The following is a 122,534-nucleotide window of genomic DNA, read 5'->3' on the forward strand; positions in this document are numbered from 1 at the left end:
TACATTGCCAGGCAAAACAATCAAGCTATTTTCACTCCTTTACCAAAAAAAAAAGATGTGATACATCTACACAATGGAATACTATTCAGCCATAAAAAGGAATGAAATAATGCCATTTTTAGCAACTTGGATGGACCTAGAGGTTATCACATTAAGTGGAGTCAGTCAGAGAAACACAAATAGTATATGAGATCACTAATATGTGGAATCTTAAAAAAATAATACAAACGAATTTATTTATAAAACAGAAACAGACTCACAGACATAGAAATGAACTTATGGTTACCCAAGGGGAAAGGGAGGGGAGGAAGGATAAATTAGCAGCATGGGATTAACAGATATATACCACTATATATCAAATAGAAAAATAACAGTGATTGGAGTTCCCGTCATGGCTCAGTGGTTAACTAATCCGACTAAGAACCATGAGGTTGCGGGTTGGATCCCTGGCCTTGCTTAGTAGGTTAACGATCCAGCGTTGCCGTGAGCTGTGGTGTAAGTCGCAGACGCGGCTCGGATCCCGAGTTGCTGTGGCTCTGGTATAGGCCAGCAGCTGCAGCTCCGATTGGACCCCTAGCCTGGGAACTTCCATATGCCGCTGAAGCAGCCCAAGAAATGGCAAAAAGACAAAAAAAAAAAGGAAAGAGAGAAAAAGAATATATATATGTACACGCACACACATATATGAATACTTTGCTATATACCTGAAACTAACACCATATTATAAATCAACTAATCATCAATTTAAAAAAAGAAGAATTTTTAAAATAACTTGCTTTGTCTTAGAGGTAACATTATAAATGAATTCACTAAAAAAAAAAAAAAAAAAAAGACTTCCTAACCTGGATTAGTGATTAAATGCTTAGTTGAGTCATCTGTGTAGATCAGCTGCATAACAAACCACGTCAAAACTTAGTAGCTCAAAATAGGAATTCTGCAGGTCCATATCTGGGCCAGGCTCAGCTGGGAAGATTCTTCTGGTCTTCATGGGGTTCACATATGCAACTGTGGTCATTTGCCAGGTTGGCTAGAAGGTGGCTGGTCCGGGATGCCCTCAGCTGGGACAACTTTTCTCACCACCCATGATCTCCGACCCTCACACAAAAGAATACTAATGTGTACCAGTGGGAAAAGCAGTGAACTAGGAATCAAATAAAATAGTTGAGTTCGGTTCTACCTCTGACTCCCTAAGACTATGTCTTCATGACAAAACCTGAGGACCTGTGATTATCTGAATCCATAAACTCCACTGAATCAAAATAAAGGCACTAGTGAAGAGAGGAGAGGTAGAAGTGGGATGGAGAGGAAGAAGGCAACGACTTCCTAAAATATTCTTATTGGGAGGTAGCCTGATAGGACAGGAAGAGCACTGGCTGGAGAAATAGAAAAGCCAGGCTCTATTCCCAGCTCTTCCACTTATGTGTTGGTGACCTTGGGAAAGAACTTAACACCTGTAGGGCTGTGTTTGCTCATTTCCATAAATTAAGGCAATGGATCTCAAAAAAAAAAACCTCTGCTGGAGTTTCCATCGTGGCACAGCACAAACGAATCTGACTAGAAACCATGAGGTTGCAGGTTCCATCCCTGGCCTCACTCAGTGGGTTAAGGATCCGGCGTTGCTGTGAGCTGTGGGATAGGTCAAAGATGCAGGTATGGCTCTGGTGTAGGCCGGCAGCTATAGCTCCGATTAGACCCCTAGCCTGGGAACCTCCACATGCTGCGAGTGCGGGCCCTCAAAAGCCAAAAAAACGAACAAACGAAAAAACACCTCTGCTGACTGTGGTGGGTCCTGAGTTCGTCATATGATTACTGTGCCTAATCCCCATCTCCCCCCCCCCCCCGCCCCGCCGCCCCCCACCAGCTCCCTCCACTTCCCACCCACTCTGGGAAAAAAATTCCAAAAATACGTCTGTGTAAGAATGGCCTCAATCCAGTTGGGCTAAGGGCAATTGCAGTGTAAATGGGAATATCCAATATGCTACTGTTGGTAGTGAGCAAAACGTGTTTGACAGTCAGATTACATAACAGACCAGACAAGACAAGGTTGCCAACAGCAACAGTGTGATTGGGGGTTGGTGGTGTGAAGAATGACAGTGACATGATGGAAATAAAGGGTCTCCTCAGAATATAGATGATCCAACAGAGTGAAAAATGAAGGCAGGTAAGACTCCTAGATAAACTCCTTGAGTGGCTGGATAACCTCCTGCGATAGGGACTGGGGATTAGAAAAGGCCTCAAAGTCCGAGGTCAGGATAGGAAAACTGTGCAGCCCAGGGGAGCCGAGCAGGGCTGTGTGCCAGAAAAGCAGCAGTTCAGAGAGATTTCAAGGATGAAGTTCCAGGAAAGAGGCAATATAAGCAGCTCCTTTGCCCCTTTTCTGTTTGCTCATTCCTTTTTCCTCAGAGCTGAACTGTAAAGGTGAGAGCATTAGGCAACATTTAACTTAGCTCCTGACTTCTGCTTTTCTAAATATACACAATCCCTCGCCTAAGATTTTGTTTCCTTTCCTGGATTAGAAGGAATAAGAATGGAGTTCTCGTCGTGGCTCAGCAGAAACGAATCTGACTACTATCCATGAGGACGCAGGTTCCACCCCTGGCCTCTGTCAGTGGGTTAGGGATCCAGCATTGCGGTGAGTTGTGTTGAAGGCCGCAGACATGACTCTCAGATCCTGCACTTCTGTGGCTATGGCCGGCAGCTGCAGCTCCCAATTCAACCCCTAGCCTGGGAACCTCCATATTCCGCAGGTGCATCCCTAAAAAAGCCAAAAAAAAAAGAAGGAATAAGAATGAAGAATTAAGCAGTTGAAGAGTGACTGACTCTCTATCCCTAGCTTAGCAGGTGGACCACGAGGTCAAGAGAACATCCAATTGCAGGCGAACCAGGCGAGCAAGGAGCACGAGGAGCAGGAAGACAAGGAGGCCTTCATGCAATGGGAAAGGGATTAAGAATCTGACCTCCTGCCTTAATGATTAACTGAGATTGTTTCCCTTTTTTCCCTTTAAAAATTGTCATGGCTGAGCAGACTTTTTGGTGGTGGTCTCTGGACATAAGTCCCCATCTCCACAGATGGCCGGCTTTTCTAATAAAGTGCCTTTCTTCTCTCCCAGAGCTTGCCCCTCCTTTCATTGGCTGCCAGGCTGCGAGCAGCTGAACCTGCAACAGGTTACACCAATACTCAGTTCAGCTCAACAAATTCAACAAGTGTGTGTGCCGAGAGCCTACTTTATGCCAAGCGATATTCTCGCAGTAAAGGAAAAATTTTAAACCCGTATCCTTGTGCTCATGGAGCCTTTTAGTGAGGAAAGACAGATGTAAGCAATACAAATAAAAAAATATGCAGATCAATTAGAAAGTGCTAAGTGCTATGGGGATAAACGCAGCAGGCAGGGGGTCCTGGGTGGGAGTGGGTGGGTAGGCTGCAGTTTTAAACAGGGCAGCCAGAACCAACGAGTTTCATGGAGAAGCTGGCATTTGAACAAAGACTAGAAGTGGGGTGGGGTGCTTTCTATGGGTGCCTCCAGGGGAAGATGTCTCAGACATGTCACGTGTATCCTAGGACCTGCAGGGGGCAGAGGAGCACGAGTGGAGTGAGCGGCAGGGAGAGAAGTAGGAGAGAAAGCAAAGAGCTGGGGGAGGGTAATGTTGGAAGGATGGGAACTTTTACTTGGGAAGTCAGGGGATGTTGTGAGCAGAAGTTTGACTTGAATGCTCCAGGGCTTTGGGCTCAGCCTTGCCTGGTGCGTTATGTAAACTAACTGTAAGAAGGGCAGACATAAAGCAGAACCGAGATCTCCAAAAGTTCATGCTTCATTCAATTAACAAAAAACTACTCACTGATCACACATAAGCCTGAACCCCAGGGACACGACTGTGAGCATAACACAGACCTACTACAGGAACCAAGATTTAGTGGGAGAGAGAAATAAGAGTCACACTTCAGAATAACTTTTTTTCTTTTTTTTTTTTTTGGTTGTTGTTGTTGTTGCTATTTCTTGGGCCGCTCCCGCGGCATATGGAGGTTCCCAGGCTAGGGGTCTAATCAGAGCTGTAGCCACCGGCCCACACCAGAGCCACAGCAACGCAGGATCCGAGCCGCGTCTGCAACCTACACCACAGCTCACGGCAACGCCGGATCGTTAACCCACTGAGCAAGGGCAGGGACCGAACCCGCAACCTCATGGTTCCTAGTCGGATTCGTTAACCACTGAGCCACGACGGGAAATCCAGAAGTAATTTTTTTCTTTCTTAAGTCAACCTAACTTGCTCAAGGGCCTTCATTTCCACTCCATAGGGGCAAAAGTTACCAATTCACTTCTGCTTTAAAAAAAAAAAACTATCTTTGCATTTAGCTGCGTCTCTTCAGTGCTCCTGGGTTTGGGGCTCCCCCTCTGTGCCATAAACCTAGGTAGTAACAGAGAAAGGCATCTCTTCCCACATGGATAAACCAAGGTAGCCCAGCACCTCAGCTTGGTCTTGCCTGTAAGCACCTCTTTTTCAGCCTTTTTCAGCCACAGTGTCTGCGTGCTGGCCGTTCTCTCAACAGTGTCAACATCAGTGGTCCCCCAACCACTGTTGACTCAGCTTTGCCCTGCCCCTCAAGGATGGTGCTGCTCCCCTGTGACTTTCCCATGATGCCCAACCAGCCCCTAGGTTTGCACTGTGTACCTGCAAGCAAATTCCAAACTTTCAGCTCCATTCCACATACCCCCAAAGGACATATAAACATACCTGAATTTATTCCATCCCATCAGAGTCTCCAGGGAATCAAAACGGGTAAAAACCTCCTACAACCACTTCCCTAATGATGATGACAAGAAGCGCTGCAGGTCATCTCCACTCAGCCTCTTCAAGGGAAACCCGGGCACAAAGTCACCCTGCTCTGCAATTCCCCAAACCTGCCTGGCTTGTTTCTGTTCTCCCAAACCAAGGTGCAAACCCTAAGCAGAGCAGGCAGCAGATGCTACACCTGTCTGCATTCTTCAGCTCTCTTCTCTCCCCACCCAGGCTCCCACCCCAGCTGAAATAAAGGCACTCATCTCCCTTTGTGAGATCAATGCCCTGATAAAGTCTGCATTCTCTCTACTCAACACCTTGGTCTCAGGATCACTTTATGCTCTTAAAAAATTTGAGGACCAACCCCACAGTGTTTTTGTGTGGGTTATATCTATTAACATTAGATGTATTAGAAATAAAAGCAGATAATTAAAAATTTTTTTCCACAGGCAAAACATTCTGTCATAAATTGTAGCGCTATTTTCTTAGATCAGTCTCCCAAGGCAAAACAAATAAAAGCAAAAATAAATAAATGGCACCTAATCAAACATAAAATCTTTTGCATAACAAAGGACACCACCAACAAAACAAAAAGACAACCTATGGAATGACAGAAAATATTTGCAAATGATGAAACCGACAAGAGCTTAATTTCCAAAATATACAAACAGCTCATACAGCTCAATATCCAAACAAAAACAACAAAAAACTCCCAAACAATCCAAGCAAAAAAATGAGCAGAAGACCTAATACACATTTCTCCGAAGAAGATACACAGATGGCTGACAAGTATATGAAAAGATGCTCAACATTGCTAATTATTAGAGAAATGCAATTCAAAACCATAATGAGGTATCGCCTCACACCGGTCAGAATGGCCACCATCAAAAAGTCTACAAATAATAAATACTGGAGAGAGTGTGGAGAAAGGGAACCCTCCTACACTGTTGGTAGGAATGTAAATTTATACAACCACTATGGAGAACAGTATGGAGGTTCCTTAAAAAAGTAAAAATAGAACTACCATTGCTTCAGCAATCCCATTCCTGGGCATACATCCAGAAAAGACAAAATCTCTAATTCAGAAAGATACATGTACCCCAGTGTTCACAGAAGCACTATTTAAAATACCCAAGCCTTGGAAGCAAACTAAGTGTCTGTCAACAGATGAATGGATAAAGAAGATGCAGTATACATATAAATAGTAATGGGATATTACTCAGCCATAAAAAAATGAAATATTGCCATCTGCAGCAACATGGATGGACCTAGAGATTATCACATTAAGTGAAGGAAGTCAAAGATAAATATTATATCACTTATATGTGGAATCTAAAAAATAATACACATGAATCTATTCACAAAACTGAAACAGGTGTTCCCTTCATGGCTCAGTGGTTAACAAACCTGACTAGGATCCATGAGGATGCAGCTTTGATCCCTGGCCTCACTCAGTGGGTTAAGGAACTGTCGTTGCCGTGAGCTGTGACATAAGTCGTAAATGTGGCTTGGATCTCACGTTGCTGTGGCCGTGGTATAGACCGGCAGCTGCAGCTCCAATCCAAGCCCTAGCCTGGGAACCGCCATGTGCCGCGAGTGAGGCCCTAAAAAGCAAAAAAAAAAAACAAACAAACAACAAAAAAAAAAAAACAGAAACAGACTCATAAATGTAGAAAACAAACTTATGGTTACCAAAGGGGAAAGGGAGGGGGAAAAGGGATAAATTAGGACTGTGGGACTGACCTATTACTGTGTATAAAATAGATAGGCAACAAGGATTTACTGTATTATACATGGAATAAGATTCAATATCTTATAACTTGTAATGGAAAAGAATCTGAAAGAAATAATAATATATATAACTGAATCACTTTGCTGTATACCTGAAACTAACACATCATAAATCAATTATACTTCAGTTTTTAAAAAGAAAAAAGAAAATATTTATTTCTAAATGATTTTACAATAACAATAAGCCCATTATATATTAATATAACATTCAAAACATTTCATAGGAAAAAAAATTAATTTTTCAAAACAAAAAAAGTTTAAAGATCAGCATTCTTTCACATTTTTTACATTTCACCAATCTGTCCCTATTTATGCTGAATACATGTTTTAGTTCAGATTGCTATAACAAAATTATCATAGAATGGGTGACTTAAACACAGAAATTTATCCCTCACAGTTACAGAGGGTGAGAGGTCCAAGACGAAGTACTGGTAAATTTGGGGTCTAGTGACTTAGCTTTGATTTGCTGGTAGATGCTTGCTTGTTGTGCCCACGTGAGGCAGGTGGGGATGTTGAAAAAGACAGAAACTCCTGTCTCTTCTTCTAAGGACACTAATCCCATCATGACAGCATCCCCTTCATCACCTAATTACCTTCCAACACATCATCTCTATATACAATCACAATGGGAATTAGGGCTTCAACATATTGATTTGTGGCGGGGACAGAAGCACAAGGTCCGTGACAACAGAAGAGGACCTCCCTTGTGGCTCACAACAGAGATACACGGCGTTGCTTCTACAGTGGCTGTGGCTCAACCCCTGGCTCAGGAACTTCCATAACAACAGAAGACAGCTGAATTCTCTGCTTCTGCTTTCAGTGTGTGTGGCAATATGTTATTTTGGTTGAAATATATGAAGAAAATCTGGTTGCACAGACTTTATCTGGAAAAGCAAGGAGTGTCTTAATAATTTTTTTAGATTTTAGTGTATATTCTTTTACACTATGCCAAAACCTGATAAGTGCAATGTCTTAAAGGTTACCTGAAATGTTACATCGGGAAAAAAAAGCAAACATATTAGTGAACTTTTTAACCCCTTTATATTAAAATCCATTGGTCCCTCTTAAACTTTGAATGTATCTTTTACCCACCCATGATTTTGAATCATACATGGTTCATTTGAAAATATTTGTCAACTCTATAAACCAATTATAATGGAAAAACTAAAAATCATTTTAAAACATAAAAATAAAAAATCATTTTAAAAAAAGAATATAGTGGTTCAGTGAGTTACGCAAATGTCCCAAATGTTCACACATTTCACTATCCCATATCAAAAACTTCGCAGCAGCAAAGTCTTTATGTAATGTGAAGCAGTGAAGTTTAAAGTGGAGGACAAAATTCTTTGAATCTCCAAGGAAATTTGAAATTTTTTGCTTAAAAGCTCCAATTTTTCATTGGAAACAAATACTGTCAATTGTTTCTCCTACTGTTAAAGTCTCATTTAATTCATTTTCCCCAAAAAAATGTCTGCTAAATACTTGCTAAATACCAAGTCTGAATAACAATAGCTTGCCTGTCAATCAGTCACTCAAGTAAAAATGATGCTCCATGAAAAAAGTGACTGGTTCAGCTCACAACTCAGATAGAAGTGCTTTTCCTCCAGATAGCAGGGGTACCATTAAAGAAAAAAAAAGAAATCTTATTGAGATATAATTCACATGCCATTTACAGTTCAAAATTCCACAATTCCTAGTATATTCACAGAGTTGTCCATCAGGCATCACCACCACAATCAATTTTAGGACAATTTTAGAAACTGCCAAAAGAAACTCCATTATCCCTTAGTTGTCATTCTCCATCCTCCCCAGCCCTAGGCAACCACTAATCGACCTTTTGTCGCTACATATTTATCTGTTTTAGGCTGGTCACATAAATGAAATCATGTGACAGCCTTCCTTCATACAGCATAACGTTTTCAAGGTTTTGTTTTGTTTTGGGATTTTTGGCCGAACCCACAGCATGCAGATGTTCCCGGGCCAGGGATCAAACCAGCACCACAGCAGCAACCTGAGTCACAGTGCTGGCAATACCAGATCCTTAACCCTCTGAGCCACATGGGAACTACTCAAGGTTTTTCAAGCTGTAGCAAGTATCAGTACTTACTTCAAGTTTATGGCCAATTAATATACCATTGTATGGATATCCCAGATTTTACATATCTGCTCATTAGCTGATGGAATTGGAATTTTTTCCCACTTTGGGGCTATTATGAGTAATGCTGCTATGAACATCTGTGCGCAAATTTTTGCATGAACATATATTTTAATTTCTCTTGGATATATAACTAGGAGGGCCATTGTTGGATTATATGGTGATATAGGTTCAAGGACCTGTTAGACTGCATTCCAAGAAGCTGAATAATTGACAAAAGCTGTGGGTCAAACAACCTGGGGTTCCAGTTGCAAATTTTGGGAAAGTTTCTTCATCTGTAGAATTAGAAACTAGAATTAGAATTAGACTTGGCTCTAAAAATATCTGGTTGATGGGCTGGAGTAAAGATACAATTCATGTAAGGTACAATTTAGTATGGTAGACATGCTATGAGGCTACTAAATATCAGTTATCACTATCATTATTTTCCAGTTCACTTTGTACTTCAGTCATCTCTGCATTACCCCAAAGTACTGAAAATTCTACTCATGATTTTTTTGTACATTTTTAAAATTTAATTTAATTTTACAGCTATACCTGAAGCATATGGTAGTTCCCAGGCCAGGGATTGAATCCAAACCTCAGCTGTGACCTTTGCCACAGCTGCAAAAATGCCAGGTCCTTAACCCACTGCACCAGGCCAGGGACTGAACCCACACTACCACAGAGACAACACCAGATCATTAACCCACTGAGCCACAGCGGGAACTCCACGTTATTCTTTATTTTTTGTACATTATTCTTTAACTTCATATAGAATAATTTTTAAATTACATTTTCGACCAGCAGCATGAATAAGTGGTTAAAAATCTGAATTTTCAAGCATATGCTCAAAACCTTAGAAAATAAGGGAAACTGAAATATTCAGAATAATTTGAAAATCTTGAGCATTCTTAGCCATGACACTGCAGAGATGAATTCTATCCACTCCACAACCAATAATTTTTATCTTTTATGAGAAATCAGTAAGCCACAGCAGTGGTGGACATCTAAAAATTAGCAGATGAACTCAGCAACTGTTTTAAAAGTTGAGACATGCAATTAATTATATGGAGATAAAATTCAAGAAAATCACCTAGACGGTGGTATATGTTGTTCAAGAAATCCTGAAGGACAATAGCATAAAATTATCATTCAAACACCAAAGGTCAATTACTGGGATATTTTGTTGTCTAAGAAAAGACAGCTTTGGGCAGAACAATTAAAGAAAAGCACAATTAAGCAAAATAGAGTTTGAAACTCCAGTTAGAAGGTAAAGTGAACCCGAGTTCCCATCGTGGCGCAGTGGAAATGAATCCGACTAGGAACCATGAGGTTGCAGGTTCCATCCCTGGCCTTACTCAGTGGGTTAAGGATCCAACATTGCCATGAGCCATGGTGTAGGTCACAAACTCAGCTTGGATCTTACATTGCTGTGGCTGTGGTATAGGCCAGCAGCTGTAGCTCAGATTAGACCCCTAGCCTGGGAACCTCCTTATGCCGTGGGTGCAGCCCTGAAAAGACAAAAGACAAGGGAAAAAAAAAAAAAAAAAAGAAGGTAAAGTGAAGGGAGTTCCTGTTGTGGCTCAGCAAAAGTAACCTGACTGGGATCCATGAGAATTCGGGTTCCATCCCTGGCCTCACTAAGTGTGTTAAGGATCTGGTATTGCCTTGTGCTGTGGTGTAGGTCACAGATGTGGCTTGGATCCCATGTTGCTGTGGCTGTGGTGCAGGCCAGCAGCTGCAGCTCTGATTCAACCCCCAGCCTGGGAACCTCCATTTGCTGCTGATGTGGCCCTAAAAAAAAGAAAAAGAAAAAGAGAGAAAGAGACACTCAGATGGTCTGGGTGTGGCCCCAGGCAGCATTTGCAGGCACACTAATTGTTTCTAAGGCTGATGTAACAAATTACTACAAATTTGGTGAAATTTATTTTCCCACTGGTCTGGAGGCTAGAAATCCAAAATCAAGGTGTCAGCAGGGCCTCGCTCCTGCTGAAGGTGCCAGGGCAGATGGCTCCTTGCCTATTCTGGTTTCCAGTGGCTGGTGGCCTCTCTTCCTTGACCTGTGGCAGTGTAACTTCAATCTCTGGCTCCATCTGCACATGGCCTTCTCTGAGCATCCCTGAGCGTTCTTTTCTGCCTCATCAGATTTAGGGTCCACCCTAACCCGGTATGATCTCACTTCCATCCTCACCTTAATTACATCTACAAAGACCGTATTTCCAAATAAGTTCATATTGTGGGGTTCCAAGTAGACATGAATTTTAGGGGACCCTCCTCGACCCAGTGCACCAAAGAAGGGAATGGGCCTTGGATTCATACAGTTCTGGATTCAAAGTCCTACATCTGCCCCTTTCTAACTCTGTGACCTCAGCAAGTGATGCATATGTGGGTCTCGATGATGAAGCACATTTAAGCCACATTCATACTTATACCCTATTGAAGGATTTGGATATGGCTAAATAATGTACCTAAAAAGTGAGCAAAATCAAGTCGTGGGAAAGGGAGAGCTCCTCATGGTTTATTCTTAGATATTCGGAGCCATTTAATATGAAAAACTGTGACATTTTGGTCCCGAGGTAATATCGATCGTGAATGTACTGCTGAAATACACCCCTAGAAGGAGTCAAGTGAAATAAAATGAAATGGAGAAGAATGGCATTATCAACATCACCGAAATTTTTTTCGTCTCCTCTCTCGTTTCAAATCCTGTTGTGAAGATATTTCCCCTGAATAATAACCACTGTGGAATGGTAGTGTCTTATAATCACTCTGTGATATTAAAATTGTCCCCACAAAATTCACAGGTTGAAGCACTCACCCCAGTACCTCCGTGACTGCACCTGGAGCTAGAGACTTACAAGAGGTAATTAGGTGAAAATGAGGTCACTAGGGTAGGCTCAACCTAATGGAACTGGTACCCTCATAAAAAGAAGACATTTGTACACAGAAACACGTGGAGGAAAGAGCTTATGAAGACACAGGGAGAAGACGGCCATTTACAAGGCAAGTGACCTCATAAAAAATCAACCCTGCCAATACCTAGATCTTGACCTTCCAGCCTCCAGAACCATGAGAAAATAAATTTCTCTCATTTAAGCCACCCAGTCTTTGGACTTTGTTATGGCAGCCCTAGCAAACTAGTCCATTCACCATTTGTTTCTTGTATATCACACTGACATCTGATCATATGCAGAATTTGCTCTGCCTTAATACCAAGAAGAAGCATATCACTGTACACCAACTACTTTCTGTGAATAAGCATTGTGTGGATTATAATATAAATGCAATCTGCCTCTACAGCTGGTACTTCATCGAGCCAAATTTCCTTTCCAGAACAAGGGAACTTTGCCTTAAAGATAAATCTAAACCTTAGCTTTTCAGGATACAAAACACTAGACTTGACTTTTCTTGTTCTGAGTCTTCATTCACTAAGATTAAAAAAAATCCTAGTCTCATGCAGGATCACCCTACAACATTTCTATAGGGGTTCAGAGAAAGGAGTGTTCACCAGCAAATGGGGAGTGTCACATTGGGGCTGGCATTCAAACCAGGCCCCTGTGGGTGAGAAGAACAGTCAGCAGTTAATTAACAGGCAGTATATTCTAATTGAAAACATAAGACTAAGAAAGTCAATAACCTCTGGAAAATTTGGTGTTTAAGGACGTGGGACGATCTCATTTTATTAAAGTATATGTGTATGTAGGGAGGTGGTAAGTAAAGCATTTTTAAAAAGTATTCTATGGGTGGGGGAAAAAAGGTATACATGTAAGAATAACTTGACCCCCATGCTGTACAGAGGGGGAAAAAAAAGTATTCTAAAAAACCAGTCATTGAAAACTATTATAAAGCCAGAGAATTTGGATATTAGTCCAAAGGACAAGTGCATTTCATCAATTCACTTGGATCATTTGTTAAAAATACAGTTTCCTGGAGTTCTCTTGCAGAGCAGCAGGTTAAAGATCCTGTGTTGTCACTGTTGGGCTTGGGTTGCTGCTGTGGTGCTAGTTCAACCCATGGCCCAGGAATTTACACATGCAGTGAGCTCAGCACCACCCCCAAAAAAATATGGTTTCCTGAGCCTTATTCACAAATAAATAAGACAAAATCCTTGCCAAACAAGCCTCTAGAATGCACACTTGTACCTAGCTCCCCATGTCTTGTTTACCACACTAAAATTTGAGAAATGTCTATTTAGGTCTTCTGCCCATTTTTCATTTTTTTTAATTATTTTGCTGTTGAGTTGTGTGAGTGGTTTATATATTTTGGAAATTAAGCCCTTGGTTGTATCATTTGAAACAATTTTCTCCCATTCCATAGGTTGTATTTTTTTTTAATGGTTTCCTTTCCTGTGCAAAACATTGTCAATTTGATTAAGTCCCACTGGTTTATTTTTTTTATTTCTATTGCTTTGGGAGACTGACCTAAGAAAACATTTGTATGGTTGCTGTCAGAGAATATTTTGCCTATATACTCCTCTAGGAGTTTTATGGTGTCTTGTCTTATGCTTAAGTCTTTAAGCCATTTGGAGTTTATTGCTGTGCATGACGTGAGGGTTGCATCACTTGTTGAAGAGACTGTCTTTTTCCCACTTTATGTTCTTGCCTCCTTTGTCAAAGATTCATTTACAATAGGTGTCTGAGTTTATTTCTGGGTTCTCTATTCTGTTCCATTGGTCTGTATGTCTGTTTTTGTTTCAGTACCACACTGTCTTGATTACTGCAGCTTTGTAATATTGTCTGAAGTTTGGGAGAGTTATGCCCCTACTTGTTTTTTTTCCCCCCTCAGGATTGCTCTGACAATTCTGGGTCTTTTATAGTTCCATATAAATTTTGGGATTGTTTGTTCTTGTTCTGTGAAAAATGCCATGGGTAATTCAATAGGGATTACATTGTCTGTAGATTGCTTTGGGTAGTATGGCCATTTTTACAATATTAATTCTTCCAATCCAGGACCATGGAATATCTTTCCATTTCTTTGAATTCTCTTTAATTTCCTTGATTAATGTTTTATAGTTCTTAGCATATGTCTTTCACCTCCTTAGAATTAAGAACATGTGGTACATATACACAATGGAATACTACTCAGCCATAAAAAAGAACAAAAATAATGCCATTTGCAGCAACATGAATGGAACTAGAGACTCTCGTACTAAGTGAAGTCAGAAGAAGAAAGACAAATACCATATGATATCACTTATATCTGAAATCTAATATATAGTACAAATGAACCTATCTATAGAAAAGAGAAAAACTTATGGACATGGAAAACAGACTTGTGGTTGTCAAGAAAGAGGAGAAGTGTGTGGGAGGGACTGGGATTTTGGGGTTAGTAGATGCAAACTATTGCAGTTGGAGTGGATAAGCAATGAAATTCTGCTGTATAGCACAGGAAACTATATCTGATCACTTTTGATGGAACATGATGCAGGATAATGTGAAAAAAGGAATGTGAGTGTCTGTATATATATATATAAATAACTGGGTCACTTTGCTATACAGCAGAATTTGACAGAACACTGTAAATCAACTATAATAAAAAATTTTTAAATAAAATAAAATTTGAGAATCCCTTCAACATGTGGTTATAAACTATTAAATGGTCCTGAAATTTTCTGAGCAAGGGAACGACCAACTTATGTCACACTTTAGGATTACTAATCTAGTAATGAAAAGTAGCAAGCATATAATAAAGAAAATGCTATAGACAAATCAGTAAATAGATTTAGAGGCCCATGCAAAGCCAAGGCAAGAAGGCTGAGATAAGGGTGGGTATAAAGGACTCTATCTTATATGAAACACATGACAAAAGTAAGAATCTAGGATTTTATAACAATCCTATATAAGAGGACAAGAGGAAACAAGCATCTAGGAAGATCAAGGTTGCAAGCCTAAATAGTTTAGGTAGTGTTAATTAGAGGTAGGGTAGTCATAATACTGGGCATTTAACTAGAAGTACCTGATGGATTCAGGCTGGGTCATGTCAAGTTTGAGATGCTGGTAGGACACCCAGAGAAAGACATTCAACTGGAGGTTTGAAATATAGACTGGAGTCCAAGGGTGAAGTAAGAGCTCAAAATACAGGTTCAAGATGACAATGGCTGTAGCCAAGAGAACTTCCATATGCCACAAGTGCAGCCCTAAAAAGCAAAAAAAAAAAAAAAAAAAAAGATGACAATGGTTGAAGCAAATTTGGTTGGTAACACTTGGCTGTTGTCTAGACAACATAGGCCCTAGGGGAAATTCGCACAGAACCACTGGATCTAATGAGAACTTAGAAGTTAGAAATTGAAATTGTATTACTAATGGCATCATTTCCTGCATCACTAAGTTAATAATGGTTTACATTACAATCTCTAACTAAAATTATACCTCTGAACATTTTACATAGATTTATTTTAAAACTAAAAACAAGCAGCCCTTAACAATGTAATTGTAATACATATAATAATTTTCAGTGTAGAATTAAATAGCATAACAGCCAAAGAAATGTGTGACTTAAGACATATTCATCATTATAATTTCCAGTATTTTCTGTGTTCATCTTTGCAAATTTTTTTCTCAGGAGTACATTCTCAGTTTTCTTCCTATGATATCCATTGGTCATAAACTTTTTGAATGTTTTCATTTTGATAGTCTGTCTTACCTTCACTTGACTGTGTAGCTGGGTATAGATTCTAAATTCAAAAATCCTTTATCTCAGCCTTAGATGGAATTTCTTTTGTCTTACACTGTCCAGTATTGCTGATGTACTCTCTGAAACTGATTCTTGTTCCTTTGTAAGGATCTTTTTCTATTTCTCTGTGAAAGCTTCTAGGATTTCCTTCTTATCCTTAAGAATTCAGAGTATTATCAAAATATTTCTTCTAGGCATATCTTTTAAATTTTTTCAACTTGACTCTCAGAGGATTCCTTCGATCTGAAGACTCTTTCTTCAGCTCAAGATAATTGTCTTCTATTGCCTCCTTTCTCCTTTCCACTGTCCCTGTTTCTTCTTTACAGAATTTCTATGAATGCTGTCCCTACTGAATCTATCTAGTATCTCCCTTGTCTGTCATATTTCTCACCTCTTTTTAAATTATTTATCCCTTGATTGCCAATTGCTTTTTCAACTATTTCCTTTCTAGTACTTATCACACCCACTGAATGTTTAAATTTCTAATAATTCCATCTTATCTGCTGATTGCTTCTACTTCTTCTCCTTCCTCTTCTTTTTATTCCTTTTCATGGTTATCAATAACCATGCTTGTTTTACAAACTGAGTTTCTTCTTTCAAACATCAGAAGACACTAACTGGAATTTTAAAAATTTTTTTTCTTCTTTTTTTTTTTTAACAGTTTTTTCTCCCATCTGAATTGTTTCTGTCTCTCCCAGGATGGCTGTTGAATCAGTTCATCCTGATCTGTCTTTTTTGGGCTATATTTTTCCTCACTGTATGGGTTTTCTCTGCAGTTTGGCGGTTCTGTCTCCCTAAAAATCCTTTCATTTGACAAGGAATCATTTCACATAAGGGCAAGGCATTGTCAATTGGCAAGCTTCCCCATAGGGTGGATACCCTGGGAGCCAGCCAACAGGCAAACAGGGCTGACATCTCACAATAAGGACATAAAGTACTTTATCAGCATCTTATACCAATGGATGCAGCTGCCTATCCTCTTAACTTTCCTCTGTATCTATTTTTGAGAACCCATGCTCTGTCCTACTTCTTTCTCAGGGTACAATACCCAAACCAGGAATCTATTCAAGAATATTCTCCATTCTTTGGAAAATATGCTGCTCAATTTACTATCTTGAACCAGGTTAGTTTTTAAACATCATCAATCTTCTTTTAGCTAGCAGGCATGATGAAAGTTAAGTAATATTGGGATATTGTACATGACATTCAATAAAAACAACAAAATCAGAGTTCCCATTGTGGCATAGCGGAAATGAATCCAACTAGTTAGTACCCATGAGGATGTGGGTTTGATCCCTGGCCTCACTCAGCGGGTCAGGGATCTGGCATTGCCATGAGCTGTGGTGTAGGTTGCAGATGTGGCTCAGATCTGGCATTGCTAGACCGGAGCTGCAGCTCCGATTCCACCGCTAGCCTGGGAACTTCCATATGCCACAAGTGTGGTCCTAAAAAGTCAATAAATAAATGAATAAAAAAATAAATATAAAATTACCTTGCTTATTATTGTTATTATTATTATTAGTAGTAGTAGTATTAAGATAATTTTTAGAGTAGTTTTAGATTTACAGAAAAATGAAGTGGAAAGCACAGGGACTCCCCATAACTCCCCTCCCCTCCTGATACCCCCCAATTTCCTCCATTATTAATGTCTTACATTAATGTGGTACATGTGTTAGGACTGATGAATCCTTACTTTGCATTTTTATTGAGGCATAAATGAATACAATATATAATTATATTAGTTTCAGGTATACAGTATAATGATTTGATATTTGTATATATTGTGAACTAATCACCATATTAAGTCTGGTAGACATCTGTTATCATATATCGTTAATTTTTTTCCTGTTTCGAGAACTTTTAAGATATACTTTCCTAGAAACTTTCAAATATGCAATACAGTATTATAACCAGAGTCATCATGCTTTGCATTACATCTTCAGGACTTATTTATTTTATAACTGGAAATTTTTACCTTTTGACCCCCCTCTTCATTCATTTCACTCCTCCACCCCCCCACCTCTGGCAACTACCAATCTGTTCTCTGTATCTATAAGCTTTGTTTTTGTTTTAGGTTTCATATATAAATGAGAGCACACTATATTTGCCTTTTTCTGGCATTTTTACTTAGAATAATGCCCTCAAGGTCCATCCATGCTGTTATAAATGGCAAGATTTCCTTCTTTCCTATGTTTGACTAATATATATCTAGACATAGATATGCATGTCACATCTTCTTTATCCATTCATCCATCAATGGACACTGAGATTGCTTCCATATTTTGACTATTGTAAGTTATACTGAATTGAACATGCATATATCTTTTCGAGCTACTGCTTTTGTTTTCTTCAGATAAATACCCAGAAGTAGAATTACTGGCTCATAAAGTAGTTCTATTTTTAATTTTTTGAGCAAACTCCACACTGCTTTCCATAGTGGCTGTAACAATTTATATTCCCATCAATACTGCACGAGCAGAGAGACAGGATTAAGATGGAGGAATAGAAGGACTGGAGCTCAACTTCTCTCCTAAAAACAACAAAATTCACAACTAAAGACTGAGCAATCTCCACCCAAATGGACCGGAAACCCATACCCTACTCCAGAAGAAAAAGAGGAGGCCACATCCACAGGTAGGAGGGGTGATTTTGTGATATAAACCACCCCATACCTCCCAGGTGGGAAGCTCCACAGACTGAAAACTAACTGGCTCACAGAGACTCACCTACAGGAGTGAGAGTTCTGAGCCCCACAGCAAACCCTCACATGCTGGGATCTGTCACTGGGAGAAAGAGCCCCTGGAGCATCTGGCATTGAAGGCCAGAGGGGCTTGTGCACAGAAGCCCCACAGGACTGGGGGAAACGGAGACCCCATTCTTAAAAGGCTCACACAGATTTTCACGTGCACTAGGTCCCAGGGCAGAGCGAGGTCTCCACAGGAACCTAGGTCAAACCTGACTGCAGTTCTTGGAGGACATCATGGGAAAACAGGGGTGAACGTGGCTTGTTGTGAGGGAAGGATATTGAAGGCAAAGCTCTCGGGAATATTAAGCAGTTGCCTTTCTCTGGAGGTGGCCATTTTGGGAAAATCTGGCCCCACCTGTCAGTCAGTGCTGAGAAGCCCCAGGGCAAACAACAATCCAGGTGGGATCACAGCCCCACCCCTCAGTAGATAGGCTGCCTAAAGAGCCTCAGGCACACAGCAGCCCCTAATCCCATCCAGAGACTAAGCCCCACCCACCAGAGGGATAGGAATCACCTCCACCTACCAGTGGGCAGGCATCAGCCCCTCCCATCAGGAAGCCTACAGAAAGCCCCCCATTCCGACTTCAGCCACAAGGGGGGCAGACACCAGAAGTAAGAGAGGCTACAGCTCTATTATCTATAAAAAGGTCACCACACCAAATACCTATAAAAATGAAAAGACAGAGAACTATAACTCAGATGAGGGAGAAAGGAAAAACCCCAGAAAATCAGCTAAGCAATGAGGAGATTCTCAGCCCCAGGAAAAAGACTTTAGACTGTTGATGCTGAAGATGATGCAAGACATTGGAAATAAACTGGAGGCAAAGATGGATAACTTACAGGAAACACTAACCAAAGAGATGCAAGATATAAAACTTAAACAAGAAGAGATGCAAAATACAATAACTGAAATAAAAAATGCACTAGAAGCAGCTAACAGCAGAATACAGGAGGCAGAAGACTGAATAAGCGAGGTGGAGGACAGATTAGAAGAAATAACGGATGCAGAACAGAAAAGAGAAAAAAGATTGAAAAAAAATGAAGAGAGTCTCAGGGAACTCTGGGACAATGTTAAACGCACCAACATCCGTATTATAGGGGTGCCAGAAGGAGAAGAGAGAGAGAAGGAGACAGAAAAAATATTCCAAGAGATAATAGCCGAAAATTTCCCTAACATGGGAAAGGAACCACTCACTCAAATCCAGGAGGCACAACGAGTACCATATAAAATAAACCCAAGGAGGAACACACCGAGACACATAATAATCAAACTAACCAAAATTAAAGACAAAGAGAAAATCTTGAAAGCAGCTAGGGAAAAGAAACAAGCAACATACAAGGGAACCCCAATAAGGTTATTGGCAGATTTTTCAGCAGAAACTCTGCAGTCCAGAAGGGAGTGGCATGATATACTTAACGTGATGAAAGGAAAAAACCTCCAACCAAGAATACTCTACCCAGCAAGGCTCTCATTCAGATTTGAAGGAGAAATCAAAACCTTCTCAGATAAGCAAAAGCTGAGAGAATTCAGCAACACTAAACCAGCCTTACAACAAATACTAAAGGAACTTCTCTAGGCAGGAAAGAAAAGATCAGCAACAGGAAACAAAAATTCCACAAATGACAAGGCTCACCAGTAAAGGTATATATACAGTAAAGATATGAAATCACCCATGCACAATTATACCACCAAAATCAGAAATCATGAGAAGAGGTGGGTGCAAATGCAGGACACCGGAGATGAACTTGGAATTAAGAGAACAACAACTTAAAACAATCTCATATACATATAGACTCTTACATCAAAACTTCAGAATAACTGCAAACCAAAAATCTACAATTGATATACAAACAAGGAATCTCTAGAGAAGAAATATATCTCATAGTAAATAAGTGCATAATCCACCATGAAGGGGGTCATTTGACATCTTTCTTGGAATGCTGAAGTCTTCTTAGATCTGATTCTGATTTCCTCTCCATCAAAGAACTTATGATAATTATAATTAAATAATGCCACTGTACAATTAAATAATACAGTTCTACAATTGTATTATTAATAACCATTTCTCTCCATGGTACAATGTAAAGTCTATAATGTCTTGTTTATCACATCACCTAGAATGGTGTAATGCCTTTATTGAAGAATCAATGAGATGGAACAAATTGTGAGGACATATTTATATAGTTACACTGTTTTTTAACCAACTTATGCATTTTATATGTTACTTATTTTCAGAGGGTGTATTATTTTTGTTATGCTTACCAGTTGTTATTCTTTTTACTATGCTATATAAAATATATAATGGTATATAAGGCTTTCTTCTTTATAAATTTTTGTTGCATAATATAACAATTTAATATAATGCTAATTTTTAAAGAAAAATTGAAATGTAATAGATAAAACTAAGTAGTAAAGATGAAAGCCATAAAATTGGGATAAAGTATAGAATAAATTTCCTATTTGTCTCAGCATATTTTCCATTCCACTTCTCCAGTGGGAGTCACTTAATCTGTTTCTTAAGATCCATGTTATAATAATCTGTGTGAATGTAGTTGTGTGTAAATGTATGTATTTTATTCTGTAAAAAAATAAAAATAAATAAATAAAAATAAATAAATACTGCATGAGCATTCCTTTTTCTCCATATCTTAGCCTCACTTGTTATTTCCTGACTCCTTTATAATAGCCATGCTAACAGGTGTGAGGTGATATTTCATTATGGTTTTGATTTGCATTTCCCTGATGATCAGTGATATTGCACCTTTTCATGTAACTATTGGCTAACTGTATGTCTTCTTTGGAAAAATGTCTCTTCAGATCCTCTGCCCATTTTTCAATCAGATTGTGTTTTTGCTATTGAGTTGCATACCCTTATCTTATAATTTTATAGCACTTTATTGTTTATAAAATCTTATATAATTAATCATCAGATAAATTTTTACTCTACAGTAGATGTCCAGTAAGTATTTTTGGATCATTGAATAAATTCAGCAGTTGCATATGAGCTACAATTGGGTTGTAACTGAATATAGATGGCAGAACAAAAGTATTTAAAATAACTATATTTTTAAAGCACAGCATTTGTAACTTGCTAAACTACATCTTCCAGACTACTGATAATTCCTTGGTATCTTGATGGAGTTGATCTGCTTCATTGAAGTGAGCAATTGGTATCTAGAATTTTTTTCCTCCCTCTAGCTCATCAGGCAACATTACTGTCTAAACTAAGCAAATAATCACAATAAAACAAGCAACTAAAATTGTACTTTATCAAAAATTTTTTTACAACACCACTAATTGCAGTAAACTTCCATTACAACTTATTAAAGTTGGTTTTACTAAAAATTAGTTCTTGGAGTTCCTGTCGTGGCTTAGCAGAAACGAATCTGACTAGCAACCATGAGGACGAAGGTTCAATCCCTGGCCTCACTCACTGGATTAAGGATCCGGCGTTGCCATGAGCTGTGATGTAGGTCACAGATATGCCTTGGATCCCAAGCTGCTGTGGCTGTGGTGTAGGCCATCGGCTACAGCTCCGATTCCACCCCTAGCCTGGGAACTTGCATATGCCATGGGTGCAGCCCTAAAAAGACAAAAAAAAAAAAATTAGTTCTTTATATTACCCACATTTGAAACATTGCTTTGAAGGCCTACCTTGTGCTAAGAAGAAAGTCTATTCTAATTAGCACATTTCTGTGCTAAGATTTTAGGAAGTTGCCGGAGGAAGAAAATGCTCAAATTTTTTTTTTTTTTTTGGTCTTTTTGCCTTTTCTGGGGCCGCTCCCGTGGCATATGGAGGTTCCCAGGCTAGGGGTCCAATCGGAGCTGTAGCTGCTGGCTTACACCAGAGCCACAGCAACGCAGCATCCGAGCCAAGTCTGCAACCTACACCATAGCTCACGACAACGCCAGATCCTTAACCCACTGAGCAAGGCCAGGGATCGAACCCGCAACCTCATGGTTCCTAGTCGGATTATTTAACCACTGCGCCATGACGGGAACTCCCGAAAATGTTCAAATATTAAAAGCCCGATAAAATATATTACATAAATCCTTAATATAAATTGCATCGGTGATTTGTAACCTGCATTTTCTACTTCCATGAGCAGGATTCTCTGAGGGGAAAAAAACTGTCTTAGATCAGGGGTCTGATCTAATAACTTGTCCTTCATTGGGTAGAAATCCAACTGCAGTGACAGCTCAGCATTTCATATTGTAACCTTTTCCTATTATTTCCCTGAGACAATAACTCTAATGGATTTTACACACCAATTTCACGAGAGGGTCTGCTTCTTGGATTGCTGAAAATAAAATAACTTTTCTTGTGTTGGGTCCATTCACAAAGGGCCACTGGAGGAAAAATATGGCAATAGTCAAGTAAGGAAACTAACATTACTTTCTTTTTGTATACTTTCTACATGTTATGACTTGACTACAGAGTAATCAGGATGCCGAAAAGTAACCATCTATGAGTTCCAGAAGGGCAAGGAAAACCAAAATAATATGAAGCCTGAAAGCATAAAGAAGAGTGTGCATCTTCATCTATCAAAAACTTGGCCAAGGAACATAAAAAATTTGGTAGGGAGGAAACGAGTTTGTCAACTTCACATGCCAACTACCGTACTAATAAATTATACAGTGATCTTTTACTTATTAAACTCTTAATACAAGCCAAGGACTCTGACTTGATATAATGTTTAGGCCTGCTTTCCTAATAAATCCTTTAAAATGGAGAACAAAAGAACATTTCTTTAACACTGTAAAGAATATAAAGAATATTTATCTTAAACTGGTATCTTCCTTAATAAGGTAAAACTAGATATATTACTTTTAAAATCAGGAACAAAACTTTGTTCTCATAATCCTGGCCAAAGCATTAAAATGTAAAGCTTACAGAGTTCCCGTTGTGGTGCAGTGGTGAACGAATGCGACTAGGAACCATGAGGTTGCAGGTTCGATCCCTGGCCTTGCTCAGTGGGTTAAGGATCTGGCATTGCTGTGAGCTCTGGTGTAGGTTGCAGACATGGCTTTGGACTCACGTTGCTGTGGCTCTGGAGTAGGCCGGCGTCTACAGTTCCGATTAGACCCCTAGCCTGGGAAACTCCATGTGCCGCAGGAGCAGCCCCAGAAAGGCAAAAAGACAAAAATAAATAAATAAATAAATAAATAAATAAAATGTAAAGCTTAAATAAATGTACAACTTACAAAAGAAAAAAAAGATACACACAAACACATATATACCCATATAAACAGTCTTTGCAAGTTATTTATAGAGTGAATTTATATTTATATTTATATTTATAAATTCTTAAAAAGCAGCTAAAAGTTTATCAGGATTAATAAGTTCAATATAAATTTATTGGATATTGAATAAATATGGGAAATCAATTCTCTAATATTCTAGCATTAGCATCAAAAAGACTTTATGAGAAAAAAATGATCTCTATTTTTCTTTTTTTACAGTTTTATTGAATTATAATTGACATATTATTGCATTAGTAAGCTCTAAAACCTATTGATTTGATAATTACATACTATGAAATGATTACCACAATAAGTTTAGCTAACACCCCTCAACTCACAGGTTACCAATTTTTTTTCTTGTGATGAGAAATTTTAAGATCTACTTTCTAAGCAACTGTCAAGTATATACAATAAAGTAGTATTAACGATAGTCACATCACACCCCAGAACTTATTAATCTTATGACTGGAAATGTGTATGGTTTGATTACCCTCCCACCTCACCTCCCCCCCTCAACCCCAACCTTACCGCAAGCAACCACCAATCTGTTCTCTATACCTCTGAGTTTGATTTTTATTAGATTTTATATAAAAGTGATATCATGGGAGTTCCCATCATGGCTCACTGGTTAACAAATCTGACTAGGAATCATGAGGTTGCAGGTTCGATCCCTGGCCTTGCTCTGTGGTTAAGGATCTGGCGTTGCTGTGAGCTTGGTGTAGGTCACAGATGCAGCTCAGATCTGGCATTGCTGTGGCTCTGGTTTAGGCTGGTGGCTACAGCTCTGATTAGACCCCTACCCTGGGAATCTCCATATGCAGTGCGAGTCTCCCTAGAAAAGAGAGAAAGACCAAAAAAAAAAAAAAAGTGACATCATGTAATATTTGTCTTTCTCTGTCTGATTTATTACACTTTGCATTCAAATAATGTCTTAAAAGTAGTAACAACAAAAACAAAATTAAATGCCAAATGGCAAATTGCTAACAAGGCTCTAGTTATTCACTTCTCCTGTATCCCTGCCCTTTGTCATGTGACTTGCAGTTCCTCCTACCAAAAAGGTGGAGGGGGTCTATTTCCACCCCAACCTCCCCATAAAATCTGGGCCGTTCTTGGGGACTTGCTTTGGTCAATAGAATAAGTCTGAGAAAACTTAAATGTTTTGCTTGCTTGCTCATTTCCTTTTGTCACTGCCAAAAGAACATACCTGGGACAGCTCTCTACCCTGCTAGAGGAATAACTGTGTATGGGATGGCCAGGTTGCCCCAATCACCTGGGCAAAGCCATCCTAGATCAGGTAGCAGCCAGGGGATTCCCCCCCTCCCCAAATGCAAGTGGGCCCAGCCACTACAAGCAAAGTCACCTAACCAACAACTGACCGTAGACAAATAAGCAAACTTGTCACAATTATTCAAGCCAACCCAGGCAGATGTATAACTAAGTCAATGTTTCATGCTAAGTGCCACTGAAGTTATGCAGTTGTTACACAGCATTATGGTGGCAATGGATAACTAATACATACTATTTAAAATACTGCTCACATGAAAACAAGCATCTGGTTATGCTATTAACTGACACTCTTGAGACTCTGACCATATGCCCCTAAGGGTGAGTGTTCAGAGTATTCTTGTCTCTTGGAAGAGCGTTGTCAAGGAGAGCCATTCCAAAAACGAACACCTTCTTTGGACCTTGCGTGAGTGGAAAATAAACTTTTCTATATTGATATTTTTGTGGTTTTTGTTATAGCAGATAACCTGTCCTAAAAAACATAATACCTAAGACCAAACTCACATTCCACAATCTTTTGCCTGTTTTATTTAAATTCAACAACATAGCACTCAGGATTTAATTATTCTCTGCTTTGCATGTATTCATCATGGCTTCCCTGATTCAGAACTTTTTTTTTGTCTTTTTCTAGGGCCGCACTCGCGGCATATGGAGATTCCCAGGCTAGGAGCCTAATTGGAGCTGTAGCCACCAGCCTATGCCAGAGCCACAGCAACCGGGATCCAAACGGCATCTGCAACCCACACCACAGGTCACAGCAATGCGGGATCCTTAACCCACTGAGCAAGGTCAGGGATCAAACCTGCAACCTCATGGTTCCTAGTTAGATTCGTTAACCACTGCACCACAATGGGAACTCCTGATTCAGAACTTTCAATACATGATTATAAATATAATGTATATGCAGAGATTATATCTGTTATAATATTATATATTCTGTATTTTAGATTATATTATATAAGTAATATTTTTGAAAATAATAGATAATTTATATACTGAATTTTAATTTATATTTACTTTATTATGAATATAAATTTAGTACAAAATAATATTGATGATAATGTAACAATAATGTCCTTGAGCTTACACAGTCTAATGTACTGCCTACTCACAGTAATAAAGAGTTAGTAAGGAGTTCCCATGATGGTTCAGCGGTTAACGAATCCAACTAGGAACCATGAGGTTGCAGGTTTGATCCCTGGCCTTGCTCAGTGGGTTAAGGATCCGGCATTGCTGTGAGCTGTGGTGTAGGTTGCAGACGCGGCTCAGATCCCGCATTGCTGTGGTTTTGGCATAGGCCAGCAGCTACAGCTCTGATTAAACCCCAGCCTGGGAACCTCCATATGCCGCAGGTGCAGCCCTAGAAAAGACCAAAAAAAAAAAAAAAGTTAGTAAATCATTATGTCCTTTGGGCCAAGGGGCCTAAGTACCAATTTAAATCAAGAGAGTGGGTCTAATAGGTGAAACCAAAGATAATTTCACTGAGCAAGTAGCTATTGTGCACTTACTTGATGCCAAAGCATAAGATGGACATTGTTGGAAAATATAAAAAATTGCAAAGAATAGCCCTTATGTTCTTTGCACATGCACAGGTTATTTTCCTAATTAAATTTAAGCTTCCTATAGGAGGTCACTGGGTCTTATATATCATTTGTATTTTGTAGTTCTAAGCATTAGGCAATAAACTACTAAGCATCTGAGTGTACATTGTTTTCCATTAGAAATGGTATCTTCTTTAAGTCCATTAGTTGTGAATCAATTGCAAATAGTCACAAAACATAAGAAATTTAACTAGTTGGAACTACCCATTAGGAAAGAAAGTAAATTGAAAGAACATTTGGATAGCAACTTATAATGTGCAAATTCATTGGAGTTCCCATGTGGTGCAGTGGTTAACAAAGCCGACTAGGAACCATGAGGTTGTGGGTTCAATCCCTGGCCTTGCTCAGTGGGTTAAGGATCTGGCATTGCCGTGAGCTGTGGTGTAGGTCGCAGATGCGGCTCAGATCCCGCGTTGCTGTGGCTCTGGTGTAGGCCGGTGGCTGCAGTTCCCATTGGACCCCTAGCCTGGGAACCTCATATGCCGCGGGAGCGGCCCAAGAAATGGCAAAAAGACAAAAAATTAAAAAAAAAACAAAAACTTATAATGTGCAAACTCAAATCAAAGAATAAGTAGAAAAAAATTTGTTACTTTTTTTATATTGTCTTGGCAATGATTTCTTGGATATGGCATGAAAACCATGTATATAAAAGCAAAAATAAACAAGTGGGAGTATTTCAAACTCAAAAACTTCTGCATAGCAAAGAAAAAAATCAACAGAATGAAAAGGTGGTCTACAGAATGGGAGAAAATAGTTTCAAACCATATATCTGATAAGAGGTTAATATTCAAAATATATAAGGAACTCATACAGCTCAAAAACAAAAAAAAAAGAATAAGAAAAAAATGGGCAAAGGACCTAAGATGACAAATGGCCAACAAGGATATGAAAAGATGCTCAACATCACCAATAATCAGGGAAATAAATTAGAATCACAATAAAATATTACCTCTCACCTCAGAATGCCTGTTATCAAAAAACAAAAGACAGTGAGTATTGACAACAATGTGGAGAAATTGGAACACTTGCACACTATTGGTAGGAATGTAAAATGGTGCAGCTGCTGTGGAAAATGATAAAAACATTTCTCAAAAATCAAAAATAAAACTGCCATATATGGTCCAACAATCCTACTTCTGAGTATATATCCTAAGGAAATGAAAGTAGGATATGAAGAGATAACTGCACTCCTATCTCCCTTGAAGAATTATTTACAATGGCCAAGATGTGGAAACAATTTAAACGTTCATCACTGGATGAATGGATAAAGAAAACATGGGGTATACACACAATGGAATACCAGTCAGCCTTTGAAAAGAAGGAAATTCTGTCATATGCAACAACAAATAAACCAGGAAGACATTATGCTGCTAAGTAAAATAAGGCAGTCACGAAAGGACAAATACTGGCTGATTCCACTTATATGAGGTATCTAAAATAGTCAGATTTATAGATTCAAAAAACAGAATGGTGGTTGCCAAGGTCTTAGAGGTGAGGGAAATGGAGATTTACTGATCAATGGGTATAATATTTCTGTTATGCAAGATAAACACGCCTGTAGTTAACAATATTATATTATGCACTTAAAAGTGTGTTAAGAGGGTAGAGATCATGTTAAATGTTCTTACCACAAAAAAGAAAAATGGGCACAGGGAAACTTTTAAAGGTGAAGGATATATTTATTATCTTGATTATTGTGATGAACTCATGGATATGCATCTATGTCCAAACTCATCAAATTGTATATTAAATATATGTAGTTTTTTGTATATCATTTATACATCAATAAAGCTGTTTAAAAAGTGAAAAAATAATTTATTTCAAGAATATTAAGAAACAAATTCTCCTGTCATCCAAATTAACCTGTAGTGTCCTATCAACCTGTGGTGATTTAAATTTTTAAGAGGCAGGGCACTGCAACACATGGTAAATGGTAGGTATTTTAAAGAGGCTCAGATTAATGAATTTACCTAATCTATTGTCATGTGGTAGAAAAAAAATACTAAGGAAAAAGAAAATAGATACAAAAGACTGTGAAGATTATAAACAAAGGAGAACATATTTTGCATGGGTTGCCACCAGTGAAAGCAATATTAAGACAAGAGTTAAGAAGATGAAGGGAAAAACAAGAGCAAGTTGTTTTTACATCGCAAACCCTCCTAGGGCATGGCTTCATAAAATAGCATTCGGTAGTTTTACAGAGTAAGCATAGCCATACCATACAACCCAGGCATCACATTCCTGGGCATTTGACCAAATGAGTTGAAAACACACAAAACCCACACATAATTGCTAAAAACTGGCAGCAACCAAATATCCTTCAGTAGGTGAAGGAATGAATAGTACTGTATCCATACAATGGGATTTTGTTTACCAATAAAAAAGAAATTATCAAGCCACCAAAAAACATATAGGTATTTTAAACGCCTACTGCTAAGAAATGAGCCAGTAGTCTACAAAGGTTGTATACTATATGATTCCAACTACATGACATTCTGAAAAGTGGTCATAAAAAGATCAGTTTTTGCCAAGTGTGCAGGCAAAGGAAGAGGTGGTTAAATAGGTAAAACACAGGGAATTTTTAGGACAGTGAAGCTATTCGGCATGATAACGTAATTGTGTGTAGTGACACTAGGCTTTATCAAAACTCAAAGGAATTTACAGTACAAACAGTTAAATGTATGTAAATTTTTATGGAACTATTTAGGTACTAAGTATAGAGTGCAGAATGTGACAAAATAATCTAACTATGTTAGAAATGCATCAAACAACCTCACTGAAAAGGGTGAGAGACAGAGATAGGTGCGACCTAAGTAACTTTGCAAATGAATGTAGTCTATAAGACTAAAGGCAAAAGAAACTTTCCCATTAGGAAAGAAAGTAAATTGAAAGAACATTTGGATAGCAACTTATAATGTGCAAATTCATTGGAGTTCCCATTGTGTGCAGTGGTTAACAAAGCCGACTAGGACACCAGGAGGTGGTGGGTTCAATCCCTGGGCCTTGCTCAGTGGGTTAAGGATCTGGCATTGCCGTGAGCTGTGGTGTAGGTCGCAGATGCGGCTCAGATCCCGGCGTTGCTTGTGCTCTGGTGTAGGCCGGTGGGCTGCAGTTCCCATTGGACCCCTAGCCTGGGAACCTCATATGCCGCGGGAGCGGCCCAAGAAATGGCAAAAAAGACAAAAAATTAAAAAAAAAAAAACTTATAATGTGCAAACTCAAATCAAAGAATAAGTAGAAAAAATTTGTTACTTTTTTATATTGTCTTGGCAATGATTTCTTGGATATGGCATGAAAACCATGTATTAAAAGCAAAAATAAACAAGTGGGAGTATTTCAAACTCAAAAACTTCTGCATAGCAAAGAAAAAATCAACAGAATGAAAAGGTGGTCTACAGAATGGGAGAAAATAGTTTCAAACCATATATCTGATAAGAGGTTAATATTCAAAATATATAAGGAACTCATACAGCTCAAAAACAAAAAAAAAAGAATAAGAAAAAAATGGGCAAAGGACCTAAGATGACAAATGGCCAACAAGGATATGAAAGATGCTCAACATCACCAATAATCAGGAAATAAATTAGAATCACAATAAAATATTACCTCTCACCTCAGAATGCCTGTTATCAAAAAACAAAAGACAGTGAGTATTGACAACCATGTGGAGAAATTGGAATCACTTGCACACTATTGGTAGGAATGTAAAATGGTGCAGCTGCTGTGGAAAATGATAAAAAACATTTCTCAAAAATCAAAATAAAACTGCCATATGGTCCAACAATCCTACTTCTGAGTATATATCCTAAGGAAATGAAAGTAGGATATGAAGAGATAACTGCACTCCTATCTCCCTTGACGAATTATTTACAATGGCCAAGATGTGGAAACAATTTAAACGTTCATCACTGGATGAATGGATAAGAAAACATGGGTAATACACACAATGGATACCAGTCAGCCTTTGAAAAGAAGGAAATTCTGTCATATGCACAACAAATAAAACCAGGAAGACATTATGCTGCTAAGTAAATAAGGCAGTCACGAAAGGACAAATACTGGCTGATTCCACTTATATGAGTATCTAAAATAGTCAGATTTATAGATTCAAAAAACAGAATGGTGGTTGCCAAGGTCTTAGAGGTGAGGGAAATGGAGATTTACTGATCAATGGGTATAATATTTCTGTTATGCAAGATAAACACACCTGTAGTTAACAATATTATATTATGCACTTAAATGTGTTAAGAGGGTAGAGATCATGTTAAATGTTCTTACCACAAAAAAGAAAAATGGGCACAGGGAAACTTTTAAAGGTGAAGGATATATTTATTATCTTGATTATTGTGATGAACTCATGGATATGCATCTATGTCCAAACTCATCAAGTACATTAAATATATGTAGTTTTTGTATATCATTTATACATCAATAAAGCTGTTTAAAAAGTGAAAAAAGAATTTATTTCAAGAATATTAAAACAAATTCTCCTGTCATCCAAATTAACCTGTAGTGTCCTATCAACCTGTGGTGATTTAAATTTTTAAGAGGCAGGGCACTGCAACACATGGTAAATGGTAGGTATTTTAAAGAGGCTCAGATTAATGAATTTACCTAATCTATTGTCATGTGGTAGAAAAAAAATACTAAGGAAAAAGAAAATAGATACAAAAGACTGTGAAGATTATAAACAAAGGAGAACATATTTTGCATGGTTGCCACCAGTGAAAGCAATATTAAGACAAGTTAAGAAGATGAAGGGAAAAACAAGAGCAAGTTGTTTTTACATCGCAAACCCTCCTAGGGCATGGCTTCATAAAATAGCATTCGGTAGTTTTACAGAGTAAGCATAGCCATACCATACAACCCAGGCATCACATTCCTGGGCATTTGACCAAATGAGTTGAAAACACACAAAACCCACACATAATTGCTAAAAACTGGCAGCAACCAAATATCCTTCAGTAGGTGAAGGAATGAATAGTACTGTATCCATACAATGGGATTTTGTTTACCAATAAAAAAGAAATTATCAAGCCACCAAAAAACATATAGGTATTTTAAACGCCTACTGCTAAGAAATGAGCCAGTAGTCTACAAAGGTTGTATACTATATGATTCCAACTACATGACATTCTGAAAAGTGGTCATAAAAAGATCAGTTTTTGCCAAGTGTGCAGGCAAAGGAAGAGGTGGTTAAATAGGTAAAACACAGGGAATTTTTAGGACAGTGAAGCTATTCGGCATGATAACGTAATGGTGTGTAAGTGACACTAGGCATTTATCAAAACTCAAAGGAATTTACAGTACAAACAGTTAAATGTATGTAAATTTTTATGGAACTATTTAGGTACCTAAGTATAGAGTGCAGAATGTGACAAAATAATCTAACTATGTTAGAAATGCATCAAACAACCTCACTGAAAAGGGTGAGACAGAGATAGGTGCTGACCTAAGTAACTTTGCAAATGAATGTAGTCTATAAGACTAAAGGCAAAAGAAACTGTATAAAAGCACTATAGTTGATAAAGTTGTTGCCTGGAGGGGATATAAATTAACAAGGAAAATGTTTAACAATTAAACAAATGGTGCATGGTGAGATCAGGTTCCTCATTGGAACCATGAGGTTGTGGGTTCAATCCCTGGCCTTGCTCAGTGGGTTAAGGATCTGGCATTGCCGTGAGCTGTGGTGTAGGTCGCAGATGCGGCTCAGATCCCGCGTTGCTGTGGCTCTGGTGTAGGCCGGTGGCTGCAGTTCCCATTGGACCCCTAGCCTGGGAACCTCATATGCCGCGGGAGCGGCCCAAGAAATGGCAAAAAGACAAAAAATTAAAAAAAAAAAAACTTATAATGTGCAAACTCAAATCAAAGAATAAGTAGAAAAAATTTGTTACTTTTTTATATTGTCTTGGCAATGATTTCTTGGATATGGCATGAAAACCATGTATTAAAAGCAAAAATAAACAAGTGGGAGTATTTCAAACTCAAAAACTTCTGCATAGCAAAGAAAAAATCAACAGAATGAAAAGGTGGTCTACAGAATGGGAGAAAATAGTTTCAAACCATATATCTGATAAGAGGTTAATATTCAAAATATATAAGGAACTCATACAGCTCAAAAACAAAAAAAAAAGAATAAGAAAAAAATGGGCAAAGGACCTAAGATGACAAATGGCCAACAAGGATATGAAAGATGCTCAACATCACCAATAATCAGGAAATAAATTAGAATCACAATAAAATATTACCTCTCACCTCAGAATGCCTGTTATCAAAAAACAAAAGACAGTGAGTATTGACAACCATGTGGAGAAATTGGAATCACTTGCACACTATTGGTAGGAATGTAAAATGGTGCAGCTGCTGTGGAAAATGATAAAAAACATTTCTCAAAAATCAAAATAAAACTGCCATATGGTCCAACAATCCTACTTCTGAGTATATATCCTAAGGAAATGAAAGTAGGATATGAAGAGATAACTGCACTCCTATCTCCCTTGAAGAATTATTTACAATGGCCAAGATGTGGAAACAATTTAAACGTTCATCACTGGATGAATGGATAAAGAAAACATGGGGTAATACACACAATGGAATACCAGTCAGCCTTTGAAAAGAAGGAAATTCTGTCATATGCAACAACAAATAAACCAGGAAGACATTATGCTGCTAAGTAAAATAAGGCAGTCACGAAAGGACAAATACTGGCTGATTCCACTTATATGAGGTATCTAAAATAGTCAGATTTATAGATTCAAAAAACAGAATGGTGGTTGCCAAGGTCTTAGAGGTGAGGGAAATGGAGATTTACTGATCAATGGGTATAATATTTCTGTTATGCAAGATAAACACGCCTGTAGTTAACAATATTATATTATGCACTTAAAAGTGTGTTAAGAGGGTAGAGATCATGTTAAATGTTCTTACCACAAAAAAGAAAAATGGGCACAGGGAAACTTTTAAAGGTGAAGGATATATTTATTATCTTGATTATTGTGATGAACTCATGGATATGCATCTATGTCCAAACTCATCAAATTGTATTAAATATATGTAGTTTTTTTGATATCATTTATACATCAATAAAGCTGTTTAAAAAGTGAAAAAAGAATTTATTTCAAGAATATTAAGAAACAAATTCTCCTGTCATCCAAATTAACCTGGTAGTGTCCTATCAACCTGTGGTGATTTAAATTTTAAGAGGCAGGGCACTGCAACACATGGTAAATGGTAGGTATTTTAAAGAGGCTCAGATTAATGAATTTACCTAATCTATTGTCATGTGGTAGAAAAAAAATACTAAGGAAAAAGAAAATAGATACAAAAGACTGTGAAGATTATAAACAAAGGAGAACATATTTTGCATGGGTTGCCACCAGTGAAAGCAATATTAAGACAAGAGTTAAGAAGATGAAGGGAAAAACAAGAGCAAGTTGTTTTTACATCGCAAACCCTCCTAGGGCATGGCTTCATAAAATAGCATTCGGTAGTTTTACAGAGTAAGCATAGCCATACCATACAACCCAGGCATCACATTCCTGGGCATTTGACCAAATGAGTTGAAAACACACAAAACCCACACATAATTGCTAAAAACTGGCAGCAACCAAATATCCTTCAGTAGGTGAAGGAATGAATAGTACTGTATCCATACAATGGGATTTTGTTTACCAATAAAAAAGAAATTATCAAGCCACCAAAAAACATATAGGTATTTTAAACGCCTACTGCTAAGAAATGAGCCAGTAGTCTACAAAGGTTGTATACTATATGATTCCAACTACATGACATTCTGAAAAGTGGTCATAAAAAGATCAGTTTTTGCCAAGTGTGCAGGCAAAGGAAGAGGTGGTTAAATAGGTAAAACACAGGGAATTTTTAGGACAGTGAAGCTATTCGGCATGATAACGTAATGGTGTGTAAGTGACACTAGGCATTTATCAAAACTCAAAGGAATTTACAGTACAAACAGTTAAATGTATGTAAATTTTTATGGAACTATTTAGGTACCTAAGTATAGAGTGCAGAATGTGACAAAATAATCTAACTATGTTAGAAATGCATCAAACAACCTCACTGAAAAGGGTGAGACAGAGATAGGTGCTGACCTAAGTAACTTTGCAAATGAATGTAGTCTATAAGACTAAAGGCAAAAGAAACTGTATAAAAGCACTATAGTTGATAAAGTTGTTGCCTGGAGGGGATATAAATTAACAAGGAAAATGTTTAACAATTAAACAAATGGTGCATGGTGAGATCAGGTTCCTCATTGTCCTAATAAGAAGAGCTTACAGGGAGTTCCCGTCGTGGCGCAGTGGTTAACGAATCCGACTAGGAGCCATGAGGTTGCAGGTTCGGTCCCTGCCCTTGCTCAGTGGGTTAACGATCCGGCGTTGCCGTGAGCTGTGGTGTAGGTTGCAGACACGGCTCGGATCCCGCGTTGCTGTGGCTTTGTTGGCTCTGGTGTAGGCCGGTGGCTGCAGCTCCTTTTTGACCCCTAGCCTGGGAACCTCCATATGCCGCAGAAGTGGCCCAAAGAAATAGCAAAAAGACAAAAAAAAATAGAAGAGCTTACAGAGAAGCAAGGGGAAAAGGCTAGAACGACCCATGTGGTAATGAATTAGAATTGGAGACATCAGCATGAACTCATGTTTAGCTTAACGCAGATACAGATGGTTATACATAGAAGTATTTACAGATAAGTGTACTACACAGGTTAGTATATATAACACTGCTCTGGAAACTGAGAGGGCTCATCGGCAACAACACCTGGGAGAAGTGAGAACATCTAGCACCCAGATTTTGTGTTATAATGCTATTCTTTAATAAGAGATTTTGTCTTCTAACACCATTCTTTAATAAGAGGAACCAGGGTTCCTTGGAGAAATGGCTAACACGAGGATAATACAAGATGAGCCTGGGGCATCTCTAGTGCCAAAAAGTAACAAAGTATCAAAAAATAAAACAAAACCAACAACAAAAAAACCCATAAAACAAAACTCACGATGATATCAAAGGGACATAGGAACAACCTGAAGGATCTCCAAGAGCCACAGCTAGAGTAATTTGAGCAATAAAGTAGTATTTGGTTATAAGCTAAAGTATAAGAAAAATATCCATTGAGTCCATACAAATATAGATATTTGAATAAATAAACATGGTAGAAAAGACAAATCTTTCCAGCAGAGAAGTTCTACACAATTTATGTAGATATTCCACTCTTGTGGAGGTAAAGCCTGAGTCCCCACTTCTTAAGTGTGAGCTGCATAGTTACATCATTCCAAAGACTATAGTATGGAAAGGAAAGGGGAGGAAGGAACTTGAGCTTAGAGAAATAGGACATATGCTACCTCAGCCCAATGATTAGGTCAACATCAACACTAAATCATGTTGATAGTATGTACCCTTGAAATGATATGATGAAAATGGCGCCTTACCTCTCTGCTCTTCCTCCCCCAAATGCATAACTTCGGTATAACCATATAAGAAACACCAGACAAATCTCAGGAGGCATTCTATAGAATGCCTTACTAGTACTCCACAGAATTGTCAATTTCATCAAAAACAAGGAAAGTCTGAGAAATATCACTGTCATGAGGAGGCTAGGTCAATCTGATAACTAAATGTAATGTGATATCCTGGACAGGATCTTTGAACAGAAAAGGGACACTAGGTAAAAATTAAAGAAATCAGAATAAAATTTGCATGTTAGTTAATAACACTGTATCAACATTGCTTTATTAATTGTAACCCATATACCAAAATAATAAAGGAAACTCAGTACGAAGTACATGGAATTCTCTGCGTCTTCACAACTTCCCTGTAAATCAAAGATGGTTCTAAAAATTAAGTTGATTGAAAAACAGTTAATAAAAGACAATTTCAAATTCCATTAGATTGTAACACAAAGGGTTCATGTTAAACGAAAAGTTTGATTCCTTACAATAAAGGGCTCTCTCTCAACCTCTGAGAGACTGAAGGTAAAGGCAATATGGAATGACTAGTCGAAGAGGAAAGTCAAAAAAAATTAGTCATCTCCTAATCTCCAGTTGCAGGAGCAAGGACAGTAGAGTATTTCTTCCTTGATGCATCATTCATGGATTTCATTTTGACTGCCATCCCCTCTTTTTGCACTCTTTACCTTCACAGTACATACACTGGTGCCCTCTTGGTAATTTACATCACCATTTAAGCTTTGAATTGCAGAATATTGAGACTGGATCATCACAGCACTGAAGGAAGGACTGAGGTCACCTAATTAGATTGTGTTCCTTTGGAGAGGAAGAGCGTATTTTTAATATTATGAACTATTACACTGATTGTAATAATTTTGGAAGTTTAATTCTGAGAAGATGGATGGATTTGCCTATTAGACAAGCAAAAACTAAGTTGTAGTGCACATATATTTGAGTTTAAGCAGGCTGGCTCTTTCCTTGATTCCCAAAAGCCCAAGTAAGCTGTGGTCCCTTTGCCACTGGGTAGAGTCTGGCAGTTTTGAGCATTTGGTGCAAGATTATGAGAGAGCTGAGGGAAGATGGATGGAGAGGCAGCAGTGGTGGCAATGGTGGTGGGAGCAGTGGAAGGGATTTTATGTAGTTCCATGTCTAATTCAGGTATTATCCTTTCCTGATCCTAGTTCACCAATTCTCTATTCTCTGTCATCTACCCCCTACCCTTCTAATCAATTCCTCTTCTGCTTTATGAGAGGTTCTTTAAACAAAAACACATTTACTGCATTGTTGTATGTGTGTACATAATATGTATGAATATCTATGGAAAAAATAATGCATGCCATGAACAATAAACATTAAGGAAAGTTATCTAGCAGCAATATGGGTTTCACAATAAGTATCTTGCACTTTTTTCTAAGCCCCAAATATATGTGCTTGTCACATAACACATCCCTCCTCTTTTTCCATTTACCCACCCAGAATCACTTGTCTGTCTGAACTGTGGGCCAGTTTTCCACAGTCCACCCCTGCCAGAAAGACATTTGCAGAGGTATAAGCTGTCAGCTCTGCATGCCCCTAAGTATGTGGTTTTCCTGTAAAAATTCTATTTTCAGTTGACAGTATAGCACTTTCATCTTGTTTCCTTTCTGAATTAAAGGGGAAAAAAGACCTAGATAATCTGAGTTGACATAACCTGTGTGGTTGACAAATTAGCTCTCAGGAAAATTAATGATGCATCCAGCCATAGGCAAGCTATTTGATTCCTCTCTTCTACAGTCACAAAATGAATGAACAATGGATGTTTTCTAAGCAGCAGCTGGCAAATTTATTTGGCTGCAGAACATAGACTTTAAAATACTTACTCATGAGGTCCCATTTCCAACATTAGTACCTGTATCAACGTAGACTGATCAAGGTTCAACTAAGTTTAATATTCACAGAGGAGATGGCTCATTCACACACACCATGATAGCAGTTAATACCATAGAACCTAGTTACAATCTAATATGTCTAAAACCAGCAGCTAAGCCCTGTTTGGACCTGGTCCTGATACCAACACCACCTGCAACAGATGAAGTAGGAGTCACTCCCACCCACACCGTGAGTAAGAGGCCCACCAATCTTGGTCCCAGTTGTGGACTCTAAAGCAGGTAGTCCCTGAAAGCAGCCAGTGACCTGGCTCCAGCACCTCTTAACCGTGGTCCTGCCTAGGGATTAGTAGGAGACAAAGTTATCAGTGCCCTCCAACCTTAGAGAAACAGCCCTGTAACCTAGCTTCACCCCTCTCAGCCACAGGAAGAAAGAAACTGAGGAAGGCACAAATGAGTAGAAAGATACTCCTCGTTCATGGACTGAAATAACTAATATTGTTAAAAATGTCCATATCACACAAAGCCATATATAGAGTCAATGCAATCTCTCTCAAAATTTCAATGGTATTTTTCAGAGAAATAGGAGAAAAAAATTCTAAAATGTATGTGGAACCACAAAAGACCTCAAGTACCCAAAACAATTTTGAGAAAGAAGAATTGAGCTGGAGGCATCATACTTCCTGATTTTAAACTGTCTTATAAGGTGCCTTCATTAGTGTGGTATGTAGTGTCTCAGTCTCATAAGCTGTCCTATAAAGTTGTACTAATCAAAACATTATGGTATTGGCATAAAATAGACGCAAAATCCAATGGGACAGAATAGAGAGCCAAGAAATAAATCCACACTCATCTCCTCAACAAGGGCCCCAAGAATACACAGTGAGGAAAAAGTAGTCCCTTCAATAAATGTTGTTGAGGAAATGGCTTATCCATATGCAAAAAAATGAAGTTGGAACTTTATCTTACACCATACAAATAAAACTAATTCAAAATGCACTAGAGACTTAGGAAGACCTGATATTCTGTAACTTCTAGGAGAAACATAGGGAAAAATCTCCTTGACACTGGTCTTGGCAATAATTTTTTAGATGTGACACAAAAGCATAGGCAACAAAAGCAAAAATAAATAGGTGGGATAATATCAACCTAAAAATCTTCTCTACCATAGAGGAAAATGTTCAACAAAATAAAAAGGCAACTTACAAAGGGAAAAAATACTTGCAGATCATATATCTGAAAAGGAGTTTATTTCCAAAATATATAAAGAACTCATGCAATTCAATAAAAAAAATTTAATTAAAAAAAAAATAACCCAGGAGCTCCCATCATGACACAGTGGTTAACGAATCTGACTAGGAACCATGAGGTTGCAGGTTCGATCCCTCTCCTCAATCAGTGGGTCAAGGATCCGGCATTGCCGCGAGCTGTGATATAGGTTGCAGACTCGGCATGGATCCAGCGTTGCTATGGCTCTGGCATAGGCCGGCAGTTACAGCTCTGATTAGACCCCTAGCCTGGGAACCTCCATGTGCCACGGGAGCGGCCCAAGAAAAGACAAATAAATAAATAATAAAAAAAAAACCAATTTTTTAAATGGGCAAAGGACCTGAATAGACATCTTTCCACAGAAGATTTAAAAAATGGCCAACAGGTATATAAAAACGTTCTCATCACTAATCATCTGGGAACTGCAAATCAAATCCACATTAGCTATCACCTCATATCTCTTAGGATGGCTATCATCAAAAAGATTAGAGATAACAAGTGGTACAAGGGTGTGGAGAAAAGGCAGTCCTTGTGCACTGTTGGTGGGCATGTAAAGTGGCACAGCATTTATGGAAAAAAGTATAGAGGTTCAAGTAATTAAAACATAGAACCACCATATGATACAGAAATCCTTCTTCTGAGTATATACCCAAAAGAAACAAAATCAGGATCTCAAAATGAAATCTGTATTCATGTTCATTCAGTATATTTCCCAATAACCAAGATACTAAAACAACTTAAGTATCCATTGCTAGATGAATGGGTGAAGAAATAGTAAAGTGTGTATATATATAGAGAGAGTATATATAATGGAATATTATTCAGCTATTAAAAAAGAGATCCTGCCATCAGTGACAACATGAATGAACCCAGAGGACACTGAGCTAAGTGAAATAAACCAGACAGAGATGAAAATATTGTATGATCTCAGAGCTAAAATCTAAATCTAGGAGTTTCCTAGTGGCTTAGTGGTTTCCGAGCCAGTGCTGTCACTACTGTGGCTCAGATTCCATCCCTGGTCTGTTAATTTCCACATGCCATGGGCGTGGCCAAAAAAAATCAGAAAAAAATAATCTAGATCTAAAAGAATCAAACTCATAGAACTAGAGAGTAGAATGATGGTTGCCAGGAACTAGGAGTTGTGGGTGTGGGAATTGAGGAGATGACTGGGAATGCTTTGATCTTTAGATCAGTTTGGAAAGAATTCTCATCAAAACCAGTATTATGTACAATTCAATGAACATGTCTCTCCATTTATTCAGGTCTTAAATTTCTATTGGTCTTATAGTTTCAAAATAGAGATGTTGCTGATGGTTTGTTAAATTTTTGTTAAGTATTGCATATTTTTTGAGACTGTGGTAAATTATATTGTTTAATTTCATTTTTCAAGGTTTTGTTGCTGATATGTAGAAGTACAATTGATTTGGGGGGGCCACAGCATGTGGATGTTCCTCAGTCAGGGATGGAACCTGTGACACAGAGTGACCTGAGCCACTGCAGTGACAATGCCAGATCCTTAACCCACCGCACCATAAAGGAACTCCACAATTTTTTTCACAATTGATTTTTATACATTCAACTTTTATTCTGTGACCTCACTAAATTCATTAGTTTTCACTTTTTTAAAAGATTGGTTTTAGGGAGTTCCCACCATGGCTCAGCCGAAATGAATTTGACTAGCATCCATGAGGACACATGTTCTATCCCTGGCTTTGCTCAGTGGGTTAAGGATCTGGTGTTGCCGTGAGATGTGGTGTATGCCACAGACATGGCTTGAATCCGGCACTGCTGTGGCTGTGGTGTAAAGCCAGCAGCTACAGCTCTGATTCGACCCTTACCTGGGAACCTCCATATGCTACAAGTGTGGCCCTAAGAAGACAAAAAAGATTGCTTTTAAAATATTTTCCTATGTATTCTATCTGTATTTCCATCACATCTGTGAATACAGACATTGTGACTTTTCCTTTCAATCTTTATGCTCTTTCTCACCTTCCTTCCTTCCTAACTGCTGTACCTGTGGCATATGGAAGTTCCCAGACCAGGGGTCAAATGGAAGCTGCAGCTGTGGCCTATGCCACAGCCACGGCCACAGCCACAGTGGATCCAAGCCACATCTGCCACCCACACTGCAGCTTGAAGTGATGCCAGATCCTTAACTCGCTGAGCCTGGCCAGAGATCCAATCTGCATCCTCACAGAGACATCAGATCCTTAATCAACTAAGCCACAACGGGAACTCATATTTCTTTTTCTTGACTTACTGTGCTGGCTAGGACAGCCATCCTGCCTTGTGTCCAATTTAATGGCATTCAGTATTTCACCCTGAAATACAATGTTGGCTGTAAACGTTTCAAAAATCCCTTTAGTAGACTGAGGAAGTCCTCTGCATTTCTAGTTTGCTAAGTTGTTTTTTGTTTGTTTTGCTTTTTTAGGGCTGCACCCAGGGCATATGGAAGTTCCCAGGCTAGGGGTCGAATGGGAGCTACAGCTGCCATCCTTCGCCAGTCATAGCAATGTAGGATCCAAGCCACGTCTGCGACCTACACCACAGCTCACTGCAACACGGGATCCCCAACCACTAATCAAGGCCAGAGATCAAACCAGCATCCTCATGGATACTAGGCAGATTTGTTCCCACTGCACCACAACAGGAACTCCCTAGTTTTTTCTTTTTAAATCAAGAATTTGTCATGTCTATAAAAATGATTTTCTCATCTGAATACGCCATTTGCTGGACTACATGGGCTTTTTGTTATTTTTCAAAATTTGATCTCCCTTTCATTTCTGGAATAAAGCCCACTCCATTGTGGTATATTATTCTATTTACATATTGCTGTATTCAATTTCTTGATATTTTATTAAGGATTTTTTTTCTCTCTAGGTCCTTGAGGGATTATTTATTTTATTATGACGTCAAATGTTGGTATTAAGGTTTATAGACTTTTTTTTGGGGGGGGGGTGTTTTTACCGTTTCTACGGCTGCTCCCGCAGCATATGGAGGTTCCCAGGCTAGGGGTCAAATCGGAGCTGTAGCCACCGGTCTACACCAGAGCCACATCAACGTGGAGCCGTGTCTGCGACATACACTACAGCTCACGGCAACGCCAGATCATTAATCCACTGAGCAAGGCCAGGGATCGAACCCGCAACCTCATGGTTCCTAGTTGGATTCATTAACCACTGCGCCACAACGGGAACTCCAAGGTTTATAGAACTTATGAGTCAGAAACCATTCCTTCTTTTTGTAATCTCTGGAAAAGTTTATATAAGATTGGCAATATTTCCTTCTAAAATGGTAAAATTACCAGTAACATCATCCAGGCTTGAAGTTTTCTTTATGGGAAGATTTTTAATTATGGCTTTAGCTTCTTTAATAGGTATCACAGTATTCAGCCTTCTTTAGTTTTGGTAAATTTAGTTTCTGAAGAATTTGCCTATATATATTCAACTTGATTTACATAAAGTTCCTATTTTCTTTCATTAATTTTCTTGATTTGACACAAAATATCCTTAAATTAATACAAAATGCAATGTCCAGAGCATAAACCATGCTATATGACTATTTATTTTTCATCATTCTTGCCAACTTTATATCAATTTTGTTCTTTCAAAGTAATTTCTTGGTTTCACTAATTTTTCTCTACTGTCTTTGTTTCTATATCACTTTTTTTTTTTTTGGTCTTTTTGCCATTTCTTGGGCTGCTCCCGCAGCATATGGAGGTTCCCAGGCTAGGGGTCTAATCGGAGCCGCAGCCACTGGTCTACACCAGAGCCACAGCAACGCGGGATCCAAGCCGCATCTGCAACCTACACCACAGCTCACGGCAACGCCAGATCCTTAACCCACTGAGCAAGGACAGGGATTGAACCCACAACCTCATGGTTCCTAGTCGGATTTGTTAACCACTGCACCACGATGGGAATTCCACACTAACTGTTTTACATCCAAGGGTTTTTTGGTTGGTTGGTTGGTTGTTTTATCATCTTGCCTGGGGTCTATGGAACCTGTTGTCCCTGTGGGTATGGAGCTGCCTCTGCTTTTTCAAATTCTTTATTCCAATCTTCATCCTGGCTTTCTGGGGTAGACTTTGTCTCTGCATAGCTTAATAGTCAGCCAATAATTTGGACAAAGATTAACATCAAACACTTTTGAATCTGTAAGCCTTTTGCTCTCTGTTAAGGGTTCCCTGTGTGAGATGGCAGGGGTGGGGGTGTTTACAATCAACATTGCAGCAGTTATCAGGTCTCCTTTGGCATTTACTTTCTGCCATGCTTGCTCAAATCCACCCTTACACGCATCACTTCTGAGTTAGACAAGTGTGTTTAGAGAATTCATCTTATCCATTTTATGGCTGTCTTGTTTCTAGGATCATCTTGTTTAATTTCTGGCTGCTTTCCTGCTCTCCAAGAATTAGTACTGTAACCTTTTAGGTTTTCCCTGTCCACTCCTAACTGATTTCCCACACTTTAACTGACAAAGGTGTCAATTTATACCCCTGCTCTGAATCAAGTCCATCCTCCCATAGGGCAAAGATGCTCGTTTTTGCAGTCAGCCACAGCCTGGTAAAGCTGTGGTCCCAACTTCCCCAATTTAGGGAGGATAAGACCTCACTCAAGAATGCTACAGATGCCAATGGTTCTTTTCCAAAGCTCTAGGAATTTTTTTAAATAAATAATTCTTAGAGTTTCCATTGTAGCTCAGTGGTAACAAACCCAAGTAGTATCCATGAGGATGCAGGTTTGATCTCTGGCCTCGATCAGTGGGTTAAGGATCCAGGGATGCTGTGAGCTGTGGTATAGGTCACAGATGTGGCTCGAATCTGGTGTTGCTGTGGCTGTGGTGTAGGACAGTGGCTACAGCTCCGATATGACCCCTAGCCTGGGAACCTCCATATGCCACAAGTGCGGCCTAGAAAAGGCAAAAAGACCAAAAAAAGAAAAATGTGAGGATATGAAGAAATGGAAACACTTTTACCCTGTTGGTGGAAATATAAAGTCCTACAGCCTTTATGCAAAACAGTATAGAGGTTCCTCAGAAAGTTAAAAATAGAACTACCAATACAATTCAGTGACCCTTCTTCTGGGTATAAATCCAAAGGAAATGAAATCAGTACCTAAAAGGGATATCTGCACTCCCAGGTTCATTACAGCATAATTCACAACAGCCAAGATAAGGAAAAACTCTTGAGGGAAATTAAAGGTGCTACTCTAGTGAACACATGAATGATAAGAAAGCAAAACCGCTTTACTGCTGCTATGGGGAAAGTTTTAGTGCTGTGGAAGATCAAACTAGCCACAGTGTCCCCTTAAGACAAAGCCAAATCCAGAGCAAAGCTCTAACTCTCTTCAATTCTATGAAAGCTGAGAGGTAACGAAGCTTCAAAAGAGAATTCTGAACTTAGCAGATGCTGATTCATGAAGCTTAAGGAAAGAAACCATCTCCATAATATAAAAGTGCAAGATAAAGCAAGTGCTGATGCAGAAGCTGCAGCAAGTTATCCAGGAGATCTAGCTAATCTAATTCACTATCAGGAGTTGCTTCTTAAGGATAAGCAAAGAAAAGGGTCTCTTGAGATGTAATCTACTCCTGGTGAAGATGCTGTAAAGAGTATTGACATGGCAACAAAGGATTTAGAATACTACATACATTTAGTTGATAATGCAACAGAAGGGTTTGAGAGGACTGACTCTAATTTTGAAAGAAGTTCTAAGGTAGGTAAAAATGATATCAAACAGCACTGCATACTACAGAGATACCATTTGTGAAAGAGTCAACAGATGCAGCAATCGATCACTGCTGTTTTATTTCAAGAAATTACCACAGCCACCCCAATTTTTAGCAACCACCACTCTGATCCATCAGCAGCCCTCAACATCAAGGCAAGAACTTCCACCAGCAAAAAGATTTATGTATGACTCACTGAAGTTATTGATGATGGTGAGCAATTTTTAGCGATAAATTTTTTTTTACATTAAGGTATGTACATTAGTTTACAGACACAAAGCTACTGCACACTTAACAGACGACGGTAAACATAACTTTTATACACACCAGGAAACCAAAAAATTTGGCTCAACTTTATTGCAATATTCACTTTATTGCGGTAGTCTGAAATCAAACCCACAGTATCTTCAAGACATGCTTATATGTCACTGACAGAAGTGACTCTGGTATTCTTTTCATGTTATTAAAACACTATGAATATAAGTATAGGCTGTGTATTCATGGAAAAATTAGAAGATACATATGGGATTTTGAAATGTTTATTGAAACAAGTACACAAAACTGAATATTTTAAAACATTACAAATAATTACAAATATAAACAACTCGACTGCAATGTGTTTTATATGTATTATGTACATATGTATGTTTATATATATATATACATGTACTTAAACTTTGCTTCATCTTTCAACTTTTTATCTGAGTAAAAAGAAGAATACTTTCCTCATTCAGGAGATTTTTGATGTTATAATAATTACCTAGAAATTAAGTGATAAGAAAATTTAAAATTATTTCCATAGAAATCATTTCCTTTTGATTAAATGTCCAGCCATCACTAAGGCATTAACAGTATATAGTGTCAGCTAAAAACAAAAAAACAAAACAAAAAAAAATGAATTCATCTAACTGAAAATAAAATAACTCTTATTTAATTCCAAGAACTGAAATGTCCAAGATTTAACCATCACCTGGTGATCCAGATAAGGCTTGAAAGAATATAAATTTCACATTATTTTGATAATGAATGCAAAAACAAATTAGACAAGGGTGCAGGAATGAAAAAAATCTCTCTCTGAACCCAATCATGTTTTTTGTTTTAGGTTTTGGTTTTTTAGCTGAAGTACAGTTGATTTACAGAGTTATATTATTTTCAGGTATTCAACAGTGATTCAATATTTTTATACATTATACTCCATTTAGTTACTATAAAATATTGCCTATATTCCCCGTGCTGCATATTATATCCTTGTATCTCATTTATTTCATACCCAGTAGTCTGTACCTCTTAACCCTCTTCTCCCATCTTGTCCCTCCCCCTACCACTCTCTCCATTGTAACCACTAGTTTGCTATTTGTATCTAGAGTCTGTTTCTGTTTTGTTATATTCATTTTTTTTCCATATATAAGTGAAAACATGTATCTTTCTCTGTCTATCTTACCTAACTCAACTGTTATTAGGCCTTGGGAACTGCTATGGATTCCATAAACAGCTGCAAATTAGGACAGTTTATATAGCATTGAGTACCTCACTGTGACTGTCTATATATTAGAAACTGAAACATATTAATTAGGATTAACTGAGTTAATAACTGTAATATGTTCACAACAGTGTTGGCACAAAGGACTAATTAGGATTAACTGAGTTAATAACTGTAATATGTTCACAACAGTGTTGGCATAAAGGACTACATAAACATAGCTATGTTTTCTTTCATTAGAATGTAAGCTTCAAGAAGGAAGGGATTTTTGCCTGTTTGTTCACATATGTATCCTACACTCTTAGAACAAGGCTTGGGAGACACCGAATCACATTCACTGAATGAATGAATAAATTAAAATTCCTATTTCCAAAGACTTGTGCTCTTCGATAGCTGATGAAGCATGCTATTCTATATGTTTAAAACAACACAGTAGTATCAAGAAAAAAAAGGAAAAATAAAAATAAAATAACACACTAAATATAGCACAGGGAACTATATCCAATCTCCTCCCATAGACCATGATGGAAATAATATTAAAAAAACAAGAATGTATATATATATACATACATATGTATGATTGAGTCATTTTGCTGTAGAGAGATTGGCACAACACTGTAAATCTACTTTAATAATTTAAAAAACCCACTAAGAATTGTTTGACTATATGTCTTTGGGATAACATAGGGGAAATAATTTTCCTTCTACCCTAGATACATATCTTATAACTAAATATTTTTATATTCAGCAATAACATTAAATTTTCATGCCTCAAAACAGTAATATACTATCTAATAACAAACTAAAAGAAAATATGCATCAAAATTCTTTCCCATCAGTCAAATCATGCTTTATTTTGACCACTTGTGGCTTCCATTTTTCATGGTGCTCATGAGCATTATAAAAATATTTAACCATGTGAAAGAAAATGTTTTTAATTATTCTTACCTGAAGGTACATAAAACGTATCCCCAGTTGTTATTATATAAGGTGTTTCATGTAAGGTACATAAAAGGTCACCGAAGTTAACATAAAAAACCTGTAAAATTAAAAATTAAAATCTCATTTCAAACTGTAATACCACCACAGCAACACTCCAAAGAAACTTAAAAGTAAACACAGCAGGCAAAATAACAGCCCTCCAAAGACGCCCAGACTTGCAGTTCCTGCTGTAGCACAGGAGAAACAAATCCAACTAGTATCCATGAGGATGTGGGTTCAATCCCTGGCCTCCCTCAGTGGGCTGGGGATCCCATGTTGCTGTGCCTGTGGTATAGGCCAGTAGGTGTAGCTCCAATTTGACCTCTAGTCTGGGAACTTCCATAAGCCTCGCAGGCAGACCTTAAAAAGCAAAGATGCCCAGACTCTAATCTCCAGAATTCACTATTTTACATGGCAAAGGAGACCTTAGATAGTGAGATTATCCTGGATTAGCTAAATTGTCCCAAATTATTCATTCACTATTGCTGGTGCTGAAGACAAGAGAGCCAAGAGCCAAGACGTGCAGGCTATTTCTAGAAGCTGATAATGACACCCTGGCCAAGAGCCAGTGAGGAAACAGGAACCTCAGTCCTACAACCACATGAAACTGATTTTTGCCAACAAGCTGAATGAACTTGAAAGCAAATTTATTCTAAGAGCCTTCTGAGAGGAATACAGATCTCCCAGCATCTTGGTTCCAGCCTTGTGATACTCTCAACAGAGGACCCAGCCAAGACCACCTGATTTCCGATCTCCATGACTGTGAGACAGACAACACATGAGTGCTCTTTAAATGTGTGGTAACTTCTTAAAGCAGTAATAGAAAACTAATGCAGGAAGAAATTTCTTTTGTTCTTCCTTATTTACTGGTTTATGAAAAGTCAGAGCCACTGTAAATATCACTTGGCTATAACAGAAAAATAACTATGTTTTATGCACATCTCTCCTTTTTTTTTTTTTTTTTTTGGCCATGCATGTGGAAGTTCCCGGGAGCAGGGACTGAACCTGTGCCACAGAAGCAGCCTAAGCCACTGCAGTGACAACACCAGATCCTTAACCCGCTGCACCACAAGACAACACCTATATACACCCTTTTAAAGATTACTGGCTTGGGACATGTAACTTAATCTGACTGATGAATCAAAAAAAAAGAACAAAAAGAAAAAATTAAGCATCAACATTAAGAAAGTAAAAGAGGATAAATATGGTGCTCAGTCATAAAGGCTTCTATATTCAAACACAGCAAATTTTACATTTTATATAGAGATATCACTGGTAATGACCTTTTTTTTTTTTTGACAATTAAATACAAACTGTAAGGCCTCGAACTTTGATATTCAAATTCTGTGATTCAGCTATTAAGAATATTTTGCCTCGGGAGTTCCCGCTGTGGCCCAGCAGAAACGAATCTGACTAGTATCCAGGCAGATGCAGGTTCTATCCCTGGCCTCACTCAGTGGGTCAGGGACCTAGTGTTGCTGTGGCTGTGGGGTAGGCTGGCAGCTGTAGCTCCAATTCGATCCCTAGCCTGGGAACTTCCATATGCTGTGGTTGCGGCCTTAAAAAGCAAAAAAAAGAAAAAAAAAATTAAAATAAAAAAATATTTTGCTTCAGAGAATTATGCCTCCTCCTCCTCTTCACTTTCTCTTTTCTTACCAACTTCTGTAAAAATATGCCTAAAAACAAAACAAACAAAAAACCCAGGAAAACAAGAGCAGCCAGCACTTACACAGAATACTTACTGCATGCCAAACACTGTTCTAAACACTTTTACTCATTTAATATATATGCATCTATCAAAGAGACAGATACTGTTTTAATAGCTTTTCACAAATGAAGAAGACAAGGCACAGAGGGATATAACTTTCCTAGGTCACAATGTAAAAGAGCTGAAATTTGAACTCAGGTACGCTGATTCCAGAATCCATGTTCTTAGCCATTGTAATATACTCCCTAAATGGAAAAAAGTTCTTAAAGTGGTTCTAAAGGTACTTTCATTATTTAATAAAAGAAATACTTTTTATTACATCCCAAAAATGTTACCTAAAAAAAGAACTACTCAGCTATAAAAAAGAATAATGCCATTTGCAGCAACATGGATGGAGACTCTCATACTGAGTGAAATAAGAAAGACAAATACCATATGAAATTACTTATATCTCGAATCTAAGATACAGCACAAATGAACCTTTCCACAGAAAAGAAAATCATGGACTTAGAGAATGGACTTGTGGTTGCCGAGGGGGAGGGAAAGGGAGTGGGATGGACTGGGAACTTGGTGTTAATAGATGCAGACTATTGCCACTGGAGTGGATAAGCAATGAGATCCTGCTGTATAGCGCTGGGAACTATGTCTGGTCACTTGTGATGAAGCATGATAATGTGAGAAAAAAGAATCTATATATGTATGTGTAACCGGGTCACTATGCTATACAGTAGAAAGTGGACAAAACACTGTAAGCCAACTATAATGAAAAAAAAATTAAAATAAAATAAAATTTAAAAAACACAGACTACCCAGAAAGTCAAAAATATATTTCTACACATTTTCTTATCTATTTAGTTTGTCTCTCTAAGCACACCTCTTTCCATTTCTGCAAACATTTTACTAAGAATGCTTCTGAGATTACACAAAAATAGAATGATGAATTCCCATGAATAAATATCGAACCACAATAACCTGCCCTATTCAGAGTCTGTTTCCCCCACTCCATATCATTTTGAAATGAATGCCCACCAGCATCATGAATAATCCATAAATATTTCAATGTGAACTGAAAAATCAAAGTCCCTTTTTAAAACATGATCCCAACACTGTTGTCACACCTATCTAGATGAATATTTAGTATCAAATGCCCACTTGGCATTCAGATTTCCAATTGTCTCTTAAATGTTATATTTTTAAAAGGTTTGTTTGAATGGAAATCCAAATAAAAATTACACAGTGATCTACCTTTTAAATCACTCAATCTAGGAGTTCCCGTAGTGGCGCAGTGGTTAACGAATCCCACTAGGAATCATGAGGTTGCGGGTTCGGTCCCTGCCCTTGATCAGTGGGTTAACGATCTGGCGTTGCCGTGAGCTGTGGTGTAGGTTGTAGACGTGGCTCTGGCGTAGGCTGGTGGCTACAGCTCCAATTAGACCCCTAGCCTGGGAACCTCCATATGCCATGGGAGCGACCCAAGAGATAGCAAAAAGACAAACAAAACAAAACAAAAATCACTCAATCTACAGTGGTTTTCAATTTGGGGGTGATTTTACCCCTGGGGGACAACTGGCAATGTCTGGGGCTGGAGACATTTTGAATTGTCACAACTAGATAGGTCCTAATGGACTCTAGTGGGTAGAGGCCAGAGATGTTTCTAAACATCTTAACAATGCACAAGATAGCCTGCCTCCAACAAAGAAATTATATGTCCAAAACGTCAACAGTGACATGGTTGAGAACCCCGATCTATACATTCTGCCTGGCTCCCTCTTTTTAATTCCTTGCAGCTTGTTTAAAAAAAAAAAAAAAATTCAAGCAGTAAAATCTGTTTTAAAATTTTTTACACAGCTGGATTTTGCTAATTAAACCCCACAGTGTCATCTGAAAATTTCTCTCTTCTTTATTTCCTTAAATTGGTAGTTAGATCCAAGGACTTGATCAAATTCAGGTGGTGTTGTGTGGGGGTTGTTTGTTGTTGTTGTTCTAAATAGGTGGGAGAGGCAAGACTACTTCATAGAAAGTGTATTCTTCCATCAAAAGGCACATGATGTCTGGTGGTGTTCTTTTTAGATGTTAGCAACACTTATGCTAGACCCAATAGTTTATCAGGTATTATAAAACAGCAATAATCCATTTGAACATTCCTTCTTCATTTATTAATTAGAATATTTCTAAAAAGGATAAATTTTCCCTCATCTATTTCGTAACCTAATAGTACAGTTTATATGAGAACAGCAGAACAAATGTTTAATTATTTCTTTCTATTTGCCATATTTGTTGTAAAAATGAGTTGGCTTCCTAGGTCTCCAACAGTGATAAATTAAGTTTTTCTTTTGTAGTCATCTTACTAATTCATTAATTTAGATATAATTGATGCATATCAATCCACTGAAGTTATTCTTACTGATACTCAAGTTTTCACATCTTTGCAGAGAGTCTTCGAGTTGGATCCTGAGGCCTTATGACCCAATCCTCATGGTCTTTAACAATTTACTATCAGGTTAGACAGAAATATTGAAGCTCATGGAGTTCCCATCTTGGCGTTGTGGTTAACGAATCCGACTAAGAACCATGAGGTTGCGGGTTCAATCCCTGGCCTTGCTCAGTGGGTTAAGGATCTGGCATTGCCATAAGTTGTGGTGTGGGTCGCAGGCGTGGTTCAGAGCCCACGTTGCTGTGACTCTGGCGTAGGCTGGTGGCTACAGCTCCGATTAGATCCCTAGCCTGGGAACCTCCATATGCCTCAGGAACGGCTCAAGAAAACGCACAAAGACAAAACAAAACAAAAAAAAAGAAAGAAAGAAATATCCAAGCTCAGGAGTCCCCACTGTGGCACAGTGGGTTAAGACTCCAAATGCAGCAGTTTTGTTGGTTTGATCCCAGCCCAGCACAGTAAGTTAAAGGATCCAGCATTGCCACAGTTGTGGTGTAGGTCCCAGCTCTGGCTCAGATTCAATCTCTGGTCAGAACTTCTCTATGCCATCGGTATAGCCATAAAATGAAAATAATAATAATAATAATCCAAGCTCAGGCCCAGGCCTGGAATCAGACATTTCTCTAAGATACTCTGATTCCTTTAAGTGTGTTGCCTTTTTGTTCTTTAGTTCTGGAACAATTACTGTCCAGTTTTTCAAATGTTTCTACCTTTGGGAGATTTGGGTTTTTGCTCTCTTATGTTTTTTTTCTGTTCTCCATAGCACTTAACTTTACCATTTTCCATTTCTTAATATCCTCGTCTTGTAGAACAGTTCCACAACTCCCATAGTTAATTTGTTCATTCTTCTCTGGTTTGATTTTAACACATCTACTAGTGTGACTTTCTCTATCACGACTGTCTATAACTGAGTTTGCACGGTTATGGCCCCTGCTGGTTCTCCATTTTTCCCTTTTTGTTTCTCAAAAGCACATATTTATTTAGAAGTGTGCTTCACTGGGGTTTGATCCCTGGCTCAGAAACTTCCATGTGCCAGGAGCACAGCCAAGAAAGGAGGGGGGGGTGTACTTCATCTTTTTAATGTAAAAATACTCCCCTTGTAATTTAAAAAAAAAAAATTTAACTCTGATTTTCATTATAAAAAGGTAAAGGCAATATTTAGAAGAAATAAAAATAAACTATATCAGTACTAACATGTTATTTTCTATAGTTTCTTAAATGTGTCATATTCATTTTTAAACTCTAGTCAGAAAAAGAACAGAATTTTCTCTTGTAGTTTGCTTAAATGTTTATTCTGAATATGTTTCTATATGGCCGTTCTTCAAAATAATATGCTTGAATTAATATAAAAATGTTTAGTAAAGTACCTGGAACATGTGCATGCTGTATAACTAATTATCACATAATAGTTTATCTCATTTCTAAGTCAAAATGCAAATATAACCATTTTCTTCCTACAGTACATTTTTGCAATTACTGTCAATGCTACAATAAATAATGACATACGTTCAGCTTCCCTAACTTTATTTTCCTAGGGAAAAATTCTGAAATGGCATTCATAGATGAAAGTGTACAAATAGTTTTCCAATAATTTCTAACTCAGTACTTATATTCTTTAATTTTAATGTGGATTCTCTTCAATATTAGCCAGGTTAAACACTTTCAAACATTTACTCTTCAATATTCCCTTTTGTATACTAAAAGAATTATAGTTTATTTAATAGGTAACTACTAGTAGTTCAATGATGACATTTCATAATGCTTATCTTCATTATTAACTGTTCCTTATCTATTACTTTAGTACTTACTGAAGCAACTATCTCCAAGTCCTCAATCTGCTAAGCAGTTATATGATTTTAAATGTCTTTTAATTTCTTTATTACTAAACTACATGATCGGAGAAATGAAATTTAGATTTAATTTCAATAATTCCCTCCAGCTCTAAAATTATAATGATTTGTTTGTAAACCTAATTCCTAAGATTCCTTTTTTTTTTTTTTTCCTTTTTAGGGCTGCATCTGCAGGCTAGGAGTCAAATTAGAGCTCAGCTGCCAACCTACACTGCAGCCACAGCAACGCTGGATCCAAGCCTCATCTGCAACCTATACCACAGCTTGCAACAGATCCTTAACCCACTGAGTGGGCCCAGGGATCGAACCCACATCCTTTTGGATACCAGTCAGGTTCTTAACCCACTGAGCCACAACGGGAACTACCTAAGATTCCTTTAAGACCATTTCTTGAACTTCTGAATCTCGGGAGTTCCAATTATGGCTCTAATGAATCTGACTTAGAAACCATAAGGTTGCAGGTTCGATCCCTGGCCTTGCTCAGTGGGTTAAGGATCCCACATTACTGTGGCTGTGGTGTAGGACGGTGGTACAGTTCTGATTCGACCCCTAGCCTGGGAATCTCCGTATGCCGCGAGTGCAGGCCTAGAAAAAAGGCAAAGACAAAAAACAAAAAAAAACCTTCTGAATCTCAATGTTACACTGCTATGCACAAAACAAGTACTTTTTAAACTGCCACTGATTGACTCTAAACAGATTTAACAAATAAGAAAACTGTCTCTGCAATGTGGTGATATCAATTCTGAGGAAAGAGCATTCTTAATGCCTCAAGTCCAATAACTCACAGTTGTACCAATAGTAAAACAGAAAAATACGGAAAAGTATACCCACCAAGGTATCCAGACCAACATGCTGCTTTCCTTTTTCTTGAAGTGGTCCCAATATCAATTTTCCAGTAGAAAAAAAGGGTGTATCCAATGTTTTATATACTTTCAATTCACCATGTTCAACACAAAATTGATATGTATCTCGTGGCCTTACAAGATCTAAGGGGAAAAAAATTAACATAAAGTAATATCAATGACACTGCTCAATGATATAAGATATACACTCATATACAGTTATTTCTAGATGAAAACCCGCCTTAGAAAGATAGATGTGCTTAAGATCACTGACTCTGGAGCTACAATGCCAGAGGTAAAATCCTATCTCTGTCTCACAGGCTCTGTGACCTTGGGCAAGTTGCTTACTCTCTCTCTGTGCCTCTGTTTTCTTTTCCATAAAATGGGACAACATCAGTTCATCTATGTTAGAGTTGTGAACATCAAATGAGTTAACATGTGTAAGGTATTTAAAACAATGGCATTAGGTAAATAACAATGGTAGCATTATTCCTGTAACAGCTCAGAAGGGAAACAAAATGAGCTAAGAGACAAGGAAGAATTCCTTATCTTTAACATTTTTAACTAGAGTTCCCATTGTGGCTCAGCTGTAACAAACCCAACTAGTATCCATGAGGATGTAGGTTCCATTTCAGTGGGTTAAGGTCTGGCATTGCCATGAGCTATGGTGTAGGTTACAGACACAGCTCCAATCCCGAGTTGCCACAGCTTGTGGGCAAAGGCCAGCAGCTATAGCTCCAATTCAACCCCTAGCCTGGGTACCTCCACATGCCATAGGTGTGGCCCTAAAAAGCAAAAAAAAAAATTTTGACATAGCCACAGTATAAATGTATTATGATCATGACAATAAATTCTGTTGTGCTTGTTAGACTGATTATTAAACAATAAGATTTTTATTTATTTATCAGGTAAAGGTTCTAAGTAACCAGAGTTCTAACTGTAGCTCACAAATTACTGTCTCATTTTTAATATCCCTTTTACTTACAAACTTTTTCAGATGTGTTATTAACGCATTTTCCTATCATCAGCTTGTTTCCTTGGATATCTAGAAATGTTAGTAATCCCACAAACTACATAATATAGAAAATATACAGGCTCAAGAAACAAAAAGTGATGAATTCCTGACCACACTCAAAACTTCCTTAACCTGATATACAATACAGCAGTGTTTTTAGTTGACACTACACTAAATGGAATTCTCTGTACTTCTACTTCTGTTGCCAAATAAACAACCTGAATATAGAAATAACTTTGCCACTTAAGGTATCAAATGGGAGCTCCCGTCGTGGTGCAGTGGTTAACGAATCTGACTAGGAACCATTAGGTTGTGGGTTCGATCCCTGGCCTTGCTCAGTGGGTTAAGGATCCGGCCATGAGCTGTGGTGTAGGTCGCAGATGCAGCTCAGATCCTGCACTGCTATGGCTCTGGCGTAGGCCAGTGGCTACAGCTCCGATTAGACCCCTAGCCTGGGAACCCCCATATGCCGTGGGAAGCAGCCCTGGAAAAGGCAAAAAGACAAAAAAAAAAAAAAAGACATCAAATGGAACTTATTTCACAGCCAAAAATTTAAGTGTAAATACCATTACTGCCTCTCTGGTTTGACCTATTTGTCCTCAGACTTAGGATAAATGGCCCTCAGTATTCACTGCTACAGTCATAACAGTTGTTAAAACATTTAAATATTTCCTATATGTAAATATTACCTGGCTGGCAAATAGCTGAGTGTCACCTAATTAACCACACTATAGCCCATCCCTTAGGACCTATCAAGGGTTTCCAAGACGCTATATGTTTAATGCCTACTAAGTACAGCAGGAGGCTTCTAGGACCCTGTGCTGGCCTTAGGGTTAAGCCTGGCATTTGTTTAGCTGACTGTCATCCCCCTCAAAGGTTTCATGCCCCAGATACTATTACTTGCATCTCACAGCACAAATGGCTGTCTATATCCCACCTACAGTCCCTGTCTGGTCTCACAGGAAGGGTGTACCCAGGAGTTTGCTAGTTAACTTGCTACCATTCCCTTTAACACCCTTGTTGCTGTATGTCCTTCTGATCAAAGAAGGCCTAGACCTGACTGGGAGAGGCACACCCCTGATGGTAGCCCATGTATCCCAGAGGACGAATGCTTGGCACTCTGTCCCCAGAGGCTGTCTGCCATCAATTCCCCTACAGCAGTCCTCCTACAGGCTGTTTACTGGAATTTGACTTTGGCTCTGAAACATCTGGGAAGAAAAAGGGAAAGGAGATAAGCCAATCTTGAAGCAAAGAGTTTGTCCTTACTAGTTGTTTTTGTATTTTTTAATTTTATGATTTTTACTTTTTTTATTATAGTTGATTTACAGTGTTCTGTCGATTTCTACTGTACAGCAAAGTGAGCCAGTCATATACACACACACACACACACACACTTTCTTACTAGTTGTTAAACTAAGCATCTTCAATATTATCTTACCCATAAGAATAATCTCTCTTGTTTCTGGGTCTTTTACCCTTGTTGGCTGCAAAGGATCTCCTAGAGGTACATTCAGATTTACCATCAATTTATTCTCTGCAAAAGAAACACCACTGAAATACAAACTATTTGCCTAAGTAGAATGATTTAATACAAAAGCAAACATCCTAAAATTCATAAGCCTATTGAAACATGACAACTCTCAAACTCTTCCATCATTAAGAAGTTAAATGGTGTTTTACATACTAAGAGAGCTGAAGTATGCATTATACTTTAGAAAGAATTCATTAAAACATCTATTTTAAGCATAGTTTGAGCATGGAAAAAGCTAAGCTTCATTTGGACAGGGCAATTTACTCATGTGAAAATGTTTTATACTAAGCTATTAATGATTTTTTTAAAGAATAAAATTAGTTTACTTTCAAAATCTGAAGAAAAAAAAGTAGGCATTAAAAAGTGAATTTACCCTGACATATTATTATATCTGAAGCTTTTAGAGGTATATTTCAAAATCTGCAAAGAGCTACTTCTCAAAGCACTGTTATTTAAAATAAGACATAAGTTCATACTTCTTTCATCGTTATCAAGGCAGATCCTTTTCCTATTCACTGCTGTGTTGACTTTTCCCAAGTTTCCTTTTGTTTTCCTTTTACATGATACTGTGTCTGGGGACAGTATTCCACCAACCACAAATCCTCCTGAAATTTAACCCCCCCCCCCAAAAAAGAGGTAATTATCATACCTGGCAAAGTAAAAATCTTGAAACAAAACTCATTAAAATTAATACAGCACACTTCCTTTCAAAGTACCAAAGAATTACATTACTATTACTATACTCTACAACTAAAAATTCAAATAACACAAATAGCAACCAATTTCACTTATATCTCTACTATGCTAAATCTAGAAGTACTGATGAAGCATGATTGAATGATTCCTGTTGACTGAAATCAACAATCATCAGTGGAGGTTAAAAAAAAAAAGAACACACAGATCAGCAACGAACTGTTTATAGTAATCCACAAATGACTCTAGAACTATTATCCATCTAAGAAAGGAATAACTTTAAGATAACACTCAATATACTTTCTTTCCCGCCCTCTACTATTTCTATAAAATAATATGGGGAAATGGAATGAGAATAATATCAGGGAATACTTAATCTTTAGCAGTTATAATTTTCTCACATTCTGATCTAATACTTCACTTTTTGCAATTAGGAATCTTGTTAGATACACAGTATAGAAATAACAACACTCTATAAAGCCACACACTCACTCCAAACTGCTACCAAAGTAGGGGGGATCAGCATCTCTATAGTAATCAGAGAAATCTGGGCTTGCATCTATTTTTGTCATTTTTAGAGGATGATGATTAAATAAGGTAATTATGTAAACATAAGATGATCTTTGGTACATCTTTGAGAAACTATAGCAATTATCATTATAATTTTATTTTGAGACATTAAAGCCTAAATTTTACCTGATGGTCTTCCTTGATAATTTATTCGCTCCCCTCGCCAGTATTCCAAAGGTTTCGATCGTGTTCTCATGGTCCTGCGAACATTTGGTGTGTTGGAGGGCAATACTGTAAAAAGACATCAGACAAAAAAATGTACACACATAAATGTCGCATTGGATGATACTCTGCAGTGATATTTTCTAGAACACTAATCCTTCTAGACAAAACACTAGAAAAACACATTTTAAAATATACATAAGAAAAGCCAATGAAAAAATAAGCTACCAGAATGGAAAAGATTTAAAAACTTGGTAATATCCATGGTTAATGATGTTAAAGGTACACAAGAATTCTCATATATTGTAGGTAGAAATGTAAACTTACTGAAAACAATTTGAAAACACCTATAATTGTAATGTTCTTTGACTTGGAAATTTCATTTTTAGAAAATGAGTTTGCAAAAAAAAAAAAATTGGAGTTCCCATCATGGAAATGAATCTGACCAGGAACCACGAAGTTGGGGGTTCGATCCCTGGCCTCGCTCAGTGGGTTAAGGATGTGGTGTTGCTGTAAGCTGTGGTGTAGGTTGGAGACGTGGCTCGGATCTGGCATTGCTGTGGCTCTGGTGTAGGCCAGCAGCTACAGCTCCAATTCGACCCCTGGGCTGGGATCCTCCATATGCTATGGTTGTGGCCCTAAAAAAAGCAAAAAAATATAAAGAAAAAATTGAAAACCATCTAAATGCTCCACAATAGGAAATGTGTGAATCAGAGGTAGCTATATATATGTGCAAGTATACATACAAAGCAACTCATTTTATCTGAACAATTCAAAGTTCTATATACTAAGTTTGTTAGCCATACAATCAACTTCCTATGTTCTTAGTTACTTTTGGTTTGCAAGACTGTCCAATTCTGAAAATGGTTTATCAGAGTCTCCCAATCTAACTGTATTGTTTATATTAAAACCTTGCTTTTTCTTTTTTTTTTCTTTATACATTTTAGTTGCTAGGTTGTTTGGTACATAATAGTTTAGGATTTTTCTATCTTCTTCATAAATTGCTAATTCTATTATTACAAGTCCTTTATCTTGTTCAGCACTTTTCATTTTAAATTTCACTTCATTTAATAGCAAAATGCACTATTTTCTTTTTTTGTTATATTAGTCTACCTAATTCTTTGAGAATCTTTTAAAGTTTGTTTCAAGTGTTTCTTACAAACATGTAGGTTAAGTTTGTACTGTTTAACCAAATCTGATAGTCTGTATCTTATTAGAGGAACTCAATCCATTCACTGCTTAGTGTAACAAGGAATGTGCTTCTTTTTATTCCTTTCATCTTACTTTATATTTACTGGTTATTTGACATTAGTGATCCTATTTTCCCCTCATTTTTATTGGTTTGATCACAATGCCATTTCCTTCCCCATGCCCCAAACCTTGATCATTTCAAAATTTTGCTGTGCTTTTTCACTCTAATATCTGTTACCTTCCTATTTCTGACCCTCAAAAGTCAAACTCTCATTTTTCCATGGTTATATTAAAAAGCTATATACCTTACCAAGATATGTTATCGTCTTTTTTCTCATTTAGTAAAATGAAACTTTTAGAGTACTTTTATTACTATTCCCCCTCTTCCACTCCTACTCTCCTGACCCCCATACCAAGTTTTGTTAAGATCTGGATTTCAAGCTATTACTGCAAAAATCTTTGCTTAGCACTTATAAATCCCCAATCACATTAGCATTAAGCAGCTGACACACATTAATTGTGTGTGAACAATAAGACATGCCTTTGCATAATCCCCTTCCCTAGGACAGTGTGGGACCTTGACATAATCAAAAGAATATGGCAAAAGTCCTGGGAAGTCACTCCTGTTATTGCATCATCCTGATGACACATATAAAACACTATCTAGCAGAAGCAGAGAGAAATTCTTCCTTGCTGACCGTGAAGAACCAGCTGCCTTACTGTAATGGGAGCTATGGCAAGGAACTGCAGGTGACCTCTAGAAACTGAGAGCCACCAAGGAAACAGGTACCCCAGTCCTCCAAGTCCAAGGAACTGAATTCTGCTAACAACCACAGGATCCTGGAGGAGGACCTCAAGTTCAGGTAAGACCACAGCCCATGTTGACAATTCTGACTGCAGCCTATGAGACTCCTGAACAAAGGATCCAGCTAATTTGTGCTTAGGCTCCTGAACCATGGGAAACATGGAATAATAATGTGTGTTGTCTACACCACTAATTTTGTAGTAATTTGGTTCACAACAATAGGAAACAAATGTGCAGTATTTAAATTTAAGCACATATATTGAGAATCATTCCTCACTACTGTTACTTCTCTTTGGACTCAATTCTGATTTATATAATACTTGGTTAGATTACCTCACATGGAGGATACTAAACTTGATCTTGTATTGTCTGCAGGGTAAATTCATTTATTTATCAGAAAGAAAGATATCTTGGCTAGTTATAACACTGGATTGTAATAGATGTCTGAAAGTGGGGTTATATATATTATTATTTTATTCTTCCAGTGTTATACAGATAACCAGTGCTAGTCATTTTTCCCTCCTTTATATGTAACTTTTTCTGTCTGGAAGCTTTCCCTTATCCTTGAAATTTAGAAATTTTATCTGCTTATGTCTAGAGGTATATGTTTTTCATTAATTCTCACTGGCAGGTGGTAAACTCACCTCAAAACTGCAGATTTCAAGCCTATTTTTATCCCAGGGAAGTTTTAACTAGTACTTTCTTTAAATGCTTTTACTCCTCCATCTGTTTCCACCACTCCCTGGAAATCCTACTATTTTCATGTTTTATCTGCTTTCTCCATGTTATTTCCATTGCATTTTTTTTTTATTCATGGTTTCCATCTTTTTTGTATTTCTGTTCTATTTCTGCCATGTCAATACCAGCCACTAAATCAGGTCTCAACAGTAACTACTTTCAGTTCATCCTGACTTTTTAAACTGAAAAAATATGCTTTAGTGCCAAAAAGCCTTCTATAACTAAACCTCTGAAAGTACTCATATTTCTTTCATTGTTAAAACTGTTATCCATCTACTACAAAAGTTCTAGCTTACCAGAAGCTACCTACTGTTCTTAAGCATAAAGCTTGATTTTCCTCTCTCAGGTTGTGGGAGCCCCTGCTCAGGGACTTTTTTTTTTTCCTCTTTGCCTATTCCTGACTCCAGTCATATTTCACTCCAAGACAAGCATTAAGCATTAAGAAGTATAACAATCTCTCTTCACATGGGCCCACAAAATACTAACTGACAAGATGTGAGGTTCTGAGTGAAGCAATTAGAGAAAGCTTCATTACTACTGGTTCTCCTGAGGCACCACAGGAGCACTCATAGCCTCAAGTAGAGGGAGAAACATAAAAAGTCACTCCAGTCCCACAAAGGTGGAGGTTACAAAGGTGGGATTCGATCCCCGTGAATCCTGACTGGCAAATTATCTCTTTGAGAACCATTGAGTTTTACTCCTTACACAGGCCTCTCTGCGGGTTCCCTAACACCCAGCTTTGCCTACTTACCTATCCTAGTTACTGCTTTGTCTAGACTGAACTGGGTAAACATAAAAGAAACTGTCGGGGGTACTATCTATCTAGCAATTATATTTTATGGAATTCTGCACCCTAGCTTCTTTGCCTAGGTGGGATCAGCTCCCTATTACAGGGAGTAGGATTATTTACTATGAGTGAGAGGATTACAGAATTTATACATGGACATTAAAAAAAGTGGTCTGTAATGATAAAGCATGAAAACTAAACATGAAGTTTTTTTTGGGGGGGGGGGGTTGTCTGTGTGTGTGTGTGTGTGTGTGTGTCTTTTTAGGGCTGCACCCGCAGGCACATGGAGGTTCCCAGGCTAGGAATCCAATTGGAGCTGTAGCTGGTGGCCTTCGCCACAGCCACAGCAACGTGGGATCTGAGCCGTGTCTACAACCCATACCATAGCTCACAACAACACCAGATTCTTAACCCACTAAGCGAGGCCAGGGATCAAACCTGCATCCCATGAATACTAGTCAGAATTGTTTCTGCTGAGCCACAAGGAGAACTCCGAAATATGAAGTTTTAACTTATTGATAATTAATCCAAATAATACTTTCTCCCTGCTTGAGAAAAAAAATAAGTTATATTTAGAAATAAAGGTCTTACAATATGAAAATTTTAAGAGAAAAATAATCTTACCTAATTTGTGATGCATTTTGTTCTCTGGCGTTGAGTTACATCTTTCTACTCTTGGATCATCTGTAAATTGCAAAAGAAATACCATGAGCAATAGCCACTCATTCCATGTTGAATTTAAGTGTGTTACTTGGTTCCTTTGGTATAAATATTTTAAAATAAAATTCAACCTGACAATACATTTTATTATTTCCTTTGCTTTTCACTACTGAAGAATGATAACCAAGGAAATAAAGTATAACATGTGTCTAGATTTTGTTACAATGATTTTATCTTAAGAACCACTGATGTGGCACAGGTTTGAGGATTTGACACCTGGCCCAGGAACGTCCATATGCCTGGGTGCAGCATAAAAAAAAAACACACAGAAAAGGAAAAGTCAAAGGCATTGGCCTGGAATTGGAGGTACTGATATGAAATGGTTTCTAAATACAGTATACCGGAGTTCCCATTGTGGCATCTGATCATGAGGAAACATCAGAGAGACATGAGTTGAAGGTCATTCTAAAGAACTGAAAAACCCGCACTCTTTAAAAAAGTGTCACTAGGAGTTCCCGTCATGGCTCAGTGGTTAATGAACCTGACTAATACAAACGAGGAGGGCTCCATCCCTGGCCTTGCTCACTGGGTTAGGGATCCAGTGTTGCCGTGAGCTGTGGTATAGGTCGCAGATGCAGCTCAGATCTTGTGTTGCTGTGGCTGTGGTGTAGGCTGGAGCCTGCAACTCTGCTTCAAACCCTACCCTGGGAACTTCCATATACAGTGGGTACCACCCTAACAAAATTTAATTTTAATTTTAATTTTAAAAAAGTGTCAAGGTCAGAAAACTTAGAAGACAACTAAGAAACTATTCCTTATTAAAGGAAACTGAAGGAACATGAGATCTAAATCCATGATCCTGGACCAGATCCTGGACCAGAGAGGAAAAGAAACACTGATGGAACTGCAGGTGAAATGTGCATGGGGTCAGTGCAGGAAGACCAGTAAGGCTGATTTCCTGACTTGGATGGCTGAAGGTGATTACATTCTCATCTTGCATAATGTCTGCACACACTCAGACATAATAATATTATTCAACTTACTTTCAAATAGTCCAGAAAAAGTCTAAGAATAATAAACACACGTAACATTTATGTAGGGAAGGGAAGGAGGGAGATAGAACAAATACTGTAAAATGCTGACAACTGTGGAATCCAGATGAAGGGGATATGGTATTCCTGAGTAAATTTGAAATTATTTCCCAAAAAAGTATACATATTTTAAAAAGGCAACACAGAAACGATTCCAGAATAACAAAGATTTTTTTTTGAAAAATCCAAAGATTAAATAAGCAAGAAAATAGAAGAAACAAGTATTCTGCAAAGGAAAAAAGAAATAATGCTGGCTTCGAATGTCTACTCATAAGCATTAGCTATCATGAGGTAAAAGAGCAAAAGCTAAATGGCTTAAAGGTTTTTACTATTTGACTAGTTATTCGTTGTCTTAAGAAGAGAGAAAATTTCTGCTTTCTTGCTAGCATACGTGAGATTGTCTACCAACTCTACAAAGAAGTAACAAAGCATATCTGTTAGGACAATAAATATAAATGCGTTAAACATGTATTAAAGGAAAAATAAGACTGACAGAGAAAGTCAAAAATAAAAATTCAGTCATGCTGTTTCTAAGCCACTTTGGTTTAGTTTGGTTAAAAAAAAAAAAAAAGCTTAAGTACAATGGTAATTAAAAATATAAGAAACAACAACAAACCAAAAGAAAGTGTGGGGGGTAGAGGGGCATAATACTATTACACACAAAAAAGGCTACAAGGTAAAAAGCACTGTTAACATGATCAAGAAGGTTCTATATGCAGACTTACATGCACAGGAACAGCACTGAAATGTACAAAGCCAAAACAGACTACTGCAGAGGATGTATTTTATTTTACTTCAGTCCTTAACAGACCTCGCAAATGATAAGGATAAAAGGATCAGAATAATATGAAGTATATCAATATCCATATGCAAGATCCCATTCTTTTCCCCAAAATCTGTTCCTTCTTTACTCCAAATGAAGTAATGATAATACCATTCTTCCAGGCATTCAGGCCAAAAACCTTAGAGTTCTCTATCTGTGATGCCTCCCTTTCTCTTACCCCAGATCCCATCCATCAGGAAACCATGTTGACTCCATCACTGCTCTCCACATGCAGAATGCTCCACCCTGTCCAAGCTATCCCCTCTCACAGGGATCACTTGCCTCACCAACTGGTCTCCCCACTTCCAACCTTACACCTGCGCCCTCAAACTTATCAGGCTACACTCCTAAGGTGTCATTCACAGCAGCCACAATGATTCTGTTTTACAGGTCAGTCATGTCTCTCCTCTGCTCAAAACCTTCTACTGGCTTCCCATCCCTCTCGCTTTTTTTGTTTGTTTGTTTTTGCTTTTTGGTCACACATGCAGCACATGGAAGCTCCTGGGCCAGGGATGGAATCAAAGATTCCACAGGACGCCACAGCTGCAGGGATCCTTAACCCACTGCTCCAGGCTAGGGATCAAACCCTCACCACTTCAGAGACAACACCGGATCCTAATTCACTGCACACAGTGGGAACTCCCCATCTCTCTTGGTAAAAGCCAAAACTCCTGACAAGAGACTTTGACATCCTATGTGATCTTTCATCTTGTCACCTCAGTGACATTATCTCCTACTTCTCTTCCTCTACTCCATCCTTCCTGGCTTCCTTGGTGTTTCTAACTAAACCAACTCTTCATCACATCAGAATCTTTGCCCTGGATCTTCCCTCTACATGGGGCGCTACTTCCCCATATATCTGCACGATTTGATTTCTCACCTTTTTCATATCTTTGCTCAAATTATCACATAAAGCCTTTTCTGTCTATCTAAAAATATAACCCTCATTTCCCACCCTAAAAATTTCTGCTCCATTTTTCTACTCTCAACATCCCAACAAATCACAAGTTTTGCTACCTTTTTCCCCTAGAAGAATGGATAGTATCCATAATATCCCATAAATATTTAATAAATTTCATAAATACTCAAAGTATATTAAAAATACAAATCCAATTACATTAACAAAATAATGAGTATGTATATTTTTAATCCATATCTGTACACGAAAACAATGTCCTCTTTTTCAAGCATCCATGGAAGAAATAAGAATTTTTCCATGAATTTTATGTGTTCTAGGCATACTCCAGAACCCAAAGAAAATTCAAAGAATAAATAATACAGGCCAAAGTTATCTAGAACAATGAAATGAAACTAGAAATAATCAACAAAAGAATAAAACAAAACACAGCTTCTTAGGATGACAGCCAACAATGTATATTTAACATAAACCAGGTATTAAACTAAGAAATGTACAGTCATCTTTGTATCATTCTATATGATTAGAATTATTACCACCTTTTTACAAATAAGAAAGCTGAAGCTAAGACTATTGAAATTTCAAGATAATGCTGTTAATAAGTGGTAAAGTTAGATTCAATCCCAGGTTCCTGACACTGGAGACCAAGCTCTCGGCTAATGTACTCTTTTATATAACTCCTGGGCCAAAGAAAAATCACCCTTATAATTTAGAGTACAATATATAATAAGAACTCTATATTAAAAAAAAAAACTTTTAATATTAAGCTAAAACTAAACTCCCAAAAAGTCACTGCTTTTTCTTTACCAAATAAAAAATAGAAAAATAAATGTAAAAAGCATTCAACTTAGAAGAGAAAAATAACAGAGTATTAAACACAGGGAGAGGAGTTCCCATTGTGGCTCAGTGGGTTAAGAACCCGACTAGTATCCATGAGGATGCAGGTTCAATCCCCTGGCACTGCTCAGTTGTTTATAAAAATCCAGCATCGCTCTGAGCTGCAGTGTAGGCTGGCAGCTGTAACTCCAGTTCAGCCCCTAAACTGGGAACCTCCATATGTCTCTAGTGCAGTTCTAAAAAGAAAAAAAAAAATTAAACACTGGGAGAAGAAATAATTTAAAAGGAGATTTAGTGAATTAGGAAAGAAAAAAATAATACAATATTATACTTCACACACTTAGTTTGGCTGCGCCTGAAGCACTAAAAGTTCCCAGGCCAAGGATTGAACCTACACCAACCTGAGCCACTGGAGTGACAACACCAGGTCCTTAACCCACTGAGTCACACGAGAACTCCTCAAACACATCTTTTATGGGCATAAAAAATTATAAACATCTTTATTATGAGGCATTTTAAAAATTTTAACACTTAGCTTTAGTAATCATCAATATATGCCTAATCTTGCTTCATTTATACCCTTATCAGCTTAAGGTTTTAAAATACTGGAGTAGGTATCTTAAGTGCCAACTCTACTCTGTCCTACTTCAAAGAAAGGACTGTCACTCATATCTCTCCCTCTTTCCCCCTCTCTCTCTTTTCCCTCCCTCCCTCACCTCAGTATAAAGTTTAACATCTCTAACCATAAAGTAAGGCTCCTAAGAGCAGGTACTCAGTAGACATTTGCCACTGGTGGTAATTTAAATTTAAATAAAATATAGCACACCTTACTCCAGCTGCATAACACTATAAAAATCAAGACAGTAGAAAATAAATCATAACTTACCTGAACTTTGCTGAACTTCATTATCATCCACATCTGAATTATTCTTTCCAGATGTTAAACAGTTCTTGAGCCTAGATGGTCCACTTGAAGAAAAAAAAAAGGGGGGGGATAAACCACAATTTTATCACTTGTATAAGATATATATATCTACCTTAATGATCATTTTTCTCCTAAAACTGCCAAAGACTTCTTTCTTATAAAAACAATGATGGTCTTATAGGACCTTAAGAATATACTTACTTTGCATTAAAAAAAATCTATAATTTAATCCCACAATTGACCTGTCAAACAGTTTATAACCTTTTAAAACTAACTCATGGATCAGTTATAAATTTATATCAACTCAACACTCTGATAAAAATCAAATCATAAGAAGTAAAATTAGAAATAAATCAGTTCATCTTAACTTTTTTAACTACAGTCAAAAACAAGCAATTCTAAATATAGTCCAGAAATTGTTCAGAGATGACTCAGCTTATCCCAGTCCTAGATCCTTTTCTCCCTCTTATCAACCCAGAACAGGCCTAGGCTGCCAAATAGTAAAGAAATCTTAGCCATTCCTTTAAAGTCTAAGAATCTGCCTCCATATGTGACTTCAGATATTATGAGAATAGGTTAATTTGTTTTTTTCACTGAATATGCTCACTTTAAACATAAACCCACAAATTCTTAGATAACGGTCTTTTCAAAGGGTATAGCCTAATTCTAACTCCGTTCTTCTTGAGTGTGCTGTAGACTTCATGACTGGTTTCTAATGAAGAGAATTAAGTTGAAGACTTCAGAGGCAAAGTCATTAAAAGGCCCTCTGGGAGTTCCCACTGTGGCACAACAGGATCAGCAGCTTCTCTTCAGCACCAGGACACAGATTCAATCTCTGGCCCAGCACAGTGGATTAAAGGATCCTGTGTTGCTGCAACTGTGGCATAGGTAGCAACTGCAACTCTGATCTGATCCTTGACCCAGAACTCCATATGCTTTGGGGCAGCCAAGAATGGAGGGGGGAAAAGGACACTAAGACTTCCGTGGTAGTCACACTTACTCTTCAACCACCTGCTCAGTGGGAAGCTGGCTGCCATACTGAACAGCCATATGGAGAGCCACATGACAAGGAACTGTGGCCGCCAGCAAACAGCCATGTGAGCAAGTCACCTTACAAGTAGATACTCCAAGTTCCTGCCACGCTTTCAAAGACAGATACCTTAACCACTATACCTCACGAGAAATCTGAGCCAGAACTAGCCAGTTAAGTCACACCCAGATTTCTACCCACAGAAACTGTGAAATAATGATTAGGAGCCACTAACAAAATTAATATTAAGCTTTGGGGGTAATCTGTTAAACAGCAATGGGTAACAAATACAGTGAGTAAATCCTATTATACTTAGACAGCATGCATACCTTTCCTCCAAAACTGAAGTTTCAGGCTCTCCAGAATCCAAGTTAGACTCTGCTGGTGTCTTGCACATGTATCTGCTGATTTGAGACTTTAAAGGAACATTTTGTACAACCACACTATCTTGATCCTTTGTGCCACCTGTATCTCTATGAAAAAGTTTATAACTATTATTTACATTTCTTTAAAAAAGATTTCTTTCAGAATCATTACAATGATAGGTAGACAATATAATATTGGCTATAATAAATGTCAGATAACCCTATTCAGTCCTAAAACCTGTAACTAGTACAGGGAGGAAATTTGATTCTAGAACCCACCAAGAGTTACAATTTGAAAAATTCTAATAAAAGAAATGGTACAGATCTAGCCTAACCAAGATAGAAGTGATAAGAGGGAGGTACTAGAAACATTATCTACAGGCAGTTTACGATGTACACTACACAGCCATCATATGACACCATATTGTTATGATATGATATGATGTTAATCTCTCATAGTTTTTTGAAAAATCCACAAACAACTGAAATTGTTTTCTTTGATACCTCTACTCAGCTGACTGTGCTCAGAGGGACTAGGCTCATCTCACTGGTGGCTGGCAGCTAATCAGTTTACCTTAAATACATGCAAACAAGATACATTATTCTAGACTACCTGATTCTCTCTTCTCTCTCATACCTCTCTTATATGTCCTATGTTTTCTTGAGTCAGTCTACCAGCCTATTTTTATCATATAGGAAAGAAACTCTGCATGAAACATAATTAAAGAGCATGAAAACTTTTGAATATTCTTTGATAGTTTCTTTTTAGAGGTTCTAGTCTCCCTCTAGGTCCTAATATCAGAGTCAAAAGAAATAAAAAGGATTATTAGAGAACACTATGAATAATTCTATGTCAATAAATTAGGTAAACTAGATGGAATGGATAAATTCCTAGAAACACACAAATTACCAAAACTGATTTTTAAAAAACTCTCAAAAGACTTAGAACAAGAGAATAATCAGTACTACCCAGAAAGAAAAGCCCATGCTCCGATGGTTTCACTACTGAATTCTACCATCATTCAAAGACTTAATAAGAATTCTTCACAAACTCTTTTATGAAGTCACTATTATCCTGACACCAAAACTAGACTAAGACATCACAAGAAAACTATAGACCAAAAAACGATACAAAAAAAAAAAACTTCAACAAAATACTACCAATAAAGAATTACATCATGACCAAATGGGACTTATACCTAAGATGCAATGGTTTAGTATCCAAAAACCAATTAATGCAATACAGTGTATCAATAATAAACAAAAATCATATGATCATATCAATAGATGAAAAAAAAAAGCAATTGACAAAACACATTTTTTCATGATAAAAATACTCAACAAACAGGAATAAAAAGCAACTTCCTCAACCTGATAAAAAGGCATCTATGAAAAACCTACAGCTAAAAAATATACTGAATAATGAAAGACTGGATGCTTTCCCCCTAAAATTAAGAATAAGACATGAAGTCTGCCACTGCCACTGCTACTTCTATGGAACATAGAGTACTGAAGATTTAATTTAAGTCAGGGCAATAGAGCAAGAAAAAGAAAGACAAAGCATCCAGATTGGAAAGGAAGAGGTACAACAACCACTCTTCACAAAAACATTATCTTGTACTTAGAAAGTCCTATAAAATCTACCAAAAAGCTATCAGAGTTCAATAGGATTGAAGGATAAAAATCTACATACAAAAACCAATTGTCGAGTTCCCATCATGGCGCAGCAGAAACAAATCCGACTAGGAACCATGAGGTTGCTGGTTTGATCCCTGGCCTTGCTCAGTGGGTTAAGGATCGGCATTACTGTGAGCTGTGGTGTAGGTCACAGACGCGGTTCGGATCTGGCATTGCTATGGCTCTGGCATAGGCTGGCAGCTGTAGCTCCGATTAGAACCCTAGCCTGGGAACCTCCATATGCCGTGAGTGCAGCCCTAAAAAGCAAAAAAAAAAAAAAAAAACCCAAAACAACAAAAACCCAATTGTATTTCTATACACTTGCAATGAATAATCCAAAAATAAAATTTAAAAAGCAATTCCATTCACAAAAGCATCAAAAGGAAAATTAGGAATGATTTTAACAAAAGTATAAAATTTTCTCTGAAGACTCTGTTCAAAGAAATTAAAGATCTAAATAATAGGGAAAACATCCCATGTTCACAGATCAAGAGATACTATTCAGATGGCAATATTCCTCAAACCAATAGATTCAACACAATCCCTATCAGAATCCCAACTGACATCTTTGTAGAAACTGATGTACTGGTTCTAAAATTTATATGGAATTGCAGGGGACCCAGAATAGCCAAAATACCCCAAGAAAGAAAAATCACACTTCCTTATTTCGAAACTTACCTCAAAGCAATGGTAACCAAGACAGTGTAGTACTAGAACAACAACTGATACACAGACAACAGAATAAAATTGAGAAATTTGGAAATAGGCTATAGGAGTTCCCATTGTGGCTCAGTGGTTAACAAACCCAACTAGTATCCATGAGGATGCAGGTTCGATCCTTAGCTATGCACAGTGGGCTAAGGATCTGGCACTGCCATGAGCTGTGGCGTAGGTCACAGATGTGGCTCGGATCCCACGTTGCTGTGGCTATGGCATAGGCTGATGGCTATAGCTCTGATTCAACCCCTAGCCTGGGAACCTTCATATGCCGTGGGTACAGCCCTAAAGAGGCAAAAAAAAAAAAAAAAAAAAAAAAAAAGAAAGAGAGAGAGAGAGAAATAAGGCTATATGTCTAGATCAGCTGATTTTTGACAATGGTGCTAAGACCATGCAATGGGGGGGAAATGTCCTTTGAACAAACTATTATGGGACAACTGGGTAGTCACATGCAAAAAAATAAGGTTGGACTCTTCACAGCATATACAAAAATTAACTCAAAATGGATCAGAGACTTAAATTTAAAAGCTAAAACTATAAAACTCTTAGAAAAAAAAACAGGACTAAATCTTTATGAACTTGGATGGGGCAAAGGATTCTTAGACAAGGCATCGAAAGTACAAGCAACAGATAAGATACATAAACGGGACTTTTTTTGTGTTTCAAAGGACACCATCAAGAGAGACAAAGAGTAAGACAAAATATTTGTAAATCATTTGATTAGTGACTTGCATCTAGAATATACAAAGATCTCTTACAATTCAATAAAAAATGACAACCCAATTAAAAATTGGACAAAGGAAATGAATAAATCTTTCTCTAAAGATACGCAAATGGCCAATAAGCATATGAAAAGGTGGTTCAATATAACTGGCCTTCAGAGAAATGAAAATGAAAACCATAATGAGAAACCACTTCATATCAACCAGGGTGGCTAGAATCAAAGACATAGAATAACAAATGTTGGCAAGGATGTGGAGACACTGGAAGCCTTAAGAATATAAAATGGTGCAGATGCTTTGGAAAACAGTCTTCCAGTTCCTCAAAAGATTAAATACAGAGCTACCAGAGGACTCGGCAATTCCACTTGCACACAAACGTTTATACCAGCATCATTCATAAATAGCCAAAAGGTAGAAATAACCCAAATGTCCAGCAACAGACGAATGGATAAACAAAACGAGTATAACAAATGAAATAGTACTCAGTCATAAAAAGGAAGTACTGACACACTGTACAATACAGATAAAACTCGAAAATATGCAAACTAAAAGAAGCCAATACAAAAAACTTCATAGTATATGATTTCATTCATATGAAAGTCCAGGATAGAAAAATCTATACAGACAGAAAGTAGGTTAGTGGTTGCTTAGGGCTGTTAGGGAGAGGAACAAAGAGATGTTAGCCAAGGGAAACTGGTGATGAAAATGTTCTAAAACTGACTGTTTTGATAGTTTGCACTTATCTGTGAATACAATAAAAACGTGTACACATTTCATGAGTGAACTGTACATGAATTACACTTCAATAAAGCTGTTAAAAAAATCTAATCTAATATAGTGAGCTTCTGCTCCAAATGGCTTACAGAAATAGTATAAAAATTAAGTGCTCATACAAATTTATTTCTGTTTTTGTTTTTAGGGCCACACCTGTGGCATATGGAGGTTCCCTGCCTAGGAGATGAATCAGAGATGCAGCGGCCAGTTTACACAACAGCCACAGCAACACCAGGTCCTAGCTGTGTCTGTGATCTACACCACACATCACTGGCAACATTGGATCCTTGACCCACTGAACAAGGCCAAGGATCGAACCAATATCTTCATGGATACTAGTCGGGTTCGTAACCCACTGAAGCACAACGGGAACACAACATATTCATTTTTTAATGTAATAATGTTTTTTCTCTCTTTTTGCCTTTCCTAAATACAGAACAAAAAACTGTTAACATGCCTTTTACATCCAAATTATCTTTGAGGTTTCCATGAGAACCACTGAGTATCCACAAAGATTTATCTTCCCATCTATGACATGCAGAATACCAAAATAACTACATATTTGATCTTCTATGTATAGTAGGTAGCTTAATGACTATACTGGTTAACTAAAAAGAAATGTCTCAAAGATCTTTCTAGAAATCCAGATATCCAACACGCTTGCTTTTTTTTTATTTTTTTATTTTTTTGTCTTTTTCAGGGCCACACCCACAGCATATGGAGGTTCCCAGGCTAGGGGTCTAATCCGAGCTACAGCTGCTGGCCAACACCAGAGCCACAGCAACGCCAACACCAGATCCAAGCCGAATCTGCGACCTACACCACAGCTCAGGGCAATGCCCGATCCTTAACCCTCTGAGCAAGGCCGGGGATTGAACCTGCAACTTCATGATTCCCAGTCAGATTCACTCCCACTGTGCCATGACCGGGAACTCCAGGCTTGCTTTTCTTTCTGTTTGTATGTTTTTACGGCAACACCTGCAGCATAAAGGAGCTCCCAGGCTAGGTGCTGAATGGGAGCTGCAGCTGCAGGCCTATGACACAGCTACACTGAATGTGAGCCACATCAGCAATCTATGCCACAACTTGCAACAATGCCAGATACTTAACCCATTGAACGAGTCCAGGGATCAAACCCACATCCTCACAGACACTACGTCAGGTTCTTAATCTGCTGAGCCACAACAGGAATTGCCCCAACAGGCTTTCTTAAACAGACACTATAGCAACTATCAACTTTGGACATTTCCAGTTAGACTAACTCCTTCTCACTGTGTACAAGATAAGGTTTATTTTTGGGATACTGGCTCAAATTCAGAAAATCCATATAAAAACTCAAGTTTTTAATTTTATATCTCTCAACCCATAGCTAAGGTTTATCTGCCTTATTAAATAAAACAGTAATTTTTATTATTATTATTCTTTTTTATTTTAGCCATGCCCATAGCATGTGGAAATTCCCAGGCTAGGGATCAAACCCATGCCATAGCATCAATCACTGTAGTGACAACACTAGATCCTTTAACCACTGAGCCACAAGTGAACTCCTATTTTTATTACCAATGCATTCAAGTAAAAATGACTGGACTTGTAGTCAGAAGGCCTAGGTATCCAATGACACCCTATTAACCTATGTGTACCTTCCTTATATGCTAGGGCAGCTAATACCTGTCCTACCCACTCCTCAAGATTCCCCTTTTTAATATAAGCAACAAATTAAGAATACTATTTTAATATAAGCAACAAATTCAGCTAATGGCAGAACCTGGATTTACTACCAGGTCTGTCGGACCGCAGACTCCTTTATGCCAACAATGCCTCTCTATAAATGACTAAATAACATACACAAACTATTAAATGCCAAACAAAAATAGCTATATTGTACACATAACAGACATTACCCAGAAGGATTGTGGTTTTCCTTCTTTGCCTGGACTGCCTCATTGCCTTCCAGTGATTCATTCCGGGAACAACTGAAAATTTCTTCTCGGTCAATAATTTCTCCAGCATCTTTAGCATTTAAAATCTTCTGTGCTCTTGAGCTGCCTTCAGTAGTTTTCTTCTGCCTTTTAAATGGAATAGTTTTTTTCCCAGTATTCTTAGATGATTGGTTTGTTTTTTCAGCAGGTTTTTGTTTACGGTTGTGATTCACTGACAATTCATTTCTTGTTGAAGAATTACTATAAAAAAGACCTAAAAGGTTAAATGGTAACCTAAGTTAGTATAATGTTTGGCCAGATTATCTGGCTCACTAAAATACCAATATCAGTTATATCTCACATATAAACACATATACACACCCAAAAATCATAGGCTACATTTGCTTTCTTTTTTCTTTTTGTCTCTTTAGGGCTGCACCCGAGGCATATGGAGGTTCCCAGGCTAGGGATCCAATCAGAGATGTAACCACTTGCCTAAGCCACAGGCACAGCAACATGGGATCCGAGCCGAATTTTCGACCTACACCACAGTTCACGGCAATGCCAGATCCTTAACCCACTGAGCGAGGCCAGGGATCGAAGGCGTGTCCTCATGGATGCTAGTCAGGTTCACTAACCGCTGAGCCACGATGGGAACTCCTACATTTTTTTCAAATTAAATTCATAAACTACACAACTCTTCAATTTATAGATACATGAACCAAATCTTTTACATTTATCACAAGTTTCTACAACCATTCTCTCGGTTCTGCCCACTACTCTTCTAGCTATATTTCTTTCTTTTCATTTTTGCTTGATGTGGGATCTCAGTTCCCAGACCAGGGATTGAACCCCTACCTCAGCAGTGAAAATGCCAAGTCCTAACCACTAGACCACAAGGGAACTCCTCATTCTAGCCATCTTTAAGTTACTGGTATTTGCCCCAAAGTCCCAGCTTCATCTTTTTACACTAGATACTTTAAGAACCTATCTACCTATAACTTTAATTACTATCTAAAATGCTGAATCTACAATATTCACCTAGGACTCTCCCCCAAATCTGCCCCCTGGCTTTATTTCCTATCTTAATGAAAAGTACAACTATCTACCCAGATGCGCATATCAGAAATTGGAGCCATTCAAGACTCCTGTCCCTATCTACAAGCAATCTCTAAACCTTGTTATTCTAATTCCTTTTAATGTCTCTAAAATCCTCTTCTTTTAAGCTCTGCTGTCTGTCATTAGCAAGGACCTCCACTGCTTCATATCTGGATCATTAAAACAGCCTCTTAACTAATCTTTCTCTGGCCTTGTCCCTTCAATCCATCCTCACACTGCTTCAAGAATCTTCCTTGGGAAAAAAAAGTTGGATCAATACAACTCTGGTTAAAAATCTTACAGTGATTACCTACAGCTTAAGGATTAAGTCCAAATATTTTCAACACTAATTTATTGCTATATCTGGAGTGCTAATTTCATTAACTGCAGCTCTCAACACTCTCCGCCAAACAAATCAAAAAAAGGAAGCAGCAGAGTTTCTGTTGTGGCTCAGAGGTAACAAACCCAACTAGTATCCATGAGGACAAGGGTTCAATCCCTGGCCTCGCTCAGCAGGTTAAGGATCCAATGTTGCTGCAAGCTGTGGTGTAGGTCGAAGATGTGGCTTGGATCTGGCATCCCTGTATCTGTGGCACAGGCTAGCAGCTGCAGCTCCGATTCGACCTCTAGCCTGGAACTTCCATACGCCGTGGGTACAGCCCTAAAAAGACAAAAAAAAAAGGCAGCAGTACTGAACTTTTCACATTTCTCTAACATGCTGGTCTTAAAAGGTAGTCCCTAGACCAAGTAGATCATCATCACCAGGGAATTTGTTTGAAACACAAATTCTCAGGCCTTACTCAGACTTACTAAATCAAAACTCTGGGTAGGGTCCTATAATTCATGTTTTAACAACTCCTCCAGGTAATTCTGATTCAACAGTTTTTAAAAGGTCAAGCTCTCAACTCCAGATCTCTGCACATGCTACTTCTGCTTGAAACATTCCATCTTTTTTCCTCACCACACCCAATCACTGAGTTTACTCTTAAATTATCCTTTAGGATAATTTCTCTAATTCCAAAGGCTAAATTAGGTAGCTCTCTCTCAACCCTCTGATAATATTTATCATACATCTGACTGTTTACTTATCTCTTTCTGCCAGCACACTGACAATTCTGTGAGAGCAAGATTGGTGTTTTACCTATCTTTGTATTGCCAATGACTAACACCAGGGACAGGACTGTGGTGAAGCGAGAACAGCCTAGGTTGGAAAAAAAAATTTTCCCAGTTTTACCAATATATAATGACATATAACACTGTACACATTCAAGTTGTAAAACATAATAATTTATGTATATACTACAAAATGATTATCAGAGGGTATATCTCAAAAGTTCTCATATAGAAAAAAAATAAAATTCTAACTAGGATGGAAATTTTTAGAAGTTATTTACTCAGTCACTCACAATCCTAATCCAAGTGCGTCTTTAAATTTCCCATTCTAGGTTACTCATTTGCCTCATCCAGTCCTGGCCCAGCCTAACCTCATTCTTGCCTTACTGTAGACATTCAATAAATGTCTCTTGACATATATGAAAAAACAGCAGGGACACATGTACACTATAGGCAATAGATCAGGAGTCCAAAATCTGGGTTCTATTGCTTTTTAATTCTAGCACAAAGGTCTATGACCTGAGAGGGAACTCATATTGCTTTTCTGGGTTTCAGATTTACATCAGACGAAGGAGTTTGGACCAGGTGATCTATAAGCATTCCTCTACTCTTGTGACACTCTACTTGATCAGAAACCCAACATGTTTCATGAATGATACATGTTTCAGGTCTTTTTTGGTAAGTTTTGAAGTTCTAGCATGCTTATATTTACACACTCATTTACCATAGTACAGCTTCTGGCAACCTGGAGCAAAAAGGTGAGCTCTTCATAGCAGTAACAGTAGTAGTTAACATTTTTGTTTTTTAAGGGCCATATCTGAAGCATATGGAAGTTCTTGAGCTAGGAATTGAGTCAGAGCTTCAGCTGCCAGCATACACCACTACCATAACAACTTGGGATCCGAGCCACATCTGCAGCCACAGCTCACAGCAATGCCAGATCTTAGGGATCAAACCTGCATCTTCATGGATACCAGTCGGGTTGGTTATCACTGAGCCAACAATGAGAGCCACAACAAGAACTCCAGTAGTTAACATTTTAATACTAAATACATACCAGAAGTATTGGTAATCATATTTACAAAGTGAGAAACTGAACAAAGTAATTCTACTCGAAGTGGAGGAATCCTAATTTGAACTCAGATTTCACTCTAAAATCCAAGAGCTGCAACAGAATAAGTATTTCTTATTGGGTTGCAGTTCAATAATTCACAGCAATAATGGCTCACAGTGTAGTGCTACTAGTCTCTGCTACTCTCTCACTTCTTGATCTAAATGCCCCAGTGGAAAATACATGCATATGTAAATACTACCTTACCATATATCAATTTTTCCATGATCATCTTTAATCATTTATTTATTTAATTTATTTATTTTTGTCTTTTGTCCTTTTAGGGCCGCACCTGCAGCATGTACAAGTTCCCAATCTAGGGGTCTGATTGGAGCTGTAGCCTCCAGCCTACGCCAGAGCCACAGCAACACCAGATCCGAGCCACATCTGAGACCTACACCACCGGATCCTTAACCTGCTGAGCGAGGCCAGCGATGGAACCCGCAACCTCATGGTTCCTAGTCAGATTCATTTCCACTACGCCACGATGGGAACTCCTCGATGATCATCTTTAAAAAAAATTCTTCTAAACAATAAATGTTTATATTACACAGAAAAGAGCTGGCACAGCAGGCCTTAAGAGTTATCCTTTGAAAGGCCTGCTTGCAAAGTTAGCCCTTTGCTAGTGTGCAGGAACTTGAATTTCAGGAGGATTCCCATCATTTCCTAAGTGGTAAGTGTGGTTTAGTCTGCCTAAACTTGCAAAAAAATACAGTTTATGACAAATATGTGCTTTACTTTCGAGAGTCTGGAATCTTTAGTACTGGCTAGACAGAGAATGCCTAGGTGACCAGCCCCCATAAAAAATCCTGGGCACTAAATCTCTAATAAGCTTCCTGTCAAGACAGCATTTTACATATCTGTCAAAACTCACTGCCCCAGGAACTAAGTGCCTCCTGCATGAACTCACTGGGAGAGGACTCTTGAAAGCTTGCACACCATCTCCTTCAGACTTTGCCCATGTAACTCTTCTCTGCCAATTTTGCCTTGTATCCTTGCACTACACCGTAACTTCAGACTTCCATAATCACCTTTCTCACTTCACTTTCACCTGATGATCCTGCCTACTATTTCACTGAGTAACAAAAACGGTCAGAAGAGCAAATCTTCATTGTATGGCTGGACCACACCAACTCCACTTTGTCAGCTCCATCTTAGTCCCAGAGTTCTACATTTTCCTTGACCCCACATCTACCATGCCCCATTATCTCACTGTCTCTCCTACCTCACCTTCTACACTCTCTTGAACCCATTCCAATCAGGCTTTTGATCTCATTATGCCACAGAAGCCATTTTTATCAAGGTGATCAACAGCCTCTATATTGTCATGATGCTGTAATATCAATTCTTAGCTCTCATCTAATCATGCCATAAGCAATACTGAAAATAGTTCATCCTTAAAAGGCCTTCATTACCTCATTACCCTAACCCTAAGTTCTCATTTTCCTTTCATCTCACTAACTGCCCACTTTCCTTTCATCTCACTGTCTCCTTTTTTTTTCTTTTCTTTTCTTTTTTTTTTTTTTTTTTTGGCTTTTTAGAGCAGCACCAGAGGCATATAGAAGTTCCCAGGCTAGGGGTTGAATCAGAGCTATAGCTGCCGGCCTTCACCAGAGCCACAGCAACACGAGATCTGAGCCACATCTGCGAGTTACACTGCGACCTATAGCTCACAGCAATACTGGATCCTTAACCCACTGAGCGAGGCCAGGGATCAAAGCCGTGTCCTCATGGATGCTAGTCAGACTGTTTCTACTGCACTACACTGGGAACTCCCCATCTCTTGATGGGTCATCCTTTCTCTCCCCTATTCCTGACACTGGTGTCTCCTAGGCCCCAATTCTTGGTTTTCTCTCTTCTCCCATATTAGCTATCATTAGGTGATTTCAAGTAGTCCCCAAGTTCTAAATATCATCTATATATTGGTAACTCCTTAATTATACATCCTCCCAGATCTTTCCCCCTAAATTTTAGACCCATTTGTCAGGTTACCTCCTCAAGATACCTACCTTTGATAGCTAAGTAACATTTCACAACCAGAAATCTTGATAGCCTTCCCAAATCTGCTTCTTTCATACTTTTCCTCATCTCAGTGAATAGTAGATCCATTCTTTTACTTTTTTTTTTTTTTTAAATGGCTGCACCCGTACCATAAGGAATTTGATTCCCAGGCCAGGGATCAAATTCAAGCCGCAGCTGCAACCTATACCACAGCTGTGGCAACACTACATCCTTAACCCACTGCACTGGGCTAGGGATCAAACCTGCAACTCTGCAGTGATCTGAGACACTGCAGTGGGATTCTTAACCCACTGTGCCATGGCAGGAACTCCTCTTTTACTTGTTTAGGCAAAAAAAAAAAAAAACAAAACACCTGAGTCATCCTAGATGCCCACTCCAATCCTCCAATCCATCAGTACTTCCTGTGAGTCGTCTTCAAATAATATCCTGAATCCAGCCACTTCCATTCTCTTCCCTCCAACCATCTCCTATTTTCCATGCAACCATTTTTGCCCAGCCCTAGTTCCCTCCCTACATTGCAGTAAAAATAATCCTCTTAAAAGATAAGTCAATCAGGTCATTTTGTTGCTGAAAATCCTCCAGTAGCTTCCCAGTACACTTCATCTAAACTCTTTATTATAGGCTGCTTCTCTGACTTCATCTGCTGGCTTACTTTCTTCCTCAGCCATACTGACCTTCTGGATGTTCATGCCAAGCATGAGACACCAACAATTTTACAAATACTGTTCTCTTGGTCTGGAATGTTCCACACCAAATTATTTATATGGCTCCCTCCTTCACTTTATTCATATGTGTGCTCTGAAAAATCCTAATCAACTCTAATTGCTACCTGTTATAAAACAGAATTCTGCTCTATTCTAGCTACTCCCACCCCCAGTATTTACTTCCCATCTCTAATCTTTCTTTGATTTATTTATCTACCCATCACTGATGAATTATTTATCTACATTGTTGCTCTTCCTCCAATAGAATGCAAATCCTATAAGAGCAGGACTTCTTCATTTTTGGTTTAGTTTTTCCACAGCTATATCTCTATATCTAGAATACTGTATATGATACAGCCTCATGAACATCTTTATTAACTGATTTAATATTTCTGTTGATGACCCAATTTAATTTTTTTCCTCATGAGATTTTTCTCAAGAGCACAAGTATAAATAAAACACAGAGGCTCTTACAGAATGAATATAACTTAACTAAAAACACTTACTCTGCTCTGATTTTACCACCCACCAATCAGATGGACACCTGGAAATTCTTCTACTCCTCGTGACAGTCGAAGTCAACTCTTCAGGTAAAATTCTGTTTTTCTTAGACCCATCTGAAAAACACTTCTTTTTGCATTCTTTATCTTTTTTCTTATTCATTGTATAAGGAATATTGGTGCTACCTCTCTTGCTTCCTAAAGAAACACATAAAAACAACTTAAAAATTTACTGAACCAAAGAATATTCAGAAAACAGTTTTGGAATACAGTCAAGAACTATGTAACATCTTCGTATGGTGACAGAGCTTAACTAGACTTGTCATGGTGACTAGTTTGAAAAATAAACAAATATTGAATCACTATATTGTATAACAGGAACTAACATAGTATAAGAGTTATACTTAATCTCACAGGAAAAGATTCAGATTTGTGGTTATCAAGGAAGAGGGAGTGGGGAGTAAGAGGTTGAGGAAGAGGTAGAGGGAGGGGGAATTGTATGAAAGTAGTCAAAGGTACAAACTTCCAGTTAAAAGATAAATACATACTAGGAATACAATGTACAACATAATGAATACAGTATCACTGCTATAATTATGTATAAAAGTTGTTAAGAAGAGTAAATCCTAGCAGTTCTCATCACAAGGAAAATAATTTTTTTCTATTTCTTTAATTTTTATATGAGATTATGAGATGATAGGATGTTCACTAAACTTACTGTGGTAATCATTTTATGATATAAGTGAAGTCATTATGCTGTACACTGTAAATTTACACAATGCTATATGCCAATTATATCCTATAAAACTGGAAGAAAAAAACAAACAAAAATAGTATATAAGACCAACACAGCAGGCATTATATAAAACCACATAATTAAGTATTGAACTATACAGAATAAAAAGAAAAAAGGAGAGCATAATAGGGGCTGGAATCTGGAAATACAAGACTAGAATTTTCACCAAGAAGGTAAATTTGGGGAAATAATTCAAGACAGAGATAGTATCTAATGCAAAGAAGAAATGTTCCCAAGGTATAGATGTAAAGGAAGAGTCCCCTGGTGGCTCAGTGGGTTAAGGATCCAGTGTTGTCACTGCTGTGGCCCAGGTTCAATCCTTGCATGGCCTGGAAACTTTTGCCTGCGGTGGGCACAGCCAAAAAAAAAAAAAAAAAAGGGGGGGGGGAGAATGTAAACAAAGAGCAGAGGGCAGACTATTAACTTGGCAAATATGGAGACAGTCACCTACACTGATAGATGAAATGGGGGAAGGTAATCAACAAAGAAGACATAAAAGGAAATCAAACTTCATAAAGACACAAGGAGAACCAAAATATTAGACTATCAGAAATTAGCTAGTACTTAATTAGGCTAGAATGAAATGTACATCTTAGTCATTTTTATTGCCTACAGCATATAACATTGTGTTTCATACACAGACTCTCAATACATAGGCATCAAAATAATGAATTCAGATTGAAACCAGAATTTCACTAAACAATGATGTTGGAAAAGCTGTTATTATCTAAATTTTAAAATGAAAGTGTGGCACACAAACCAGCTATAATGGCATCACCTGGGATAGACTGTTCAGAAATACAGAATCTTGGATCCCACACCAGATCTACTAAAAGTCAGTTTATTAATCACTATTTTAACAAGATCCTCCAGGAATTCAAATGCACTTGCAAATATGAAAAGCAGCGTTCAAGGTCCTTTAGTCATTCTCCCAGGTAAATCTGACTGGGGAGTAGAGTGATAGAGGATGAAATGAGCCAAATTCTGTCACGATCTCTTACAACATTATCACTCTCTTGATTCTATTTTGAGAATAACTTCCAGAATTTGGCAATACTTTAACTCTGGGAAAAAGAGAACTGTTTCATGTTTATAAAAGGAGTAAAAGAAGAACATTAGCCTTGGGAGTTCCTGTTGTGGCACAGCAGAAATGAATCCGACTAGCATCCATGAGGATGCAGGTTCGATCCCTGGCCTAGCTCAGTGGGTCTGGGATCCAGCATTGCAGTGAGCTGTGAAGTAGGTCCCAGATGTGGCTCAGACCCCACATTTCTGTGGCTGTGGTATAAGCTAGCAGCTGTAGCTCCGATTCACCCTCTAGCCTGGGAACTTTCATATGTCGTGGGTGCAGCCCTAAAAAAAGAAGAAGAAGAAGAATATTAGCCTTAATTATACCAGGCACAAACATTTTGATAAAAAAAAAAAAAAGAATCTACTTTACCAATATTGTGCTTAATAACAGTATCAACAAATACTTTGGAAGTGATGAGAATGGGAGACATTGTAAGAGTCACAGCAAAGAAAAAAAAGATCTTTTAGTGAGTGGATGTAGAAAATAATAAAGGGTCAATTTACAAAACACTAAAAAGCAAGGATGAGAACTTTCAATATGGCTGCTACTGATTAGCGATGTAAGGAATTATTGGTACAACAGCAAGTAAGGACTGATGAACATAATTTTCCTGCCCCCCAGGATCTCTCTTCTCCAACTCCTTTCCTTCTCTTTCTTCCCTTTTGCTTCTCAACAATATCCTCAGGAACTGCTATAACAAGGATGACAGACATTATTGCCCATGTTCATAAACTGACTCAAAAAAAAATGTGAACAATGATTTAGTACAAAATAATCTAAGGGAGAAAATGCTATCATCAAAGATTTATTCACACAATGTAAAAAAACAAACCAATTAAGACCATCATTTCAGAATCCAGTTCTAGATCATGAGAGGTTAGAAACTGAATGACAATGAATTTAGCATTAAAAAAGAACATATACAGAAGATGAAACAGATATGTGAAACTAACATGATTAGAATTGACTTAAAACTTAAGAGACACATGTCCTAAGCGGGGCAATAGCTAGAAAAAGAGGTGATTACCTTAGAAAAATTTGCATATTTATGTGTAAAGAAGCAGGATTCTAAAGGCAAGGTATATTTAAATAAAAACATCCAAATAGAATAATACTTTTGACACTGTTGATTCCAGTGGCCCACAGAAATGCTAAGCCTAAGATCTGGCAGGTATTTTAGGAAAAGGACAGATATAATCCTATTCTCATGAAGCTTTCAGTCTAAACTCTAGAGTATAAGACAAATTCACCAAGTAATTATATTTTTGATAAAATGAAAAGAGGGCTATTGGAACAGATAGAGAAATATACTGGGTTGAGGGATAATAATCAAGGAAAGTGACATGTAAACAGAGTATAAAACTTGATAGGGAACCCAGAGTACATTTAGGGAAAACTTTCTAATCAAAAGGAAGAACATATTAAAAGGACCACAGCTGAGAAACCGGTCTGTTCATGGAATTGGAAAAAATTAATTATAAAGCAACAGAGGAGATACATCTGGAAAGACAGAGAAAAGTGAGAATATAAATTGCGACAATAATCTAGGAAATAAATTATTCTAGCTTGGCTAAGGGGAGTAGCAGGAGGAATGGAGAGAAATAACAGTTGTTGTTTTTTTTTTTTTTTTTGCTTTTTAGGGCCATACCCATGGCATATGGAAGTTCCCAGGCTAGAGGTCAAATCAGAACTAAGCTGCTAGCCTACACCACATCCACAGCAATATGGGATCTGAGCTGCATCTGCTACCTACACCACAGCTCATGGCAATGCCAGATCCCCAACACAGTGAACGAGGCCAAGGACTGAACCCACGTCCTCATGGATACTAGTCGGATTCCTTTCCACTGTGCCACAACAGGAACTCCAAGAAATAAAAGATTTGATAGCTACTTAGGAAGAAGTCAAAAGACTTCCTGACTTTACACAGATTGTTACTTAAAGAAAACAGGAGTTAAAGACGAAACAGATTTCTTTCTCAAGCTAACAGATTTATTATGGCTCCATTTATGAAGATACTGAAAATCAGAGGAGGAGCAAGTATAGAGGAATTCAGTTCAAGCAACTATACGTCAATAAGATGGACAACCTAGAAGAAATGGACAAATTCTTAGAAAGGTACGATCTTCCAAGACTAAACCAAGAAGAAAAAAAAAGATGAACGGACTAATCACAAGTAGTGAAATTGAAACTGTGATTAAAAACTTCCAGGGAACAAAAGTCTAGGACCAGATGGCGTCACAGGTGAATTTCATCAAAAATTTAGAGAAGAGTTAATACCTATCCTTCTGAAACTATTCCAAAAAATTGCAGAGGCAGGAATACTCCCAAACTAATTCTATGAAGCCACCATCACCCTGATACCAAAACCAAAAATATCACAGAAAAAGAAAACTACAGGCCAGTATCACCAGTGAACATAGATGCGAAAATTCTCAACAAAATACTAGCAAACCAAATCCAGCAACACATTTTTAAAAGGATCATGATCAAGTGGGATTTACCTCAGGGATGCAAGGATTTTTCAGTATCTGTAAATCAATCAGTGTGATATACCACATTAACAAACTGAAGAATAAAAACCATGTAATCCTTTCAAAAGACACAGAAAAAGCTTTTGACAAAATCCAACACCCATTTCTGATAAAAGCCCTCCAGAAAGTGGGCACAGAAGGAACCTAAAGGCCATATACAACAAACCGACAGCTAACATCATTCTCAAAGACATAAAGCTGGAAGAATTCCCACAAAGATCAGAAACAAAACAAGAATGTCTGCTCTCACTTCTACTCAACATAGTTTTGGAAGTCCTAGCCATGACAATCAGAGAAGTAAAAGAAATAAAAGAAATCCAAATCAGAAAGGAAGAAGTAAAACTATCATTCTTTGCAGATGGCATGATATTACACCTAGAAAATCCTGTTAGAGGTCATCGATGAATTTCATAAAGTTGCAGGATACAAAATTAATACACAGAAATTGACTGCATTTCTATATTCTAACAATGAAAGATCAGAAAGAAAAATTAGAGAAGCAATCCCATTTAGCATCAGATCAAAAAGAACACCTAGGAATAAACCTACCTAAAGAGACAAAACACCTGTACTCTGAAAAATGCAAAACACAGATGAAAAAAATCAAAGATGACACAAACAGATGGAAAGATATACCATGCTCTTGGATTGGAACAATCAATATTGTCAAAATGAGTATACTACCCAAGGCAATCTACAGATTCAATGCAATCCCAATCAAATTACCAAGGACCTTTTTCACAGAACTAGAACAAAATATTTTAAAGTTTGTTTGGAAGCACAAAAGCAATCCTGAGAAAGAAAAATGGAGCTGGAGAAATCAGGCTTCCTGACTTCAGACTATACTACAAAGCTACAGTCATCAAAACAGTATGGTACTGGTACAAAAGCAGAAATATAAATCAGTGGAACAGGTTAGAAAGCCCAGAATTAAACCTACGCACCTACAGTCAATTAATTTATGACAAAGGAGGCAAGAATATAGAATATGCAATGGAGAAAAGACAGTCTGTTCAATAAGTGGTGCTGGGAAGACTGGACAGCCACATGTAAAAGAAAGAAATTGGAACACTCTCTAACACCATACACAAAAATAAACTCAAAATGGATTAAAGACCTAGATATAAGACCAGATACCATAAAACTCTTAGAAGAAAACACAAGGCAAACACTCTCTGACATAAACCACAGCAGTATCTTCTCAGATCCACCTCCTAGAGAAATGACAATAAATAAACAAACGGGAACTAATTAAACTTAAAAATTTCTGCACAGCAAAGGAAACCCTAAACAAAATTAAAAGACAACTCACAGAATGGGAGAAAATATTTGCAAATGAAGCAACAGTCAAGGGATTGATCTCCAAAATATATAAACACCTCCTGCAGTTCAATATCAAAAAAAAAAAAAAAAACCAACCCCATCCAAAAATGGGCAGAAGAGCTAAACAGACATTTCTCCAGAGAGGACATACTGAAGGCCAAAAAAACACATGAAAAGATGTTCAACATCACTGATTATTAGATAAATGCAAATCAAAACTTCTATGAGGTACCACTTTACACCAGCCAGAATGGCCATCATCAAAAAGTCTATGAACAATAAATGATGGAAAGGGTGTGGAGAAAAGGGAACCCTCTTACACTGTTGGTGGGAACATCACCGGGGCAACCACTATGGCACTATGGAAAACAGTATGGAGATTCCTCAAAAAACTAAAAATAGAATTACCATATGAGCCAGCAGTCCCACTCCTGGGCATCTACCAGGAGAAAACCATAACTTGAGAAGATACATGTACTCCAATGTCCACTGCAGCACTATATACAATAGCCAAGACATGGAAGCAATCTAAATGCCCATCAACAGAGGAGTTGATAAAGAAGATGTGGTACATATATACAATGGAATAAAAAAGAATGAAACAATGGCACTTGCAATAATGGCATTTCCATGACAGACCTACAAATTATCATGCTAAGTGAAGACTGCCACATAGTGAGACACAAACATCATATGCTATCACTTATATGTGAAATCTAAAAAAAAACATACACATGAACTTATCTGCCAAAGGCAAAGAGACTCACAGACTTTGAAAAACTTATGGTCACCAAAGGGGACAGGTTGGAGGGGAGGGATAGACAGGAGGTTTGGGATGGAAATGTTCTAAAATGACATTGTGATGATGGGTGTACAACTCTAAATATAATAAAATTAATTGAATTAAAAAATTAAGAGGGTATCTTTTAAGTACACTTTCAACTTTTTCTAAGAAATTATGAATAAATCACTATTTCATACTTTGAAATTTTGTAAATTCATATACTACTTGAGCTAGTAAGAAAAAAGCTGTTATTAACTATCACTTTCAGTTTAGTCAGATTCTTTATGTTGTACTTTCTTAAAAAGACCAATTGCTAATTAGACATTATAGAAAGCAAAAAAAATAAAGAACAATTCCAGTAAAAAGAAAGAAACATGTTTGATATTGACCAAAGAAATTAAAAAAAATAGGTCATTTTTCCTTCTAAGCAGGATTTTTTTTTGAAATACACAAAGGTACATACAAACAAAATTAAAGTCTGACAACATTATTTCAGGTGACAAAAATCTATATTATAGACTATACAAGAAGAAAGGTAAAATAACCAAGTGAAATTATATTAAAGTGACATTTGTTTTTTATAAAAACTAGCTTAAGGAATTTCCTTGTGGTGCAGTGGGTTAAGGATGTGGCGTTGTCACTGCAGCAGCTGAGTTAGACCCCTGGCTCAGGAACATTCACCAAAAAAACAAAAACCCTAGCTGAAACACTGTGCTTTAATATACACTCTCTCCCATCTATATCAATAATAGGGTATAGCCATTTAGAACCTGAAGGCACATATACAATTCTGGTCAAGAAGTCTTCCCATTAGCTAACTCTTTTCCCATTTGAGCATCAAAAACATTCTCACTTATTTCAAAACTTCCTGACACAGCTGAAAAACTATGGGCTCTATGTTGGGACAGATCATCAGCCAATATTTAAGCGTTATCTCCTAGCTTACAGAATTATGAAGAAGAATTAAAGTATACTATGCACATATAAAGTGTTTTCTAGTCCATTAACTATTCTGGAAAAATTCCTTCCATAAGAAATAGCTATTCTATTTCTTAAACAGTGATATAAATAGCATGAGTTGATCTTTTCTTCCTGATATTGTCATCATTACAAACCTCAATCACTATTCAGTGACAATATAAGGAAGGTGGCCATACTTCAGGTTTGGATGATAAATGAGACAGTGATCCAAGATAAAAGGATGTATGGAGATATTAGTTAGATGGTTATTCTCTATGTTTCCACTATCATCCTGTGGATGTATGCATATTTATCGTTTGGTCTACAAACCCCACCACACTGATCTTTTTTAATGGTGAAAATTGTCTATTAGTAATCTTCGTAATTTCATAGCCTAATACAGTGTTTGACATTTAATGACTGTTAGATAAATGAGTAAATAATGCAATAGAAGAGTATGAATTTTTATCCACAAGAACTAGCCCCACTAGCTGTTTTTTTCCCAATTTATATATATTGGTGGGGGCACACCCACGACATATGGAGGTTCCCAGAATAGGGGTCGAATCAGAGCTATAGCTACTGGCCTACACCACAGCCACAGCAATGTCAGATACGACCCAAGTCTGCAACTTACACCATAGCTCACGGCAATGCCGGATCCTTAACCCACTGGGTGAGGCCAGGGATCGAACCTGCAACCTCATGGTTCCTAGTCGGATTTGTTTCCGCTGCTCCATGACAGGAATTCCTCCTAATTTATATTTTAATACACCTCAAGAATACATGCTACTGTCTCATCTGTATTCTGATAACCACCTGATTTATTAAGCCTTCACCTTTTACTTCTCCCTTTTTATATACATACATGCTGCCATCTTCAAAGCTGCTCAAAAATCAAGTGACTTGGAACTGAATTATATGTCAGTCAAATAAAGAGATTCTAGAAGAGTCGGTAGGCTTTTGAGGCTCTTTATAGACTTAAGTTTACTCTGTCTACTTCCCAAAGCTAAATAGGATTTACAGACACACAAGACACACAATGTGGTAGAATTACATTCATAGTTATTTTTAAGAGAAACACTTACCCATAGGTGGCATCTCTTTTTTGGAAATCTGGACACCTATCTCTTCACGTTCTTCCATATTTTGGCCCGAATTTCTCTGTAACTTGTCTTGGGCAATATGTGATATATTTATATTTTTATCTTTAGTGTGTTCCATATCAACTTGTTCTTCCACTACATTGGCCTTAAATTGTGTTCCCTGTCTTTGCTTTATAGTCCTTTTGTTTCCAGATGATTTTTTTCCATTCTCAGAATACATTTCATATTTTGCAGATTTACAATTATTTTCCATTTCATCTGTCGAAGCACAACTCCCACCCAGTATGTTTTGTTCAAAAGGCTGAGATTTCTCTACTGGGTGAGCTTTGCTAGAATGTTTGTCACTTGTCAAAGCTGTAGATGATACACTATCACATTTTTCCCTTGACTTCTTCCTCTGAAGTGCAGTGCTCTCAGCAGGGGATACAGTGCCATGTATCAGAGGCCCAGACTTTCTTGGTATAGTAATCCAAGATTGATTGGCGAAACTTTTATCCGATTCATCAATTATAAATTCATCTTCTAATAACTTCGTATTATTTGCAGGAGATAAATGAGGTGGAGCAGTTGCTATATGCCTAACAACAGAACTAAAACAGAATGCTATAATAAATAAGAGATCAACAAAGTAAAGCTTTTACTTTTGGTTTAAAGACCAGTTCACATGTCTCAATTTTTCCCCACCCTCTAAAATTCTTCCATCCCTTTAAATTTCTCCAATATCTGAGCACACTCATTTATAACACTAATGGAAGGGATCACAGAAATTTCAAGCTGGAAGGAAGCCTGGATGTCAACTAATCTAATGTTCCCCAACTCATTAGATACATTAAACAGATGAAACCCAGAGATGTGTAAATACAGCCCAGATAGACTGACAGTACAAAAATGCATGCCATTATTGTATAATATTATATTACATTATGTTTGTATAGGAGTTTCCCTGTGGCACAGTGGGTGAAGCGGCATCATTGCAGAGGCTTGGGTCAGTGCTATGGCACAGACAGGATCCCAGGCCTGGGAACTTCATATGCCATGGGCACAGCCTACACTCACACACACACTTATATATGTATTTATTTATATGAATATAAATATATGTATCTATATGAATAAATGCATTTACATAAATACAAATATTTATACATTTATATAAACATGTATAAATTCATTTATATAAATATTTACATATTTATATAAACATGTATTGTATTTAGGTAAACATTATGTCTTTATGTAAACATATATTTATATAGACATTTACATATATGTACATATATAAATAAATGTTTGTATAGATGTCTCTTGGAGCCTGAATTCCTTTACATCCGAAACAAGATTATTTCTGAGACACCAAGTCTAGTATTTTAAGAAAAAACCCACTGAAACATAGACGAAATTATATTATGTAAAAATTCATTCCAAGTTTGATAATTCACAATTTTCATGTTTTAATATTATAATCATAGTATAGAAATAAATGGATGTATCTAGAAAGGTAAGTGCACTGGGATTACACAGCATCTTTTCTAATTAGCTGGAAAAGCTTTCTAGAGAAGGAAGGAATCATTCAAAAGATGGTAATCTGATGAACTCCTTTCACATTTCCTTCCTTTTTATGACAACAGCCTTGAGCAAACCACATACTAGAGTAAAACATGCAAAATTAAACACTTAAACATTCAAATTCCAAAGCTAGCAAATGTACTCCTGGTTCTGCCCTTTTCACTTAGTAAGAATGTTTAACTATTTTTATACTCAACTGAAGAAAAGCTAGAATGGAAGAATTGGATTATCACGTTTAGTTCCTTTTCTCTTAAGATATTTAAAAAATTATGAAAGGAAAATGCCTTCTCTGCTTTTCTAATCTCAAACCCTGATAAATCTTATAATGTAAATATATATATATGCTAAGAAATATACTGTCTTCTAATACACTTACAAGTTTATATAACTGGAAAAGCTAATAAAAAATGAAGTCAATATAAATAGAAAACCACATAATACATAAATAGAAGACCATGTTTGGAGTTCCCGTTGTGGCTCAGTGGTTAACAAATCTGACTAGCATCCATGAGGAAGCAGGTTCGATCCCTGGCCTTGCTCAGTGGGTTGAGGATCTAGTGTTGCCGTAAGCTGTGGTGTAGGTCACAGACGAGGCTCAGTATCATGTGGCTGTGGCTGTGGCATAGGTCGGCAGCTACAGCTCTGACTGGACTCCTATCCTGGGAACCTCCATATGCCATGGGTGTGGTCCTAAAAAAAGCAAAAAAAAAAAAAACAAAACAAAAAAACAAAAAGAGACCATGTTTAAACAGAAATATTTTTCAACACTTAAAGAAATAGTCAATCTGTTACAAATACATTTAATTTGCTTTATTGCATATTATTTGTAATATCTATTAATTCCATATATTAAGGAAGTAATGCGGGTACTTAAAAATAAAGCCTTCCCAAACCAGCTTAACTAGAATTCTCTAAATCTACTCCTCTATTCTATTTCAAGAGTCTTCCATAATATATTCAAGCTAAAGATATCCTTAGGAAATATCCTTGACACTTACTTTAAATCAATTGTTTATATTCCTCCAAAATTCATAAATTGCCATGTGAGGTTATGGCAATAAGACAGCCATCTATGAACCAGGAAGGAGGCTTCACCAGACAATGTATCTCCTTGAGCCTTGATCTTGGACTCCCCAGTCCCAGCATGGTGAAAAGTAAGTTTCTGTTGTTATAACAGTCCAAATGGATTAAGATAACACTATTACAATTCAGAATAGAGAAAGATGACTTCTGGCTAGGTGGAAAAATCAAGAAAAACTGCTCTGTAGCATTTGAGGTAGATGGTGAAAGATGGATATGAATTTGGTCAAGAGGAAAGAGCAATAAAGACAGGAGTTCTTATCATGGCTCAGTGGTTAACAAACCCAACCAGCATCCACGAGGATGCAGGTTCAATCCCTGGCCGTGCTCAGTGGGTTAAGGATCCGGCATTGCTGTGAACTGTGGTATAGGCCACAGATGCAGCTCAGATCCCATGTTGCTGTGGTTGCAGTGTAGGCTGGCGGCTACAGCTCCAATTGGACCTCTAGCCTGGGAACTTCCATATGCCGTGGGTGCAGACCTAAAAAGAGTAAAAAAAAAAAAAAAGAAAGAAAGAAAGAAATAGCAATAAAGAAAATCAGAAGGAAGAGCATAAGCAAAAGCATAGAAGCAAGAAGGCATTAGGAATAGTGAGTAGTTACATCTGGCAATGGCACTTCAAACTTTACTTACTAGTTTATCCCCAAAACTTAAAATCATTAAAAAAATACTTTTTTGGACAGAGATATATATAATTAGCACATAAGTGTAACATATTTGTATCAGATAGTAGGGACAACATCCATACAAGAGGTAATAGATGCCGCACACTGTCTCGAGACATGTTTCTACAATATTTTCTTAGCCTCTTTGCTGAAAACTATCTTGTCCTTCTTTACTTTACCCCATCTTCCTGCTTGAAAAACAGTCACAGTGATGGTGAATGACTTAAGCTTAAACACAAAGACCTAAAGGCATACATTATTCATAGGGTCAGCTGAATGAGGACTTAATACAGTGGTCTAGGCACGCAGGACCTGTGCAGATTGCCAAGCCATTTCCACAGCATGATATGTCCTCTTAAGAATAAAACAGGAGCCTCATAGCCCCAAGGGATTTATGAGGGTTAGAGGGATATGCATTAGCAAAGAAGAACGGAGGTGCAAACCTAGGCACACCTTCTGCAGAAGCACAATGGTGATTCTCTAGATGCTATGCATAGATAGCCGACACCAAGCTTCCTCGTATGCTAATGATTATTAAATGCCTAAAGGTCAGAGTAAAAGCTTAATTGGCAACCAGTGAAGTGACTTTTAAAATAACTTTAAAAAACCTATATCCTGCACCTACAACCCCCTTCTCACTTGACATAATCCTAAAAAACACAATAAAAGCAGTGTGGTTTCTTAAGGTGGGGCTCTTGGTCCCTGAGACCTTGAGTCCCCCGGTTCCCACCTTTACTTTAAGATAAATGTCTCTGTGTCTTGTTTTATGTTAACTTTTTTCCTGAAGTCTCACAGCACCCGTTCTTCAGCCCCATCCTGCTGAGCTGGTCTCGGCAACACAGGAGTTCCTGCCACGGCTCAGTGGTTAACCAACCCGACCAGTGGGTTCAATGAGGACGTGGGTTCAACCCCTGGCCTCAGTGAGTTAAGGATCTGGCATTGCCATGAGCTGTGGTGTAGGTCACAGACATGGCTTGGATCCCTCGTTGCCGTGGCTGTGGTGTAGGCTGGCAGCTGTAGCTCCTATTCGACCCCTAGCCTGGGAACCTCCACATGCCGTGGGTAAGGCCCTAAACAGACAAAAAAAAAAAAAAAAAAAGATGCCACACACATGTGCACACACACAGAAAGAAGGGTGGGCCAGAAAGGAACCAACTCTAAAAAGAGGAATGTCATTCATTCAATATGTTTTTATAAAACCTTCCTAATATATTCCCTAACATTCTGATATTACAGAAAATACAAAGGAATCTAAACTCCTAGAAAGCACTTCTATACTTAATCTACTAAGAAAAACATATATAAAAATACCTAAATTACAATACAAAGTAAGAAACTATTTTAAAATACACTGGAGTGGGACTTGGAAAAAAATTAGAAGCCTAGCAAGGACCTTAGAAGAAAATACAGACTGGCACACGACAGAAGCCAGGCAACTGCCAATATGTACCACCAGGCTGGCAGAAAGAGCTCACCAGTGTGTGAATACTGCTGACAGATCTGAAGTTTATTCTGTTGTCCAGTAGTTCTCAACCCTTGCTGCCATTAATCCTAGTTAACCCTAATGTGCTGCCAGAATTAAGAATCACTATATGGACACCACAGAACTAGGAAAGATTTTTAAGTAGGCAAGAACAGATTAAAACTTACTTTAGGACTACCCTTTTTCTGACACAATCAAAAGATACAGAAGAAATATTTAAAACCCTTAACAGTGAAATAAAAGCACCCTGACATAATTCTATTTCTAAACAATGTCTTTATTCTTTGATATCATACATTCTAGAAAGAAAGTACAGATGAGCAAAAGCAATGAAAGTTGAGTAAACCTGTTTTCTTTCACATCTAATTTAATATCCGTTAAATGATGGCTTTGGGATTAATTTATTGGTAAAAAACTACTCTCTCCTTATTGGTGAGGCATAATTTCAATTAAAAATTGTGTCAATCAGGGAGTTCCCGTCGTGGATCAGTGGTTAATGAATCCGACTAGGGACCATGAGGTTGAGGTTCAATCCCTGGTCTTGCTCAGTGAGTTAAGGATCCGGCTAGCATTGCCCTGAACTGTGGTATAGATCGCAGACACAGCTCAGATTCCACATTGCTGTGGCTGTGGCGTAGGCTGGCGGCTACAGCTACGATTAGACCCCCAGCCTGGGAACTTCCACATGCCATGGGTGTGGCCTTAGAAAAGACCAAAAAAAAAATTTGCGTCAATTAAAATTAACTTGTAGTTAAGTAGCATCAAGAATCCTTAGGTAACTGTTCACAAAATGTGAAAGAAAAATGTGGACAATTTCTTCAAAACTCACCTGGATTCGTTTTTTCTTTTTACAGTTTCTAAAAACAATGTTGAAAAACTCTTTCTAGTCTGTGGTTGATCTTCATATTCTGAACCTTGTATTCTTTTTTCAGATGTTCCTGACTGTTTCTTCTCTTGTGGTCCTTCTGATACTTTATCCCCTATTTCTGAAGTATTATTCACTATTTCTACTTTCTTTAAAACATCTTTATCTCCAAAGTTTAACCTAAAAGGTTAAAAGGAAGACAAGCTGAATGTTCCACCATCTGTTGACTTATGAGTTTTCCTAAACTCCCTTATAGTGACAAATACAACCACTTACAAAATTTTCCTATGGGCCTTTATTTAAAACCTATAAATGCTGATGTGTTTCTCCTACAAAAATACAAAAGGTAAATTGTTCAGAAAAATTAAATTTTGTACTTGAAGACAGAATAAAGGAGAAAAACAATGGCTAAATCTTGTAACAAGGACATGCGTAACTTAGAGCACTAGTTCTCAAACATTTAATATGAATTTGACTCATCTAAAGAATCTTATTAAAATGTAGATTCTGATTCAGTAGGTGCAGCACAGGGTCTGAGATTCTCTATTTCTACAGGCTTCCAAACAATGCCATTGCTCTCGATCCTGAGCTGCAGATAACACTTGGAATAGTAACATTTTTTATCTACTTAATTCCTTGGCTCCAAGAATCACACAAGACCCTGGATGGATATTACACTCTTTGCAGAGGGCCCAGTAGCAAAGGACAATGAACATTCTATTTTGCTTCTTAAAGGCCATACTTATTCTTTGCAACCCAGAAATGACCTTATATACACCTACCCTTGTAATTAGAAATAACATAGATGAAATATAAATCATTTCTCTTAAGGAGTCACAGAAAACTATCAGGAAAATAAATAAATAAAATAGGAGTTCCCGCTGTCTGCACAACAGGATTAGTGGCATCTCAGGAGTGCTGGAATGCAGGTTTGATCCCCGGCCTGGCACAGTGGGTTAAGGATCCAGTGTTGCCGCAGCTGTGGTGTAGGTCACAACTGCGGCCAAGATCTGACCCCTGGCATTGGAAACTCCATATGCCACAGGATGGTCAAAAAAGAAAAAAATATGCTTTTCCATAGACTACAGAAAAGTTTACCCTCAAACTTCTCTGAAGTACACTTTAAGGCCTCCCATATTAAATATAAATTGAATATATACTGAATATATGTTACATTTTTCTCATAACATTAATATTCCTCAATACTCACTATAAAACAAACACTAAATTACCAACTTTTTAATGTAAAATTTTTTATAAGTAGAATTAATATTTTTTAAATAAATATTCACCTTTTTTTGGTTTTACGAGAACTCTCTGTACTTGAAGACATGGTATTTACTGAATTTTCAGATGTGTAGGTCTCTCTCTTTTGGGCCACAGATGGAACAGCCTTTTGCAATAAAGATGCTTTTGCATCCAGGTCAGAAGGTGATCCAATAGATAAGTAAAATTCTTCATCAGCTTCCTTGTGATGATCTTTTAGCTTTTTACCTGACATTTTTCTCAAGTCAGATGTGTGTTCTGAATGAATCTCAGTTGCCAAAATTTTGTGATGAACCTCATGGGCCTGAACTAGAAAAAAATTATATGAAAATATCAAAAACTTTTAAGTAATAATATTAGAATCAAACATGCTTTTTGAAATTCAGCAACAATTTAAATAGAAAGTTTCCAGAAGACTCACAGGTCATTACGTTTATAATCAAAGATCTATGGTTAAAATATGTAAGTACTTTAAAAGTTCTAATTTATGTAATTAATAAAATGAAAGGTGTGTGTGGTCCATGCTCTACCATTCTGAAATAACTAAAATCCTCAAACATAGAAAATAACACAATTTTATTGATGTAGTAAATTTATTGAAGATTTGAACATAGTCAAACTCATAGAAGGAGAGATTAGAATAGTGGTTGCCAGGGGCCAGGAGGAGGGAGAAATGGGGAGTTGCTAATTAATAGGTGTAAAGTTTCAGTTACACAAGACAAATAAGCTTTAGAGATCTACTGTAGAGCATTGTGCCTACAGGTAACAACATTCTACTGACACTTCAAAAGTCTGCTGAGAGGGTAGATCTCATGTAAAATGTCCTTAACACAATAACATAGAAAACTTTTTAAAAATATCTGAATAAATCTATACACAGAAAAAATAATGAACTAATCCTAGAGAAGTAATGAGATTCAAACTTTAGGTTAAGAGTTGGGCAATTACGGCAGCCAGACAAGCACAGTTTGATACATATACATAGATATATACAGAGAGAAAATATATATATTTATACACATAAGAGAAAATACATATATATTTCTTTAAATCTCTATCAAGAAGAATATATATTCTCTTTATGTACCTTCATACATCAAGGAAAATGTAGATGGCTGGGTAGTACTCATACTGATTCATACTTTTAAAAAGCAAAGATTAAAAATTTAAGGAGTTCCCACCGTGGTGCAGTGGAAACGAATCCGACTAGGAACCATAAGGTTGCAGGTTTGACCCCTGACCTTGCTCAGGGGGTTAAGGATCCGGAGCTGCTGTGAGCTGTGGTGTAGGTCACAGATGCATCCTGGATCCTGCGCTACTGTGGCTGTGGCTGTGGCTGTGGCTGTGGCGTGGACAGGCAGCTCTAGCTCCGATTCGACCCCTAGCCTGGGAACCTCTATATGCTGTGGGTGCAGCCCTAAAAAAAGCAAAAAAAAAAAAATTAAAATACAGCCAAAAACAGGACTTGGGTTCTGGAACAAATGGCACAGGCTCACTTTTTCTTGCTTTTTCCTTTACATACAGCTAAAACAAACAACTAACTCTGAGAGCTGAGAGGAAGAAAGTATATTTGCTAGGAATCTCAAGCCTTCAGCAGCAACAGTGTGATATATCTCCTGCAGCATCACAAGATGAAACAAACCAAAACACCAGCTAGGACTCTGTCATTGGAAACAACATCCACGAAAATAGACAAGTACCTACACATTAAACCAAAACCAACTATAAAAAGACTGAAATACAATGAAGGATATCTTAATAATCAAAATGTTAAGAAACAATCAAAAGGACTCACTATACCAAAAAAACAGAAAAAACACAGCCTGAACAAGAAAATGTGAGCAACAGATGCAAAAGGACAAAATGAATCAGATGTCGGGATTATTTGACAAGAATTTACATAAAGCAGGAGTTCCCATCGTTGGCACAGTGGTTAACGAATCCGACTAGGAACCATGAGGTTGCTGTTCGATCCCTGGCCTCTCCCAGTGGGTTAAGGAGCCGGCGTTGCCGAGAGCTATGGTGTAGGTCGCAGACAAGGCTCGGAACCCACGTTGCTGTGGCTCTGGCACAGGCTGGTTGGCTACAGCTCCAATTGGACCCCTAGCCAGGGAACCTCCATATGCCGTGGGTGCCTCCCTAGAAAAGACAAAAAAAAAAAAAAATTTACATAAAGCAACCACCATAAAAATGTCAACATTCAATTATAAACTCTCTTGAAACAAATGAAAAGATAGAAACTCTAAAACAAATACGAGATAAAAAAGAGAATAAGCTTTTTGGATTTTAGCCATTCCTATAGTTGTGCAGTAGTATTGTTTTACTTTAAAATTCCCTAATGACAATAATAATGAGCAAATCAAAATCACAATGAGATGCTACTTCACACCCATTAAGAGGGGAAGGAAGGAAAGAAGTTAACAAGTACTTGTGCACTGCTGGTGGGAACACAGAATGGTGCAGCCACTACAGAAAACAGTTTGCTTCCTCAAGAATTAAAAATACAATTACCATGTGATCCAATAATTCTTTTTTTGCATATATATTCAAAATAGATTGAAAGCAGGAACTTCAAGAGGTATTTATAAATCCATGTTCCTGGCAGTATTATTCACAAAAGATGAAAGGTAGAAACCACCTAAATGTCCATCAATGGATACATAGACAAAACAAAGTGTGATATACATACAGCAAGATATTGTTCGGCTTTAAAAAGGAAGGAAATCTTGACACATGCTACAATATGGCTGAAACCTGAGGACATTATGCTATGGAAATAAGCCAGTTACAAAAAGATAAAAACTGCACAATTCCATTCATATAAGGTATGCAGAACAGTCATATTCAGAGACAGGAAGTAGAATGATAGTTATCAGAGGCTGGGGGTAGGGGTCGAGGGATTGCTTAATGACCTCAATTTTGCAAGATAAAAAGTATTGTGGATGGGTGGTGGTGATAGTTGGACAACAATGTGAAATCTTGTTAATGCCAAAGAACTGTACACTTAAAAATGTTTAAAACTGGGAGTTCCCATTGTGGTGCAGTGGAAACAAATTTGACTACTATCCATGAGGACGCAGGTTCCATCTCTGGACTTGCTCAGTGGGTTAAGGACCCTGCGTGGCTGTGGCTGTGGTGTAGGCTGCTGGCGCAGCTCCAATTAGACCCCTAGCCTGGGAACTTCCACACTCTGAGGACCTGGCCAAAAATAAAATAGTCTAAAAAAATAAAAGCACAGAATAAACAAAGCTTTTTTTAAAAAATGTTTAAAATGGGAATTCCCGTTGTGGCGCAGCAGAAACAAATCCAACTAGGAATGATGAGGTCCAGGGTTTGGATCCGTGGCCTCACTCAGTGGGTTAAGGATCCAGCGTTGCCGTGAGCTGCGGTGTAGGTTGCAGACGCGCCTCGGATCTGGCATTGCTATGGCTCTGGCATAGGCCAGCAGCTACAGCTCCTATTAGATCCCCAGCATGGGAACCTCCATATGCTGTGAGTGTGGCCCTAAAAGGACAAAAGACCAAAAAAAAAAAAACTTTAAAATGGTAAGTTTAATATTCTACTGTAATTTTTTTTAATTATTTTTTCAAAAGGAATGAAGAGCGAAAACAGTAATGACTGAAACAAAAATAGTCTTAGATAAAAGATACCAAAATACATAGCAGAATTAACATACATGATAACAGGAATAAAATATATGACAATAGTATGTCAGTTGGGAATTAGAGAGTTGTTCTAGTCACTGTGTCTGAATAAAAAAAACTCCGTAATTTGGCTGCATAAAACAACCACGTACTATGTTCACAGATTCTGTGGGGCTGAAATTTGGCAGAGCACAGCGGCTGACAGCTTTTCTCTGCTCCAGGAAGTCCAGGGCCTGGAAAGATTTCAGAGTGCTGCTCACTCACATGTCAGACATCTGAGGCTGGCTGCCAGCTGAAGGAATATTACTGTCTATGTATCTGCAAGTGGGCTAGTGGGGCCTCCTCACAGTATGATATTTGGGTTATAAGGCAGAATATACTAAGAGAGAAACATGAGAAAGAGACGGAGCCAAACCAAGTGTTATGTTCCAACACTGAAAGTCACAGATATACCACATTCTATGATATATGATACATGATATAATATGTACAAACAACCTCACTCACCTAAGGGGGTAGGGGAAAAAGATGCTATATAAGGTTAGAAATGAGTGGAATTCATAAAACTGAAAGCTAAGAATTCGTACATAAGATTATCATATGAAGTGCAGTCAGAGAAAGACAAATATTATATCACATATGTGAAATCTACAAAAGAGTACAAATGAACTTATTTACAAAACAGAAACAGACTCACAGATATAGAAAACAAACCTAGGGTAAGCAAAGGGCAAGGTAGGGGAGGGATAAATTAGGAGTATGAGATTAACTGGACACTCTACCATACATAAAAAAGACCAACGACAAGGATTTACTGTATAGCACAGGGATTACACTCATTATCTTGTAATAACCTATAATGGAAAATAATCAGAAAAAAGGATATATATATATACATATATCTGAATTACTTTGCTGCACACCTGAACCTAACACAGCATTATAATCAACTATGCTTCATTAAAAAAGAAAGATATTGTGCATAAGCCCTGTACTCTAGTTGATATATTGTTATATATATGTATATAGGAATTTTTTTGGGGGAGTGAAAAGAAAGAAGAGTTTATTGAACATGGCGAGGTGGAAAGAAAGTACAGTTTATTGAGATAAAAGACACTGCAAGCACAGGGGGATGACTTCCTGATAATCAGGGAGAGCCAACTGTATATAGGAATTTTTTAAAGTTAAGTAAATGGATGGTGAATGGTGAGGGCCAAGTTTGTCACTTGTAGAGTGGAAGTTTACAGATAAGCAAGGGAAAGAGGCTAGAATAACCCATGTGGAAATGGATTAGCACTGAAGACATCAATATGAATTCATAAAAAATAAATAAATAAATAAATAAATAAAGGAGTTCCCGTCGTGGCGCAGTGGTTAACGAATCTGACTAGGAACCATGAGGTTGCGGGTTCGGTCCCTGCCCTTGCTCAGTGGGTTAACGATCCGGCATTGCCGTGAGCTGTGGTGTAGGTTGCAGACGCGGCTTGGATCCCACGTTGCTGTGGCTCTGGCGTAGGCCGGTGGCTGCGGCTCCGATTAGACCCCTAGCCTGGGAACCTCATATGCCGTGGGAGCGGCCCAAGAAATAGCAACAACAACAACAACAACAACAACAAAAAGACAAAAAAAAATATATATGAATTCATGTCTAACTTAATACAGAAAAAACTACACAGAAAAATACTGAAACATACGAATACATACACCAATTAGTATACACACATATACTTCCTTGCTCTGTCAGTCAAGCTCTTGAAGCAGTAACACCCTGGGAATGACAGTATACCTGGTACCCAGATATGGGTTCCTGACACCATTCTTCAGTAAAAGAAACTATTAATTAGTTCCTTGGAGAAATGGCTGATTCTAGGACAGGGATAGGATACACATAAGGTAAGCCTGGAGCACCCCATAGTTCCAAACAGTAGGAAGTGTTCAAAAACAACAGTAACAACAAAAATGGGGTTTGTCAAAAGGGCATAGGAGCCAATGAAAGAGCTCCTAATGGCCAAAGCTGGAAGAATTTGAGTAACAAAATAAATAAAATACTACTGGATTATAAATCAAAGTATAAAATAATGTTTCTACCTCAAAAACTAAAAAAGAGCAAAGTAAACCCAAACCAAGGACAAGAATAGAAAAAAATAAGAGCAGAAATCAATGAAACTGAAAACAGGAAGAAAATACAGAAAATTACTGAAATACGCTAGTTCATTTAAATGAAAATGATAAACCTCTAATAAACTGACAAAGAGAAAAAGACAAGACAAATCACCAATATCCAGAATAAATGGTATATAACAAGAGACCCTATAGCTACTAGAAGGATAATATGGTAATACTATGGTAATACTAAGTCTCATAAACTCAACAACTTAGAAGAAATGGACCAATTCTTCAAAAACCATAAACTATCGAAATTGTGGCAAGATAAAATAAATAACCTAAATAGTCCAGTAACTATTAAAGAAGTGAATTTGTAACTCAAAAGCTCTTGAAAAAGAAATTCACAGACCAGACGATATCACCGGAGAACATTATACCAAAAATGTAAAGTAAAACAAATTTTATACAATCCCTTCCACCAATTAGAAGGGGGGATAATTTCCAACTCATTTTATAAGGTTGGTAAGCATTATCTTGATAGCAAAATCATACAAATAACAGCATGAAAAAGAAAACCACAGATCACCATCTCTCAGTAATCTTAGATGCAAAAAATTCTCAAGAAAATCACATCCAACAATGTATAAAAAGTATTAATATTCCATAATTGGCATTTATGGTCAACAAAAGAATACATGTTTTTCAAGTACCCATGAAACATTCATAAAGACAGACAATATCCTGGATCATAAAATAAATCTTCAAAACTTTAAAAGAACTGAAATCACATAGTGTACATTATGCCATAAAGAAATCAGGATTAGAAATCAGTAAAGGAAAGACAACAGGAAAAATCCTAAACACTTGGATTAACACACTCCTAATGGGATAAATGGGATAAAAAGAAAGTCTCAAAGGATCTTTTTTTTTTTTTCGGTTGCGACCGTGGAAGTTCCTGGGGTCAGGGATTGAACCCAAGCCACAGCAGTGACAACATCAAGTCCTTAACCATAAGGCCACCAAGGAACTCCTCAAAGGATCTTTAGAAATGACACAGAAATAAAAAATGAACAGAACACACAACATCTCAAAATCTGTGGGATGAAGCTACAGGAATGCTAAGGGAAATCTATACTGAAGTGTATATACACTTAGCATAATGTTTCTAAGGTTCTTCCATGCTGCAGCATATATCAGAACTTCATTCCTCTTTATGGCTGAACAATACTCTACTCTCTATATATGCCACATGTTGTTTGTCCATTCACTTATTAATGGGACACTTTTGGGTATTGTGAATAATACTGAAATTGAACACTGGAGTACAAGTATCTGAGTCCCTGTTTTCAATTCTTCTAAATATAAACCTAAAAGCAGAAATGCTACTTAATTTTTTGAAGAACCACCAAACTGTTTTCCACTGTAGCTGCTCCATTTTACATCCCTACCAGCAATACACAAGGAGTTCTATAAAATTCCACAAACTCATTAACATTTATTTTATTAAATCTTTTAAAATATTTTTTTAGGAGTTCCTGTCATGGCTCAGTGGTTAACAAATCCGACTAGGAACCATGAAGTTGCGGGTCCAATCCCTGGCCTTGCTCAGTGGGTTAAGGATCCAGAGTTGCTGTGAGCTGTGGTGTAGGTCACAGACACGGTTCAGATCTGGCATTGCTGTGGCTGACGTAGGCTGGCGGTTACAACTCCGATTAGACCCCTAGCCTGGGACCCTCCATATGCCGTGGGAGCGGCCCCAGAAGAGGCAGAGACAAAATAAAAAATAAAAAATATTTTTAACAAGAATGATATGCACGCTAATATATATAAAATGGTATCTCATTAGGGTTTTGATTTGCATCTCTCTAATGACTACTAATGCTGAACAACTTTTCACAGAGTTATTACTGGCTTGCCACTCTGGAGGTCAAAACACTGAGGTGTCAAGGTTTGCAGCAAAGAGGGTTTATTCGAAAGGCAGCCAAGCAAGATGGCCGGGCATGGGGAATAGTTTGAAAGGTGACAAAAAAGTTGCAATAAATGTCATTCTGCACAAGCCTCTGCAGGATCAAAAGGTCACCAAGTGGACCTTCAAGCATGCCCGGTTTAAGTGTTGGTAGTCCTATCCAGTCTTAACCAGCTTAGCTCAAGCTAGATGCAGCTGATTCCAAGTTCCCAAAAAACAACTCAAGCAAACATCTTCTTGTTCAGCCTATGTGCTGCTTGGAAGACTTGCAAGTCTTAAAGCAACTGTAATTAGTGAAGGCAGGTAAAACAGATGGCAGGTAAAACCCATGGCTTCACATTCTTTGGCCAAACAGAGTCTGTTAAAGTCCATTACAGCCCTTTGCCGCCGTTTTAATTGGGCAGTTTATTTTTGTTGTTGAGTTGCAAGAATTCTTTTTATATTTTAAATAGAAATCCCTTGTTAGATACACTATATGCAAACATTTTTCCCCATTGTGGGTTATCCTTTCATGCTATGGATAGTGCCCTTCATACACTTACGAAGGACATAAACACTTAAGACATATGTTCTTACATAGAAAATCTAAATAACACAAAAATATCAATTTTTACAAAATTACTACACAAATTAGGTACAATTTTAGTTACAAACATAACAAAATTTTATTGGAAACTGGATAAAACTAGAAGTTCATAGGAAGAAAAAAGGTCTGAGAATGGCAGAATGGTGAATATAAAGACCTTTATATCAGCATATACTACAAAACTACCATTAGTAAAACTGTATTGTGTTGACATTAGGAAAAAACATATACTGAATGATATGTGAGATTTAACACATGATAAAAGTAGCACATTTATAAGAATATGGATTATTTAATTAATAAATGGATCTAGCACAACTGACCATCTGGAAGAAAATAACATTATGTCACATTATATACCAAAACACATTCCAAATGGATTAAACCTTTAAATTTAAAAAAAGATGTTAAAATGAAAATTAAGAAGACATTACTCAGAGTTCCCGTTGTGGCGCAGCAGAAACGAATTTGACTAGGAACCATGAGGAGGCAGGTTCAATCACTGGCCTCGCTCAGTGGGTTAAGGCTCTGGCACTGTCATGAGCTGTGGTGTAGGTTGAAGACACAGCTCGGATCCTGCGTTGCTGTGGCTGTGGTGTAGGCCGGCGGCTATAACTCCTATTAGACCCCTAGCCTGGGAACCTCCATATGCCGCCAAGTGCGGCCCTGAAACGAAAAAAAAGATATTACTAATACCATTAGGATAAAACAACCTTTTAACCAAAACAAGAAATTCAAAAGCTATAAATGAAAAAACTCACATATTTGACAATTAAAATAAAATTTTACTCATCCTATAAGACACTATAACTAAAATCTATAATAATTAAGGGATCATGTGGAAAAATATCTGTCACAAAAATTACAAGTAGTTACAGATAGTCAATTTAAAGATCTCTCACAAACTAGAAAAAAAAAATGTGCAAAGAATATGAACAGACAGCTCAGATAAAAGGAAATTCAGGAGTTCCCATCATGGCTCAGTGGTTAATGAACCCAACTAGTATCCTTAGGGACACAGGTTCAATCCCTGGCCTTGCTCAGTGGGTTAAGGATCTGGCATTCCCATGAGCTGTGGTGTATGTAGGTCGCAGACATGGCTCGCATCTGGCATGGCTGTGGCACAGGCTGGCAGCTGCAGCTCCAATTTGAACCCTAGCCTGAACCTCGATATGCCGAGGGTGCGACCCTAAAAACACACACACAAAAAAAAAACAAACAAAAAAAGGACATTCAAATAGCCAGTAAGTTTATAAAAAGGTATTCAAGTTCAGCGATAATCACAGAAACACTGAAGTAACAATGAGATCAGTTAATACTGATCAAACTAGCAAAAAAGTATAATAGTAAATAATCTATTAGGTAAAAGGTTTTTTTACATTGCTGATATAAAAGGAAACTTCAAAAGCCTCTTCTGAAAGCATTTGCAGGCACACATATTTCCGTGTGTTTTCATTCAGGAGTACCAACGAAGATGGGAAAGATGCAAAGGCCACCTCAACATGGTATGGGGAATAATGATTAACCATTTTTTTCTTTTAAATCTTTGACTCTTATTTCAAATGAAAGACTTTGCTAATTTGAAAAATACAAAAACTTAAAAATAGCAGCACACATAACTGACTAAAAGAAATGGAACAAAAGGAGAAGAAAGAAAAATAACACTGACCACATATATGTAAATATCAAATCATTATGTTGTACTTCTGAAACTAATATAAGATTACGTTAATTATAACTCCGTTTAAAAAGTTCCCGTTGTGGCACAATGGTTAATGAATCCAACTAGGAACCATGAGGTTGCAGGTCCGATCCCTGCCCTTGCTCAGTGGGTTAACGACCCAGCGCTGCCGTGAGCTGTGGTGTGGGTTGCAGATGTGGCTCGGATCCCACATTGCTGTGGCTCTGGTGTAGGCCGGTGGCTATAGCTCCGATTTGACCCCTAGCCTGGGAACCTCCATATGCCGAAATAGCAAAAAAGACAAAAAAATAAAAAATAAAAAAAAAAGAAGAAAGTGTTCAAAAAGTCCACAGAGAGGTCCACATGGGAGGGAACTGAGGCTTCCTGCCAGCAACCAGCCCCAGATAAGTGAGTCATTTTGGAACTCTATCCTTAAGCCCCAGTCAAGCCTTCAGAAGACTGCAACCCTGGCCAACATCCTGACTACCACCCCAAGAGAGATTACAAGCCAGAACCATCTAAATAAGCTGCTTCTGAATTCCTGATCCACAGAAACTACGTGAGATAATATTCACTGTTGTTTTCTTTTGAAAGGAAGGAAGGATGGCAGGCAGGTAGGCAGGCAAGGGAGGGGAGGGGAGGCGGAGGGAGGAAAAAGAAAAATCTATTTGAAAACTCTTAAAGCTATGGTCCCTATAACAATTCTTAATGTCTCTTACCACATCCTCGGAGGCAACATTCCTACCAGTAAAACAAAGAAACAGGTAATAACTAGGAGTTCCCATCATGGCGCAGAGGAAATGAATCTGACTAGGAACCATGAGGTTGCAGGTTCGATCCCTGGCCTCGTTCAGTGGGTTAAGGAAATGGTGTTGCCATGAGCTATGGTATAAGTTGCACATGTGGCTTGGAACCTGTATGGCTGCGGTGTGGCTGTGTCTGTGGTGTAGGCCAACAGCTACAGGTCCGATTTGACTCCTAGCCTGGGAACCTCCATATACTGCAGGTGCAGCCCTAAAAAGCAAAAAAAAAAGGTAATAATCAGACAAAAGTTATTATTCATGTTAAAAACAAAAACACTGATCATGGACTTGAGAGGGAATCAAAGACAACTTAATCTATTTCACAATTCTGCCTAGGCTGACCGTGACCTTGTCACTCAAGCCAACAATATGTGCTACCTTCACCATCTGTAACTTTTTAATATACTTAGGCAAAGAGTTCCCATTGTGGTTCAGTGGGTTAAGAGCCCAACTAGTATCTATGAGGATGCGGGTTCAATCCCTGGCCTCACTCAGTAGGTTAATGATTCAGCATTGCTACAAGCTGCAGCATAGGTCACAGAAGTGGCTCGGATCCCACATCGCTATGGCTGTGGTGCAGGACAAGAGCTGCAGCTCCGATTTGACCCCTAGCCCAGGAACTTTCATATGCTGCAGGTACAGACCTAAAAAAACAAATATATAGGAGTTTCCGTTGTGCACAGTGGTTAACGAATCCGACTAGGAACCATGAGGTTCCGGGTTCAATCCCTGGCCTTGCTCAGTGGGTTAAGGACCTGGCGTTGCCATGAGCTGTGGTGTGGGTTGCAGACGCGGCTCGGATCCTGTGTTGCTGTGGCTCTGGCGTAGGCCAGTGGCTACAGCTCCAATTAGACCCCTAGCCTGGAAACCTCCATATGCCGTGGGAGCGGCCCTAGAAAAGGCAAAAAGACAAAAAAATAAATAATAATAATATATATATATGCAAACATAACCTATGGGGATGCTACCAACCTGATGTGTTGACAGCTTCACCTGGTTCTACAATTAACTGCATAGAGGCTTGTTTCTTCTTTGAAGAAACTGGATCTGATTCTGGATGTGCTTCCTGGCACTGAATCTGAAAGAGATACAATATGATCTACTGTATTAAATTATCAATTCTGATTAAACACATTTGTTTTTAAATTGAAAAAAAAAACACAAGTATTTAAAAACAATAAACCAGTTGGTAAAGTTGCATATTTAAATAACTACTTGGAAAATCATTTCACATTATCTAGTAAAGTTGAAATTTCATATAACCTAACATAGAAACAATGTTGCTCTGAACAGTTTTTTTTTTTGTCTTTTGTCTTTTTTGTTGTTGTTGTTGTTGTTGCTATTTCTTGGGCCGCTCCCGCGGCATATGGAGGTTCCCAGGCTAGGGGTCTAATCCGAGCTATAGCCACCGGCCTACACCAGAGCCACAGCAACGCGGGATCCGAGCCGTGTCTGCAACCTACACCACAGCTCACGGCAACGCCGGATCGTTAACCCACTGAGCAAGGGCAGGGACCGAACCTGCAACCTCATGGTTCCTAGTCGGATTCGTTAACCACTGCGCCACGACAGGAACTCCTGAACAGTTTTTAAAAATCTGTTCTGACAGAAGACTGGATAAAAAATTATGGTATAGTCATATAACATATTACAAATATAATATTGAAATGAATAAACTACAGCAACATGAATGATTATGTTAAAAACGCAAGCTGCACAAGTATATAATCTCATCATATAAAGTTCAGAATAGGAGTTCCCGTCGCGGCGCAGTGGTTAACGAATCCAACTAGGAACCATGAGCTTGTGGGTTCGATCCCTGGCTGGCCTTGCTCAGTGGGTTAAGGATCCAGCGTTGCCGTGAGCTGTGCTGTGAGTAGCAGGCACAGCTCAGATTTAGCGTTGCTATGGCCCTAGTATAGGCCGGTGCCTATAGCTCCGATTAGACCGCTAGCCTGGGAACCTCCTTATGCTGCGGGAGTGGCCTTAGAGAAAGGCAAAAAGACAAAAAAAAAAAAAAAAAAACAATAATAATGAAGTTCAGAATAGATGCAAAATCATGTAAAACACTACACACACACACACACACATACATACATGCAGGAAATTCACTCCATGCAGGTAAGAGTTAATGTAGCAGGCCTGATCATTTAAAAACCTGCTTATAGTAAGGACCAGCCTTTGGCTGGCACCTGTGCACCTGGTTTTCAAAATGTTTCCTCCATTACCAACTGCTAAGGTTGTACCTGCTACGCCAGCCTGCCTAGACTGTTTGTATAAACAATGTGATTTATGGTGAACACCTACTTTTTACTTCTCCAGGGAATATAGAATTCTGGTAGGCAGAAGGTACCCATACAACCAGCCCCTAATAAAAATAGGCTAGGTCTCAAAAGGCTTCTCAGGGCAGAAAGACTATATGTTTTATAGCATCTCACAAGTTGATGGAATGAGTGTACTCTGGGTGGTCCCTTTAGAGAGCATAGGAAGCCTGACCTAGATTCCTCCAGACTCCACATGATGCATCTTTCTCTCTTACCAATTTGGCTCTGTATCCTGGCTGTATGCCTACAGTCAATCTTGGTCACAAGTACAACTAACTACTGCAGAGCCTCCTGGGTCCTATCTAGGGAAGCACCCAACATGTGGATGGTAGGAGGACCACCATAAGTAGTGGAAGAAATATTAACACAAATGTCAGCATACACCCATACGCGGTAAAGCTATAAAGCAAAGGATGGAAATGATGAGTATGAAATTCAAGACAGTAGTTATCTCTGTGCAGGGAGGACAGGCAAAAGATAGGATAAAAAGGGGCATGTAGATGCTTCAAAGGCATTGGTATTTCTTACACTGAGGAATGGCCACGTGGGTGTTCATTTATATTATTTTCAACACGTTATGTATATACATATTTTCTTTTGAAAATTTGAAATACATCAAGTCATAAATTTCAAAAATCTAGAAAAAGAAATCTCATTCATATGCTGCAGGTGGGGAAGAAAACCAGTAAATTATTTTGTAGAAAAAACTGACCATATTTAACAAATTCATTTCAAATGTACATATCTAGAGGAATCAGTTTACAACATGCATATAAGGAAGCATAAACAAAGGTGTTCACCACATCCCTGTGAGAATGAATAGAGGGAAACAATCTAAAAATCTATCAATAGGGTAATACATAAATAATGAGCCACTGCACTGCTAGTTCAGTGGATACGCTATGGAATAAAGCACAATTACATAAAGTAACGAAAGCAAGTTTTCATTATATTCTGCTCCTTCTTGAAACCTCACTAAGGTTTTTTAAAAATCCCAGAAGAATGAAAAGAAAGAAAGTAGAAAATTAACAGAAAATCAATAAATTTAAAGATCAAGACAACTAAATCAAAAGAAAGCTAAGAAAAAAGTGAATGGCCAAGCAAATTGTGGTACATTCATACCATGAAATGCTACTCAACAATAAAAAGAAATGAATTACTGATACAACAAAAACCTGGATGAGGAATTCCCATCATGGCTCAGCACCCAACTAGGATCCATGAGGACACAGGTTTGATCCCTGGCTTCAGTCAGTGAGTTAAGGATCCAGCATTGCCATGAACTGTGGTGTAGGTCAGACACACTTGGATCCCAAGATGCTGTGGCCAGCAGCTGTAGCTCCAATTCTGCTCCTAGCCTGGGAACCTCCACATGTCATAGATGTGGCCCTAAAAAAAACAAAAAAAAAACAAACAAACAAAAAAAAAACCACACCTGGATGAAGCTCCAGAGAATTATCCTGAGTGAAAAAGACAATTTCAAAAAGTTATTTAATTTATGATTCCACTTAAACATTCCTGAAGTGACAAAACTAGAAATGGAGAGCAGATTAGGGGCTTCAGGAGTTGAGGGGGTGAGGATGAGACAGAAGTGTTGCTGCAAAAGGATAAGAGGGATCCTGCAATGACAGAATAGTTCTATATCCTGTCTATATCAATGTCAATATCCTGCTTGTAATGTTATACTATAGTTTTGCGAGATGTTACCTTTAGAGGAAACTAGGTAAGGCATAAATGGTCTTGCATGTTACTATCTGTTACAGCTGCTTGTAAATCTCCAATTATCTCAAAATCTCAAGGATTGGTTTAAGAAAGAAAAAAAAAGTAGGAGCTCCTAATATCTTTCTATAGAGTAGGTTCTCCTTTTAAGCAGATTGGATTGAAATGATTAGATCCTCACTCTCAAGGACTGAGCTGGGTCTGAGTTGAAATTTTAGTAAGACCCAGTCAGTCCACTCATAACCTGCCATATTCTTCAAAATGAGCTCTCCTGGGTAACTGAGCCTGGTGAACCTACTTAACCCTTAAAAATATTTAAAGGTATTCAGGTGAGCCCTTTGGAAGTTTTGCTTAACTTTTTTAGCCTCCGGCCCCAGACTGTTTCAAAATACCTCAAAATGGCAATTTGCAGTGGGCCTCTTTCCTGCAGTTGGATTCTGCCTTCTTAGCCCAATAAAACCACATGTTTCACTCCACCACTCCCACCTAAAGTTCTTCACTACCTCAGAAATTACAACTGTTCTTTGAGGAAAAGTGGTGATCAGTTCAGGGTGCCTCCAGGATTCCAATTTGACATCCCACCTCTGCACAAGTGACAACAGCCCTGCTTTCCTACAGTAGACTCCTTCTGTCTAGGCCAACCTCAGTTTTTGCCCAAACTGGCAAATACTCTCAGGGAAGAAAATGACTAACAATCATCAACTCATATTTTAAGGATTCTTCTTTCTGGAATTTTAGTTTTACCTAGTCCTTGTTTCTTCCACAGTTCTCCATGTCTCTAAAAATATGACTTTATTCTTTTAACTAGCTGTTCCAACAGGAGTGCTGACCCACTCATCCTACCTAAATACAGAACCTCTAGCATAATCTTGAATCGAAAGCCCTACAAGAACTTATTGAGAAAAAAGAAAAAGACAATATTGTTTCATGAATATAGATGCAAACACATTAAATATTAGCAAACCAAATCATCAAAACAGGTTAATACTTTATGTCCAAGTCAAGATTACCCCAGGAAACTCAGTGATTTAACTTGCAAAAATCAAGATAATTTAGCACATTAAAGAAGGTCTCTCAATTCTAACAGAAATGGATCTGTCTTCATTTCTTGGAACCAAAAGGCTATACATGTTTAATTACTTGCTTGGTTTGCTTTGTTTTTGTCTCGGCATATGGAAGTTCCTAGGCTAGGGGTCAAATCAGAGCTACAGCTGCCAGCCTACACCACAGCTACAGCCACGCTAGATCCAAGCCACTTCTATGACCTACACCACGGCTCACAGCAATGCCGGATCCTTATCCCACTGATCAAGGCCAGGTATCAAAACCATGTCCTTACAGATACTAGTCAGGTTTGTTACTGCTGAACCACAATGAGAACTCCTTAATTATCTGTTTATGTAAGTTTCTAGTGAATGCCATTTTCAGCACTACAGGCATGCCCACAGATACTGTAGGTTTAGTTCCAAATCACCCCAATAAAGTCACATGAATTTTTTTGATTTCCCAAGGCATGTAAAAGTTATGTTACACTATTTTATAGTATATTAAGTGTGCAATAGCATTATGTCTAAAAAAGCACATACCTTAATATTTTAAAATAGATATTGCTAAAAAATGTTAACCTTCAACTGAGCATTCTGAAAATCTTTTTTGCAATAGCGATATCAAAGATCTCTGATCACAGATCATAACGAATATAATAATAATGAAAACATCTGAAATATGAGAATTACCAAAATATGATGCAGAGACACAGAGAGAAAATCCTGTTGGAAAAATTGCAATGACAGACTTGCCTGAAACAGGGCTGCACAAACCTTCAATTTGTAAAAAACACACTATCTATGAAGGGCAATAAAGCAAAGCACAATAAAACAAAGTATGTCCTATGTATGCTTCTTTTCGCTAATTAATATTGTATTTTTGAATAATGTGCCTTCAATCATTAGCTTCAAAAACTCTTATCATGGAGTTCCTGTCCTGGTGAAGTGGAGGAAACAAATCCAACTAAGAACCATGAGGTTGTGGGTTCAATCCCTGGCCTCACTCAGTGGGTTAAGGATCCGGCATTGCTGTGGCTGTGATGTCGGCAGCAACAGCTCTGATTAGACCCCTAACCTGGGAACCTTCATATGCCACAGGTGTGGCCTTAAAGGGACAAAAGATAAATAAATAAATAAATAAATAAATAAATAAATAAATAAATAAATAAATTCTTACCAGAGATCCTTTTGTGGCATAGCAGGTTGAGAATCTGACACAGTATCCATCAGGACACAGGTTCAATCCCTGGCCTTGCTCAGTGGGTTAAAGATTTGGCATTGCTGCAAGCTGTGGCATAGGTGGTAGATGAAGCTCAGATCTGGTGTTGCTGTGGCTGCGACTCTGATTCAACCCCCAGCCCAGAACTTCCATATACCCCAGGTGTGGCGGTAAAAAGGAAAAAAAAAAAAATCTATTCCAAAATCTATTTTGTAGAGTTAAATCAACCTATCCTCTTAAGATATACAATCAATAAAAGACTTATTCCTCTGTTTAGCAATAAATTGTCTTCAGTTTTTAGAAAATAATCAAACTTACCAACCTGGATTAGGAAATTTCAATAGTAGCCCACTTTCACCAAAACCTAATTTAAGCATTAGTTTAGAAAGAATAAAAAATAATTGTGTTATAATTTGATAATTCTAATTCCCAGACCTCAAATTTCAAATACAGGAAATGTCAGACCAAAATTTTCACAAAATACCTCTAAATTTTATATAAACTCAAGGGGAATATAGGATTCCCTTTCAAGAATAAGACTTACAAACAACTTAAGTAAAATGTACCTAACTTTATATTGTGTATTGCTTCATTCATCAAAATATTAAACCTGTACCAGCTCTCCCTTTTGACTTACCTCTTTTCTTGGTGACTGAATACAACTGTCCTTTATTTTAGGTGTTGAATTAAGTCCTGATTTTGTAGAATTTGTGCTAAAATCATTGGGAAGACCTAAAAAAAGTTAAAAATGTTTAAAAACAAAATATGTATAAAACCTGACACTATGACTCTTTTAAATGCAATTAGTTTAAATGAGGTACAAATATCAATTCAATATTCAAATGTTCCTACAAGACATTAGGAACTGAAAAAGACAAACAAGGGGATTTCCCATCATCATGCAGAGGAAATGAATCCAACTAGGAACCATGAGGTTGCAGGTTCCATCCCTGGCTTGGCTTAGTGGGTTAAGGATCCAGCATTGCCGTGAGCTGTGGTGTAGGTGGCAGACACAGATCCGATCCCCTGTTGCTGTGGCTGTGGTGTAGGCCGGTGACTACAGCTCTGATTAGACCCTAGCCTGGGAACCTCCACATGCCTCAGGTGCAGCCCTAAAGACAAAAAGACAAAAAATTAAATTAAATTAAATTAAATTAGAAGAAAAAGAAAACAAGAAAAAGATAAACAAGATTCCTGAAGAAATGTGTGCCAGTTCTTTCACAGCGTGTAAAGAGATGATTTTTCCACTATCTGTATTTTTCTTTTGTTGGCCTATTCTTAAATTCCAATACCTTCTGATGCTGACTAGCACTTAGAAACGTTTTTGCCATAATTTATCTTTTCTTTAGGAAGGGGTGTAAATCACCAAACATTATCTCAAGCTCTCCAGTTCTGAGCTTGATATTAATAGGACAAATTTATATTTTCATCCATCCCAACCCTCAAAGTTCATCTAGAAATGAAGCCTTACTTTTCTCTTCAAAACAGTCTAGTAAGATTTCCAGTATATTCTGGTTTGGCTCCGTATTAATGTCAGGTGCTCTAACAAGAAGGAAAGAAGGGAAAATGTTAACATATCATTTCCAAAAGATATTTGCTACTTATTAAAATTTACCTTGAAAATTCCTTATCTCCTTATTATAAAAATTAATTTTTATTTAATGGGAAAAATATCATCTATCTCAGGACAAAACAAGGATATGAAATTCCCAGAGTTTCCAGAAAAGTATATAAAGTGGTCATGTCAACATTAAGAATTATATTTGCTGATTGAAAACGCATGTCTAGAGCTATTTCAGACTACTGCTATATCTAAAAACAAACTTTTTGGAATAAATTCAATCATTTCTGAAATGCTTCTTTAATAAAGACCCTATGGTCACAAGTCCTGTTAGTTCCAACTAAGTCTTCCCTACAAGATCTCAAATGCACTTTTGATTCAGTATCTTTAACCTTAACAAGAGCTTATGAATCAATATGCATTTTTAATTAAAAATTACACTGAGATAACTGTAGATTCATATGCAGTTGTAAGAAATAACACAGAAGAGATCCCTTGTTCACTTTATCCAATTTCCCATAATGGTAACATTTCACAAAACCATATAGTATACTCTCACAACCAGGATGCTGATATTGATAGAATCCACCAATAATACTCTGATTTCTCCAGTTTTACAGGCACTCATTTGTGTGTTTGTGTATTTAGTTCTATGCAGTTTATCACAATTGATAGTTCAGATATGACCACCAGAGTCAAGATACTTAACAGTTCCATCACCACAAAGATCCTTCTCTTGCTTTTTTAGAACCACACCCACATTTTCCTTTAGTCCCACAGAATAAACTGTATCTTTCTATTATTACCATTCAATCCACTCATAGATGTCATATAGTAGGGACTGAAACTGCCTCTTCCTGGTTCATCATTTAATCAGGTGAATTTCTTTTCTCACTGCCATTAAGTCATTGCACTGCTTGCATTAATATTTCTCTGTATATAAAATACCAGGATGACTATTCATAACCAGAGGGCAAAGAAACCACTATTTCAGTTAGAAGTAATAGTTTTTCCTTTCTTCATTTAAAAATTCCACTTTCTGAAGATGGGAATAAAAATCACTTTAAGCACTTAAGTATATTAATTACCTGGAAGGTCGGCAAAATCTTCTTCTATAGCCATTTTTGAGATGATCCTGAAAGAAAAGTAAATCATCGTGGTGAAAATTTACATTCTTGGAGTTCCTGTCGTGGCGCAATAGTTAACGAATCGTACCAGGAACCATGAGGTTGCAGGTTCAATTCCTGGCCTCACCTAGTGGGTTAAGGATCTGGGGTTGCCGTGAGCTGTGGTGTAGGTCGAAGACGTGGCTCGGATCCCAAGTTGCTATGGCTCTGGCGTAGGCCAGAGGCTATAACTACAATTCGACCCCTAGCCTGGGAATCTCCATATGTCACCAGTGCAGCCCTAGAAAAAGACAAAAAGAAAAAAAAAAAAATCTATTTTCTTCATTTATTCATTCAGCAAGTATTTGCTGACTTCCTGTCATAACACCATACAGACGAATTCTTCTTAATCAAGTGGAAAAGAACTTACCTCATATCTTCTGTTTCCAAACCCTATACTGTTTCCTTACCCTGGGATTTATTCCATCTTCTTCCTCCTCTTCCCTCTCCTCTACCTCCTCCCATATCTTTTCCATCATCAAAATCATATTATCTGGGCTTCTAATAATTCAAGTTGGTTTACCAACAATATCTACTTATGTCCTTTCCCTGCAGGGAGAAGCCTCTAAAATAATTTTAAAGGACTAAACTGCCTTAAAACAACAATGAAACAGGATGGCACAGGGAAGGCTACTCAATATTCTGTGATAACCTTTTTGGGAAAAGAACCTGAAAAAGAATGAATACATGTATATGTATAACTGAGTCACTTTGCTGCACAGCAGAAATTAATACAATATTGTAAATCAATACTTCAATAAAATGTTTTAAAATAAAAAGAATGGAAAAGAAGACTCTGGAAGATGAAAAACAAATGAAATGGGATAACTGATGAAACAGAATAAAAGCAGAGGCAGCCTAAACTAAGCTCAGAGGATACTGTCCTGGATGAGGAGTGAAGTTAATAAGCCAGGAAAAACCACAAGTATGCAGAACAAGGAAACTCAAGATCTGCAGGAGGAAGAGACAGGAAGGGGAATAAAAAGAGAGCAATAAAAGAAAACCTATATACAGGGCAGTAGAACCCCCCCACACACTTCCCCTAGCCCCATAAACACAGAGATCAAAAACAGTACACTACTGTCTCAGTCTCAAATATCACCAGCAACCATGACATTAAGTCTCTAAAACATTAAAAACTAGACATTAAAAGTCTCCAAAACAGGAGTTCCCATCATGGCTCACTGGTTAATGAATCCAACTAGGAACCATGAGGTTGCAGGTTCGATCCCTGGCCTCGCTCAGTGGATTAAGGATCCAGCTGTGGTGTAGGATGCAGATGCGGCTTGGATCCCATGTGGCTGTGGCTGTGGCGTAGGCCGGCAGCTACAGCTCTGATTGGACCCCTAGCCTGGGAACCTCCATATGCCCCAGGAGTGGCCCTAGAAAAGGCAAAAAAGACGAAAAAAAGTCTCCAAAACCAAAAAAGCAAGATCAATATTAAATTTAACAATTGTGGGGGGAAAAAAAAAAAAGGCCCAAAAGGAAACTAACATCAAGGATGACAAAGAAGAAAACTTTAAAAAAAGATAAAGAAAAACTTCAAGTAGTACCTTCAGGAGAGATCTGAGATAATACCAGACTCAAAAAACAAAAGATATATATATATATATATACATATATATATGTATATATAGATATATACACACACTATAAACACTATACTATAAACACTAAACAGAGAGTAGAAAAACTCTTAATAATTAAAAACATAATTGTCTAAAATAAAGAATGGAATAAAGCTGAGGATATTTCTGAGGAGAAAAAAAAACAGCAGGAGTTCCTATCATGGTGCAGCAGAAATTAATCTGACTAAGAACCATGAGGTTTTGGGTTCCACCCCTGGCCTCGCTCAGTGGGTTAAGGATCCGCTTTACCATGAGCTGCAGTGTAGGTTGCAGATGCAGCTCGAATCTGATGTTGCTGGGGCTGTGGTATAGGCCGGCAGCTGTAGCTCCGATTGGGACCCCTAGCGTGGTAACCTCCATATGCTGCAGGTGTGGCTCTAAAAAGAAAAAAAAAAAAAAACACACAGACCAAAAGTCAAAGAGGAGATGAAAAATAGGAAAATGGGAGGAAGAATAAAATAAAGATCTAAAAAAATCAGGAGGTCTAACAGCTGACCAATAGTTATTCCAGACAGAACAAAGAAAAAGAGATATAACCTAAAAAGCTCAAACCTCCCAAATTTCTAGGACATGAATGGCCAGCAAAATGAAAGAGTGAAATATCAAAAAAGTGAGGATAAAAAGATGCTGGAATGTCTCTAGAAAGAGAAAATAGGTAACCCCAACAAAGGAGCCCCAGTCATGGAAACAACAGGAAAAATAAAACACATGGACATGATGAAAACAGAGATGCAGAGCATATTTGCAGTATTTGTGCCCTATCTTTTCATTGCAAAATCTATAAAGTTAAATTCTCTAGTTCAAGGAGTTCCTGCTGTGATGCATCGGGTTAAGGATCCAGCATTGTCTCTGCAGCAGTTCATGTCTGCTACTGAGGCATGGGTTCAATCCCTGGCCCAGTGCAGTGGGTTAAGTTTCCAGTGTTGCCACAGTTACAGCCTAGCTGCAGCTGTCCTAAGAACTTCCACATGCTGCGGGTATGGCCAAAAAATTAATTAATTAAAATACATTTCTTAGTTGAAAACTGGGTAGTAATAGGATGGATAGAATGCTTTTAAAAATTAATGTATTTAGAGTTCCTGTGGTGGCTCAGTGGTAACAAACGCAACTAGTATCATGAGGACTATGGTTCGATCCCTGGCTTCACTCAGTGGGTTAAGGATCCGGCATTGCTGTGAGCTGTGGTGTAGATTGCAGACAGGCTCAAATCTGGCATTGCTGAGGCTGTGGGTGTGGCTGGCAGCTGCAGCTCCGATTAGATCCCTAGCCTGGGCACTTTCATATGCCACGGTTGCAGTCATTTAAAAAAAAAAAATGTATTATTACCAATATCAAATGTTTAGTAAGCTTCACCTTCACTTGGCCCAACGGGATATAAATGACCCCATCCCATGTGAAAACCTCTCTTTACTCCACTGTCTTTACTCAGCTCCTCTGACATCCTGAGCTGAGCCAAACTCCTGCCTCTACTAAGGCTTCCCTATCGGGGCTGCTACCTTCCCTGGCCTCTAATGGTTTTTGGATTGAATTATTCAGGAAGATGAAGACCTCTATTATATTTTAAGAAATGTGAGGCGTTCCCACTGTGACTCAGTGGTGAATGAATCTGACTAGGAACCATGAGGTTGCAGGTTCGATCCCTGCCCTTGCTCAGTGGGTTAAGGATCTAGCATTGCCGTGAGCTATGGTATAAGTCCCAGGCACAGCTCAGATCCTGAGTTGCTGTGGCTCTGGCATAGGCCCGTGGCTATGGCTCCGATTAGACCCCTAGCCTGGGAACCTCCATATGTCATGGGAGCGGCCCTAGAAATGGCAAAAAGACGGGAAGGGAAAGGGAAAGGGAAAGGGAAAGGGAAAGGAAGGGAAAGGAAAGGGGGAAGGGAAAGGGAAGGGAAGGGAAGGGAAGGGAAGGGAAGGGAAGGGAAGGGAAGGGAAGGAAGGGGAAAGGGAAGGGAAAGGGAAGGGAAAGGGAAAGGGAAGGGAAAGGGAAAGGAAAAGGAAAGGAGGAAAGAGAGAAAGAAAGAAAGAAAATGTGAGAGCAGAGACTTTGTCTTAAACTAGTTTAATTCTTCCCAAATCCTGCCTAGTGCATTGTATCACAAAAACACCATTTTTTTTTATCTTATTGACATGCCAAATAAATAAGACCATAAATTTATGAGATAGAAATGTCTTTGAGAGTGTTTCTCACAGCCTGTTATCTTTGCAAGGTGCCTAAGGAGCAAAAGATTAAATCTATTTTATAGGTAGCAAACTAAGGAACAAAGACATCTAAGTCTGCATTTTATCACAAGTCATTTGATGGAAACAACTCAAGCACTTAGGTCTCTTATCAGTACTCAGCAATTTAAAGTAAAATACTTAAGTAAACTCCTGAGAATATTTAGCTAACTACCTTGCCTAATTTAACTCAATCTTCTAGTGTCACACAATAAAATGAGTCATCAAACTTGCACACTGGATGTTTTTGAACATTAAATAACACCTGTAAAGTATTAAATTCCTCTTTTAAATAGAAAAAATTCAAGGGTAAGACAGTTCTATCATTGGGCAAATAGGAATCAAGCACCTACCACAGGGCCAAATGCTATTTAGGCACACTAGAAAACAAGTGGTGAACAAGACAAACGAGGTCTCCTAATTCTAAATTAAAAGTCAGGATACAAAATGTTTTAACTTTCAAAATCAGTACACACTCAAAAGCTGCCAATTTCAACTTATTTTTCACTCAATTTTCAATTTTAGTTTCATTCACTGTGAGATTATGTTTCTCAAAGAAAATAACATACGACTCAGCAGGGTCTCTGAACCCCAGCACTCCTGACATTAGGAGCTGGATGCCTCTGTTGGGAGAGCCTCCCTAACCTCCACCATCACACGTCCCTGGCAAGCCCTCTCAGGACAACCAGAAATTTTTCCTGATATCACCGAATGTCTCCTACAGGGCAAAATCACACCCAGTTAGAAACCTTAAAGTACAGGAATGAATGAGGATAATCTCTAACTCCTCGTTCTCAATTTTTTTTTTTTTTTTTTTGGCCTTTTAGGGGCGCACCCGCGCGTATGAAAGTTCCCAGGTTAGGGTTGAATCACAGCTGCCGGCCTACACCGCAGTCACAGCAACACTGGATCTGAGCCCCGCTGCGACCTACACCACAGCTCTCGGCATCCCTAGATCCTTAACCCACTGAGCTAGGCCAGGGATGGAACCCGCATCCTCATGGATCCTAGTCGGGTTCGTTACCACAGAGCCACAAGGGGGTGGGGGGTGGTTGCTGCACTAGCTGCTAGCTTAAAGATGGGCAATATTTATTGTTTACGGAAATGGCCCGCAATATGTTTTGTGGACATCTCTTTATGCTTACAAGCATACGTATCTAACTTTATTACACACGTCAGTTCACCAGTGTTGAAGATTTTCTTAAAAGGGAGATCAAGTAGAAAATACAAGTTTAGGATAGGGGTTGATACGGGTTGTATAAAGTATAGCAACCATAAGCGAAGCTGAGAGTCGAGAAACACGTACACGATAAAATGAGTTCCCGCCCCCCTCCAGCCATTCACAGCTTCTGCACTTGTAACTAGGGGCTGCCCCTCTGAAAACTTTGTCCACAGCTGACGCCTGCTTCTCTAGCCCAGCAAGTCTGCAGCTAAGGCACATTTTTGAGGCGGTTCAATACTTCCATGAACAGAAAATTCTTGGCTAAGAGATGGAATGAGGCTCAAAAGATTCTCCAAAGAAAGATTCTCCAAATCACAAGATTCTCCAAAGAAAGAGGCCCTCACATTGGGATTACAAGAAGTCTTGCGGAAACAATACCACCGGTCACTCGGCCTCTCAAGAGCTCCCGCGTCTTTCCCACTGCAGTACCCCCGGAGCCCTAAACTCCGCCTGTGGCTTCGCGCTCCCCGGCCTCGGCGCTAGTGCCCGGGGCCTGCACTTACCAGCCCCCACGCAGCCATGTTGCGGCCGGTTCCGCCCGCGCAGGGCTTTGGGGCGGAAGTCCACACGGCCGCAGCTCAGGGCAGCCCAGCAAAGACCGAGTAACCAGCGCAGGAGCCAGGCGGGAACCCAGCAGCGCCTGACAGCCAAAGGCGGCGGAAGACACGGGAGGCAAAAAGCCCCGGCCTCAGGAGCTCGCCCAGCCGCACCCGGCGCCTTACGCAATTTAAAACGGACTGCACATGCGCAAAACAGACCCTTCGACTCCGGAGGAAGGAAGCCGTTAGAGGCCCGCCCCCTCGCTTGTACTCGCGCGTCCGCTTTCGCAGCCCCGCCCATCTCGTAGCCCCGCCCCCATCCTCGCGGTAGTCAAGCTTCTTTCTCTCTCTCCGCACCCGCCCCTGCTCCAACGTGCAGAAGTAGTTTACTACGAAGTCTCCTCAGCCACACCCAGCTCATTTTGCATCTTCTCTGAAAGGAATAATAGTATAATGATGATGGATCACATATTTTTTCAAATATGTGGGTAGGAGTTCCCGTCGTGGCGTAGTGGTTAACAAATCCGACTAGGAACCATGAGTTTGCGGGTTCAGTCCCTGCCCTTGCTCAGTGGGTTAACGATCCGGCGTTGCCGTGAGCTGTGGTGTAGGTTGAAGATGCGGCTCGGATCTCTCGTTGCTGTGGCTCTGGCGTAGGCCGGAGACCACAGCTCTGATTAGGCCCCTAGCCTGGGAACCTCCATATGCTGTGGGAGCGGCCCAAGAAATAGCAAAAAGACAAAAAAAAAACAAAAATGTGGATAATGTTTTTGTGAGGCATTGGCAACAAAATGATCTATGTAAGTGATATCATTTAAGCATAATGTCCTGAAAGGAACCCTAAATCAGGAGTCTTGAAACCTGGATTAGCAATGTCATCTAGAACAAGCTCGGACCCTGTTTTGGCCGTTTCATTAGTTACATGATGTGAGGGTTAAGTTAGATGTTCTGAAGACTTGACCTGTTTAATGATTCTGTGAAACTATGTCCTACTTTTATGATTTAATAAAAATTTGCAAGGGAATTTTAATCAAAAAATACATTACCTTCTCCTTAGGTGAGGGAAATAAACGCAAAAATAAAAAGTGGGACTATATCAGGTAAAAAAGCTTTCGCACAGCGAAGGAAATTATCAACAAATGAAAAGGCCACTTATTGTATGGAAGAAGAGATTTGCAAGCAATATATTCAGTAAGGGGGAAATATCCAAAATATACAAAGAACTCACACAACTCAACATCAAAAAAA

General features: G+C 38.1%; 1 protein-coding gene across 3 annotated transcripts; it reads right to left on the reverse strand.

Annotated features, from left to right (window-relative positions):
- Positions 1-45,196: 45,196 nt before the first annotated feature.
- Positions 45,197-121,499, reverse strand: CENPC (centromere protein C). Of its 3 annotated transcripts, XM_047798374.1 has the most exons (19): positions 121,251-121,499; positions 115,600-115,646; positions 114,422-114,492; positions 113,588-113,682; positions 107,615-107,720; positions 95,883-96,165; positions 94,555-94,770; positions 88,914-89,521; positions 80,363-80,554; positions 73,791-74,082; positions 67,964-68,107; positions 66,566-66,648; positions 61,977-62,036; positions 57,796-57,900; positions 56,883-57,011; positions 56,314-56,409; positions 53,850-54,004; positions 46,994-47,084; positions 45,197-45,325 (listed from the first exon to the last, which is right to left on the reverse strand). In XM_047798374.1, the coding sequence occupies exons 1-19, from the start codon at positions 121,266-121,268 to the stop codon at positions 45,255-45,257; spliced, it is 2,862 nt and encodes a 953-aa protein (XP_047654330.1). In that variant the 5' UTR covers positions 121,269-121,499; the 3' UTR covers positions 45,197-45,254. The 3 variants fall into 3 exon arrangements, with proteins under 3 accessions (XP_047654330.1, XP_047654331.1, XP_047654332.1); XM_047798375.1 differs by lacking the exon at positions 80,363-80,554; XM_047798376.1 differs by lacking the exon at positions 94,555-94,770 and having other exon boundaries at positions 45,198-45,325.
- Between the last annotated feature and the right edge of the window lie 1,035 nt (positions 121,500-122,534).

This window comes from Phacochoerus africanus, chromosome 10 (genome assembly GCF_016906955.1).
Source record: "Phacochoerus africanus isolate WHEZ1 chromosome 10, ROS_Pafr_v1, whole genome shotgun sequence".
Taxonomy (NCBI): domain Eukaryota; kingdom Metazoa; phylum Chordata; class Mammalia; order Artiodactyla; family Suidae; genus Phacochoerus; species Phacochoerus africanus.

Coding starts and splice junctions, on each gene's coding strand:
- CENPC (XM_047798374.1), bottom strand. Junction 89,522..94,554: donor AAAAGAAAAAACGAATCCAG/GTGAGTTTTGAA, acceptor ATTCTGTTTTAG/TTCTGTTGTTAGGCATATAG. Junction 56,410..56,882: donor CCTTGATAACGATGAAAGAA/GTATGAACTTAT, acceptor TTTCTTTTGCAG/AGAATAAATTGATGGTAAAT.